The 121,896-nt window shown below is 42.2% G+C and overlaps 6 protein-coding genes across 10 annotated transcripts; 1 reads left to right on the forward strand and 5 right to left on the reverse strand.

Moving 5' to 3' along the window:
* Positions 1–11,925: 11,925 nt before the first annotated feature.
* Positions 11,926–48,860, reverse strand: LOC121614427 (retinal-specific phospholipid-transporting ATPase ABCA4-like). 2 transcript variants are annotated; one of them, XM_041948278.1, is made up of 49 exons: positions 48,757–48,860; positions 48,502–48,595; positions 48,154–48,295; positions 47,835–47,974; positions 47,009–47,136; positions 46,669–46,866; positions 43,120–43,209; positions 40,386–40,623; positions 39,877–40,016; positions 39,442–39,558; positions 38,700–38,897; positions 35,899–36,104; positions 34,733–34,909; positions 33,436–33,658; positions 33,021–33,242; positions 32,548–32,752; positions 32,347–32,439; positions 31,659–31,865; positions 30,962–31,139; positions 30,536–30,667; positions 30,152–30,291; positions 29,905–30,042; positions 28,831–29,012; positions 28,551–28,656; positions 27,408–27,613; positions 26,711–26,765; positions 26,403–26,453; positions 25,834–26,006; positions 24,945–25,069; positions 24,699–24,797; positions 23,840–24,121; positions 23,570–23,602; positions 23,376–23,481; positions 23,224–23,298; positions 22,755–22,924; positions 22,046–22,223; positions 21,686–21,801; positions 21,340–21,487; positions 19,195–19,318; positions 18,828–18,957; positions 18,564–18,684; positions 17,163–17,225; positions 16,668–16,774; positions 15,508–15,649; positions 15,061–15,195; positions 14,656–14,759; positions 14,356–14,448; positions 13,825–14,074; positions 11,926–12,794 (listed from the first exon to the last, which is right to left on the reverse strand). In XM_041948278.1, exons 1-49 carry the CDS (start codon positions 48,820–48,822, stop codon positions 12,678–12,680), a joined length of 6,963 nt encoding a protein of 2,320 aa, XP_041804212.1. In that variant the 5' UTR covers positions 48,823–48,860; the 3' UTR covers positions 11,926–12,677. The 2 variants fall into 2 exon arrangements, with proteins under 2 accessions (XP_041804212.1, XP_041804213.1); XM_041948279.1 differs by lacking the exon at positions 26,403–26,453.
* Positions 48,861–52,390: 3,530 nt separating this feature from the next.
* Positions 52,391–85,945, reverse strand: LOC121615170 (rho GTPase-activating protein 29-like). 4 transcript variants are annotated; one of them, XM_041949404.1, is made up of 22 exons: positions 85,801–85,945; positions 84,745–85,124; positions 72,358–72,501; positions 67,715–67,811; positions 67,372–67,444; positions 67,055–67,115; positions 66,296–66,445; positions 65,399–65,463; positions 65,177–65,287; positions 64,585–64,665; positions 63,983–64,150; positions 63,567–63,704; positions 62,812–62,999; positions 59,845–60,014; positions 59,104–59,238; positions 58,496–58,594; positions 57,475–57,638; positions 57,075–57,263; positions 56,766–56,903; positions 56,239–56,471; positions 54,940–55,240; positions 52,391–54,286 (listed from the first exon to the last, which is right to left on the reverse strand). In XM_041949404.1, exons 2-22 carry the CDS (start codon positions 85,031–85,033, stop codon positions 53,117–53,119), a joined length of 4,164 nt encoding a protein of 1,387 aa, XP_041805338.1. In that variant the 5' UTR covers positions 85,034–85,124; positions 85,801–85,945; the 3' UTR covers positions 52,391–53,116. The 4 variants fall into 4 exon arrangements, with proteins under 4 accessions (XP_041805338.1, XP_041805340.1, XP_041805339.1 ...); XM_041949406.1 differs by lacking the exons at positions 72,358–72,501; positions 84,745–85,124; positions 85,801–85,945 and adding an exon at positions 68,747–69,047; XM_041949405.1 differs by lacking the exons at positions 72,358–72,501; positions 84,745–85,124; positions 85,801–85,945 and adding an exon at positions 68,316–68,611.
* Positions 85,946–87,487: 1,542 nt separating this feature from the next.
* LOC121614558 (activin receptor type-2B-like) lies at positions 87,488–101,245 on the reverse strand. Its single transcript, XM_041948495.1, has 11 exons — positions 100,822–101,245; positions 98,572–98,779; positions 96,092–96,207; positions 95,400–95,551; positions 95,009–95,152; positions 94,177–94,320; positions 92,406–92,554; positions 92,130–92,244; positions 91,401–91,539; positions 91,020–91,150; positions 87,488–90,752 (listed from the first exon to the last, which is right to left on the reverse strand). Exons 1-11 carry the CDS (start codon positions 100,871–100,873, stop codon positions 90,558–90,560), a joined length of 1,545 nt encoding a protein of 514 aa, XP_041804429.1. The 5' UTR covers positions 100,874–101,245; the 3' UTR covers positions 87,488–90,557.
* Positions 101,246–104,053: 2,808 nt separating this feature from the next.
* Positions 104,054–106,426, reverse strand: LOC121615483 (gamma-crystallin N-A). The gene is made up of 4 exons (XM_041949849.1): positions 106,406–106,426; positions 105,920–106,168; positions 105,014–105,159; positions 104,054–104,189 (listed from the first exon to the last, which is right to left on the reverse strand). The coding sequence occupies exons 1-4, from the start codon at positions 106,424–106,426 to the stop codon at positions 104,054–104,056; spliced, it is 552 nt and encodes a 183-aa protein (XP_041805783.1).
* A 1,546-nt stretch (positions 106,427–107,972) lies between these two features.
* On the forward strand, positions 107,973–109,518 carry ly97.3 (lymphocyte antigen 97, tandem duplicate 3). The gene is made up of 4 exons (XM_041949908.1): positions 107,973–108,046; positions 108,320–108,389; positions 108,777–108,899; positions 109,226–109,518. Exons 2-4 carry the CDS (start codon positions 108,341–108,343, stop codon positions 109,342–109,344), a joined length of 291 nt encoding a protein of 96 aa, XP_041805842.1. The 5' UTR covers positions 107,973–108,046; positions 108,320–108,340; the 3' UTR covers positions 109,345–109,518.
* A 1,388-nt stretch (positions 109,519–110,906) lies between these two features.
* rheb (Ras homolog, mTORC1 binding) lies at positions 110,907–117,369 on the reverse strand. Its single transcript, XM_041949073.1, has 8 exons — positions 117,083–117,369; positions 116,204–116,275; positions 114,145–114,212; positions 113,924–114,006; positions 113,769–113,825; positions 113,625–113,672; positions 113,172–113,253; positions 110,907–111,708 (listed from the first exon to the last, which is right to left on the reverse strand). The coding sequence occupies exons 1-8, from the start codon at positions 117,132–117,134 to the stop codon at positions 111,616–111,618; spliced, it is 555 nt and encodes a 184-aa protein (XP_041805007.1). The 5' UTR covers positions 117,135–117,369; the 3' UTR covers positions 110,907–111,615.
* Between the last annotated feature and the right edge of the window lie 4,527 nt (positions 117,370–121,896).

The following is a 121,896-nucleotide window of genomic DNA, read 5'->3' on the forward strand; positions in this document are numbered from 1 at the left end:
CTGAGCTCCTCATGCTTGCTGCTATAATGCTGCCTGCTTTCTGAGCTGAACTCCCCTGCCCCTCCTCAGCCCCCTCCTGTGTTAGCATAGCTTAGTACATGAATTTTCAATCGTTTTAGTGTCTTGCTGTTTGTTAAGGAAGCGTTAAAGGAAAAGTTGAACATTTTAGGAAATGAGCATCACTTTCTCTGTGAAGCTACAGCTGGCAGCGATTATCTTAGCACAGATTAGCATATAGACTGAAAGCAGGGCTAGCCAGGCTTTCTTCAAAGTTCAAAACACTTGCTTATTAAGATGTTTGTATGTTTGTTAAATCCATGTACAAACAGAAATGTGAAAAAGATGAAGTGTGTGATGTTTGCATAGAAACAGGCTAATTTTCCTCCTTCTGCTTCCAATCTTTACGCTAAGCTAAGCTAAGATAATTACCTCCTGGCTCCAACTTCATAATGCACAGACGTCAGAATGGTATCAGTCTTCGTATTTATCTCTTTCCAAGAAAGCCTATTTCTCAAAATGTGGAACTATTACCTTTAAAGAGTCAACAGAGCAAGTTTTCTCTGTAAGCATACAGTTTGTTTCATTCACAATACTGTAATCAATGTTAATGTAAGCGAGAAAAAACCCTTTTGAATGCAGCAGAAGTCGACAGCGACCTGCAGCAGTATGACTGCAGGCAGTCAACCTTATTGTCTCTGACATTAAGGGGGTAACAGCAGGGATGGCATCGCCTTCATTACACTCGGCTACTGCAGCAGGTTAGGTGGGACAAATTTGCTGTCAGCCTGCTCTGCATTAGGACAGATTGAAGCAGTCTCTGGCTGTGTACATCAGCTATTTCTAAAAGCTGTCACTCAGCAGCTACCCTGGATTTTCTTTGACTGTAGTTTACTCAGAATTAACCGTTTCAGCGGACGTGTTTATACCTAATGCCTTTGTGCATCCACATTTCAGCTAAACGCAGCTTGTTCTTGCTTTCAATTTTTTTCTTTTCCAATTTAAATCAATTAGACATTCATGAGAGATTCATATATATTCCCTTGGCAAATAATTCAATTACGTTCTGTAGATGAGGCGTGACTGACCTTTAAAAAGGAACTATTCATAGTTTAGATTCCACTATTGCCTCCATGGTTTAGCTAATCTGTTTTGCATATCTTGATGTATCAAAAAGGGCTTACAATATCAGAACATTTCAGAGACATATTGGATTATAGTTGATATTGTGGCACGAGCCATTTTGGAGGCTCGCAGCTGTCGGGCAGCAGCGATGAAGGGGTATGACTTTACTACCTCAGCCAAATACAAGCCATTCATCCCTGTGCTGCGTTAGACTGGCAGCTGATCCTTCCACCACTGATAAAAAAAACTTCCACTGTAGATAGATTCGTGTGTTAAATAGCTACCATCACAATCTTGCGAAATTACTCTGTTCACTGATTAATTCTAATGAAACAACCCACAGTTGGATCAGTCCTCACAAACTAGTGTTGTGCAAAACACTGTTCAAATCCACACCCAACCCAAATTTATTTTAAATTCTGCTGGAGAAGCAGTAGAAAGTTCCCAGAGTAACCAAGTATGTCAGATTATTCTGAATTGTGAAAATGTGTATAAAATAATGCACTATGATGAGTTGGAACAAACTGATACAATATCACAATCAGCTATATCAGACTGATATATATGTGTATACATATATATATATATATATATACACACACACACATATGTATATATGTATATACATATGTATATGTATGTATATATGTGTATGTATATGTATGTATATATGTATATATATGTGTATATATATATGTATATATATATATATGTGTGTGTGTATATGTATATATGTCACATTTAGTCATCCCTTGCCAATAAAATATAATGTTTTAGTGTTTCTGTATTTGCTGTCAGTATCTTTTTTGGGTAAATGTTCCTTTGCTATTAAGCGGAAAGAGCAATAATGATAAGCAGGCTGAGCATTGGGCACAGCATCTGTGGCTGTACACTTCTCGTCATGAAAAAACATTCAACATTGCAGTCAGTGTAATGAGGCTGACACAGTTGAGTGCTTATATCATGCAGGAAATCTACACGTGACATACAAGAAATGATGACACAGTTGAGGAAAACAGCGCGGGTAGAGGACAACTTTGAAAGTATATTAGTGTAAAAGGAATGTAGTTTTATTTAAATTTATTTAGTTTTCTAAGGATGACTGAACTGGAGAAATGCCTCTAGGGGGTCAGTATAGTATTTCCCCTTAAAATGGATTAGGAGAGAGAGTAAAACCTGAGGGTGGCAATAATGCTTCATCATGGATGCCAACTGCCGTAAATCTTCCAAGAAGAAGAAAAAGGAGACGCTCCTGTCCTGTCTCAGCAGGTGGAGGGGCGTGTCTCTGCTAGGGTTTGATTGACAGCACTTGGCAGGCTCAGCTCCAGTACTGAACTCCAGCAGAGGAACAACAGTCAAAGTAGACAAACTAGCAGGCAGCATGTTGTTAGCAGTGGTATTGAAGAGTAAGGACCACACCAGCAACTAGACTTACCTAAGTGATATTTTCAGGTACGTTTACATGCTGCACTGCAGCTGAGCAGCTAGCCAATTAGCCTGCAAACTTATGTTAGCAGAGCAGTTTTACACAGTGAATGTTTGTTTAGTCGCTCTTTCAACAGGCCAAGATGTGTGTTCATGTTTGTACTGTAGGCTTAATGAGCAGGAGGCTTTAGCAGGAAAGCTAAAAATATTAATGATAATATTAAAGTTGATTTGTATAGCACCTTTTATCCAAAAAATGCAGCTCCAAGTGCTTTTCAACAAAGAAATCACATGCACATGCAAGTGCTTCACACTAAAACACATAGAATGAACATAAAAAAGGGATAGAAAATTTATGTAAAATAAAATGGAGAATAAAATCCCACTTAATGATAATAATAGTAAAAAAAAAGATTAGAAATAAGAATGGAAATCAAGACAATGCATTACATAAGAGATAAAGTAAAACCACTGAATAATAGTAATAAAATAAAGTAAAAAAATAAAGTACATAGAATGCATAAAGTCAAGTAAAATACAACATTTTAAAAGAAGTACATTTAGTGCGAGGCAAAGTTGAAAAGTTTCAGGCCTGTATCAGGAAAGTGATAGCTAGTTGAAAGCTGAAGTGGGTTTTTCGCCTGCTTTTGAAAAATATTTAGTGCTGGCTCCCCTGATGTCTATAGGTAGTGTGTTCCAGAGCTTTAGGGCGTCATTGACAAAGGCTGCATCCCTGATTTTCTTTCAGCTGCTGCTGGAAACATCCAATAAACCAGCAGATGATCAGTGTTCTTGAAGCCAAATAGTGAACAAGGGATTTAGCAATGTAGCTTGGTCCTAGCCCATTAAGGGCTTTATATACAGAGAGGAGGACCTTAAAATAAATTCTGTGTTACAGGAGGCCAGTGCAGAGCAGCTAAAACTGGACTTATCTGCTCTCTCCTCTTGGTTCTTGCAGAGTTGTGAATGAGCTGAAATCCCTCAGTGGTTTTTTAATGTGGGATGTTGATCAAAGTTTGTGGTGCCTGTGTAGCAGGCCCTCTGCCTATGATAGAACATTGACGTTCTGCTACTTTATGCTATATTTCATTGGCTGTATGGAAGTAATTTCTCCATCTATGTAGACAGAGAGCTAGTGGTGCCCATTTACTATACAGTCACATTTATGTTTAGACTATTTATTGTGGTGCTGTAGCCTTATTTTGTACTGCCTCGAGATGTGCATGGAGTGTTTCATATCGTATCGTAAATGCCATCATTAAAACCAAAAATGTGAAATAGAAAAAACACGGTTCAGTTTGACTCGCAGGAACATTAAAAGTGGAAATGCGATGTGAAGGGGTTAACTGTCACAGCTGCAACGTTTCCTGGGAGATAAAATGTGCGTGATGTAACCACAGTCCCTCCACCCTCTCACCCCTTTTTAAAATCAATTTTTCCAATTTGCATGATGATGCCGTCCAGTAGATCTGACTGAATCGTCAACACTGATGTTAAGACTTACATGTACACACAGGTTTTGCAATGAATGCTGTATACAAAGCTACGACGAGTTACAACCCTGTTACCAATATTCTAATGAATTTAATTAACCAAGGCAACTTTGTAACCCCCCAGTAAAAACGGATTTATTCTTGCTCTATGTTCTTAATTCAAAAATCACTTTTTGTGGCATACTGCTCACAGGAGTTGGGAGCTGGCACAGATTTCCTTTAGAAAAGTCTTCCCAGCTGTTCTTTGTCTGTTTGACCTGTTGGTGAGACAACCCTTGCCTGTCAGACATTTGTCATAATCATAATCAATAGGCCAAGAATAGTACTTGAAGGTGAGCCGTGTCGATCCATCTTTCTCAATCATTGAATTCCTCTGAAAGCCCTGGGGACGATACCACTGCCTTTAGAGGCAACAACAAAGTTATTCACACTTCCCCCAGGGAGCAGCAGCATGGAGCTGAGGTGCTGTAAGGGAGCTAATGAATGTATTTGTCATATCTCTAATGGCTCACTATATCACCACAGCACCTTGGCTTGAGATTTATGGTAATCATGACTGCAGAAAAGTGAATGCATTCCGTCTTAGGATTTTTAGTTTCTGTGTACCGGGCTGCACTGATGAGACACCTTGGGAGAACATTAAATTGACGGCAGCTGAGTTTTTTCTGAGCCAAACTTGTGAAAACGTTGACAATGTGCCACGGTAAATGATAGCCCAAACACACAGAGCTGGGAATTTGGTATTCACATCAGCAAGAGTGCAGGAATGGCAAACTAATGATGAGTCAACTCTACTATTGATTAGAGCTGGCTTATTTTAGTCCCTGAGGCCCACACGAGCCCACACACCCAGACCAACAATATCAGCTCAAGTTATGCTGAGATGTCTTTACTGATACCAACTCCAGAAGCTTTACTTTGCTGTCCCCCCCTTTTTTTTTTACTCACAAATTTAATTCACCAGCAGAACTTCATCTTCTTCCATTAAGTCCCGAGTGACTTCATTTTTTTTATCTACAGTATGCACTCAAAATGCAAACGACCAAGTGTCTACGGCTCAGTCAAGTACAGAACCCAGAGATGATACATGTTCACAAGAAGTGTGTTGAGATTGATTAACAAATGGAAGTAATTACTTCACAAATTAATATTTTCCACTGCTCTGTTTGTGTTACCACAAGTTACCAAGGGACCTCAGTTATTCTTCACTTGTTGATCAACCCCAGTGGGTGAAGTGTTGAACAGACGTTAAAGCCAGCAGCGTATTTCATTTGTATGTTTTATGGAGTTTCACGAGTACATTTTGTGAAGCATGAATAATTGCGTGTGGGTGTGAGGGGGGGGGGAGAAATATTTGTTCAAGATTTCTCAAGGGCGACTCGTGCAGCTTCTATAGAGACAAGAACACACACACACACACACACACACACACACACACACGCACGAGGAGAGAAGATGCAGGCCGGCTGCACAGTTCTGATGCACTTTAAAAGCACACTTGATCAGCAATTCCTTCTATGAGCCCACACATCCCTCAGACTTCAAACAGACATCCTGAAGGTTAGGGGCACAGCGCTGAGTAGATGACAGAGGCATGCTTCAGCAGAGGTGCCTCACTTTGTTGACGTAAGACATTAGCGGGGTATTTTCATAAAGCTAGCGCCCTCACGTGGTCGGTTCTGGGTCACAGGCAGGACAGAAACATTTTCAGAACCGCATGAATCTTTGAAGGCCGTCATCAAGTTTTCGGAAATACAACCCAGAATGCTCATCACCTGCTGTGTCCTGCAGCCAATTGGAAAACAAAGTGACGGCCATGCTGCTGGTTCTCTGTAAACTATCTACATCTACAGTAACTGATCAATTACCAAGAAATCATTGATGATTCCTGCTTTCTCAGGGAAAACGCCTTGATTAGGCTAATTTAGGAAACAGCTGAGCTTTTTGTTTAGTACACACTTTATCGATGTGCATGCTCCTCTACAACACTGTGGACCTGCAACTGTCCACCTCAATACATGCAGTAATTGTACCGGCACAATTGGCTAATTTAGAAAGAGAGTAGAGTGTGTATTAAACTTCATGTGCTTCTGTCACTAAATACTATATGGCCTCTTTTATGGCAGATTTGGGCAAATCTAAAATCCAAGTCAGTGCAGATGGCCAGTCACTTTTTCCTGTATATGTATATTCTGTATTTCCTGTTTGCAGACTCCAAGCACTAAAAGAAGAAAAGGAAAAAGTATAGATATACTTAGACGTAAACTTAAAAAAAAAAAAATCATTCCAAGGTTACAAAATTTGCTTGCTGGCTTGAACTCATACATATTTAATATGTTTGATATTTTCTGTTATAGGTTTAAAAGCAGTTGGCACCTGAACATCTGGTAGTGCTCAGAGCTGGGTGTCCATTTAGGGATAAATAATGTAGCTTTGTGTTATTGCACAGCTGTACAGACTGATGTATTTTATCTAACAAAGACACACACACAGATCTACACTCATTCCAGCTCACGCAGATTTATTCATGTCCACCTCATGTACAGACATTAACATATATGCACCTACACACTATTCACTATAAAGCTGGGCTGAGTTGTTTCTTTGCAGTAGTGGTGCTTTGTCCACTCTGACTCTGACCACATATGTGAATGAATCAGCCTAAACAAAGAATAGACTTGTTGACTTCAACTTCCTTGGACTCTCATCTTAAGAAATCTTCCTTTCAGTTCGTCTTCCTTTCATGCTTTTCACCTGTCTCTCTTCACCTGTCTCATGGTGCATCAGACCATTGTGCTGCTCAGCACTTATGGATAAAAGTGCAGCCACCTATATGACAAGCTGTCTGAATTTGCTTGAACAAGGTCTGAATGCACAGTGATTGAATGCTGAATGTGTATTCAGCAATCATCACCTTTTGCTGTTGTTGTGCATGTGGGTCTCTATCTTTCTGTCTCTGTCTCTCTCTCTCTCTCTCTCACACACACACACACACACACAGTGGATTATAATGCACGCCAACTTTAACGCACAATTTTCCTCCCATTGGCTCATGGCAACTTAACTTTGTCTCTCGTCCCAACGCTTATTTTGCGCCCACTCTCTGTATAGATACACAAATAACCTTTTTTGACACCATCCTTGAACCATGCCCCCAATTAAACTTATGACCCAAAACATCCGCCGCACTGGCTCACGAGCTAAAAAAAGGACTTTAAAGTGTTTTGATGCTGTGACTGAAAAAAGAGTCAGACATATTTCGCCTCCAAGAAGCCCACACATCACTTTTCTATGCGAAGTAGAACTTAGCAATAAAGCAATAAAAGAAACATTTCTAATTTATTTCCTGCATGAAAAACACTAATTCAAAATAATTCACATCATTGACAATCATTTTAATTTCCTTGAACGTGCTGCACATACTTATCTGCTCCACTCAACTTCATAAAAGTACTTAGAACAAAGTGGAGAAAAGCTGATTGTCAAGGTCATCCAGACTCTGTGCGATAACTTTAACAAGCCACCGGGATTTGAATTAGAAAGGCAAAGTGTGGAAACGGATGCTTCTTTGTACGGCAGCATAGTGTCAATGTGAGCAAATAACTGCCCATTCGGAGCTGAGTACATTGTGTTCATGCTCATGAGACTCACACCTTTGATGTTTGTCTCAACACATAAGGGGCGCATTACTTCCTGCATGAGTGCCCAACGGAACATTTATTATCATTGCAGCTTCCATTAACACCTGACAACTACATTATCGTAAATAAAATTTTAAGCTTGAGTACCTAATTTTCACCAATTCTTTATGAAGCTGGACTGAGAGGTCACTTTACTGTCATCAGTCAGACCTGCTGCAAGACTAAGAGAGCTTTGCAGTTCCTATGAGAAGCTGAAAATACTTTGCGTTTGTCATCGTTATAAATTGCAACACTTCTCACTTCATGAAAATGAAAAATGAAGCCAGCGTGGGAGAGCCAAAAACTGCAGTTCCTCGAGTGGCCACTTGAGGCTGGCACCCAAAGCGAGTCAATCCCCATAGACCCCCATATTAAGATGGCCAACTTTACAGCAGAAATAAGCATGTTTACAGCCTGGTACATGAAATGGTTTTCTGTAGCTAATGTCCCTGTTCTTGACAGCTGTACAGAGGGGGAGGATTTATAAAACTCATTCGATTAACATATATTAAGGATTGAAGTTCTGCATGATTATGGGCATGGCTGCTTTGAGTGACAGCCAGCCACAAGGTTTCAGCAGACGAGCTTCATTCAGCTCCTCAGCGCCGGCCACGCTCCACCTCTTTGCCTATTTTTGGATTAGCCAGGAGTTTAGTGGAGTCAGGCACTGCCAAGATGGCGACAGCTGGAGTCACTGCCACTGAGCATCAGAATGGCTCAGTGGCAGTGACTCCAACAGTCACCATCTTGTTTTTTGTAAATCTCATCCCAGCCAAGTAAACTCCCTCTTCTTTCAGCGCCACATTCCCAGTTTGTACTGCAGACTTTCTGTTGTATGTCTGATTGCTGAGGTGATGGTGATTTTCTCAGACCTGACAAAGGTCCTCCAAAGCTAAACACAATGTTATACAACTATTTTCACAGGCTGAAATACTTCTCGTGACTAGTAAATCAATATATATAAGTATTACATAATGTACAAGAGTGACCCCTTCTTAAAATATAAATAAAGTAGATGGAGGCTGCTTGAGACATCTCTATATGTCATTTTATATGATTTTAATAGTGTCTTTATACACATTCATGTGGACGAGTTCTCCATGAGGTGTCAACAGCTAACAATAAGCAGAAATCAAGCCAGTATCACGTCATGTCACTTTTGTTTATATCCCACATTCAACACAGAGGGAAATTCAGCATGTTTTACACGACTGCATTTAAAAACAGTTTAATTTGAAGCTGCCAAATAGATCAAGGCAGAGAAACAAAGACTCTTTAGCTGGGACAATCTATCTGATCCAGAGCAGAGCAGCTTGGATCAATAAGCTCCCTGTGATTAGTATGTACAGGGGTACTGTCGAAGGGCGACTGTGGGAGTGATCTGAGGCTCCAGCAATGCTGGTCCTGTCAAGTCCACAGGGGTTAGCGCTGTAGGATTAGCAGCTTCTTCCTCCTGCATTAGCATACTAGTGACGAAGTTTAACTGATGTTTAAAGAAGCTCATTAACCCCCTCTTAGACAAAACTGCGATAACTGCGCCCCCCCAAAACTGCCACTCCTGACATGGGTGGTATCTCTCAGTGGGCTGAGACACCCTCATAATCACATGCATAGCTACTGGAGACATGGTAACACTTTACAATACAGCCCGTGATTTACAGTGTAGCTTCGTTGTATGAATCAGATACCAGCAAAATACTTAATGGTACTTAAAAACACAACGAGGAAGCATTTGGGGGAAAAGAGTAATAAATTATCGTATAAGTATTTTTGTAAATACTGGTTATTTTCTGGTGTTAAAAGTACTGATACTCTGTGGAACCCATTAATATACAACCATATCTCCCAGTACTGTGCTGCAGAGTTAGCACACAGGTTAGCATGTGGGATCTGCACATTAAGAGCATTCAGTGCAAGAAGTCCTGCCAGTTAGATTATGAAAGCAACATGTAGATTGAGAGTTTTGATATTATCACAGTAATAATAGAAAAGCCTTTCATGTTCTTCTTCTCAGAGCACTTCACCGGGGATTTGCTGCTACATCGATCACCCACTGTGCACACCACCAGGTGAGCCTGACCATGAAATCTTTCATCTAAAAGCAGTGTTCCACCACCTGATTTATAACATGCCAGCAAAAAAAGGATTATCTGTCTTTTACAGCGTGTGTTCATATTTTAGACAAAGCTCTGTGGTGTAGTGCTACAGATTATACTGCAGACTTTACCTCTTTTGGTTAATTAAAGTAATGTGAGTTAGGCTGTTTTCTGTGAATTCAAGTCAAATTCTAATTTAGGCTGCATCAGAAAATTAATTACTGTTATATTTGCATGTATGGTATATAAAGGTCACATTTACGTCACTTTCCTTTCGTACCTCTTGTTGTGCTATTGTGTGTATTTAGGCTTTCTTAACACAGTCATGCTGACATTTCATTAAACTTCATTAAATTCACATTTCAGGCACTTAGCTGATGGAGAAGTGTCAAATTAAAACAATAAGAGCCAAGCAGTCTGCAGTCAACAATTAATTTTCAGCAGTTCCAGCAGAATGACTCTTTGTCACGTTGAAAACACGGCCAGGGAAAAGGGGGTTTAATGAGAGCAACAGCTGTTCACTGATGTATGGCATGACCCGACGGTTGACCTGATCCCAAACTTGTCCATCACACTGCTCATCTCCTGTCAGTCAGGGAGGACGTTTCCATCCTGCGCTAACTGTAGACTGCTTTATTCTCATAGTCCACAACATTGCATAGGGAAATATTGTATTTTTACTCTATTGCATTTATTTGGCAGACCAGTTACTTTGCAGACGAAGATTTACATACAAAACATATTAAACTACCCAAGTGTGTAGCAAGTATGTTAGCTCCTTAGCTACAACATTAGAATACTATTTACATGCTAATGCATCAGAAGTAGCTATCAGTTAACTTAATGTCTGAGACATTCTCCATAATGAAGGCTTATTTATGGACATTGCTTGTTTACATTCCTTTTTTTTTCTTGAAGGAATAGTTTGACATTTTTGAAAATATGCTTATTTGAGGTGAGGCTTAGTTTAGCAAAATAAATAGGCGAATGAGGCAACAGCTGGCCAGGCACTTTTAATAAAATCCACCTACCAGCATCTCTAAAGCTCACTAATTAACACGTTTGTTTAATCCGTACTCAAGCAGAAATGTAAAGATGACAAGCTGTGGTTTTAGAGGGCAGTTATGTACTTATCTCTCTAAATTTTGAAAGAAGAAATGACACATTCTGCCTCTTGCAAATCAATATACACCGATTTAGCACTAGCTCATAGCTTTGTGAGTGGACAGCGTCTAGTGTGACCATTAGCATATGGTGGCTAATGTTAGCAAACTCTTGTTTCTATATAGTTTGAATGCAGAGGATCATAATGCACTGTTACATATGTTTTAGCACTCCCATAATTTTTACTTGAGGGCACCGTGGCTGCAGCCAAAGTTACACACCTGTAGTCTCGTTCAAGTAACTGAGGATCTGAAATCTTCTTCCACCACTGTTGACTTGGTATTTCTTCCTTTGTATCTTGCAGATTACAAATGTTTTTTAGAAAAATATATTTGTCTTTTAACTAATCTAAATGTGTGCACATTTACAATACTTACATTGGTTTTAGTTCTGATAACACAGATAACACATTGTGCTCTATTATAGCTCTCTTCAGCATTCAGCAGCACACACACAGTCATATTTCACAGCCTGTTAGCGTATGAGTCGTTTTTGCTCTCCCGCAGCGCCACTGTTCATGCTCATCAGCTTCGTCCAGGTGACCATATGGGCAGAAGGGGAGCATGAGATCCACACCAGAGAATTCATTAGCAGCCACGAATTGCACAGTGCCATCATCCCTCTGTTTCTTTGAGGTAGCCAATGAAATTCAGGCTAGTGGGCGGCCTGAGGCAATGACACCACTTCTTGCGGCAAGAGAACGGTAATTGGACTGTGTGTCAGATAAATCCAGGTTGTGACAAGCCACTCAGCACAGTGTCGCCTTGGCCCCGATGCAAAGCTATCTCTCAGCTGGAGTTACTGAAGGAGTGAAAAGCCTTTCAACTCTTCTTCTTGCTACATAACCCAAAGTAGCATCCAGTCGCAGTGGAGGGCTGAAACACTGAGAAATATCTTGAAGAAATTCTGCACTTCACATATGCATTATGAAACTTTGGACTGTTTTATTTGGGTGGTGCAGTACAAATCAGCTAGTCACACTGTGCAGAGCATGAAATATAAAGCATGGTCAAGTTTTATTTGGTCAAATACAAAATATAATTCCTCTTTATCTACAGTTTTAGTTATCTAATCATGTTTTCTTTCTCAAATTGAATTCTCTTAGAGGAATATTTTGTACTGACGATTGAGAACAGCAAAACACGGCAGAAAAAGAAATACGTGACTGTACAACAGAGAGGAATGGAAGTGATAGTAAATATGTTCTGGAAAATAACCAACATTACATGACATCTGTTTACATGTCACATAAAATTGAGGTGAGTGTGCAAATGTAAACATTAAAAAAAAAATACTGCTTCTAAGGTGCTTTAGTATTCATTACACATACAATATGTACAACTTTATACAAGCCAGTCAGTCTAAGCAAAACATATTTCTTTTCCATACTTCAGATGAAGAAGCTGCTGTTTTTCCATCAGTTTCTGCTGTTAACACACATATCATTTCAAGTCTAAGTGATGTGTCAGTCATGCTCCTGTTTGCAGCCAAAAGCTTGTAGAGTTTGTCTGTGGCTATTTAAAAGAACTGATTCACTTTGGCAGGTAACTGGCCAGGCTCGTCCCTACTCTTCAAAGCAGTTTGGCTAATGAAATATTAAAAGTGGCTTTTTAATTGTGGAATGTGGAACGTTATATTACCGCCCTGCAGAGTAACACCTCCGCATCCGTGTTCCTGTACAGTTACAGGTAACAAGTTCATGTTTTCCTCTGCACGGGTGAGATCTTGATGTCTTTTCTTCCACCTGCTGTTCGTCTGTGTAACGTCGTGTCCTCGTCCTCTCCTGTCTGTTGCTTGGCAAAGTTGACAAACACCTGCGCAGCAGACAAACACAGCAGTGCAAAATTATAATGTTTTTTGACTGCCCCAAGGCACAAAAATGACCATAAATGTATCTGATCAGGACTGTAAGTCAAAATTTACTGATTTGATACCTACAGTTTTTTAAAAAGGTCTGGGACTCCCTAAAAACTTGGTATTTTACATCCCATTTTGGATCAGCTAGCAAACTTAAACTTAACCAAAAAGATGTTTATTAACCTAATCTTAGTGTTTGCATTAACTGCACTTAACATTAACCAGTTTAGGCTGAAGTTTGCCTTCAGGGCTCTCTGTCCCATGTGAAACCAAAAGTCAATGTTGACTTTATTTTAATCCAAACCATGAATTCAAGAGTAACTGAAAACTGGGGGTGATTAAAAAAATACAATAAAATGGAAACAAGTCAACTAAGTTTAAAAATAAAAAGTCAACATTTGTTTCTGGTCTCATGTGGGACACAAACCCCAGTCTCTGGCTGATAGTCCTCTGTTTGATCCATTCAGCCTCCTGTGGACTTTTCCATCTTTACGCTGTGTCACCTGACTTCGTTCAGGCTTTCTGGCAGAAAGGTCTGAAGGCAAACTTCTCCCACAACTGCCCAAACAGGCTGACAAAACACATAGTTTTACATGTATGTAGGTGTGAGACTAACAATAACATGGATTCAGAGCACAGGCAGAAGCTATTTAACCATTATGGTTAAAGAGAAGTAGAACATATTTAAACAATGGATTATATGTGTAACTGAAGCAGAAAGGTGTGATTTGTTGTCTTATTGTGGTAAAGATCATGATGGCATTTCCTGTCAGTCAAATCAGTCGATGCAAATTAAATGTATAAATGCAATATTTATGCATGAATAAATATTAAAGTCCAGTCATGTCATTTTTTTTTTAATTTTTTTTTTGGAGAGGGGGTGTTATTTAGTAATAGTGTGAGTATAGGTATCAGTAAAAAATTCCTCCCATTCATTGAACACAGGTTGAGACTCTTTAGTCACTAACCCCTCCTCTTAGTACACACCTGGTCCAGTGTTGTCTGGGAAACAGAGTAGTCTTCGATGCTGAGTCTGTCTTTATTGGCCACCACCAGCTGAAATATCCTGGCCAGGGAGGAGGAGGCGATCTCGTACTGCAGTGTGTTGTAGTGCTTCTCCCTCTGAACGCAGCCGGGGAAACAGCTCTCCATGAAGCTCTCGACAGGCTCCAGATCTGGGCACAAGCCCGCTTTAGCTGCCTTTATTTTCATGGTCACCACGTAGCCGTCACCAAATCTGGATCGAGGAAGCACAGTGGGAAGATATTAGACATTTTCAGGATACATTTCAGTGCTCTTATACTTTATACTGATTGTGGTTACACCTACATCAGCTCTCTCTTTTGTCTTTGGTTGAGCTTGACCTCTATTATACTTTATATCAGCATACACAACCTGCGTTAAAGTGCTGTTATTTTCAAACTCAGTAACATCACAGTTGTTTATCATGTTTTGAAGGATTGTTAAATTCTACCCAAACCACTGCACAGGCCTGCTAAAGTACTGAAAAGCTCTTACTTGTATTTGAGATGCTGGATGGTACCCAGACACTTGAAGGTCCCATTGACCATGATGGCCAGTCGAGTGCAGAGCGCCTCACACTCCTCCATACTGGTGGAAAACAACCATAATCCATCTTAATTTTTACTGCTGCTATTTCATGTCAATGAGCAATAAATCACACTTTCACAGATCTACGGTAAAATCAAGCCAGTGCCAGTCAAGTCGTGACAGTTGTTGGCAGAAGAGTTAACTGTGTTTGTTCAGCTGCTGCAGGAGATGTGTGCACTGGATTCATTTCATCATCGCGTGTCGAACCTGTGTGATGTGAGCACCACTGCCCTGCCGTCCTGAATGACACTCATGATGGCGTTCCACAGGAAGCGTCGAGAGTGGGGGTCCATCCCCGTCGTGGGCTCATCCTGAACACACACACACACACCGCCACAAACAAACAGCAAACTTGACTCTCTGAGCACATAATTCCATATGAACAGAGACCAAATCCTTATCTCTATCAGCATATGGCGAAACCTCAGATTTATGCCAGTTTGAATTGAACCGCGCAGTTGCCTGCCAATGTATAAAACATTCAAGGCCAGGCTTGACTGAACCCATATGGCTTCCCATCTGGATCCATAGACCATTTCATTGATAAATCCCTGCATAAAACCCCAAAACCCAAACAATGGGCTTGTGCGCTCTCGCCATTGGCTAACTCACCAGCAGCACCAGCGCTGGGCAACCAATCATTGCGATGGCTGTGGAGAGTTTGCGCTTGTTGCCTCCACTGTACGTCCCTGCACAGCGGCCGGCGTACTCTGTCAGACCCAGCTTCTGGATGCCCCACTCTGCCACCTACAGGGGGAAGGGCAAACATGCATTTAGTGGGCACATCCATCCAGAAGTGATTTAGTGCTTATATTGTTAGAATGGGCAACCCCTGCTGTGTAGTGAGCCCTTCATAGCAATGTTACAGCAAAATTAAAAGGACAAAACAAACATTTGCAAACACAGAGCAACAGTAAAGAGACAAAGTGTAAAACAAAGCCAAAATTAACAAAACAGCTATAATGTCCTCTATGTGCAGAGCCAAACAGTAGTTTCATTAAGAGAGCAGAATGAAGCCTATTTAGACAGAAGATATAAAGCAGCTGGAGTCCGACTCACTCTGGGGATCTCTGACTCGGGTACCCCTCTGAGACGAGCGTAAAGGTACAGATGCTCCCTGCCGGTCAGGAGCTCATCGATGGCATCAAACTGAGGGCAGTAGCCCATGTTCTGGTGCACGTCCAGAATCTCTGTCAGGATGCTGCAAAACAAGACAGGCGCCATTCAGTGTAATGAGCTATTAAGATGATAAGAAAAGCAGCACATCAAACTATGCTGCATTGGTTTAGACAGCGAGGAAGCAGCTTGATCTCAAGCAAAATAGCAAAATCATGCAAAACATTAACAAAAACTGTGTAAAAAATAACAAAATCTTCTTATCATTTGATTTTTTTCATTTTAAGGACACATTTCTTACAGCAAAATCCTGTCATTTAATAGATCAGAGATTCCCAACCGAGATAAATCAGGATCAATCAAAGATAAAAACATATGTATACTTCAGTTACACAAAATTGTATATATTTATTAATTACTGCTGTGTTATTTTTTTTTACATTTTTGTTACCTACATGATACTTTTACATCTTTAGGCTTCAAAAAATTGTCCAGATTTAAAGAATCTGAGAAGGAAAAATGACTTCTAGTTTGAATTGATCTAAATCACATCCACACCGAGGCCAGAACCTGTGAGGAGGGATCACAAATACATATTACATATTACTTGAGGGGGATCACAAATGCCAAAAAGGTTGGGAAGCACTGATGGTTCGTTTAAATAGCTATTAACACAGACTTCCATTAATCTGGGTTTTAATAGTGTTTTAGTGGTCAGCGGCAATCATTTAAATGCAGTTTGAGGGCCTGATTCACCCTGAAAAGAATTCTGAGTGATTATGGCCAAGTGGTTGGCATGAAAATTGAATTTTATTTGAGACTTCAAATACTAATTGTCGATCAAGCCCTTGTTCCTGGCTTTTTCCCTCTTTAGAGAACCACATGGGCTGGTTTTATAGTCACACAGTGTCATCAAACAGAATAATGTCAGATTGACCTTGCAGTGTTTAAACTTTGTAACTCACTGGACTGTTTCTGGTCATCTCCCATCTGGAACTGCGTGCAGGGTAAACCAAAAGCATTTTACAAATACCACCTGATCCAGCCCTGAACAGAGTTTGTGTTCTATCGACCAGGGACATTTTTGACCGGTCTTTATGTACCTGTAACCAGCCACAGTCGCCTCCCCGGAGCTGACATCAGTGTCACCAGTCAGCATTTTGAAGGTCGTCGTCTTTCCAGCTCCATTAACTCCCAAGAGACCGAAGCACTAACAGGACAAAGGACAATCAGGCTTTCGAAAAGAGGAAACAGTCTGCTAAAATACTGCTGAAATGCACTCACTAGTATAGAGAATGACGAATAATATCCTTTTGAGAAACTACAAATGACCTTGTACATGCATGTATTAATAAAGACCTTTAGAACTGAAATCTATCAAACCACATATACAGTAAAAATACTTTCTTCTCTTCATTATTCACCATGATGGTAAATGACAACTACTGCATATTATCTGAATCTCTAACAGTCTGCGTGGCAGCTTAAACAGTGCGTAGGCTGACTTGAGCAAACACGAAAACAGACAACTTGAGTAATGCAAATATAAAAAAATAGACAGTAGTTGCTCTCAGTGTAAATGAACTCAGTGACTTTACCTCTCCTGCAGGGACACCGACACAAATCTGGTCCACAGCTGCCCTCTTCCTGCCCACATACGTCTGTGCAGAGAAGGCAGGGAAGCAATAATAACTGACTCTTATGTGCTCAGTGCTTTTTTAAAACAATGCACATTTAGAGGTAAACAGGCGTTATGAGAAACAGTAAAGTATGCAAGATGCTTTCATCTGCACTACATATATGTTTTCATTTTCACATATTGGTCATTTATTTCCATTACATTTTTCTTCATGTACTGTTAGAGGCAATATGAAAGTTACTGAGGTGGGACGGGGTTAAATCCGATATTTTATTTTAGAAAATGTATGTTTGTTAATTTTTCCCACTGACGTTGAAAAAAACTGCAATATCCTCCACCCTAATATCTGAAGATAATTCTTGGCAAACATAAAACAGTGAAAATACATGACCCTGGTCTGACCTCTTATTTCAGACAATGTCTTAATGCTAAAGTACCTTTTCATAAGCTCATTCATGTCCACCAAAGAAAACAGACAATAATATTTTAAATATTTTATCAGCTTGTGTTTACTGTGTTTAATATTTTAGTTACACTTTCAACAGGGTTTTCAGGGACCTGCTTATTTGTGAATGATTTCGGTTGCTTTGTTGTTTGTGTCCATATTCCGCCTTATTATTATGCAGACCGTTTGAGCCAGCCCAGGAAGCAAGTCATAAATGCAAACGAAGCAATTCAGGAATACGAAAAGATAGTCAAGACAATTACTTTTTTTCTGCAGTAAAGGAAAATAGCATCCTTCAGGGCGGTCCCTGAATGCAACACTCACATAGCTGTTACGTCAGAAAGCAGATGCAGAGCGTCATGCTTTCTGAGATAAATGGACAAACAATTACTTCTTTGTTGAATAATCTGAATATGCTGCTGAGTGTGAAGCCTCCTTTAGACATTTAGTGAGAGGCTTCAGGACATGAAAAGTAAACAAAAGGATCTGAACATATTTGCTATTTAATGTGGAACCAGCTGATATGCCCGACAACCAACGACAGCAACCTCCCTCCGCTGGACTTTCCCATTCTGAGGAGACATCCGCTGAAGCTTGCACCTCTGTTTGGGACAACCTGCTACAGGGAGCAGCTCTTTTCAAAACTGACTCTTGCAAAGACTCGGATCCACTCAAGACTGACTGACCCAAACCTGGAAAACCAGCTGCGAGTAGCATCATCATCATCACAACGAACTGAAATCAGACGCCTCACCAGTGAGAAGCAGCTCCAGCCATCGTAGAGGTTAGTGCGACATATGTGTTAGGTAAGTTAGTATGATCCGCAAAGCATGTTTTAAAAATCAACATGGCCCTGCACCCCTGGTCTAAAGTATGATATGACAGTCACAGACATGGTGGAGCCAGTGTTTTTACCTTCGCGAGGTCTCTGATCTGCAGGATGTCTGTCTTGCTCCCGCCATCATAAATTCTCAGCCTCTCTGCTGCCACATCGTCATCTTCATCTTGTACTGGAGTCTGCTTGTAGTCTGATAACCTGAAGAGTGCAAGAAAAGCATCTGTGGAGGAGCATCTAGTACAACAGAGCTGCACTTCTATCTATCTGTTAATATGTTCTGATCCTGTGTGAAAGAATGTTCCTGGCCAGGTTTTCATAGAGGGGTCAAGTCAGTCCCTTACCAGTGGTCCAAGAAGAAGCGGTACTGGATCAGAAGATTGAGAATAAAGTAGACAAAGCCTTCCACGGCCATGAAAGCCACATTTCTTCCCACAAAGTCCCACCGGAAAGGGTCCTGTATGTGCTCTTCACCTGAAAACAGAGACGAGGTCTGTGCTGAAAATGAACCCTTTGTTCAGTCAGTACAAAGCCAAGAATTTTGCAAACTGTTCCCATTGGAAAAATGTATGCAAAACGGTCCTTTCTTGAAGTGTTTATGTCACCTATCGTCAGCATTTTCCAATTCTATCATTTCAGATATGTAAATTGTGCTGCATATCATGAATTCATGATGGAAAACTCCTTGCATCATAAGTACTCCGTACTTACCAAATCTGGCATAAACATCAGTAACAGCCTGGTTCATGGCCATGTCTATCAGTCCTCGCCCCAGGCAGAAGTGAGGGAGCACCAGCAGGCCTTTCTTCAGCCAATCATTGAACATCAGCAAAGACTGGCAACACACACACACACACACACAGGCATCACATTTCACTTGAGGGCAGAAACACTTCAACATACACTATGCAGTATACACAAACATCATAATAAACTGAATTAGACCTGCACTCTTCACTCTCTCATCATCTCAGCATCTGATCTGTAATATCTTTTGACATTCTTTGAACTGCTCTGCACCAAAACATGAACACGGCTTTTCATTTTAATTCTACACTATATTTGGTTGCACATGCATTCACTAAAACAAAATGATTCGTAGCCGTTCATAAATGCGAAGGCAAATAATCACAGAAGTGCACGAAGTTGTGATTTACTGTTGGTGGCGAAGAAGCTCAAAGACGAAACGCTTGGAAACATTAATGTTGTAAGTGGGATTCCTCAGTGAGAGCAGTGAAGTGGAGTACAGATGTGCGACGGAGAAAAGCATCTGGTAAAAAGAGCATTTCTGACAGGAGCAGCTGTGCCCTTTTCCACCTGCTTCTCTGTTGTTGTTTTTTCTGAAAAGACTGCGATGCCGCCGAGTGACCGCACCAGATTTGTTCAAACACTTGACAGAGTGACTGCTGGCGGTTGTCACGCTTGTCTGTTCCTCACCTTTTCCTGCCCCGCTCACCTGCAGCTCGTCCTCTCGGCAGCCCTTCTGCCTCCCCAGCTGCACCACATTATTAATCAGTCTTTGTCTTATGCATCTACTGCTAAAATGTTTGAGGTATACTTTTTGTCAGATGGGCCTTTGTCACATGAGACATTTTGACAGGCCACGACAGAAAAAGAAGTGGTGCAAATTAAATTAATGATGGCTGAATTCCATTTAGCTGCTACAGTGTCTGGATCCTGGTCTTGTGCATGCTGTGCTTTTCCTGCTAAAAATGACTTCTGTGAAAAGATATATGCATGTTCGAATACTTTTTCATACGCCAAAGATTCATAATGTCCAAAGGCAAATGTCAAACGCAGTATTCCAAAAAAATACCAGGATGTCCTACTGCATCCAGTCATATTTTGCATTATGCAAGCCAGCATGCTTTTCTAGCTATTCTGACCCACAAGACTTCGTACAAAACCTTGATACCAGTTCCAAATTGCATACTTTTCTTTTTACTTCAAATTTCACGTCACAAATGGCAAAGGACGTATGAGGGAGAGGGTCAAAGTCAAAGATGTGAAGTTATATGTCCCAGTTGTACACACGCTGCATGCGATAGTACGTACTTTGTAACAGGCAGCTGCAGTACGTACTAATGAAAACAGTTAGCTTTAACACAAACAGCAAACAGGGAGCAACCATAGCATTCATTTTAAAAGAAAGTCTGAAACAAATAGCCATTGATCCATTGTTTATAATAAAAATATAGATTTGTGCCACTTCAAAGCTGCACTAATCATTGTCTGAAGATTATGGGAGAATGTGAAAGGTGTTGTTTGTAGTGATAATTATCACCCAGCTCCCCTCATTTCTACTGAGCATTTCTACATCTTTCAGCTCATTGTTTTGGCTTCTCAGCTCACACCCTTTACTGCTTTGAATCAGTTTCACCGATCTCATCAGCCCCGTTTCCAGCAGCAGCAGCAGCAGCAGGCAGCAGAAGAGCTCAGATAAACCCAATGGATGCTGCCAGCTCAGCACCAATCAGCAGACAGACACAGCGAGCAACTAAATGGTGAACATAGTGGAACATTTAGCAGCTAAAGAGCCATATATTTCCCCCACGAGCTGGTGGAGACCAAAGCGGAGCTAGAAGGGAGAGTGAATATCGGATTTACGCTGTCAGCTCTCCAGAAACATGATTTCAAATGAATGCTAACTTTGCTCTCATTTCTGCTGGTTGTGTAAATAGACACGTATTTGCTAAAACGCTATGATTGCAGTGTGTTCTATTTCCCCCCCAAGCTGTCAGCAACAAAGTGTAATCATCCAAATACAAGACCTACTGTAATATAATCAAATATGCATATTTGCAGTAGATTAGAACCTTTTTTTCTTGCAGTATCCTGCAGTCAACATGTCCTTACCCGGTTGTTCTCAAAAAGCTCCAGGATGAAGGTGATGGCGCTGGTGTTGATGCCTATGAACAGGTTGATGCAGGACAGGGACACGTATGCAGTACTTGGGATGTTGAACATGTAGGACATGGGGTACATCATGGGCGTCACTGACCACCTGTAAGGCAGCGGAGCCGGACAACAAAGAAATATTTCACAAATACTTCCCATCATGTTGTTTTTCACCTCCCTTTTGTGTCATCTCTACGCCCTGCACAGTCTGCGTTTGCCTTTCATGTCCTCTTTTGTATTTTATTGTTTTCATTTTGGAGCTGAAAAACAAAACCGCACCAAATTAAACTAAACAAAGCCTTACCCATATAATAGAAGCAGTGCTATTAGTGCTGGCAGGTTGGACGGTGACGTGTAACACTTTTTGTCGAAAGCCATGAAAATGCCGACCACCATTGCAGTGCTGAGAGAGTAGTTAACCTAGGGGGGGGAAAGAAAGCATTCACATGAGTTAAATGAATAGAGAAATCAACTCTAATACAAAATAACCACATGTAAGATACAAATTCACAACAATGCACAACATGTCGCTGTTGGAGGATCAGTTTATATCCACTACTACGGCATATTAAAAAACTTTTAGATCTTAAAATTATTTGATCAATTTAATCAAGTTCAGTTTTAAGAGGATGTTTTATTTTGATTCCAACCCTGCTTGATTTACCATGTCCCAGAAGAAGTTGGCCACCCAGTACACCAAAGGACTGACCCCACTGACAAACTGCAGGTGCTTGGCCTTGGTCACGCGCTCCTGGATGAGGTAGAGGACGAAGCTGGCGGGGATGAAGGACATGGCGAAAATAACACAGATCGCCACCACAGCGTCGACTGAAGTGGTCAGCCTGCAGGAAGAAGCAGAAACAGTCTGTACCGTACAATCTGGTCTGGGAACTGTGATGAGAAATATTTGTCCCTCTACTTTTTCCCTGGTCACACTTTATATTAGAAGCAGTTGCTAATTAGCATGCACGTTAGTAGCATATTGGGTCATTATTAGTCAGTATAGAGCACTTACTGATGTCTTATTTTGGGGGTTAGGGTTATTTAGTGTTAGGTTATTAAATCATAATGTACGTTGACTTACTATCAGTAAGAAGTCATTCAGAGATTATTGAGGGAATACTTTATAATGAGTAATAAAGAGCCAATATACATGCTAATAAGCAACTAGCTAATGCTGAATATGTGTGCTTCACTATAAGGCCTCACCCACCTCTTAAGCATAAGCTTTAGTACTTTAAATCAGTGTATATCATGTGGGTAAAAGTTTGTTTGCATATATGTGACTATCTTTCGTAATAACTATTTTTCAACGTGCAAGTAAATGAAATACATTTGAAGGCCCGATAAATAAATACAGCAGCGACACTCACACTGTGACTTCAGAAAGCTGCTCTTTGGTGAGGTTCAGAGGGTGGTTGATGGCGGTGATGCCAAACTCGACAGGTTTGGCAGACGGAGGCAGGAAGGCCCGCAGAATGGCGTTATTGGCCACATTCATGAAGGCCACCATGGCGTGCCAGCCTTTGTTATTATACCACACCTGACAAAGGAGAGCAGAGGTAACTGAATGCATTTCACAAACATCTGACTTCATAATTGCAGTCCTGATCCACAACACAGGAACTTGCATGCTGACCTTCCTCATGCTGCAAAACCTTCATTACTTTAAGTGCAAAGCTATTAAAGCAAGCACTTCCAGCCATCAGTCAACATTCCTGTGATACGAACAGACTTTAGAAATTGAAAGGTTTGTCATATAAAAGCAAGGCCAGTGAAAGGCGTCAGGCCAGCGACAACAACCACTTTCTGTGCTATTTGTGGAACAAAACCCACACGTACCTTTATATTGAATTCACTCTCCATGTACCGTAAGAAAGGACCAATCTCCCTAAGTGCACGTCCAGAGTAGTAATCCTGCAAAAGAAAGCACGCATTATAGTAAACTGACTTGTCGGACTTCACACTCCCATCTGCAACACAAAAGCGAGTACCGCTGTGATGTTGAGCATTCGTCCCAGCTGGTGGAAAACATGCTGGATGTCTTTGGGGTTGACGTCCAGGATGGGAAGCTGCCCTCCTACTGACAGACCTCCATATCTGAGGACAGAGAACATCCACACTCAGTGTCCTGCATCGACTGCACAAGAGGGAGCGGCGGAGGACTGACGGAGGTGCAAATTATTACCTTTGTTCATTCACCCAGTATTTGCTCTTCAAACTGTGAAATGAAAGACAGAATTTAATCAGGCAGGGAGGTAATTATTCAAATGTATTGAAAAAGTGGTGAGACAGAATGACTTACGGAGCAATCATAGTGTGTTTAGAGCCTTTTTACAAATCTTGAAGAAAATATTTTCTGTTTCAGGTTTTGTCATGTTTTTAAGCCCTTTAAGTTTTTTTAACACACTAGTATTTCCTCCTGTTTCTATCATTTATAAGCTGCATTTAAACCCACCTGGTTCTGATGAGACTGGGGTAGGTTTTAACCAGGTAGTCAGAGATGTTCCTGTCCGTCAGGTCCAGCATCGTGTCCCCTGAGGTCTCAATTCGTTGGCGAGGGGGCAGGCCTCCGGCTCCGGCGGGACAGATGGGCATCATGGTGAGCTTGTTACTGGTGCTGCACTGGCAGGAAGGAGACGGGTTTCTGCGGTTCCACTCGGGACTCTGCAGGATGTTGCTGACCACGGGGGAGACGTCAGGATGCTCCCACTCTGATGTGCTGTTACTGCAGGGCATTCTGGGGGAAGAAAAGCAAAAAGCTGAAAGAAATCAGCATGAAAATATACGTATCCACGAGCAGCTGTCATCTTTGTCATGTTCAGCAGTGGTGGAGGAAGTAGCAGTACCACAGTATATGTATATGTAAATAAAAGCCCTTAATTCAAAGTACAAAAGTATTAGCATCAAGTTATACTTAAAGTAATAAAAGTACTCATTATGCAGAATGGACCATCTCAGAATATTAATTGATAATAATTGATGATGCATTAATATGTAAACATTACTAATGTAATTGCTGGTATCTTAATCTATAATCTATAATAAAACATAAGAATCTCTAAATTGTTCATTGCTGAATATTAGTTGTATTTTGCATTAATGTGAATCTGTAAAAAGTAACCAGTAACAAAAGCTGTTAGATAAACGTGGTGGAGTAAAAAGTACAATATTTCACTTTGGACTGCAGTGGAATAGAAGTGTAGAGTAGCATGAAATGGAAATACTACAGTACATGTACTTGATTACATTCCATGATGACAGCATTGGTTATTACATGTCTTTGGATTCATTCCTGTCACAGTCTTGACACTCACCCCAGTGGTTCTCCCTCCATGCAGCGTGTCCCCAGACCTGGTCTGTGCAGCAAGCGCTCTGTGAAGTGCTTCATTTTGGGGTCAAACGGTTGCTCGTTACTAAATAGGAAAGACAAAATGTAAAGAAAATCAGGTTAAAGCCACATATTAGCAACATAATCACGAGTCAGTCTCCACCTCGGTGTTCATGTGCAACATAACTGATGGTTCATCTAAAGAACATCAGCGTTTGTCCTGAGGCCTGACCTGAAGAAGGTGAACTGCTGTCCGTACATCCAGGGGCTCAGAGTCAGACTTGGATACTCTCCAAACGGAGGGACGATCATGGTGAAGACCAGAGCTACCAGGACAAAACTGGCAGGAAGGACGATCTAAAAAACCCAAAAACACATTTACAGTAAATAAAATGTACTTCAAGTACTAAAAGTCTCAATGCAGAAAGTCGTCCCGTTTTAGTTTTACTATTAACTTTGATATATCAGATTATCATGACTCACGCATTAATGTAAAAGCAGCAGCAAGATATTACTGAAGCAGAGCTCATTTTCAACTATTTTGTACAGGACTGCAACTAATTATTATCATTCTGGATTAATCTGATGGTGTTCTCCATCAGTCCATCGAGTGTTTGGTTTGTAAAAAAACTTTTTTTGTTAAAAAACAGTCTAAATGTCAAAGTATTAAAAAATATATTCAAATTATTACAACAAAAGGAGAAACAGCAAATCTTGACATTTATGAAGCCTGATATTTTTTTGTATTGAAAACAACTCATTACAAAAAAAGTTAGTCACACAGTCTCCCATGCTTTATGTTTTCCACTCCTACTAACAAATAAAACAGAGTGTGATCATTTGTTAATCCTTTTTGACATATAATTTCAAAAAGGATTAATGTACTTAATGTTTGACCTCACTAACTTCATTGAGTTTTGTAAATATCTGCTTATTCTTAATTTTATGCATGTTTCAAACGATTTGGAACAGGAGCAACAAAAGACTGGGAAAGTTGTGGAACGCTCCAGAAACACCTTGTCACTTGAGTTAAAATACAGTCATCAGCTTCCCAGAGCTCATTAAAGTGATAAAGAGTTATTCACACTCCTGCAGTCAGTCCGTGCATCACGTAATCCAACCTGTGCCACGAAGTCTTTCTGGCTTCTTATGGCGTGATGAAACCTCTTCACAAGCAGCGCATGGAACTGCTTCAGGATCAGAGCGGCCCCTTTCACCTGCCGGGAGCCCCTGCCCGCACTGCTGTCTGATGCACTGTGGTTAATGCCGTTAGTCTGCATCATGCCATTATGTTCTGCAATCAGAAAGAAAGCACACAGTGAAGCGCTGCACATAAACTACATGAGACAAAGGATTTGCTGGAGAGGCAGGGCCAGCAGGCTGGAGGAGCAGACCTGGGATCAGCAGTTCTACTGGCAAGGCACCAAACCTCACCTGAGCTTCCTGATTTTCTCCATGCAGCTGACAGATAATAAATGTGAGTAAATGAATCTGAAAGCACTGCAAGCAGGCAGAAAAAACTATTCTAACTGGAAGCAGAGCATTTCATGCAGACTCCAGACCTGAATCACTTAAACTGCTGGGAGTTGTTTGAGGCTTCCTATAATTAATGCCATTAAATTGCCAAATCCAGCCGATTCAATAAAAAGGCTCAAATTTCCAGAGTTCTGTTGGCTCTCGAGTCTCTGACCTTCATCGCCAACCGTGCTGTCGTTTTTCCTCCGCTGCAACATCCACTGCTCTAGAGGGCAGGAGTGAACGGGCGGCACACAAGACACAAACTGGAGGGTTAAAACTGACAAATGAGGCATTGCATCACATATAAACACGGCACAGGTTAAGCTAATGTTAGAGCCACGGAGGTGAGTGAGGGATTTCATAACAATGAGGGCGTAACAGCAACAGGTGTGAGGAAGCGCGCTGGAGAGACGCGGGGGCAACGGGTCAGAAATTCAATTCCAGGAAAAGGCCATGTGGACCATCGGTGGTGGTATTTACCAGCAGTGGTGGCATTATTCGCTGCTTCTCCGTCTGCTGTGACCTTTATGAATATCTGAAAAGAAAAAAAAAAGGGCTTAAACTTTAAAAAACTTTCCACGCGTTAAATGTGGGTTCTGCCTTTGAGTTCAGGAGGGAGTTTTTCATTTTGCTTTATTAAACTTGAAGATTCTATCAAGAAACACAACCCAGAAATGCAGTCAGATGTGAGAAACCTAGTTTACGGTGCTAAAATGGCCATTTTGACAATGAGGTTTGGTCTGTAGTTGTTTAAAGTAGCTTTTCTTGATTCTAGTCTAAAAGCCTGCCTTATTATGTATTGTTTCAAGATAATTAGACTAATTTATAGAAAATGTACTTATTTATTTGGCTTTTTATGCCTTTAGAATTGGGCATAAATAGTATATAGTCATTAAAGAAAGTTATAGAAATAAAGAAAACAAGACTTTAAGGATGCAGAAATGGAGTAATATTACTTTGCAGTGTACATTAGGTTAAATATTACAGAAGTGCTTATTTCCTGCTGTGGAATTATGCAAGTTATTATCAAAAATGAAAATAACTCATTCTATTTTACCGGACTATGGGTAGAAATCATGAAGCTGAAAAATCAGGGCTCATCATATCATCCAAACCTCCTAAACTGACAGCTGATGTTATACTCATGCAGCATCAGAGCACCACACAGTGTCCCCACCTCCTCCAGTGATGTATCGGAGATGCCGAAGCTGCTGAGGCCCATGTCAGCCAGCGTCTCCTCCAGCTCCCTGAACAGGCTGGCATACGCCCGGTGTTTGAAGCCCTTATTGGGCAGCAGGTAGGTCAGCTCCTGGCCGATCATCTCGATCAGCTTGGCTTCGGGGACGTGGTGGTGGATGAGGGCAGTGATGCTGTCTACATCCCCTGGGAGGAAGATCATCATTTATGGAGAATTAAGAGGTTCCCAAAAATAGCGCAGACCAAGAAAGAGACAAAGGAAGGGAAACTGCTAATTCTGCCACAAAAAAACAAACACGATTATTCCAGCGCTGAAATGAAGGAGCAAATCTGTGCTGGAATCGCTGCATCTCCAGTGTCCTCAGGCAGAATCAGCAGGAAAAGGCACGAGGGTCAATATCACCTCTAAATTATTCATGTGAAATCTGTGTCTGTTTTGCAACTTGAATTCACGAGAATATCAACCAGTGCACACACATACACACCCCTGCAGGTCTGCACTGCTGCACCTGTGAGGAGCGTCACTCACTTAAAGGCCCTGAAAAGCCTCTTCTCAGGCACTCTCTCTTATAATTGGACCAGTTTTTGGTTATTTCACATGGGAGATTCCTGCATTTGCATTTTTGTCTGTGATCTTCTAAGTGGTTTTAGATTCGATGTCACAATCTTTCAGGATTCAGAAATATTTGACGACAGCTGTGCTTGTTTTGCTTGTTTGCGTGTCAAGAAAACAAGATAAAACCACATCCACTCAGTCCAAATTAAGATGATTAGTTTCTGAGGGTTGCTCTCTCAGTAAATATTAACCAAGGATGTTTATTGACACTGTTGCTTGTTTAATCATGGCCTAATTCCCTGGTTTCTATCCCTCATTTAACCACTGCAGCTACATGCAGAACTTCAACCCTGATTCTAACCTGAACCTGAATCTGATTGAAAAATGAAGTTTTACTCCTTGCAGAGTTCTTCGAAGAAGCAAAATGTCCTCACTTTCCAAAAATGCCCTCACTCGCAGGGTCTAGATCTCAAGTTTTTCCTTCAGTAAGACAAAAAGTACAAGAGAACACAAACAGAGGAGGAGCAGCTCATGAGTATGCAGTTACAGTAAAACAGCAATATTTACCATCCAGGACTCTGTCTAGATGCTGGGACTGGTTTTGAGACTGCTCTTTGTATCGGGTACAGATGGAGCAGGAACAGGAGCAGTCTGAGGCACAGTCGCAATCGTTCTGATGGAAGCAGCAAAAGACAAGAACACCTTTAACGATTCAGAAAAAAAAAAAATCCTGCCAGAAAGCTGCAGTGGAGGAAAAGAGGGCGTTTCTCTTTCGTGTGTCTGTGTTTGAAAACCATGATGAAGGAGCAAACAGGCAGCAGAGCTAACACACATTATTAAACCTCACCTCCCTCTTCTTCAGATCCTTCATCCGGCGCACAAGCGTCAGATAGAAGCCGACTCCGAAGCAGTTCTTGAGGAAGAGGGGGGACCCGCAGCAGTGCAGCTCTCCTTTGGAGATGATGGCGATGCGGTCGCTCAGCAGGTCGGCCTCGTCCATGTGATGAGTGGACAGAATCACGGTCCGGCCTGTTAGAGGGTCCAGCTTTCAGTGCAGTGCTTTTTACATGCATGTCATCTGCATCAAAGGAGCACTTCAGCCTCTTCTTAATCAACAAAAAGTTATCAGAACTTTAAAGTGCCTTTGCCAGCAGATTATTGATTTCATGACTGCAATTCTTGCTTTTGTTGTAGCTGCGTGGCTGAATTTTTCCGTTTGATCAGTTCACTGCTTAATTCAAGTGCCTCAGGAGAGCTGTGAAGCTGCAGAGGGTCTGGTTTCATTCTTCAGCGTCTTCTTCTCAGCAGTAAAAAAAATGGACCCCCGGCGTCAAAATGTGCATTTCAGAGTGTGGATCTACCGTTTTCCTTCAGGGATCCCTTCATCCCTTATCACTGAGCAGACTGACGGCCCCTGACTAAGTGACATATTTTATGGATATTTCACATTATATTCAATGCATAACAGTAAGAGTACAGAACAGAACAGCTGATTAACTGTACAATTAACCCAGACAGTGAATAACTGCAGGACGTTTGTGTGAAACGAGCAGATTATTTCCTGTGAATGTTGCATCATATGATATTTTTAGGAGTCTTTTATCTTTTTTGTCTCTATCGTGTATTTTTAGATTTTTTAATAATCATGAACACTGAATAGGCTTCTTTTTTGACTGTTTTCTTTTCCCTGATGTGTGACCACTGCTCTATTCTCTAAAATAAATATAGAACTATGGTCTATTGTACATATTTCTTATTTAAGTTTTCTTAAACCTTAAACACCTTTTAAAATCAAGAGGACCTCTCGACCCCCCTATGAAGCTTTGGCAACCCCTAGTGGAGGATGGGACCCCCAGGTTGGGACCCAGTGATCTACAGAGGTTAAATGTTTACCATAATGGGTTAAAAGAGACATTTTTACCAGCTCTGTATTTCAGTAGGAGGTCCCAAATGGATCTCCTGGAGTAGGGGTCCACTCCCGAGGTGGGTTCGTCCAAGATCACGACCCTCGACCCTCCAACAAACGCCATGGCAACCGACAGCTTCCTCTGCATACCACCTGTGGGGTGCGCGAGAGGCAGCCGTTCAGAGCGGAAGCGACGATGAAGGAGTGGATTAAATTCTCACCCTCTCTCTCTTTAAAAGACGCTGAGGAACAAGTGGTTCACCTGAAAGGTTCTGAGCCTCGTCGTCTCTCTTGTGAGGCAGCCCAAGGTCCACCAGCATGTCCTCGACCTCCCTCTCTGCCTCGGCCTGCGTCCGACCCTTCAGCAGCGAGTAGAACAGGATGTGCTCCTCCACTGTGAGGCTGGAACAAAAGCAGGGCAGCGGTTATATAAAGCAATTTACAGAGTGTGAAAATGTTGTTTTGACAAGTTTTTTTGAACGCAGGATGATGAAGTAAATCATTAACTCTTTCTGCTTTCTGCAGCTGCTGTCCAAGCCTGTGTGTTTGATTTTTGGAGAATGTGCACTGATTTTAATAAAGTCTGTCCGGCTCTTTTTCGCTGCATAACCTGAAAACACTAACTGACTCCAGGCCTGTAACTCACTGTTTGAAGAGGATGTTGTACTGAGGGCACATCCCCATAGATGAGCGGATGATGTCCATGTCGGTCCGAATGTCTCTTCCATTAATGTAGGCTGTGCCAGATGTCGGAGGGAACAGGCCAGTCAGGATGGACCTGGGCAGACCAGAACAACATACAATACCAATAAAACTTTGCACTGGGTTCTCATGAGGGATCCCCCAGAAGGGTTATTTGAATCTCTATAAAAGGCTATAAAGTAGTGCCTAAGAGAAAATATCTGATTTAAAGGAATATGAAACACTTGATAATCATTCAAATGAAGAATTATTGATAGGAGATCCTCGTCTGTAAAGAGGCTGCTTTTACACATTCAATTTTCTGAGTTTACGTCTTCTGAAACCGAACCGTTACTCTGCTTCAAAGTTAAAGAGTCTGATTTCATCTTACATGGTAGTGGTCTTTCCAGCCCCATTGTGCCCCAGGAAGGATGTGATCTGGCCCTCGTAGAAATTGATGCTGAGACAGTTGACGGCCGGGCGGGAGCTCCCGTCATACACCTTCATCAGGTCCTGAATCTGCACCCCCAACACCAGGCCCAGTGGGTCGGACTCAAAGAACAGCTGACCTGCGCGAGGAAACAGACCCAAAAAAGAGTTAGCACTTAAACTTTAACTCATATGAAGGATCGCACAGTAGATTTGCCTCCAATATCAAAATGTTTTAGTCCACCAGTCTACTAAATATCCCTTTTGCTTTTTTACAATAGCTTAACTGAGTTCTGGTGCAACCAACAACAGAAACGTTGCAGATAAACTTTCTGATCAGTGCCGTTCCCTCTGTCTTGCATATACAGGTGTGATGTGTTACCCTGCCTGTCCACCAGATGTCCTCAGTGTGTTCCCAACATCCATTGTCTATGACCACATGTCCTTTGCAGGGTCGTGGGTGGCTGGAGGTGATTCCAGCTGACACAGATCGGCATTCATGCTCACATTAACACCTACGGGCAATTTAGACTCGCCAATTAACCTGCAGGTCGTTGTGGCGCCTAGATGAAACCCACGCGGACACAAACTCTCCACAGAAAGCCGGCCAGCGGGGCGGGCTGGCTCCTGGGTTTCAGTGTCTGTCTTTGTGTCCTCACCCTCCGTCCCTGAGTCCTGGCCCTCCTCCTCCTGGTTTGGAGTGTCCTCTTGTCGTCTCAGCAGCTCCCTCTCTCTCTCCAGGCGATCCCTCTTACTTTGGTGCTTGCAGGTTTTCCTGCTGGCTGAACCGTTACAGGTGTACGTCTCTGGTGTGCACCTGCTCTCGGCGTCCTTCTGCATGATGTCTGGTTCAGGTTTCTCAGGATCTGAGGAAGACAGATCGCAGAGCCACTTCCGGGTTAGTTAGGCATGAGTCTCTTGGCTGAGGAGAACCTGCATGGAAATGTGAGCCCTGCTTACATGTTTTTATTTATTTGCTTATTGCTTTACTGCTGATGTTTATGGAATATGATGGTTGGCCGGGGTGAATTATGGTTCAGGCTCTTCTTCATGGAGAGGACCTGGTTTCAGACCCTGTGCTGACCCACTAAAATGTCTTCTACTGAGATGTTGATTCAGTTCCTGCTCCAGGAGGGCTGGAGCGGGAGACGGAGAATATATATTGACCTTTCCAATACAACCGCAATCCCAGGAGGAATTAGAAGCTTTTCCTGGGAGCAACTGGTTTTGAGGTAAAAAATAAGAGGAGCATTCACTTCTCCCACTCAGGTTTTCACTTTCAAACCTGAGTGAAGCCACAAACCTCCAGGCTGCTCCTCAATTACGAGGCATGTAAGTGACACTAACCTGGATTATCCATTTCTCTGTGTGAGGGTGCAGGGTTTTGCCAGTATGAGGGCTGGAACGGGAAGTAGAGTGGTCGACCAATGCCATACTGTCCTGTGAGGGAGAAATTTGATTGAATTTAACGGTCTAGTAAAATTATAGTAGCTACAAAGGGGTAAAATACTGTGCAAAGTAAATCATACAGTATATTAGCAGCCAAACCTGGGAACACATTATCCAGATACCAGGCCAGGACGGCGTAGAGGACCGCATCAAACATCATCATGAAGATGGAGGTGAGGAAGGAGTAGGTGTCTTTCTCTAACGGGCTGGTCTGGATGTTGTCCCACTGCAGACCCAAACCCTGCTCCTCATACCGAGACAGGTACTCTGTGCCAAAGCCAAAAGCCACTGGAGACAGCAAGCTCTGGAGAAGCAGAATATATACATAAAGAAATGGTGCTGCAAAATTTAATGACTAAAGATTCAATTTATCAATGAAAACACCTTTACATGGACATGTGTAACAATATATTCCTCTGTCAGGGGTGATGCTACCTTAGTGCTTGTACTGTTGCACTACTTAGAGAAGACAGATGCATTATTATGTCTGCTCTCCCTTCAAAACTTAAGAAATTAGATTAAATCCTCACTTCACTTGCAGTGCTTGTAAACAGTTAAAGGAGCAGACATACAGCAGCCAGCTTCATGTTCCTGGTGATGCGGTCCTGCCAGGCAAAGCAGAGGATGTGCGGCAGGTAGAGGGTGAAGTAGATGATGCCGCTGCAGGCGGCTGCCAGGTTGGCCTTGTTGAAGAACACGCTCATCAGGAAACACTGCATGATGGTGGCGACGGTGAACGTCAGCAGGAAGAAGAAGACGAGGATGGGGTTGCTGTAATTCAGCACCTTTCCACCCTGAGAGGAAAGAAAGATATGAAGTGGGATTTTCTCCAGTGCAGCCATTGGCTGTGTGAGTAAATCAATTCTCTCAATGAATAGAGCTTTTTAAAATCAGCCACAAGAGGGCAGCAATACATGCCACAAAACCTGCAAATAAAGCTCGACCCTCTGCCAACACGGCCTCCTTCTCCTTCCCACTCCCCCTCACCATGATGATGGAGGTGAGCAGCGCCGTGCTCGCAGTCATCATAACGAAGCTGTCGATGAAGCACGTGTACCACATGACTCCGTTGTCGACCCCCATGGCTTTGAGAGTCTCCTTGAGGCGCAGCTCCTTCTCCAGCACAATGCTCTTCACAGTCATGGACACGGAGTAGATCCAGGCCAGCACCATGAACAGGGGGAAGCAGCGGTTCAGTGTGATCATGAAGCTGAGAGGAGAAGAGAGGAGGGCGAGTGAGGACATGACCCCGAGGCCGGACTGAGAAACCTCATAAAACCCATGAGAAAGCTGCCTCTTGATGACCTGCTGCTACTCTCTATATAGAAATATACAGGAACGTTAACCTCTAAATGATCTCAGTTGATAACCCTCTTTTAGAAAGAAGGTTGTGAGGACGTTTCAGAGAAGGTGGGTTTAAGGGAGGAAACTTAAAGCCACTATGAGTAGGATTTGAAAATTTCCGACTTTGGAACCACCTGGTGGTAATATCAAAAATAACACTTTGATAGACAAGTTATGCTGCCACCCACCCAGAGACACTGAAAACAGCACATAGACTTCAACATTTCACACCTTATGGCAGCAAGATTATTTTAAGGACTCTGTAATCACATTAAAATTATACACATCATGGCTTTAACATGTGAAATTGTACAAAAAACAAACTCTGTTTGTGCAGTAACTTGAGACACTGACGTGTCCAATAAAGCAAGTCAAGCAGTCGATCGATGAGTCTAAATCAATCAATAAATTATAACTTTACACAAACAGAAAAGTGCATAAATGTGCCCTAAATAAATAAAAATAGATTCAAACAAAAGGAGTGTGTTCTGTGTCTGTTCAGTCTGCGCTCGAGGTTCAGTTTCACATCAAAGTAATGTTGCTTGTCAGTGTGGAGGATGGACTGAATAGTGCGATGGCTTGAATAAAAGTACTTATGGCTGATTTATGTTATTCAATTTTAGGTACACGTATGAACCTCATGAAGTTTGTTAGCATTGAAATGTTGAATTACCCAAACAAACCATCTGTACATGAGACAGTGCAGCGATTTTTCACTTTTATTCAGCTATTGTCGTCTTTCACCATCAGTCATGCAGAAGATTTTTCCTTTCCTGACTTCTATACAGACTATAACTCTGATCCTTTTAACTGATCATTATCAGAGCAACAACAGTGGCAGATTGAGCCAATGCTCAGCTTCATCCATGCTGAAGGTGTTCTGTATTTGCAGTCACGGGAGTATTATTCGGATAAATCCTGCAGCGAGCTTTGTACTCACAGGTCGTCTACGTAGCACGGGTACGGCATCTGCTGGATGTAGACGCCGAGCGGCCAGTCGTTGCCCGTGTGAAGCTTGATGATGCCATGTTCAATCATGTCCTGCAGATAGGCGAAGCCTCCCCAGACGTACCTCTGGTCCTCCATGGGGTCTGCTCTGGGGCCGGGGTCCCAGTACCTGACAGAGGAAGCAGAACGACGGAGGCGGCCGTTGGTTAAAATGTGACCATAAGATCATTCATCACACACACGGTTAAATAAACGGTTTATTTAAGCTTGTTTTTGTTGTTGTATGAAATAATCCCGGCCATTCACAGTCATTGCAATAATAAAACATCCTGAAGCCAAAGTCTCTGAAGACACACAAACCACATGTGCACCGCTTTTACTTAAGCGGATAAGCCCGACGCAAAGCCTTTTTACAATCTGATTACTCAATTGTATACAGGCAGGAGTCCCACTGGGTCCATTACAGCCTGTTGGTGTGCTGTAAACAGCTAAAACTGCGTGTTCACCCCTGAGGCTGTTGACATACTGTCTGTTTATGAATGGGAGATCAAAGGCAAAGGGAAAATGTCTGCGCAGAGCCTCACACGGGAGGATGAAAGGGCAGGTATCGAGTTAATATGGAACCACAGAGAGACTCTGGAAAACACACTGAGGCCGGCTCGAGAGGTTTTTCTTTTTGCTCCTCTGAAGAATGTGACAAATCCAAATAAATTGGCTCATTAATACGGCGGTAACAACCCGAAAAAGCGAAGGAACGGTAGGTTGTCGGGCTGATTTGGGAGTCCAAGCAACTCCTGTGGCTATGTATAGCAGTCAGCTGCAGTGATATGTAATGGAAAGTCCCGATGTTTAGCCCCTTTTTCCTCTGATAGTAAAATGTTTAAACTTCTCTGGGTGATAAATTAACTTCCATCAGTGCTTTGGAGACTGCAGCCTTGAAAGGGCCGGGGATGAGTATCTGAGTGGAAAAAGACCTCTCACACAGTCGCTCAAATGAAACAATATGAGGTTGGACGGGAGGATTTGATGGAGCTGCTCAAAGATCTTTACCAGCTTGTGACGAGGAGTCAAAAGTAGGCGCTTTATTTTTTAGGGGTCACAAGTAAAAACCTGCACAGTCCTTGTATTAAAACATCAGTCCACACAGCCGCCACTGACCTGTCCTTGATCTTGTTGGTCCGCTCCACTGCGTCAATGTCCATGCGGATCTTGTACTTGACGTGCGGGGGTACGCTTGTGGTCCAGGGATACATGTCCACGAAGACCACACCGGCCCAAAACTTGTTCTCCTCCAGCAGGTACAAGGCCTGATGGGTCATCTGGGACTCGTCCGTGTAAGCCACAAACTTATCCAGGTTGATGCACTTTAACGAGAGGAGAGAAGAGCGCTTGATTTGCCTTCCTCTGTTAGCACATCTCTGTGTTGCTGTTTAGATTTTTTCCCTTTTCCTTGTTTTTGTAACTAATTGATGTCACTGTGTGTGAAGGTTGGCCCTCCATGATCTCTGAGTTTAAATGAAGGTTGAATGAGTGTGTGTTCATGCATTGTAAATGATGTGTGTGTGTGCAAAGATTTTGCAGCTCGTCAGAACTCATGTGAAACTGAAACCATGACGGTGTGTGAGTGAGTGTCCCGCTCTAATTGATTGTGTATTGGATTAGGTGATATGTGGCATTTGGTGTTGAACCTCAGTACTGCTTTCATTCCTCCGCTGTCAGACTGTACAACTCCAATGTATACCTATTATATGCAATAACCTCTATTCTTCTCTGATTATAAACATCCAAATCCACTACTGCAGGGCAAAAGTCACTTTAAACTTTAACAGTTGTAATTTTTTGCTCTGTTTGTTCTTATTTGCACCTTTATTGTTCTTGTTCTTTCTATTGTTCTTATTTGCACCCTTATTGTTCCTATTGTTGTTCCCAGTTTTCTCCATTTGTGGCTAATGGCTCTGACAGTGGTTCACTGGAGCCCCAGAGCCTTGGAAATGGCTTTGTAAACCTTTTCCAGACTGATAGATTTCAGTCACTTTTTTTTCTAATTTCTTCTTGAATTTCTTTGGATCGTGGCATGATGCGTTTGTTCTTGAGATTTTGTAGCCTACTTCACTTTGTCTAACAGATTCATTCGATTCATTTAAGTGATTTCTTGATTCAACAAAGGTGGTGGCAATCAGGTTTGGGTGTGACCTGTGAAATTGAACTCAGCTTTCCCAAAACTGTGGTTAGTCAAGGGGGGGGGGGGGGGAATTACTTTTTCACATAGGGTGAGATAGGTTTTTATTTTTTCCCCCCTTGGTAAACAAAATCTTCATTTAGAAACTGCATTTTATATATTCTTGGGTTGTCTCTGTGTGATATTAAAATTGGTTTGATGAACTGAAACCATTGCGAGTGATAAATGTGCAAAAAACACAGAAATCAGGAAGGGGGCAAATACTTTTTCACAGCACTGTACATATATGTGTGTGTGTATATATATGTATATATATGTGTGTGTGTGTGTGTGTGTATATATGTATATATATGTAATATTTTTACACTCACTACGCTATTAACATACTGTATAATAGAGGAAGTACTGGCACAGTGATGCAGTAAACCAGTGAACTAAACAATGAGATCAACAAGGAAAGAGAGAAGCTATCTTCTTCTGTTGCAGTAACGCTGATGCAGTCATGCAGGTTTTGTAGAAAATGTGTTTCTATTACTCAAAATAGGGTAATGACAAAGGTGTAATTGAGAGTCTGTACATAAACTCATATTTGTGTTGTATTGGCATCAGGAAATGCTCAAACGAGCCTGCCCTCTAGATTATGTGCAATTCTGTGAATTTCCATTTGCTCTCAGCAGAACCATCTTTCACTGAGGCGATCTGGTGACATGGGAAAATCTGAGTGAGTACATTCATTCTGCAGCAACACACACACACACACACACACAAATGTATGAAAGCAAATGCATGCACTTGTACATTTACTAAACATACACCGTCACACACGTTGTGCTCCAGAGCTCTCACACACACACTGTCCCTGTGTGAAACTCCCACCCTGCACACACACTGCTCTCCACCCCTGTGTACACCATGTCTAATGGCTCCATTCACATTACTGTACAATACCCTGAGAGCGCTCAAAGAAAGGCGAGAGACCACTTCCCATTCATCTTTATGGGGGCCATACACTCACAACACAATAATGTTCGCTCAGAGATGGGCTGAGAAGAAAGACCCTCGCTGATACACATGTTCCAATGGGATTTCAGTGTGAGAAACATACCCCTGACAGAGTGAGGTGACCTAATGCTAACTGCAGCACTTATCCTATGGCCCAATGCTAGCTGACAGCTATGTCTAATTGGCTAAACCGCCTGGGTTTGTTTGTGGGGCTCTGAAGGGTCTTGAGGCTGCACTCGGAGACAAAGGACAGATTGAGATGCCTGCACTGATAGGGCTCTCTCCAGAACTGCAGCCCCTGCCCCCTTTAAATCAGTCGGGGGGGAAGGCGTGAGGGATGGATAGAGTGATTTGCTCCTCTTTTATTTTGCAGGCGTAAGGGTCTGCTTCAATGCGGGGCCATACACTAAAACAGCAGTGAGCTCATTGGGGGGGGTGACTCACTCCCACCTACTCTCCACTTTATCACTGGCTCCACAATGGAGGCGAAGATGGGGGGGTGACAGGAGGCTTGTTCTCCCCACCTTTCAGCCTCCTGGACGGGAGAGCGGCTCTATAGCCGTGCTAAGTGGTCTGCTCCGTCTCAAAGGGGCCTGGCTGCAGTCTCCTGGGAGCAGACCTGGAAGACTGATGCACCTGTCTGGACAACCGAGAGCCGGTCTGACAAAAGGGCTGAACTCCTCGTCCTGGGAATGTGCAACACTGTGCAAATAGTGACTGGGGCAAAGGGGAAAAACAGCATTCTGAGACAAAACAAAGGCTAACTTATGTGTCTCACCTCTCCATACTGGTTGAACATGCGTATGATCTGGTCCGTGACGTTGAAAACGTTCCTCCAGTCGAAGCGGGGCATGCCCGCCTCCCTCCACCCATCTGGACCGTTGTACAGGAAGTTGAGAATGTCCTTGGTGGTGAAGTTCGTGTCTCGCAGACTGTCGTCCATGAAGCTCGTCACTGTCGGGTTCCTCAGGGTGTCCTGCAGTGATTCAGACACAAGTATGGTTGATGTGCGTCATACGAACACATTACATAAGCAAGCATTTGGTTGGCTGACAAGTGGATTAAGGAATATGAAAACTATGCGCTGTGCGGCAAACTTTGGGGTTCAAGTTTCTCAAATTGAATGTATTTTAATGCAGCTTTGAGAGGAGGTTCAAACTGAATGCTAGTTGTGTTGAAGCTGCCAAACTTTCCACCCTGATTGGATGAATCACCACAAATGGGAAGAGCGACCAGCTTGCATCAAGTTTGTCACCCAAATCTGACTTAAATCCATCTCACTGATTGGCTTCCACACCTCTGCTGCCTATTGCTTCTGACGCAAGCACTTCTTTTGAATTAGAGCACAAACCTCCATTCGCTTTCTGATGCTTACTGATGGTGGCACTTCTGTTGGATATGCACATATAGTGCATTAGAATTCAGTGTTTGAGCAGCAAAATTATGCTCAGGCAGCACTGCGTGTGTGTGTGTGTGTGTGTGTGTGTGTGTGTGTGTGTGTGTGTGCGCAGTGTTCACACCCTGATCATGTTCATCTGGACGCTCTCCTGGAAGAAAGCCCAGAGCTGAGGTCCCAGCTCCTCCCAGGCCTTGGCCATGTTCTGCAGCCTCTCTAACTCCTCAAATGTGGTGTTGGCCTGCGACACACACGTAAGCATGATATCAAGTCAATGCATGCTGATGTGAAGCTCACAGAGGGACATTCATATTGACAGACTCTGATTCTCTTTTACTCGTTTATGAACAGTGTCAGACAGTTAGCAGCAGTGCCCCCCCTCCCCGATCCATCCGCCCTGCTTTGCTTCGGTGGTCAGCTCATTCCTAAGGAGGGTGGGGGCTTCGGGCGCATATAAACAGATACTGAGAGTGGCGAAAGAAATGGAGAAGGAGAGGAAAACGTGAGCGGAGAGGCAGGGGGAGAGGTGAGGGGTCGGGCTGGAGGTGGCCTCCCTTACACTCTTTAATATCTTGCGGACGGCAGGGGAGTCGGGGGTGTACAGGATCTTTCCCATCAGCAGGGGCTTGACTGAATTCCACACAATTTTTGTAACAGGGTTGGACTCCAGGGTTTGCATCAGGGCGTTGCAGAAGGGAGCTGAGAGTGAAAGAATCACACAAACAGGGAGATTAGAAGGAGAACAGACTCGAGATCGACTCTTCAAAACACACAGAGCACTTGGTTATATCCTCCTGATCTGCGATCAATTAACTTATTAGCAGTCGTTCATGTTAATCTTTCATCTTGCAACATTTCAGTTTAGTTTCTAAACAAAACAATAAAAACTTAATAGACTGATTTGATATAAAGAAGGGTTTGAGCTGGTCAGACTATGAAACCTAAACGAGCTCATGAAGGTGTTTCCTACGAAGACAAAGCAGACTGTATCTATGGTATGCATGTGTTAGTATGTAGTACATAGACTATAGAACTGGGACTTTCACAGTCCAGCAGTTCTTCACTTACTGGTGGAGTCGTCATAGACGTAGTTGTGGCTCTTGGTGCCGTTGACCCCCAGAAACACCTTGTAGTTGTTGTCCTCATACCAGTTGAAGGACAGGACCCGGGAGCCACCTCCCTCGGGGTATCCACAGAAGAGGCTCGACACGCTGGCCATGAGCTGGGTGAATGAGGAGGGACCCCCGGCTTGAAACAGAGAGGACGCCGCCTTCAGGAGCTCCTGAGAGCTCTCCCGCTCCATCAGCTGTAGGAGTCATACAGAGGGCCGGTTTAAAAGGGATGCTCCCAGTGGTCCACGGTACAGGACAGTGAACCCTGCTTCTGCCTCCTTCACCTGTCCAGTGTGTGTCACTGATTTACGTGGAGCATTTTGAATTTTCAGTTTTAAAACATGGGAAGAACTAAGACAGAAAGCATTAGCCTGCTAGCATGCTAACCCTATGCATACAGGTGCTTTGAGCTTAATGCTAATGTCGGCATGCTAACATGCTCATAACAATGATACCACACTGATGTTCAGCATGTACAGTGTCTACCATGTTCATCAACGGGATGCAAAAATGTGCTAATTAGCATTAAAGACAAACCACAATGGTGGTGGTGCTTCCAAAAGCTGCTGAGATATTTCAGTCCGACAGAGCGGTGGTCTCATACAAGTGGTGGTCTGACTGACAGGCCGACACGCAGATCACATGGTCAAAAACAGCCACTTCAAATGCCTAACTCTTGAGATCAAGTAGACGTTATTTTACAGTTAGAAATGGTTAATAACGTGTGATAAATTGTAACCAGCGGGGGTCACGTGACCCTCAGAGGTACCCAGACTCGCCCCGACTTTCCTGACATTTGACTCATGTCTGGTCATTATGTTGCCGATCAGAGCCGAATCTCACTCCACCTTCAACAGGACGAGGGAACGTTCAGTATTGCTATAAAGCGTAAATAATTAGCTTTGAGCTATTTGACCTTTTGCCAGATAATTATTCACAAGCTGGAGATATTTATGTCCCTCTTATTCATTCATACTGTGTGAACTGCGCAACATAAACCATCACTGGAAAACAATAGTTTGAAAGATAAGCAAACAGGCTTCACATGACGAGGACAGTCGCAGGGCGGACTAAATATCCTCCTATTGATAGAGCAAAAATAGCTTCATCCAAGTGTATTTCTCCGCGGCGTGGATCACTTCCTTTCTAAAAAATGGGGAGCAGGCTGCCGGTAATAAGAGTTTGAGTGGATACTAACACAGAAGAATAATGAATGAAATCAAGCTAAAATGCCCTCAAATGGGATAAACTACAGTTTCAGATCTTCAGATGAGCTCATAAGGGATCAGGTTTTAGGTGGAGTTGAGTTCTTCCAGGAATATTTCTTTATGAGCCTTCATCTTTATGAGCAGAGCTCCACAATCCTCTTAAATGTAGATATGTTGCAACACTGATAATCAAACTGGTTTCAGATTGAAAATGACTCATTGCTTTTGCATGCCCCTCTCTCCCCCCCACCCACTCGCAGCAGCATGATTCGTGTGAACATACACACACACAACGACACACCCCTGATTTATTTCACTCCCTTTTCCTCCTTTTTCTTATTTATCAATTCACACAATCTCACACTCCAAACTGAGAGGAAGGAGAGGTGGGTAATGAGAGCATTTGGCTCGACTTTCTGTCACCACGGTGATACGAAGGTCCCACCTACAGGATGTGTCACCTAAAAGGAATGTCTCCCTCGGCCCCTCGGCCTCCCCCCGGCCGCCCTCCGTCTCCCACACCCTGGCTAAGGTGCTGATGGGACACACCCCCAGGGACACACGGCGAACATGCCAAAACACACAATACAACCCCCGTCATTCTGTCTGTGCTCTGTGTCTGTGTGTGTGCTGATAATATACGAGATGATATCACTGAACTGATTAATATGCAGATTATTTTCTCTAATATCTGGTCTGTAACATGTCGGAAAATAGTCAAATATGTCAACCATCATTTCCTGAAGACAGAGGTGGTGTCTTCAAGTTGCACATTAATCTATTATCACAACAGTTGCAGATTATTTTAGTGTAGATCAACAAACCGATTGCTCCAGAAAAACCACTTAATGGTCCTCGCGGTGAGACTCCAGGTCAAAATCACCTTCAAACATTAACCTTTAAAGTGGAAATATGACCATTTACAAATGCATAAAGAAACTCCCTCTGCTGATTAAGTTCATGTGATTTGATTGAAAGCTCCAGAAAAGTGACTAAAGAGACCACCAGAAGAGAACATTCTATTGTCTATTCTATTCATCTACTCTATTTATTCTATTGTATTGTGTTTAATTATGATTTTTATTCCATGAGGATAACATCAATAAGGCAATAGAGAAACATGCACAACCATACATGTGCATGCCATGTGACCACAGTCTGCATGTGCATGAACACACACACACACACACACACACACACACACACACACACACACACACACACACACAATAATGCACATACACACATACACGAGCAGCACTTGTAAAGCACACATGCAGGCTGTAGCACACACATGTACAACCCCCAGTGTCGAGTCCATCACTCAGCCTCCTCCTCTGTGAGCGACCCCAAACAGGGAGCAGCGGAAGAGGCGAGTTTCCTGCAGGACTAAAAATACTGGTTGCCTCTGATCGTGCAGAAGCGAAGAGGAGGAGAAGGGAGGAGAGGAGCAAGGAGTGGAGAGGGAGAGGACGGACTCACAAGTTGGAGTTTCTCCGACACCGCCTTAAGAACCCGGCCCCAGAAGTGCAGGTCAATCCCTTCGGAGCTGCTGTCCATAACCTGAGGCATCTGTGGGGAGACACAGTCACAAGATGCATCAGTCAGCAGAACAACAGTGGCTTCAAAGTGAGATGAATACAGATAAAATGAGACTAAACACAGTCTGCCCTTTGTTCTTCTGTATGACGGGACCAGAACTGCTCTTTTGAGATCATGTCCCGTGACACCCTTTGACAAATAAACACATTCATAGCAAGAAACCAGTTACAGCAGCCCTGAAGTGCTGCAAACAGAGTACTTCCAAGAAATGGCTTTTTTTTATTGGCTCTGCATTCATGGTGGAACTGAACCTCCATCAAATTTGATTGTACAATACGTAAACCAGCTGACATTATTCCCCTAAACCTTCTTCTGCATCTTACTGAGAAAGCATTAGCAGTAGGTGTCAGAAAAGGTCCAGGTCAGGGCAGAGTGCTGAGGGCCACGGAAAAGCCGAACACACACATATGATATCCTTCCTCTCGCATTCCTCGCACTTGCATTTCAATGAACGAAGGAAGGAGGGAGGCGGCGCGGGGGAAAGAGAGAAAGCGAGGGGTTAGGAAGGAAGAAGGGAGTCAGGAGCGTGATGACGAGAGGAAAGTTGGTACAAGGCAGAGGTCACTGTGGTAATGGGCTTTGAACTTAACAGAGCTAATGGGTTAAAGGCAGAGATCCCCGCTAAGATGCTAAAGCACTACTAGTGCAAAGTAAACACTGCTTATATGCAAGAAACTGTCATATTTGTCTGATTTTCACTGAACCACGACCTCAGAGTGCTGTGAAGTCATTTTGTCCGCATTCTACGAGGGCGCATTTGGGCCATTGCAGGTCAAAAAAGTCAGGATATAGACTGACTTTCTCTAAGCACCATTACCTCTAACCAACTTCCTGTGTCTATGAAAAGAATTCCACGTTGAAGTTGGATTTAGCAAGAAGGAAATAGTCCTGATTTTAGCCCAGGATCACCATAGTAACGTAAGGATCTGGACTTTGAAGAGAGCTACAGAGGCCCTAACTTGCTGTACATATTGCTTATTAAATATTTTTAATTCCATTATTAAATATTGTGCTTGCTTGCCGGTGGTTGGTGGGATCCTACACAAACATTCAAATATCTGCCCAAATTAGAACAGCTCCAAATGGGCGGGGCTCCACTGGAAAAAGGTGATGTCACATACTGCTGTGCACCAATCAGAGTTCAGCAACATTCAAATGCGAGTCTGATGACAGGTGGAAGGTTGTCAGTCAAAAATCTAACCAAACCAAACCTGCAATTAATGATTAAGCTGGTTATTTAATCATGGATCTAATGTTATAAAGAGACACTTTTAGGAGTTTAAAATTTGATTTCAAATTAACTTTTATCAGTTATTGAAGTAAAGTTCTGTCTTGGAGAACTACTGTTAAAGTGTAATCATCCTTTTAATATTTTCTTAGTTAATGAAGTTAATTTTTGCATTCTTACAATATAATATATTTTATATGATATTTAATATTATATAGCTCCAGCCCCACAGGTATAAATAATGATTATATATTTACTGCAATCAAAGAAAGGGAAGAAACAACATGCAGGAAAGCGAAATCATAGCAAGAAAATAATCTCAAGAGGGTTTTGTTAGAGATACTAAATATGCTAAAATATTCCAGATAAGAAAACAAAATGAGAACCGATTAAATAACTTTATAGTCAAGCGAATGCTGTCACGCGCGACACTGTGACCCCGTCATTCTCTTTACAGGCTTTCTAGCAGCCAGGTGTGCTGGCAGGTATGTTGATTGAACTCTTTAGCACATGTTGGTATTTATACACGATGCAGCTTCACATCTTCTAGAATACCTCACAGGTTGTAGGCGGAGTCCAGCTAAGCCCATTAGAGAAGCAGGCCAAGAGGGATAATACCACGCCAACTGCCTGAGCCAATCACCTGACTCACTCAGGCTCAACACACATATAGAGGAAACTGCAGGGTGTCAAGGGGAAAAAGTTTAAATATAGTACAGTTTGTTGATGCAGCTGCTTTCCTTTAATGCTACTTAGATTTTCTTTATTATTCTGTAAAATATGCTGAGATAGCTCCACTTCTGAGGGGGAGAATATCCCACAAATATATACAAATGAATGACAAATAAAATGGCTTTTTCTCTCATTAAAACGATGATCTGTGACTCATGGCTGTTCTGCCTCCTACATGTGTCTTGCTTTCTGTAAACACATGAGAAAACATTTTGAAACAGAGCTCCCAGTTTATCCTGAGAGCCAATCTGAAGCAGCAACTGAGTAAAGCGGTCTGACAGAGTCACCTGTAAGGTAGAATGAGCCACTAGGCCTCACATACAGTCCCGGCATCACCACCAGCTCTACGTGGAACAATGAGTCGTCATCAGTTCACAACAAAAAAAGAGCAAAAAGCAGCACAGACGTCTCTGCAGTCACAAGGAATGATAGCTGGAGCTGTTATGGCTAACCTGCAGAGACTGTATCACAGTCTCAACGTGGCTAATGCAGCTAATTTGCTGTTGTGAAAAGGTCCAGCAGAGTATTTCCAGACCAGGTGGGTAAAACAGGGTGAAGGTGAAGGTGAGTGGGGCATACCTTCCCCTCCATCAGCCACTTCTGCTAAGTGCGCTGCTGTATTTGCAGCTGTTAAAGGCTCAAAGCCAACAGAATTAACAGGCTGGCTTAAATTACATGCATGGATTCATACTCATACTACATATTTAACCGTCCATCTGCATCCTCTCCGCATATATTTCACAGTATTTCACAGTGTCATTAAATATATGAATGAATGTGTGTCCTTAAAGGATTAGTCTGGTCATATTTCACATGTTTCTCATAGTCAACAAATCCCATTAAAATGCCTTACACACCGTCCCACTGTCAGAAATAATCGCTAAAGCACCAAATGTGTATTAATTTGCCACTTAAAGTCCTCTAGAAATGCACAGTTTACTCCTGTTAAAATCACCTTTGCTGAAAACTACAGTGCCCAGCTGTTTTAGGAAATTGTGAAATCAGAAATATAGAATAACCATCTTTATCCTTAAAAATGCTGTGATGGAAATAAACGAGTGTGGAAAATGAGTCCCTGCTGGCTGGAAGTCTGGCACAACGTTAAAGTTTAATAACCTTTGAACATCAGTGGAATAGCTGCCACACCACCATCTCTGTGACATAAGTGAATTCACTGTAAACAAATGAGGCAACAGGTCTGGCCGTCACTGCCAGGACAGGAAGAGGGACATCATTTTTTTAACAAACGCAGCCTAATGAGCAACGTGCCAACAGGAGAAAAAACAAAACAAATTTCCAAAATAACAGTGTCAGCGTTCAAACAGGGAGGAAAGAATGGACATGAGGCCCAACATCCACTTTTAACAGCAAGAAATGACGGTCATCATAATAATAATATGATAACGGGATAATAAAGGAACGTCTGAATATAAAATGAATTCATGATGTGCCGCTTTGAAACAACTCACCAGTTTGAAGATTTTGAAGAAGTCCAGATTCGCATAGAGGATGTCCTCTATCTTCTGAAGCCTCTGCTGGCTCAGGGCACACATGGCGTTGCGGACCCCGTGGAGGCCCATGCGGCTGGGGAAGATGATGAAGCGCTCCAGCAGCGCCTGGCTGCAGGCTATGTCTTTGAGCTGCAGGTCTGGGATGCCAAAAGCAAACTGGAGAACATGAAAAAGAGAGACAAATATCATCACAATGGCCGCCATTTATTTTAAACCACAATATGCAGGATCTTCAACACTGATAAACTATTATCAGTCGAGGCTGCAGCTTTTTCCAGCTCATCCCTCCAAACTGCACCTGCTCCAGTCGTATTCTTGCATTGACGAGCTGGTACACGATGGAGTCCGAGAGGGCGGCGTCTCGCAGCAGGAAGGCCGTGAGGACCTCGTCATCCTTCAGAATATCTTCGATTTTCAGCCCACGGCCTAGAAAAAAAACAAAGAGCAGATGTAGTGAAAGGTTAGACTGAGCGACGAGCACTGAGCTGCACACAGGAAATGATTCACGGTGAGATTGGCAGGGATTTGATGTTTCAGGGAAACTCCAGCGAGCAAAAGGATGTGTGTTTATGTGCATTTTCCTGCCAACACGTTGAGTTAACTTCTAATGAAGCAATAACTTTTTATGCTCGCCTTCAGGCTCAGTCGCTGTGTAGCTGTCATATGCAGCTTTAACAATAATAAAAGTTTATATATCCACCGGTTGGAAATGCTACATCTGACATCTGTGACGATGGTGAAAGACAGCGTCACCAAACTAATCATCAGACTGGTAAATGAAAACGAAACGCTGGAGGTCAGACTCTCTAAATGAAAGAGAAAGTGAGGAGGAGCTCTGACAACAGAAAGAGGATGTGCACACAACAACAAGCCAAAAAGGATCATTGTTGTGAAAGATCGGTGCGTGGCTACTGTTTCCTGTCAGGTTAAGATAAGAGTTTATTTTAAACTTTGCCCAACTTTTGTTTAACGGCTTCGGCTGGAAAGATAAAATCAAACATCGCTGACTTTCAACAGTCGTTTTCTCCAATGGTTAGAGAGCAGAGAACAAAAGGCTTTTATTAACCGTTTCACACTCGAGAGGCGTGCCACCGTCTCAGCCACTTCTCTCATTTGCCCTTTACCTGACAGCGCCGATGGGCTGCTGCGTAACGTGTCCATGAAGTTTGAGAAGGATGAAATGTCCTGCCAGAGACGGCCGAGCTGCTGGACCTCCGTCTCATTGAGCAGAAGCTCCTGGACATCAACGTAGAACCGCGCCAATCTAGAACAAGCCAAAAAAAACACACTGAATTACTCTAATTTATTAGCTATTCTACATTATATAGAATGTTAAAATAAAGATGAGTAAATGTTAGTGAACAATTGAAGAAATGACAGCTTTAAGAGGTTTCTGCTGCAGCGGAAGTTTACAAGGTTTGAGAGTGCTGTGATCAGGCCTACACTGAGTTGTTATAGTTGGAGACGACGCCTGGGGACTCTCCTCTGGTTGGGTATCTGAAGCAGGGGTTGTTGGCGTTGCAGAAGATGCCCTGGATCCAGGGCAGAATCCCTGCTGAAGGCATGGCCTTGTTGGGGAAATGACCTGAAGAGACAAACAAGATTTATCTGTATGAAAAGAGTCTTTTCCAGTAACACTTTATATTAAGGTACACATACTCTAACTACCACAATAAGGCATTAATAAGTGCTTCATCACGACTAATAAAAAGCTAACATGCTACTAATATGCATGCTAACAAGCACGTAGTTAATGGTCCAAATGTGCACTTCAATATAAGTTTTTCCTACATTCATGTTGCTGGTACAGTGGATTGGCCTTCCTCAGCCACACCAGACCAATGAATAACAACACTGGCCAGATGATCTCAACCAGGAAGCGGACCTGGACAGAAACAAGCACAGTTATATACACTGGATCCAGCCCAACACACCTGGAACAAGCCCGACCAGCCTGAAGACTCCCCAGGTGTGGGAAGCTGTAGGTTGTGGTGTCGCTGCATTGGCTGGTTTTACGTCTAACCTCATTCACTTTAATGAGAATACCTTCTGTCTCTTGCGGAGAGTCCAGTTCTTCCACAGCAGCAGGCGGATTTGGGAGCCTGTCTTCATTGCTCCGCAGCTTTACCCCTGGAAGGGGTCATCAGACTGTGACAAACCTGCAGACACACAACTCTGCGTCAGCGATGACACTCAGAGACTAGCTGGCAGAAAGACAGAGGACTGCAGGTCTGAGGTCTGAGACCACTTGTGTTAGATTGAATTTGATTAGTGATATATTTTACTCCGCATGGTCCACCATTGTTTTCTCTTTCTTTTTCTTTCATGGTCTCCAAAAAAGACCAAAAAAATATAATCAGGCTTCTACGTATCAAATACTGCTGATCCAGTCCACTGATCTATGGAAAACTATCAGCACAGACATGCAGACATTTAATATTTGTCTTGGAACACATCGACTTTGCCTTGGCTCTGGTTTTGACCTGACATTGACTCAAACTCCACTGTACCTGGCCTTAGTGTGTACTTAGATTTGTTTAAGGTGGTCTTGACTACAACGCAGGGACGGACCACCCTGCTAAGTGCTCCCGAGCAAAACACTACCAGCTTTAAGGTTTACTGTGCAGTCATGTCTGCAAAAAGAGGGAATTTCCTTACAGGAAAATACAAGGTGGCTATGGAGATGATTAAAACGTACAGACAAAAAGAGCATAAAAGCAGCAATGCCACAATTAGAAATATGCAAGTAAAAGTCCTGCATTCAAAATCTAGTAAAAGTACAAAAGTAAAAGTGTAGAATGGCCCATTTCAGAGTAATATACGCATTTAAGTACTGGATTATAATGATTGCAGCATTAATGTGTTGATTAATTTTGCAGCCGGTAAAGGTGGGGCTCATTTAATTACTTAACATACTGCTGGGTATCTTAATCTATAATTATACATGAATTTATAAGATAACACTTAATCCCACGCTGGGGAAATAAATTGTTACATGCAGTAAGCAATAAAGAGATCAGAGGATTAAAATAGTCGATAAAAAAGGTGTACAGAAAAACAGAACAGCTACATATATGTACATTATATACAGGATTCTGAGAATACAGCTGCCACAAGAGTATAAAAAAATAGATGTTGCCTTCAATTGATATTATCAGTTGATATTTAAATTATATTAATAATTTAAATCTGCAAACTAGTAAATAAAGCTGTCAAATAAATGTAGTGGAGTAAAAAGCTCAGCAATTCCCTCCAAAATATAGTTCAGAGGCAGCAGAAAATGCAACTAATCAGGTAAAGTACTAGTACCTCAAAATTGTACACAAATACAGTACTTGAGTTAATGTACTTAGTTACATTCCACTACTGTCCAAGACATACACAACAACATGAGTTAGCGTCTGTACGCACGTGAGACTGGTTTGATTAATCTGAACCTTCTGTCTCTATCATAAAGACAAAACCAGACCTGATCAGTGAAAAAGAATTCCAATCACACATGCAGGTTAGGTGCAGATGACCTCAGAGAATGTCGAACACAAAGAGTAATTTGTTCTGAGCGACATGTCCAATAGATTACAGCGGACTGGCAGACTGAGGATGCGGGGACATAAACACCTGTCTAGAAGAACAACAGGACAAAAGGCTGTGAGCCTAAAGCGGGAGAGCAGAGGCTGTCATCGAGTCTGACTTCTCTGAAATCACCTTATTACTCAAACAGTAATTACACGTGACAGGACTTCCTTTCTGTAGCAATTTTGTGGCGAGCGTGCCTCATCATCAAACAACTGTTGCACGTTTATGGAGCTGATAAAGCCTTAACAGTATAAACAGCTTTAAAAAGCATCTAGCAGGATCTCTGCTTTAACATTAAGAGATGTTAGAATCTCTTAATTTAGGACAAATTAAAACAGTAATTAGCAACCATACGCCTACAGCACACCCTCTTCTGTCAACCATACAGTTAAATGTGATCCTTACCTCTTATGGAAGGATATAAAAGTCGTACGACATCTAGAGAGACGGCCTCGCAGACAAGCTAAAGTAACCAAGGTAGAAGAGCTCTGCACGGCTCCTCGCTGTCCACTCTCTCTCCTCCTGCTGCCTGCAGGTCAGCAGCACTCCTAATCTGATTGCTCTAATCTCCCGGCTCAACACGGGCAGGCAGAAAAAAGACAACAGTCATCCATTTTGAGGCAGAATTAGGGGGATATGTGCTGGGGAAGGAGGGATACTGGTGGAGGGAAGAGGTCCTGTGGTAGAGGAGGGGGAGACAAAATGTTTGCAAAAAGTATCCATGAGGGAGATTTAACCTGCACAGTTAGTGTCACTCTGCAAGAAACCTTTCATCTTACCACCCACAAAATCAGAGTTTTGACTGTGTTACACTGAAGCTTACCAGACTTGTTTGTTGCTGCTTTTGTGTCGCACGCGTCTGAAATGACTCACTCCTCTGAGTGGCTCGTTGAGGTGGAGCAGGTGACGGGGGTAATTAGGCTGGGAGAATGTGAAGCCTTGACGGCAGCACATTAAAACCACTTTGACCTGCTGTGAACTATGCGCACAGCAGACACAGCTTACCCTAAAACTGCGTTAAATTCATGGCTTAACGCTGCACACGTCTGGGCATCCTGGTGGCTCAGGTAGCTTATCTGATTCTCTGATTTGACAAATACAGCAAACTGTGACAACAAATTTGACTGCATCCATGGTTAAAACACATCATAGGATGCTATGTCACAGGTAGTATAAATAACACACATATGTCTACAGGGCTACAGAAAAACATCTCCAAATGTTTCAGATATAACCCTGGTTCTCTGAGGCACTGAGCAGACATTGAAACAGAGCTGAATAATAATGCTTATTGGCAACTGTTTTGATTCATTTCTCACAAAAGAACAAAAGAAACTCCAAACATTCTCCGTTGTTCAGATTCTTAAACATGAGAATATTCATCTTTTCTTTGGATAGTAGGATTGCAAATTCATTATCTTTGTGATTTAAGACGTCAGATTAGGTTTTAGGATTTTTCACCTTTTTCTGTCATTTTATACACTAAAAAAATCATCAGATAATGAAAAAAATCAGTTGCAATCTGATACAATTCTTTAAGTTGTTCAATACAGTGTAAAAACTGATTGCATACATTTTAAATGCACAATCGGCTGCAACTTAAAAAGGACACAGGGATTTGCTGGATTGCATGATTAAAACACTTAAAATAAACACACATCTACAGGGCATCAAAAGAAACCTTACTCCCCTTGAGGCACTGAACTGAGGCAAGATCTGATATCTGATATGTTGTTGTTGGTGTTGTTCCTATATCATAATTAATTTGCTCCAGGACCATTATTGCAACTGAGCATCCGAGAAAAAATATACGCAGATGGGAGAAGTTTCTAACACGTGGTTAACGTTGTGAAAGGGTGTAGCCACGATCTTTTCCTAAAACTACTACTTGTTTTGATGCTGTGACACAAAACTGTAAATAAACACGAAACTGAAAATAATAAGTGAACCAAGTCTAAAAATAATCAGTCATCAATAAAACAGTAAGTTCCACACAGGACACGAATCCTCTGTGTTTCCTGTGTGGACAACACCAACACAGAAATATCAGACAGACCCTGAACAGAGATCTAAAAAATAAACTCAATTAGAACAGAAGTGACAGTTGAAACTACATTTTTAATTTGCAGCAAGTACTGTTGCATGTCATTTTTCTTTTGCATAGTCACAATAATGCGATGAGACAAAATTACCGTGACAAACATGCAGTATGTATGAATGGATATAAAAATCGTAAACAGATACATAAGGTTTACATACTGAGAAAAGATGTACCAATCACAGGCTACAATGAACAAATGCAAAAGGTAAAAATGTTTAACTCTTTAAAATTGAAAACCTCATGTTAAAAATACTTTCATCTGTTGCACAGAACACAAAATTAAGCAAATTTTAACATTAAAGGAAACATTAGAATTTGAACCTGCATTAAGTGCATTCTGCGATTACAATAAAATATAATTTCGTAACAAATCAAACACAAACTTATTGTTCAAGTCAAACACAGAAAGCGATAGGTTTACAAATTTTTCTGACAGATGTCAGTTTGTGGTTGGCAAATAATATTTGACATAAAAATTGACAATTCGTGTTTTTGTTGTTTAAAAAAGTGGCACTAACATTCAATGTTGGCATCACACTTGGAGCATTTGCTTGCTTTGAATGCTTGGGAGACCTTTTGACTTGAACATGTAAAATACAATATATTAGTACTTATAACACTTTCATGGTTTATTTTCACAGGCCGTTATTTTCTCCCACTTGTATGACAAAAATGTTTTCCCCAGTTTACACTATGGCACAGATACATTAATATTTACATTTTTTGGCATCAGACAAAATGAGCCTCTCTGTGTTCGAGCTCCTGCAGCCGCCGAGGTCGCAGTCTTTGGTAGACGGGTTTAGTCTCACTGGGGCTGAGGTCTTCAGGGCTGCTCGGGGGAGGGGACTGTGGGGGTGAAAGGGGAGCGGAGGTCGAGACCCCAGGGTCAATGGCGCTGTCAGTGGAGTCCTGTGTCTGGAGCCGTGTCTGTGGGGGGCTTGTAAGGGCAGGGGACGGCGTGACTACCTCGGTAGGCTTGGTGGAGGCGAGCGATGAGGTGGTGGTGGTGGTGGTGATGGTGGTAACAGTAGTAGTCCAGTTCGGAAGCGTCCTAGCTCTGCTGTTAATGGAGGCAGGGGGTTTATAGAAAGTTCCAGGGGGAGGCTGCAGAGTTCTTGGCGCCCTGAGCATTAGTGGAAGGTTTGGTGAGCTTCTGAACTCACTGACTGAATTATCTGTGCCATTTTCCCTTTTAGAACTCCAGACAGACTTGACTGGCACTGTGTGGGGGTTGTTGGAGAATATGGTGCTCACACTGCTTGTGGCAGGGACCGCAGAGGCAGTGGTTACTGCTGGGCTAACGGTGATGGGCATCGTTGCCTTTACAGGCTGTACTCCACAGCCGGCAGATGGCAGGTTGGCCACAATCATAGCAGTCCTGGGTGTAACATCATAGTGCTTGTACTTCCTGTCCCACGTTCTCCTCTGCATTGTCTGTGTGTCAATAAAAGGAGTGATGTAGTAGGTGCTAACCCTGGACGAGCCACTTTGACGAGCCTTTTCTGTCTCTGGCATCTCCTGTATAGTTTCAGAGACGGGGTCCGGCTCAGCGGAGCTTGTATCAACATTAGCAGCGTTCCGGTTATTCCTCTCGCTGACGTGGGCGGGGGCCGGCAGGCGTTCCAGCGGCATGCTGATCGGCCGAGACACATGTCTGGTGCGCTGGGTGCGTAGTTGGACCTTTGGTGCCACGGTGGTGGTGGAGGTGATGGTGGTGCTGGGACGGCCAAACACTAACGCTGACCTCTGGACTTCGGCTCCGCTAGATGTCTGGATCCCGTTGAGCCTGTCCAGGGCCGAGGCTTCTGTTCTGTCAGTTCCTGGCTGGACCTCCTGAACCTCATCCAGGATGTGTGGGGACGGGATTACTGATGAGAATCTCTTGTACACTTTGGCACTCTGCAGGAACATAACAAACAATTATCTTATTATCTGTACAGCACAAATCAATTAGTGCTGCTTTAAGAATGTAATAAAACATTATTATACAGCTTAATAATGACATACATTGCATAATTTATAGATATATTGATATAAACAGTCTTTTTTCACACATTCTTCTTCATTGTCAAAACCTGGCGCCTACGTTACCCACAATGCACCACCAGTTAGGTATGCTATACGAGTAGCAGCTAAGATGAGCTGCTGGCTGCAAAGATGTGGGGAACCTCACTTCTTTCCAACTCCATACCCTGACATTTTCTGTCCACGTCCAAACTTCTAGTCTTCAGCACCAACTTACTGCCTCAAATTACCTTTCATGCAGCTCCCTCTGGACCCGGCTTTCTACAACTTGCTTCACATATGCAGATGTGCTCCCCAAGAGCCGTAAACAGATTTTGATGTCTTTAAGTTCCCCTTTAAAAACTGTGCATTCAACTGCGACCTTTGACAAGAACTGATTATCTCTCATTGCTCTTAAGATTCTTTCATAAATGAATTAATAGTCAAACAAAAATTACATCCACTATAACACAAAAAGTGTCAAATTCAATTTTTCCACCGACAGCAAGCCTAGTCCAGTCCAGTCACACCCTTCAATCCCTCCTCACCTCTTTGATGTCCGTCAGGGAGGTGGAGTGTCTGCTGAGCCGCTGCACCTTCTCTTGGGGGGTGAGTCTGGGGGACGCCTGGCCAGCTGTGGCGATGTCGGTGCCAGGCAGAAGCGATACGTCAAAGACCGTTTGGAAGTGACGCACCAGCATCTCCACCATCAGGGCCTGGTAGGGGTAGTCTACCAGGGAGGACAGGGACACCTCAGCGTCTGCCTGCCGTGGCTTGACCAGCGTGGGGCCAAAGATGATGCCCAGGTTACTCGCAGTCATCTTATTCTCCTCTGCCTGCTCAGTCACTCTGTTGTAGTAAACAGTAATAATAAGTTTAATTTATAAAAGTCACACCTTCAGCATTGTAGAGTATTTGATCTGGGTTCTGAGAAACTGTACATTGACTCAGAATTAGATATAGACTGCGATTCCCCAGACCAATATTGGTTCCATTATAACATTTTAAAATTGGCTAATAAGTATTTCCCCTGGCAAGATGTGAGTAAAGGTTTCAGTCATATAGAAACACCTGCCTCAAGAAGCTGATAACAATCCAAAGCAATTTTCTGTCATGTGATAATCTAAAAGTCTCTAATCACTTTGAGAAAATGATTTAAAAAATTATAAATATATTGTTTAATTAATATATTTAAGATAAGATAAGATAAAACTTTATTAATCCCACACTGGGGAACCAGCAAGAAATACAAGAGAGACATAGAGGGATCAAAAAGATAATCAAAAAAGGGGTACAGAGTAAAAATCAACAATATATATGTACATTATATACCAGAGTATAGAAATACTATTGCCAAAAAATATATTATTGCCATTGCCACATTGAATTGCGCTTTTGCCATATTGAATTGCAACGTGAGTCGGATAAGGATAATAAATAGTGTTCTGTACGGTTACACAGTAGAAAAATATATAACACAGTAAAAAATATGTAATATTGCACAAGATATTTGCACAGCTGTAATGGATATGAGCATATGTTAACATAAATAACAGTAAATTTAAACATAATGTTATTATGTTTAATAATTATTTATTTAAATAGTTTAAAAACACCAGGACATGAGCACAGAACATTCACTTTAAAAATACTGGTGCTTGTGTCAGATTTGAAAACCAACTGGACCAGACAATGAGTAGAGCACAGTTTTATGTAATTTGTGCTACTTCCTCTGTGCTATAGGGAAGTCTCTGTTTCTCTTTGTGTCTTATGAGGAAGTTTGTGTATCAGTGTATCTGTGCACAGAGGGACAGACAGAAATCCTTACAATGGACGAGATCTGTTACCTGTTGAGGTGTGCTATAAGGAAGCGCAGAGTCCTGTAGTTGGCTGTGGGCAGCTGGCGGAGAGAGTCTCTGATCTTGAAAATGACTCGTTTAAGCTGGACGCTTGGACCGCCTTTCTCTTCCGTCTGGGGGCTCTGGGGTTTATTGGCCTCCTCCACAATCACTCTCTGGCACTCTTTGGCCAGGCCGATGAAGTCGTTGTAGTATCGGTACAGGATCATTGGCTCTGGTAACTGGACACAGAGGGGAAACTGTAAGTGTTTTGTGTTCTCAGAAGTGGACAATGTGTGAAACTTCCATTTCACTTCCACTTCTAATAAAAAGTTTGTTTAAAATAAGTACAAGTACATAAGATTACCAATCCCAAGTTTAAGCATTAAGGATTAATAGTAAAAGCATCTCAGGCCAACTGCTTTGCTAAAATGACCAATTTAATAATACATACATCAGGACAATACCTTCTGTGTTATACTATAAAATATGTTTCCTCCCAATTTTTAATTGTTCAGTAAGAATTTAAGACACACCTGTCTCAGGTAGAGTTTGAGGACATTGCTGATGTCGTGAGGCGAAAGGTCAGACAGCTCGACCAAATCCTTCCCGTTTTCAAACGCCTGACAGAGCTTCTCGACACGTGATTTGGCACCATTCACACGATAAATCCCCTGTGAGGAAGAAAGCACATACATTTAGATTTAGTCATGACATATCATATAAGACATAACCCAAACTGTGGCACTGAAGGTGAGATCATAAAATGTGTGTGGCTTGAAAGAGCACTGCAAACCAAGACAGCAAGTGATAAAAATTAACAGCTCCACCGTATGAAAGCTTACCTTGATGCTGAGGGCTCGACTTTCAATCTCAGACGTGCACTTCTTGATTATAAAAGGGATACCATCTGGGCTGTTCTTTGCTGCTTGGGCAAAATCGATACCAAACAGGTGTAATCTGCCTTGCAGCTTTTTATGGCCACACTGGATGGCAAGCGTCTCTAGACACTTCTTATGACAGGCCAGGGAGCACTGGCAAAGGAAATGAGAAAGAGACGGTTAAATAAAGAAATAAGTGGCCAACTGATTGATACATTGGTTAAACTTGTTGGTCAGATATACAGCCAAATGGCAACAAATAGTGTCTGTCTGCTACATTTAACACTTCCAATTCATCATGAAACACTTTTCCATACTTAACATTATAATTTCTACTGCAAATGAAAGAGTATGTATACTGTACCTCCTCACACTCAGCTCCATGGAAAACCACCAGACTATCACACTCTCTGCACTTAGACGGAGCTCGAAGTTTTCTCAGTTTATGGGTTTGAGCAGCTTTGGACATCTGAGCATTTCGGAAGGGACCAGGAGAGCTGGCCGTCTCTGTCACCATCTCTGCCAGACCTGAAAATCAGAGCCGCTGATCAGGGAACTTTCTCGCCAGGTGACTTCATGCTGAGTTCTTATAAGCACAGCAACAAAAACTGAACCTCTGTGAGAGCAATTAGAAAAGCCTTTATTGGCGTCACGTCACTAAATAAATGGTAGACTGAAGCAGTTTCCCGTTCCTGGTTGACAACATATTGATTCAGAGCCTGACTCAGAAAATGTGAAAAATATCCGAACAGAAAAAATGACATTTAAGATGATAATCAGGATAAAACAAACACAATAGTCATGGACACTGAATCGCCTAATGAAATAACAGAATCCTTTCAGGCATACAAAGTAAGTCAAATGGTCAAATATGCAGTTTAGCACACGATTACATGTCAACTCACAAGAATTAAGGAAAAATAGAACAGGTTGATAAGAACAGCTGCTCTGCTAGCTAAATTCTCAATGAGAAAATAAACATGTACACTGACCGGGACAGCTCAGCATAGATGCAGGAAGTGTAAGCTGAGGCCATATGCCAAAACTAACATGACCTCCATCTGTGCAGCTCCGTCGATTGTAAAAACATTTGATCTAAGCGAAATCCACCACAGAGCCAGGCCCATAAAAAAGCACTATATGAAGTGCGCAGTAGTCTCTCTCACTATTTCTCCCTCCCTTCCTTAACTTCCCTGTCACATAAATGACACACTGACTGGCTGTTAGGGCAGACACAAGCCCAAAATTGGTATACACATCAGCATGCATCTGCCCGAGTAGAGAGGGAGGCATAAAACGCAGTCATAAAGACACACACGCGCGCGCACGCACGCACGCACGCACGCACGCACGCACGCGGACATGGACACGGACATACGCCTTACCATTGTCTGAGGGTGAAGGTGGCTCTCTCTCATCCAAGTCATCAGCAGAAGACATGGTCCCAGTGGAGGGAGTTCTGGGCAGTCGTCGTTTGAAGTCACCTGCACATAAATATAAAAGTCATGAATTTGCACATAACAATGCTCATTGGCTAACTACAAATGTACAGTTTTCTCATAGACTGTCACAAGGACACTGTCCCTGTGCAACACCGGGAACAGAGGAGCTACAGTGCTCTACATGTGTACATTTAGTGCTGAATATTTCATGGCTTTGTACACTATGGCAAGCAGTTTCGGCTGCAAAGGGAAGTGCACTAAGAGATGAGTAGTGTGTGGGTATGGAGTACAATGAGGAAGTTAAACTAAAAAGATCATAATAGAGAGAAATACATCATGTGCGCTTTCATCCTTTTTTTTTAGCTTTGTAGCGATTTGGGTATCAAAATGAAGCTATTTTGTCTTCTCTGATTTTATTTTGATCACCATGCTTAAATGAAAGATGATTTGGGTGTTTTCTCAATCTGCACAAACGTTTCCTTTCCTTGTCGCAAGCGTTCCTTGAGACCTTTTTTTACATTAAAAAAAGTTTTCATGTAAAATCCTTCAACCTGGACTGGCAGTGGGGGAGTCCATGGACCTCGACTCGCTGCTTCCTCCCACGCTCTCCGAGTCACTGCACATCCCACCCTGGCTCCCCTGACTACTGGAGGCCCAGGCTCTCAGCGTGGCCTGACTCCTGAGTGCTGCAAGAAAACATACAGACCACCAGTCACACACACAGAATAACAACAAAGAAATACAGCTAAATTTCCCATTTGGTGATATTCTTAGGGTCAGTTTTAGCTATTTTCAGAGTCAAGTGGTCACACAGATATTCCAGACTTATGACTAGAACACACAACTCAAACTATTTTAATTTATTCCTGAGAAAATTTCCATGACTCAGAACACAGGGAAAGTCCCTGAAAGGCTGTATGTACAGATACAGGCAGGTCTGGAGGCTGATCTGACCCACAGACAGCTTCAGCTTTCCAACCTCCAGAAACATGTTCTTTTGGGTTCGGGGATCACCCGGTTTCTTAACACTTTACATCCATGTTAGGAAAAGAAACCATGACCTGAGGTTTACTTCAAGATGTAAAATTATATATCAACATGTGAGTAAAAGTCCTATTTTTATCCATGACTGACACAACATGTCACAACGTGCCTAAATTTATCTCTCATTTTGTAAAAGTCTGTATAAATGGGACCTTCTCTAAAGTCTGCTGGTTCGTAGTGCTTGTAAATATCCTTGTTTGACTTGTGATCATCCCTTGAGCCCCTCACATTAAAAATTGAGCGAGCACCTTGTATGTCCGTGCTGCTGTTGGACCTCCGCTCGCTGATCTTTGCAGGCCGGTGTAGGGGACTGTCCACTTCGTCTCCACTCAGCACGTCACAGGAGGTGATGGATGCCTGCGACAGGTTGCCGTGGGAGGAATGAGTGCTGCCCACTGACCTTTTGTTGAACACAAACCTGGGGAAATAAAGCCAGCATTTAAGGTTGTGTGTGGTGAACTCAGCAGTAAGAAAGATTCCTCAAAGCTCAGTTATAACGCAGTGTGTATCTCTGTGGGGAAATGACAAGATTGAGATCATCCAGCACCTCAAACATTACTTCACCAGGCAATTTTGGCTTTCATTATCTGGCATGTAATCTGTTTTGTTAACACCCACCACCAAGACTCCAAGCATTCATAACAACTTCCAGCAGAGTGCTATGAATAATCAAGCATGACACATTTCAATCTGTTATGCCAAGTTTGTATCGGGCAACCGTACTGTTGAGAGTATTCTCATGCATTATATTATTTGCTCACTGCACACCCCTTTAGGAGCTCTGCTGCATTTAACCAGTGAGTTCATTTCATTGGGAAAAACGTGCCTTTTTAGTTTCTGTAATCCTATATTTGCTAATAGATGTTGATAATAGTCATTAAGTCAATAATGCTATCTTTGACTCGTTATGAGTAACCTCAATAAATTTCCAGAAGTGCTGAAGGCGTAACTAAGGCTGGAAGAGAGAATCCGGAACAGAAACTGAAAGGAGCTCACACAGCAGACCACTGCAGCATATAATGTCACGTTAAACACAGCAGAAGCTTCATAATAATGCAAGTACAAACTCGTATCAAGGAATAAATTAAGCCACAGAGGCGTTTTTCAGTCAATGTCAACAACTCTGATTTATGATTTAGTGTACCTAATACAGCTACAACAACATCATTAAGTGTACCATTACCATAGTACTGAGAACGTTAGGTTATTCAGCATTGCTTGTTTGCTTAGTGGTAGTGAGTATGTGTGTAGGAAGCCGACTCTCACACTGCTTTAACAGTCTTAGCAGGGTCTTAGGGACAGCTCTAAACCAGAGCCAAACTCTCACGCTCACAATCTCCCCTGCTGCATTCTGCCTGCGCCACAGATATTTCCTGAGGAAGGGCAACAAATTCAACATGCATTCTGTCTCTCCTGGATTCCCTCTCTCTCACTTCCTCCCACTCTGACTCACTGTTACCTTTGCTGAAAGGAGAACTCGTCTATGAACGACTTCTAAAAAGAGGCGGGAGTGACTTTAAGATATTTTGAAACTCTCTCCTCTAAAACTGGGGTCTGTTTCACAAAGCAGGTTCAACAAACTCTGAGTGTAACCCTGAACTCTGAGTTGATCTACTCTGAGATAGGAAACTCTGAGTTTTCGATTACACAACAGCAGAATTGAGTTAGTTTGATTAACTCAGAGTAGGTTCACCTCGAGTTAAGCGCGTGCACCGCAACTTTAAAAAGACAGCATCAATGGAACCCCGATTTGAGGAGTCACCATGGCAACGGGGAAGCGGAAGGCTGCCTACTTCACGCCACTGGAAATTAGACATTTTAATGCGCTCGAATATGAACACGTTTTTAGACGGAAGTCCAACACCGCTGCAGCTGCGAAGGAGAGGGAGACGGCGTGGGAGAACATTGCTGCTCGGGTCAATGCGTGAGTATAAATGTAGTCCTTTGAAATCACAATAATATTACAGGGCAAAACTGCTTGAATGGTTGCCTATTAATTTATTTCATTTAGGTGCAATCCCGCGGGGGAGAAGCGCACTTGGCAGCAGCTTAAAATGAAATATAAAAACATGGTTGAAACAGGTAAGACCTCGGCATGATCTCATGGAGGTAGCTACCTCATTTTGATCATGTTTTACATTGTAAAGTAAATATTAAGTGGCTCCCTTTCATTGTAAAATTGGTTATATTGTGTTCATATAATGTTTTGTTTTTTGTTAACGAATGAAATAAAATTTAAAAATGAAAAGAAGTGTTCTCATCTATATCATGTTAAATAATTAAGCCTATATTTAAACTAACACAGACTTTTACTCAGCTAACATAAAGAAGGCAGATGCACGAAGAACGGGTGGTGGCCTAACACCGATAATTGTCTGGAAAAGCAAGAACATCGTGGTCTGATAACTATCTCCCGACGAATATTTAATTCTCTGCGCGGTATCGCTGCACCTTCATCCACGGGATCATGATCAAAAGACGTTAACATGCCATGTTAACGAAAAACGTCACCACCTACTGTGCCTAATGGACTTCCACTGACTGATATTTTTAATGATTTTTTTTAATAACAGACGGCAGAACTATGCCAAAATTCGTCTGCCGACTGAATAAGTGAATGAGGAAATGAATGCGGTGTGCGGTTGAAAGAGGGCGGAGACACAGAGAAACTCGAGGTTTCTTGAGTAAAACCTGGTCCCGATCAGGTTAGGTTCATAGAGTCAGTTACTGCGGTAACTGACTCAGAGTTTAACTTACCTCTGTCTGTGAAACAGGCTTGAGTTACCCCTCTTTCTCTGGTTTGACTTACCTTCCTATGTGAAACGGAAAACTCAGAGTTTCCCTCATTTCAGGGTTAACATACTCGGAGTTTTCAGTAAACCTGCTTTGTGAAACGGACCTCTGAAGATTAATCCGAAACGAAACACAAGCCTCAGCTGAGCTCATTCAACACTGACTACTTCATATTATTGCCACATGTGCAACAAGCTGCCCTGTGATGACTGTTTAAACTACAATAAACCATAATAAAAGGAGTGTAGCAAGCAGATTTCATAAGCCAATCACTGAAAACACTTGCACAAAGCCAAGGAGTTTAAGTCTGACTGTGGAGGTGTTTTGCAGAATTTAGCAAAGCCAACCTTCTCGCTCAGAGCCACGCAGTTTCAAAGTCTTCAATTTCCAGAATATTAGCATGCATCCACAGTTTTTGGTACCTGGTATTGTCAGAGGAGATGGAGTCTGAGTGCAGACGCTCTTTAGGCAGATTTTTGGGAAGTTTCCGGACGAACTCAGCATAGCATTCACCCGGTTCGTACAACTTGGAGCTCTCACTCAGAGCCTGGAAGTGGGCAGGGAGCGACACAGTCTGTGCCTGCTGCATCTGAAACCAGTTCACTGTCACCTGAGGAATGACATGAAAGATTATTTAACAACGTTGAATGAGTGAGTGACTGAGTGAATGCCTCACTGACTGAATGAATGATTAAAAGAACAGGCAAATGAACACTCGAGTGATTCCAAATATATAAAACACAAAAACACACATAGGCATATAAACATTCTTGCATGTGCTGCAGTTTCTATTCTTCCCATTTAACAAGAAGAAAATGCCAATTGAAATCAGAAAACTGTGAAATCAAATGCCTTGTTATGTCATTATACAGCATTGGTATGATTTTGTAAGCCTATAAATGCGTTCAGATGGGCTTATCAAAGCAAATTCTATCCGATCTTGAAAACTGTATGTATTAACATTTTTAGTAATATTTTTATCCTGAAAATTCCCAAACACAAGAAGCTTTAGTGTTGCTCAACTTAGTCCTTTCAATTAAATTGAAAGAGACAGCAAGTTTCTTTCTTACCCATGAGATATTTCTACAACAAACTAAATGTTTTTGGACGGTCCCATTTCTTCTATCATTTCATTGGTTTCTTTGCTGACTGATAATACTATGTATTGTCTACTCACAGCTTTGAGTGTGAGGTCACACTGGAAGACCATTTCTCGGATTTGTGTGAGGATGGTGCTTTTGGCGTTGGCCAGATCCATCTTCCTGACGCCTGCGTCAGCCATACAGCTCTGGTATTGGTCCTGGGCCTCCTCCGCCTGGCCACAGCAATGGATACAGAGAATAATGTGAGCATGTGAATGAAATGCTAAGTTGCTAAGTATAAAAAAGTGTGCAGAAATTCAACTGCAAAGCGCTGCTGCAAAGGCAGATTCTGACAACTAGTAGGGTGTCAGAGTACCTACTGGCACACAAGGATATGCTATTATGCCCTGTGTGGTAAACCCCATCTATCAGGTCATGTCATGTTTAATCATTATAAGATGCCATTTATCATACCAATTATATTCCTCCTGTCATCTTCTCCCCTGCCTACCTTCTGCAGTGCCTCCTCTTCCAGCCTCCTCTTCTTCTCCAGCTGTTTGTTACCAGCATTAGACTGCTCCTCCTGGGAGCGGTTGGTAGATGAGTGGGCTTTCTGGTAGTCCTCTCTCCTCTGGGCCTTCAGCGCCCGCGCTTTACGCAAGGTTGCCTCTGCCTCTTGCTGCCAAAAACCACACGGATCAACCACAAATGCCCATGAGGTCAAAACAAACACTGTAGATGTGCAACAGTTGTCATAAATAAAATCAGACACGCCTTTGTGGTTGATTAATCTTGCATGTGAAGTAGCACAGTAAAATGTGTAAACAGCCAGGGCACTGAGAAATAGTGAAAATGTTAATCTATGAAACCACAGAAAAGGAAAATTCTGTCTTTCACGATGCAAATTACTTAAATTAAAATCTATCTTGTGCTTCTGCATTTAACTATACTGACATTTATGTATCTGACAAACTCCTGGCTGGATGACAACACTGTAACATTGACTGTGGAATGCTGCCTTGTCTGTAATGCAAAAAAGAAGGCGGGTTGGATTGCTGTTGAGCTAATTGCATTTGTTGCTGGTATGTATCTAAACAGGGACTTGCTACATACCATTTTCTTTTGCTCCCTCTGCCACTGCTCCTTGAGGTCTTTCCTCAACTTGTCCAGTTCATTCTTACGGGCCAGAAGAGGCTGAGAAAAGTCAACAATTATAATGAGGTAAACAGTTTCAAAAGGGCTTTTTCTGAATACGTGTATTCTTAAAATCTTTACACTAAAGACATAAAGATGTGACCTACACCAGAAATGTTTGTGTCCTGATCGGCAAGTACTGAATATCAATATTAACTAAAAGATTACAGGATGGCTTTCTGACAAAAAAGATATGTGTGAATGTGACTTCCACGTGTTAGAAACTGTGCCTCTTACTTTAAGAGTGCTAAATTTTGCACAAGAAGCACAGTCACGCTGTCTTATTTTCCCAGTCAGAGTGAATTTCACAACAGGTCTTTTTAATCTTGTATTCTGCACAATCTTTATGTGCATCACTGTTAATGGAAAAATTAACAATAATTAATGGCCCTGCTCCTTAAGACAGTCATTCCTTGAAATGAATCCAACAACAGAAGGTTTGAGGGACACTCAGCTGGTTTAAAGTTGGATGTGTAAGTGCTTCTCCAAGAAGTTCCTCTTTCACACTTACCTGAATGAATTTATTTGTTTGAAGAGCCATTGCAGTTTGAATGAGCAGCTGTTTGTATTCAATGTCGTTTTTGAAAGTGGAAACGTAGATATCGCCGAATGGCATGTAGTCCTTGGAGAAATTAAACATAGGAAATAATATCTGAATAATAATTCCATACACATATTTACAATAACAATTCTATACTAATTAAATATTCACATAAAAAGGCACTTCTGTTACCTGTTGACTGACCAGTGCCTTTGCAGACTCAGCCATTTTGGCATAATTTTTGGAATACTCAATATCTGAAAGAAAAATAGTTAAACAAAAGTATAAGCAACATTTTTTGGATAAAAGCCTGTGTAGTGTTTTTAAACTGACTGCATAATGATGGACCAAATAAACAATGATTTCAAACTCATGATAGGTGATACAGGAACTTAATGCAGTTACTACATCAATTATTAGACTAGTAAGAAGTAGACAGGCAAAGTAGGCAGATGAGTTCAGCTACAGATTCTCAATAACTACACGTCAGCAGGACCCCAGTTCAGTTGTAGTCCTCAGGCATGTTAAGGTTAACGTTTGCTTGTTAATAGATTCCGCTGAAGTGTACGTATACTCTATCATACTGTGTACATGGATATATAGTACAAGCACAACATATCAACAATTCGACTGATTTCGTAACTGCTGATTCGATTTCAGATATATAACGTGTAGGGAAAATTGTGTTTTGATGGTTTGCCTTTAGGTATGAAAGAGTGAAGCCTTAATTCCTGACTGAATGAGCAGAGCTGCCTTCATAAAGACCATGTTGCCACGACTAAATGGCTGTTAAGAGGCCACAAACTGTTCTGCCACTTCTGACCTCCATTAACAGTGAAAAGGCTTATAATGACTCAGAGGTCATATTTGGAAAGCGTTCCTTCAGCCTTGACTTAAATACAGTTTACAGATAACTCTCTTTGTCTTGTTTCAATGTCACAACTACACAAAATGGGGAGAATTTGTACCGCGAAATTGCAGTTCAGAAGTTATCAATCATCACATCCTTTCACATGATATCTAGCACAATGTCGGAAAGCAGTAACCCTTCATTTACAGCATAGCGCAGTATAGTGCCAATAGTCTCACCCATAGCCAGTCGTTTCTCCATCCAGGCCAGAAGGTCCTTGATATACTTGGACCAGGCCTTGGCGTAGAGCAGAGCAGACTCCACCCCGCTGTCATTCTTCAGCAGGGTCAAGTCGACTTCTTCCTCCCTTGACAACGGCACCTCTGAGCCTGGAGAGTCAGCAGAGGAGAAACACATATCAAAACAAAGTGAAGCGTAACACATGCTATCAATAAAGTTGCCAAGAGTTGGATTGATGTGTCTCAGTTCTACTATTCCGACAGACGTGTGTAGGAGGTAAACGAAGAAACGCATTGAGGTTAAAGTTGGCAGTGTGGGAGGATATGAAAGTGCCGGGCATCTTTTAAAATAGTCCAACAGCGTTATTTTCTTTTTACTGGTTACGCTGTGATGCACCTCTCCCAGCCGCCCGCCATCTGACTTAACACAAACCCCATGTGTTTCCCATCCCACACGGAACTACTCCTAAACAGGCAAGGAATGTCAGATATGCGGACAGCGAGGGGAAAACGAGCAGCTAGCATGAAAAAGGCAGCAGAAATAACAGGGGTGGAAGCAGAGGTTTAAGGCGGGTCTACCTCAAGCATTCAAGAGTCCAAAGCCTAAATCACTCAGCTAACTCACAGGCTGACACTCCAGGGTGCCCTGAGCTACAACACAACCATTAAATGGCTTTTAATAGCTATTACATTTCAGGATTCATTTATTTCACACCCACACTGCTCAGAGGTAAATGACGGAATGTGAATAACACTTACCCACAAGGTCACTTTTCTCTGAGACATATCCCTCAGGATCCACAGAGAGATTGTCAAAAGACTGTGAAAAAGACATTTCAGATTATAAGGAGGGAATAGCACACATACAATCAAAGTTCGACATCAGAAGCAGCTGGGTTTTCAACACCCCAATTAAGCACAGAAAGCAAGTCTTTGAGGTTTTTTTTAAATGGAGGCGTGGTAAAATTACTGCTTTAAGTGCACCATTTTGAAAACTGTCATGTTTGAAAACAAAGCTTTGAAAAAAAAAAAAGAGAGCTGGCCTGAAAGCTGGGAAAAGAAAGATGGAGTCTTACCCTACTTCTCCTGGTCTGGGGTATCCCCAACCCTGAGCCGCTGTCCACATCTCCCATAAGGAAGTCAGAAACTCTGATTGGAAGATGCATAGACGTATGTCAAAACTACAGTTTTATGAGGTCAATTCAATCTAGTCAGTCATAAGGGGCTCTCAGTAATGCAATCTGAAGTATACAAAAACAAAACACAGATCTACAACTCAAAACTCAGCTATAGATAGTACAGAAAGATGAATGAAAGGTTTAAAGATTGGCAGAAGGCAGCTCAGCTTTTCTTGGCTGTTACACAAAAAAGTAATAAAAACCTTGTGGTGTTGAAAAGGCATACAAACATTGTACTCACACATTGCCGAATGTGAATGCCAAAGTGTCAATGGATGTGTGTATCTCGCCAAATATAGCTTTTGTGTTTTCTGGGTTCACTTCCTTGAAGTTAACGCCTGTGGAGAGTGATAAAAGACAAAAACTCAGCCAAAATAAAACCAGTTCATGTATAATCAATCATTCAACAAACATATTTAGACAACTAAGCTTGTATGTGGCTGGACAATGAGGCTTTAACAAATGATTTGATAAACAAATGGACGATAGATCAAATAAAAGACATGTAAGTGAAACAAAAAGTTACTTTTAATATTATGGATTAAATGCAGATTAAATGTATGAAATTCACCCAAACGCACTGTTTTTTGTTCCTTTCTGTAGTCATAAGCGACAGAGACCATCGTTAACTGGCTTTTGTGGGGAGTGGTTTCTTGCCTCTACAAAAGCTGAGATGTTTGAGGCAAGTGTTGACAATATCTTCGATGACAGACAAAAAGTCAATCCCCAGAGTGGTTACACAGGGTCAAAAGTGTCAAAGAGCAGGATATGCAAACATCTTAAAAACCACAACCTTTAGAGCAGAGGCAGTCTGGGGCAATGATATGCACAGAGCTTCCTACCAAATCAGAAATGCCTTCTCCTGAACAGCTTCAAGGATCTTCAGCAATGAATACTCAATGAAAATTCGGAAACAATCCCATCTTTTCCATCCTTTCACGCAATGTCTTATAATCCAGTGGGCTATCTTCCACGTTGATCATGCATAGAAGAGGCATCAATCATATTTCATTTGAGATCTTCTGATACCAAGACGTCGGCGATTTTACACCTGTTAAGGCCATCGAAGCTTGAAAAAGTGCACGGATCTTCCCTTGTCAGGCAACAGTTTACTCAGCAAGAAGACCATTGCAGAAAGTAATCAGAGAAACCGAAAACACAGGCGGTGAAATCCGACTAAGCTGAGTACTTCCTGTCTGCCTACAACAGGAAACACTCACACAGCTTGAGTTCTGCGATTTGTAAGACTATAGTCAACCGTGACAATGCTTACCTTTTCTCTCTGTAACCTGGCATCGTTGTCCAGTAACTGAGACTGGAAAACCTCAACAATGTGAATCAGCTGCTGGGGGGGAAAACAGCCCTACGCACTTCCAGTTTCTAGATTGCCTTTAAGCTTTTGTGCTTCCATTTTCTCTTCATGAGAGCAAATTCGATGCATGTCAGCGGTGGTTGGGTAATTGTACATTCCCGACGTAAGACAAAGCAGAGAAGGGTCATGGCATCCTGGGTCGGGGAGGCAACCCCACGTTCCAGCGAGACTCTTGAGGACACCAAAAAAGAGGAGACGTGGTGGTGCAAGCCTCCCTGCCGTGCACCTCCCTGGCCCTGAATGCTAGCGTAGAACTGTGCACTGACTTCTTCCTCAGGACATCCTGTGGGTCTCATAACAATGATTCCAGAGCTCTGCCCCCCTTGTCACGATTGAAATATGGAAACTGCATCATTCAAGTACAGGGGCTATTGTTTTCTCACGGTTGAGCCGTAACTGCGACAATCAGCACATGAAAAATGTCTTGAGTTATTTAGTAAGTTGAAGAATGTCATAATTTTCTGATAATGCTGGCTGGACAAAACTTGATTTCTCTGGTGTGACAGGTCATCCACAAGGCAAACTAAAAGTACAACTGTGTTTAAATGCAGAGGAGAGTGTCCATTATCACTAAACAACATGATTTTCTTGGAATAATGAAATACATTTACAACAGGTTTATCTACACAGGGACAGTAAAAAGCCTCTGACAGGCACATACAAGATTGATTGCCATAAACAAATACACTCCGTCAGCTGCCAGCATCTTCCCCAGACAAAGTGGGACAGAGAGCAGGGAAAGAATTTCAATAAGTTGTGGAAGTTGACACTTTTATTGCAGTGTCCTGCAGTTTTTCAATAGGAGGAGGGGAAAATGAACACTCTCTCAAACTGTGACCAGGAAAAGAAACGTTGTCTGAGTCTGGTTTTAGCCAAAGGGAGTCTCTGAGAAGATCACATCTTTGATGACACACGAACAGAGAAGGAGTAAGGGCAATAAAACAATGGATGTCTCTGTCTAGCATAAAATCATACAACCGAGTGGAGCTGAAAGTGTCTCTTAACATTTCTAGGTTTATTAAAATCTGCCTGCAGTCAGTGACGGATGAAAACAACAGAAGGAGAATAGTTTGAGTGGATAACATCTACATGCAAGTGGCATTTTGAAACTGGTTTGGCAACCATGTGTTTGGAGAGGGAGGGAGGAGGGTTAGGTTTTCCAGTAAATTCTGGCAGCTGTCCAAATGCCCCAGGTGTCATGACCAAACATCAAAGAACAACAAGGATGAGGAGACGACACACTCTGAAGACACTGAGGCGCACAAGGCCTGTTATCATCCAAACCTTTGAGTCTTCATCTCTGACGTCTCACTGATTCATTCCTCTTTCGGTCTCTCCTTTTCAGTCCTCGTCTGGCTCGCTGAATGGCTCACAGTATTGTATTACCTACTGGCCATTAGGGACAGTCCGCCAGGATGTGCAGTGATGTTAGGCACCCCCTTGTGGACAGGCAAATTTCCAAGATTCCACTTCTCAACTTGATATGCGATTACTGTATTTACTACAGGACTAAATGACAGTGCTTTCCTTATGAAACAGGACCAATAGGAACAAGCACTTCCATACTGCACAATAGCACCATCATTAAATCTTTATTTTTGCACAATTATAGCCTACAATATAATAAATGTCTCTTCTCTGAAAGTGATACTGTCATCATCTCCAAACATTTGGGTAAAACCTTGACTGAAGGATCGAGTGCACCACTACCATGAGTGCAATGTGAAAACAACGATTCTTTAACATACGTGCAAGTCTATATCACAGTTTCCATCCAAGCTTACCTCCTTCCTAGACATTCAAACAGTATTTATATACTATGCTAACATTTGTTATTTGTCGTTTAGTAACAATGATTCAGTTTAACTGAGCAGAATTTCTTTGTGCAAACAGCTTTGTTGCTGCAGGCAGTACGTTTTTTCTCCTCGTCCTCGGCTGCATTTCCGACATGACATCAGGTCAAGAGTGTGTTGCTGCTGACTAAAAGAACAGCTACCTGTGGCTAAAAGTGAGTACACCCAGACGGTATCACTGACTGTATTGCATTTTAACTCCTAGTTTGCCGTTCGTAAAGCAAGTTAAGAGTCACAGGTTTAAGTTACAACTTCAGGTAGGGCAGTGCTGCTGCTGAGACTGAGCGAAAGTTAATCCCTGACACAATAACAAAACTCTGTTGTTATAATCCCACAGCAGGGATTAACTGTGAGTCAGAAGAAAGCATAATAACTTAACTGTTTGCCTTGTGTGAAGGGAGGTTGTGATCAAACTGGCAGTGAGAGAGTGATGGATGATTTTCTGTTTAACACAGGCAGCTTTGTTAGACTGCTGGGACTTGACTGTATGACTGTATGTATGCATTCAAAACCTGTTTCTTGCTGCTGATATTTGGAATATCAGCAAATAATGTCGAACAGAAATAATGTTATAACTTTGAACGTGAGGTCAGGGATTATTGTTGCACTTAATAATATGGCGGCAGCAATTGAATGAATGTTGTGGTGGCAAAATTGAATTTTTATGTGACAATGACAAACTGATGCCCCGTCTGTTTAAGGCTAGTATGAGGGCTGTTACTGATCTGCAGTATTGGATTGGTGTATCACTATTTGTAGGCGCAAAAGTCACTTTTTAGTCCTCCAGAATATTTAGGAATTTTAAACCATTTATCATATGTGTTTTACTTGGTGGAACAGAAACTGCTGTCTTCAACCACGCTGTGTAAATTTGCATAGACGACAGAAGCCTTCAATCATTAGTCATGGTGTTGTTTTTCCATCCCCTCACTGAAGTTACAGTCTGTCCTATCATTAAAGTCTCAACAATGGCAATAATTCCTTTGGCAAATCTAATACTGGATCTCCTCTGTTTTCCTTTTGCATTCTAAACATTGTCTAAGCACCACTCACTGCGCTACAGATGCAGACATTCATTCTGACACATTCTTAAAGAGTAGGTCACAACTCAGATATTGAGATAGGGCAGGTGAGTTATCAGACAGCCGCACACCTCGTGACATGTGGAAAAGAATGAAGAAACGTGGACGTGCCTGACTGACAAGCAGGCTGCCAAAGGGCCTCCGCAGTGGCTGAAATATGGAATGCAAATTACAGCCGTGTCGTCTCCTCTGTCCAGATTCTTGTGTGCAAGTCAACTGAAGAAATAACCTTGCAGTGGATCACATTTCTAGCAGATTGAGCTCGTGAGCTGAGATTCCTTTTGTTTGTATTCATTAAGGAGACGGGAAATGGATCTGTTTCTGAAGGAATAATAACTTCTCCTACTGTGACCTTTTAAAAACAAATCTCCAAGCCAACTCTAACGAAGCAGAGTTATAAAATATCCCTGCAGGACATTTCCCACACTAGTTTCAAAGACTGACGTAGACCCTTAACCTGAACCTGTAACGCAACAATGAGATTCCATGCCAAGATATTTGACCATCATCTGGGCACCTGTATGTGTTTCCTTGTATGTCTGTGTGCGTCCATGCATGCAAGTGAGTAGTTACTAACCTTTGACCTTGGCAATGACCGTTCCAGCTGCTCCCAGGATGTCCACAGAGTTGAGGGTCTGGTGTTTGCCGATGACAGCCTTGAGGACCCGGAGTAACTCTGCCAAGCGTTCCTGCACCACCTCCTGAAGATCCTCCAGATTATCTGGAAAAAGAAGAGGAGGTACAAATAGGTTCAGTCATGTAAGTATCAAGACCTTGACAAGACTCAGAAATGCTTCATTAAATCCAAAACCCAATTACCATGCACAGTTTGCAATCACTTATCCTCATCTCATCTCAAAGACGCCACCATCATACCACATTGTGAGTCACAGGTTAGCCAGTGACAAATGAATTCCTGGCATTCCATTTTGCCACACATGTAACTTGGCAAATACTTTGTCATTCTCTACATACGAAACTTTGCTGTCACCTTTTATCTAATGTAGTACCCTAAGGGAAAATAACACTGTGCATGATGTGTTTGGTTTCATCTGCATGCGTGGTTGTACCTCCAGATGAAAAGTATAAGATGGTTGTGGTTGAGTGACGGTGACTAACTCAGTTGTTGCAGCAAAAAACTGCAACAACTGACGCTGTGTACACCGGAAGAGGCATGTTTCTATAAACAGGTTACACTGTCTCAGTCACTGTAATAACATTCCCAGACAGGTGAAGATGACGAATAGAGATATGATGACGTGCTTTTTGTACTTTTGCGGTTGAATGAGGTAGAGTCAATCTTGTGCTTTAGAGAAAAGTGGCAGTTATAACAAAAGCCACAGAATTTATCTGTGCCACAGCCACTGTCTCCATCGGCATCTTTGAAACCTGGCAGAGTCAAGAGTGACGGCTAAATGTCAGATTGATTTATTTGACTTTTATTCTGCTTAAACATGGACTAAATACAAATGTGTGTGGTGCAAAGTTTGGGTGTGATGCAATTTATAAAATGGATACCATTAAAAGGGCACTCATACTAAGTAGGGCTATATAAATTCAAATTAAGAGTTAAGTGAAGTGGCACATGTGGTAGCTATTATGCAAGCCTACTTTTTCTGCAATTGGTAGACAGTGTGAGTGTCAAAAAAATAAAAGATTAAAAATTGCATTTCTCTCTGTTACAAGTGAGGTTTCAGAAGATGATACTTGAGGATGTAGAGATGTACAAAATGCATTCAGATTAAATCTGTCCCCTTATTGATGTCCGATATGACTGATGTGATATGGTTATTTTACCAACCATATCACATCAGTCTTTCTGTTATGAAAGGCATGTCTTTTCTGTGGAGTCAGGCAAAGCAGTAAAGGGTACAAAAGGCATTTATCTTTTTAATGTATTTTACCAAAGCTTTTTCTGACTTGAAGGCTCTTCTTCACAACTGTATAGAACCTCTGTATTAAGTGTTCCACAGCATTCCTACAGCACTTGTCAAATCAGTGTTTCAGTTTGTTTTACAGACAATTAAGCTCGTTGGGCGAAATGAAACCCAAAAGGAAAACTCTGACACATGATGAATCTTGTCCAAACAACAGCAGAGAAAGAAAGTCTGTCTCCCGCTCTGATGCAGGCTAATCGGAGGAGGCTCTGCAAGTTGGCACCAGACGATAGGTGAGTTCATGTCTAACTCACTGTTTTGTAAGAAGCCGGGACACCAGCTGGAAACAGAAAAGTCATCTGTTTTTCATCAAGGCCACCCCACCAGCCAGTAGGGTGAGATGAGAGACTGAATTTATTGGAACGTTAAAAGGAATTACAGAGGGTGAGAAAATGAGAGCCTGCATGAGTGTGTGTTAGCAATTGACTCCTCTCTGATTCAAAACACACACACTAATTAAACTGACTGGTATAAAACATGCTAGAGGAGACACAATCCACAAATGAGACAGACGCCCTGGCCATCTGTGATTGTGTTTTACAGACATTAACATAGACACTAGGAAAGAAAAGACTTTGATATTGAATCACTAAAGAACACAAAAAATAAAGGACACATGTGCAACATGAGGGTCCAGCTTGCAAGTCAAAAGCTAATCAATCTTTGTCTCTGGCTTCTACCCCCCAGGATTACAGAACACATGTCATGTAAAGGAGGGGGACTAACCTGCTCACCTGCCCCAAGGCAAGAGGTCCCTGACCCTGCAACACACATTTTAAGCTCCTCATCCCTCCTGACAGCAACAATAGGCCGTCATTAAGCACCCTCCCCCTCATTTTATTCATCCGTCTCAGTTGTCGTATTTTTGGTTAGCTCAGTAGTGTTTGAAGATGTTCTTACCAAAGACATGTGTGGTTTGGGCATTAGCATATGAGAACTGGTCAGAATGAGGTGTACACATGGTAATTTTCACTTAGCACAACACACGTGGAGCATGACTGAAGGTGCTGCTGTGGAATCACAGCAGCAATGTTTGTCGGGATCACCCATTTCCCTTTCCCCTGAAAGGAAAAGAATTTAATTAGACTAATCTGTTCTGCAGAAAGGGGAAAGGAATACAAATTGTGAGGAAATCACAATGGCTGTGATGTTGTGGCAACAAAGACAGAGGGATGTCCTGAGCAAATCTGCTGGACTGGAAGGGAATTTTCGAATGGATTGATATTGGCGATATCTTTTGTTTACTGTCGCCCACTGCCTTCTGTCACGCATGCTCTGCTGTGCAGAGTTAAAACACTGCAATGGAATGGGAAACAAACAGACAGCAGCCAGCACTTTCAATTAATGATACACACACAGTGACAGCGTGCTTCAGACTGAGAACAAAGACCATGTCCATAATAATGAGAGCAGAGCCACTTTGGGGGTTAAAAACCACTCATGCATCAACTCTGCCAACATTTGAGCCTGTCCAAATACTGTACATATTTCCTGCAACAACTTACACTTTGTGCAGGCTGTAGCTTTTATGCAGAACTGTCAAACATATTGAAAACACTTTCCTAGTCCTAGTTCTAATGTAGGCTACTTTGGGCTACTGTGATATGAAGGAAAATATAAACAAATTATCAGCAGGTACTGAACTTGAATCAAGGACGCAGATTGAACTCTATAGCAAAAGAAATTGTGTTTTAAAAGTGTGCACATGGCATCATTTCCACCCTGTATCTGTGTATGTCAGTACAGTTTGTGTGCAATTAGGCTACTTAGATCATTGTTAATTCTTCACCCTGAAGCCGAGATTAAAAAATTCAAACAAAAGAATTCTATTTAAGAATCAGCAATGGGAATAAAGTTATCAAAACAAGGTCAAATTTTGTATGACAGCTCATACTGATCACCACCATTGTTGCCCTTTGAATTGTGTGAGAGGGTCTGTGCTCACTGCAGCGTGAGACAGCTGAGAGAAAGCTGGTAAAAATCAGTGGTGAGTGGTTTTGTCACAACAATGGCATCAAAAAGCGCACTGGAAATTTGCAGCCGATTGTGGGGGCCATGCCATTGTTTGGGTAGAGATAACAGCACTGAGGCACTGAGCTGGACCATATTGTTTAAAGCAGGACCCCCTGCAAACGCCAACGCAGCTCAAGGCTGAATGTCTTTCTTTACAGTGGTGGGATGAGCTGGTGTCCCAGCCACGCTTCACGCTCAGTCTGATTCATTTAATTTCGACAAGACCTCCCTCCCTTTGAAGAAAATAAATTTACAATGAAAAATAATTCTAGTAGTCTGAAACCTTGACAGTGCTACGTAATTTACAATAATATAAAAAACTAATTTCCAAATCACAACAGTGTGCATTTTTCTCTTTACCCTGAAATTACACTGAAAACTGACCAACAAGCCAAAACCTATAATGTAGGACAATTTAATTCAAGAATTTAAGACAAGCAGCTCTTTCAGCTCTACAACAGTTTCACCTGGGATGTAGGAGCAAATCCATCGCATGTCTAACAGCCATGCTGGTCGTGCTTCTAGTCCCTTTTTTGATACACAATTCCTGACAGCTGAGTGTGACTGTGAAAAAATACAATTATGGTGAGTGGATTTAGGCCACAACTGTAAAGAACATTTTGTTACTTTAATTTGGAAAAAAAGTCATAAGTCTGGCAATTTAAAGGTTTCTGGATTTACTTCATTTCTGTTAAGCTTTTCATCAGTGTTCCAAACGTAACTACAAAAACAAAATACCACTAACAACATCTCTAGTATTAGTCATTTACCATCTAGTTTGCAGTGATAGAAAAAGACCACGTGTCAACATTCATTATATAATCATCTGCAAACAAAACTAAAAAAAGTGGATTTGCATGTCCCCACATGTTGCATTTTTAAGCTTAACCTCAATTAAACTCTAAAATTCAGTATATATGAAAGATGCACAGGTTCACCAAAGTGATATACCATCCAAAATCTACTAATCACTGACCAGTTTTCACAGGAAAAGGGGGATATATATGCAAGCAGAAACTACTCAAAATTCATCCACAATAATCCACTTCTCTGTTGCCAGTCGGCATGCTGAGTATGTTGCAATCTTGGTACTTTTGCCAAAAAAAATACTAAACACCCCTGAAACTGTGTTTGGAATATCACTGTTAAGGTTTAAGTGGTGACTCAACTTTGACACAATACAGTAGCTCAAAGATTTGCCTTTTAAATTAATGTCTCCCCATACATTGTTGTGTGCTGGGGTCCCATTGTGTCTAACAAAGCGCACTGTGTGTCTGGTGCAGAGAATGACCAGTCCAATCCAAATCTTCAGGTGGCCTGACAGAGGTTACAGCCTCCACTCCCCCCACCGATAACAACAGGCAATCAACTGGCCTGTCTGGACACGCGATCTGCTCGACATGAAACAAGCCCCGGCAGCTCTGGTGATACACTGCTGCTTGGGAAACAGCCGCAGGGCTTTTCTGAAAGGCCGGGGAGGCCACGTTTCTCCTTCAGCATCCCTCCACCTCCTCATCTCTTGAGGGAGGGAGGGTAACGGATTTACACCCGCAGCAGAAGATGATTTTCAGGTTTTCTTTCAGATGTGTATCCGTCTGCCTCATTCCAGGATGGTGATGCATTGCTCTCTGTGATGACTCAGTCATCACCTCAACTGCTCCCCTCCGAATGGAAACAGCCACTTTTTGTCCTTCCCACAGGAAAACCTGACCTAATAAACTGCAGTATCCACAAGTTTCTTCAGTCACACAGCACAAGACCAGAAAGCACAAAATACTCAGGGTATCACACTCTGCTTGCATTGCTGAGCTGCCTGCAACCTGATCTGCGACAGGTGGAATTGTTTGGTCAGGATTCCATCTCCAAACACTAATCCCCCCCCTCCGTCCAAACAAACGCAGCATTGCTGGGTGCCTCTCCGTCTTTCCCATGCCTTGTTTGGAGACAGAGCGGGCCCCAGACATCACACAGACAGTAAACAGCAGGCACTCCATAAACAGCTACCTGCTCTGTTAGTGAGCAGCAGTCTGTGAGGTCTGGGCCTCACAGACAGGCTAAGTCGTCGACACTTCAGTACATGTTTGGGGGACTATACGGCAGGTGCACAACAATACTGCATTCTTGAATCAACACACAGCGTATCGGGTACAAAGGGAGGTGAGACAAATCAGAAAAGGAAAACAGGAAATAAAAGCTTATACACAATAAACACTGCTTAACTATTCCAGTCCAAACCATAGAGTTTTAGACCATTAAGAAGCTAACTAATCTACTTTGTAAATTACAATAACTGTAACAGGGCTGCAACTAATGATTATTTTTATTTCTGATGAATCAATAATCATCAATTAATTTAACAATTAATCAATTTGTATATAAAATGCCAAGGTGGCATTCCAATTTTTGTTATTGTCCGAGGAATAGCCTTAAACGCTTAAATATTCAATTTACTATCATATATGGTGAAGAAAAATAGTCACATTTGAGAAGCAGAAACCAGACAATGTTTGGCATTTTCACATGAAAATGACTCAAATCAATGAATCAACAAGTCATTTCAGTCTGAACAGTAATGTTGTAATGCTACCAGGAACAAAGAAAGGCTGGTGCTGTTTGCCAGTTTTATTCCACTAGTATCAGATGTCCAACATGCAGCTAAGGATGACTTCATCTTGATAAGTTGGTAGTACAAGGTTTTGTGAGGGAATCTCCTCCTGCGTGAATGAATGTCACTTACTACAGCATGGGAAATTGTGTTGGAGAATACTGCATTGGGCAAGAGAAGTTACTAATTCTTTCTGATGTACAAGGGATCGAAGAATTTGCTGGGACAAGCACAATTGTGTTTTGTTGAGTCTCTTAATTCAAAGCTGAGCACACTAAATATGAGCCGTTTTTGGTGTTCTACAAAACAACAGACTGACTCTCAACCCTCAGCCCCCTCTCTGTGCAGGCCTGATCCACAGCTGTAAATTTCAGCAGGTCTGCCCAATCGTCAACAGTGACGTCCCCCTGCTAGCAGGAGCTCCACTGGCCAATCCACCCCTCGCCATGACCAATCTCCTACACAAACATCCAGAGCCCATAACCATAAATCCCACCCCAGGAAACACACCCCAACCACTAGCTTGCACAAAAACATCCTCCAGTATCACAGGGGAAAGTTACTGCCCAACAAATCTCTCCTTTCTTTCTCGTAAGAGCAGCAGGCCATTAAACCATTATGTGTTAGAATTCGGCTTTTCTCTCGATTAAAGGCACCACCTGCAAGTGGCCACTTCAGTTGGCACAGGGGCACTTGTGTGAGAGGGGGAGATATTTGTGGCAGCTATTGCTGGATATGTTTTTTAGAGAGTGGTGGTGGCTTTTACGGCCAGTAAACAGGGTTTTAAATAGGTGAAAATTTGAAAGCTGGACTCATTTTACAGGGAATATAATGCCAGCATTTAGTCTGACAAGACTAAGCTTTATTCACTGTCTACTGACCCCATGAAATGTGACTTTTCCAGTTATCATATAACTCCAATACAAACCTTAGTGAGCAGAAGGAAACAAGTCCACGAGTAAACAACTACGATCAGCAGAAAATTAAACAAGTCCCTCAAAAATCCAACCAAACACTTTCTGAACATTTTATCAAATGTTTGCTCTTAAATAAAAAAAAAAAGAGTCTGCCCTTCTGACAACAACAAGTCACAGACTGGCACTGTGAAACACAGAACAATGCAGTTTAACTGGAGTACAGCCAGATCTTATCAGAGTGTCCCGATGACACCAACAGTTGGAAAAAGCCACAAGTTTTCTTAGTGAAACAAGGACTTGTGAGTCAGCTTGACATGTTCCAACTCATTTAAAGACATTTAATGTCTCTTCTTATGCAGCACTACACTGTATGGGGAGCATTTGCTGTGGTATAGTGGAAGGTAACATGTTTCAGAGTTTAACTGCGGTAAATAAGCTTTCAACCTCATGCTCCTCAACTAGTATATGAAATGTTTGGTCTACCCTGAAGTGTAACTGTAGAGCTGCCATGAAACACTTTTGTTTTTCTGATCCACCTGAGACTAAAAGGCTTAAATAAGGAGCCCACACTCAAACAAAGAAACCTCCAAGGAAATACATTTCAGACAGTGTCCTGATGGCTATCTGTCGTCCTAACAAAAGACATTTAAACTTAAAACCTCATCCTGTTTTGCCACCTTGGCCTGTACACTATCCCTAACTTCCACCACACATTTCTCAACACACATTCCTAAACTTTTCTGGCTTGATAATGAAGGCAAACCACATTTTGTTTTGTTTCAGCATATCATATTTTTAGCATAAATGTGTGTTCCTGTGTGGTCACCAAAGAGCAAAACAAGGACGTAAGATGCTGAAGAAACTTAGAGCTTAGTATATGCAAAAGTAGCACTCTGTAAAATGACTCTTCAGAGTTCAAAGTGAAAGATCAAATTCCCCCAAGAGACAGTTTTGCCGCACACAGGCTCTGATTCCCCCACAGACCAATCAGTCAATGCATATAAATATGTTGCCATCTTTAATCCATTACAAGGACTGCAACTGTTCCAGTGAGTTATTTCCCTTGGATTCCATAATAATAGGTAACATTTTTTTCAGTTTTCCTAACCTGAGATGTTTAAATAAATGACAACATTGACGATCATTGAATTTATGACCACAAATCTAGGAAGGTTGATTTTTAGGAGAGTTTTCGTAGCCAATCTGCCTCACACCTACCAGTAGTCTATTGAAGGCCCTATAGCTACAAGTGAACATTTGTTCTAAAGGAATGCAGAGTATGCAGGAGAGTGGGGGGATGGGAGGGGGACAGCAGGCCGGCTGTGTGTAGAGGACTCCTTTTTCATCCTGATTAAAACCATTAACCAAGCAAAGAAATACAGACTCAAACAGAAATCTCAGAATGACGAAAACCTCCTTACATTTGAATTGCATTTCTGTTTTAATACGTTGGCCTTGGAAAGTTGTACAATTACTAGTCTTGTACTATTGCCATTAAATGCTTGTAATTTTGACATCAGAGGAATTTAAACCACACAGTGTAACTTGCGTTAAGAGTAAAGACACATTCCAGTTTATAAAAACGTTTGACTTCGCTGTAAATGACAGTTACTTATTAACAACACAATCATTTGCTGACTTGGATGCACCATTATATGATTGTGTTTTCTTTCATTTTGACAGCAGACATTTGGGAACTGGAAAATGTTGAAGGTTAATTTTGTGACTACAAGCTGTGCATTCATAGCAATAAATAGCAACGATGAATTATGCCTGACATGTTAGCAGTTTCTTATTTACAGTTTTGGGTCAATTGAAGCGAAATGTAACTGGTACCCATGCAAAACAAGATTTGAGTTTGATCCAGAGCAGTGAGGTTAAAGCCAGGGATGGGGACAGCGGTCACCAACTCAGTCACAACTCAGCCTCACATTCTTTTCAAGGGTTACATTCTTTGACAATTTGACTTTTGTTGGGCAACTATTCTTGCAAGCACAGTGACATGGGGCCCAGTAATGAGCGAAGTGAAAATCTAAACCACAATCTGACCCTGGGTAATCTATAGGTGTGAAGTTGATGGTGTGAATGTGGTGGGTCTTGTTAACTCAGGCTTTTAGTCACTGATGGGAGTTCCCCCGTGGGGTTCCAACAACCATGCATGCTGGGTGCATGTGCTTCCAGCTAATAACTAGAAGGTGCCCTGAGTAGAAAAATAAGCATCTTCCTTGCTAAACTCTGTATGTGGAGCTATGAGACAGACACTGACTCCAACCTGCCTCTCTGCATTGGAACTAAAAACCTGCCAGATCACAACAGGGTGCACGCCTTTCATCAAAAAGAGCATTGTGTCGGTTTCACACAGTACTCCAGTGACAGACCTTTCCAAATATGAAAAGAATAACACGAGAGCTGACATGTGCCTCGCTAACCTCCTCTCCACTTCCCTCACAAGCTTGTTCCTGCTGCTTCCCTCAACCACATGGAGACCTGTTGCTGTCAGGCTGTTTATCTTGTCAAGGTAACACGTGCTGTTAATCACACACTTACACACTAACTCAGTTTAGCAATATTTTCTTTGGAAATACAGTTTACATCTCTGTTAATAATACTGTGTAGTCATTAGGGGAGCTACAATCATGCTGGTGGTTAGTTGCAAAAGCAACTTTTCTCATAAAAATTGAACCAAAGATTTTATACTCATGACTCGGCAAACATTTCTGACATTTTCAATTAAATAGAATTTAACAAAGAAGTTGAATTTTTACTTTACGCAATAGAAATTTTAAATTTAATAAGTACAATACCAATAAATACAATACCATATTGCCATAATAACTACTGCTGAAAACTCCCAACACACAGGTCATGCAGGTGAGTTGTAATCACCATTATTCTTGTTCATCTAATGTGTTTTTACCATAATAGAGACATGGCCTGTTTTAAATCAGAAGGAAACAGAGCTTTAACTGTTGTTTTTTCCAGACTGTGTAGCCTCCCTGACCCCTTAACAAAAACACCCAAGTCATTAATTCAATCTAGATACGGATGTCAATACATACACATACACTGGACAAGATTTAGACATACCTCAGTATGGTTCACATCACCATTATGTAGAATGCCTTAGACCAAAAATGAAATTAAGCAAATGTATAATGACCAAAGCACTGAGTTTATTGAAATAGTTTCTATAAGGGTATAAAGACATATGTCATTGAACGTGGTGGTCATGTGAAGATGGTCCTAAAAGCTCTCTGCTAAAGCAAAAACGTTCAAAGATGATACACAAATTCTGTCTTTCAGAGACAACTGACAGGATTGCTCAGGACGCATCGTATAAGGGGCTACTGGGAACCCAAAGAAAAGCTAGGAGCGTACACTTAAAAGCTCAACATGGTCAGTCTCTAATCAAATTTCAATTCAGAGATGGTTTGTCTTGTTTGGCTGCCTGCTAGCTTTGAAGGAAAGCGGTTGACAGTCTCAGATAACAGTGTCCATTTGAAGCTAGGAGGACTGTTGACAAAATACTTTTGCTTAAACTGTGACCATCTTCCACCACTCTTTGTTTTACCAATTAGAAACAAAAATGACTCAATGTTTACTTTTGACTGGACAGCAAACCACATTATAGTAGCAGCATCTTGCATGAGTTGTTCCACCAGACCGCTTGTGTCAGTGTCTTGGAGAAAAATAACAAAAATAAAGTGCTAATCCAAATGACATATAGCTGAATGACATTATAGGGTCATATGGTATGATTTCATACCCACCTGCTGAATAAGAGCCGTTGTTAACTGGGAGGCAAATATCCCAAATGTTTTTGTGATGGCTCAAAGCAACACTCAGCACGACGCAAGCAAAGGCTCACTCACAGAGGCCTCACTCCTCCAGCCAGAGGAATGGCTAAACAACTCACTCCCCCTGCCAGACCTGCAGCTGGACCCCACCATGTATGAGTGTGTGTGTGTAGTTATATGTCTTTTAGTGGAACAGTAGGAGTAGTAGTAGTTTTAACAGTGGCAGTCTCACATTATTGATTCCATAGAGGGAAATTTAGAGAAACATCTTGTATGCTCACAATGACAAGGCAGATATGTCGCTATTATAAAATAACTGAACATTGTATTTTTTCACTTTGGGCTTTGGGAACAGCAAATCTTGAATTTTAACAATTTGTTTAACTTAGAGAGTAAATGATTAATGAATTTAAAAAAAAATGATGACTTAACTGACACTGAAAGATAACATACATTGAGGAACCATGAGTGTACATGCTCCTGTGAAGCCTTTGAAAACACTTCATGAGAGTTTGTGTGGGTAGAGTGTTTGTGTGTGTCGGCAAACAAGAGCAAAGCCATCAAACCCAAGTGAGAAAAACATAAAGTAAGTAACCTGTGTATGCTCCGTCTGCTGTGCTTGTGTGTGTGTGTGTGTGTGTGTGTGTGTGTGTGTGTGTGTGTGTGTGTGTGTGTGTGTGTGTGTGTGTGTAGCGGTGTGTGGGTGTATGTAGTTGTTAAGACGCTAACAACGCTGCAAGCGCTCTGGCATGTTAGCAGAGAGGCTGTGTGATAGCAGTGAGGCTGTTATCACACTATAAATTGACACTCCACAGGTGGTTCTGACTGTCTGTAATGATGGCCAACGTTAGGCTTTAGCTATGTATCTAACATCACAACTACACAGAAAGCCCTCCTGGACATTTAATCCAGCACACTTCACAGTGCCACGAGTGCAACTATATTGTGTGGGTGTTGGCACAGAGGGCATCAAAGCAGAATAAGGACAGTGTGTGATATGCTACCTATGAGTCAAAGAAAAATGCTCAATGTTAACGCTGTTTGAAAAGTAACTGCGGTTTCTGTGGACAACTGGCCAAACACAGACAACATGACATCTTGTCAATACACTCCAAATGTATCCACAATGCAATTTGCTGGCAGAGAACAATAGCTATCTATAGCATCATTGGCAATCAGGTTTTAATGTCAGCGCCACAGTCCAAAGAGCAAGGGTTCCTTTCTAAACAAATGGTCAGCAATTACACACGGAGAAATCCATTGCAGAGGAGACAGAGATATGTTCTCCATAGACATCAGCTTATTTAGACCAGAAAGCCATGTGGCTAATAGACACGTTGATATTGAGTGAAGGGCTTACTCAAGTTGAAAAAGTCTACATTTTTTCCTCTTATCATGCCATGGACGTTGCTCTCTGAACCTGAATGCAATATGTTCCCCACCAATGTCTGGGGGTGTCTAAAAATACAGACTGAAGTTGAAGTTAATGAGTGGATAATGACACAAACAAATAATGTAATTTGAGCTCTTTAACAGAATATGACCCATATATGAACATACAACACTGATTATGGGTAACAAGTATTCAAAGGTGGCTTTTCTTTCTTCAACTATGTCATTTTACGATGTTCTACTTCACCAACCTAAACAGCTCCTGCACAAACACCTCCGCATTCCAGCTGCCCCTGAACTCACCTTTACAATGGAAAGCCTCCTTGAGGTTGAGCAACACGTCAGCAAACCACCGTACATCGTTCACCAGCTGCATCACATACTCCGGGTCCACTCCTGGTGCCCCCATCAGGTGAGACGTTAGCCCCATGCTGCTCAGAGGATTGCTGTTCTTGGAGCTTCGGCCCATATCCCAGGTCTTGGTGGATCCGGCCGAAAGAGATCCTGTGTGGGGCTTGGAGAGGTGTCGTGGCAGACCCTGGGTGTGCTTAGTCCCACCTCCACCACTGCTGCTGCTGCTCTTCCGTAGCATCCCAACAGCCACTCCAGCTGCCACCCTTCACAGGGGGTACAGCAGGTCAGCTAGCCCCTGAACTCACCAAGCTGCCCTGAACCCTGGATGGCTGAAAGACAGAGAATGATGGGTGAAGACAGCGTATGTGATTGTGTCTGAGTGTGTGGTCTCCTGTCCAAACTCATCTCTCATCTTATGTAGAACTGAATTGTTGAAGACCTGTTACACATAAGGAGTAACCACTTAAACCAGAGGGCCCAGACTATACACTCTAACATCATTACATTGCTCAGTAATCAGTTCACCATTCTTACCGTTATTCATGGGACACAAGTGTGTATTTTTACAGAAACTATGTGACATTAAGTTGAGAGTTCACGACAAACATAGCATCTTATGGTTCTTCAACGTTTCCTTGTGTCTCAGTTAGATTTACTCTGCATTTTTTACGAGACCTACAATGGCTGTAACCCTCTGCAACGTTTTGCTGTTAACATTAGCTAGCTTGAGTGTAAAATAACTAAGCTAACAATATCTGTCAAAGCATAAAAGTACTCCCACACATTGTCAAAAAAAAGAAAATAGTAATAAAAATAAACACATTCACAAGAAAACCACTGGAAGTTCTCACAAAACTTGAAAAACATCGAAAATAAAACCGACTTCAACATATCTTTTCCGGACAGCCTGCAATCAGCAGTGATGCTGGTGCCCCGGTAAAAACAGTCGACCCGGGTCATAAACTGCTTTGCTGGCACAAGCCAAAAAACGCTATTTAAACTCACCTGCTCGGCAATTTACTGACATAATGACCACGATATCCGAACAAAACTTTGCTCAATGGAGCCTGTGAAGACCCAAAAGCATTTCCGTGAGACAAAACAAACCCCAGCAACGGCTAAAAGTTCTCCGCCTTGGGTCACTGTACATCGAAAAGTAACGTTAGCCTACAATCAGCAGCTCTCAAGTCAATCGTAATTTACGAGTTGGTATGGCACGTGACGCCACAGACGCGTCTTCATTGGCCAGATCTTCTCAACGGAATGGGTCTGTGATGCCTTCAGAACTGGCGGATATTTTAGAAACAGAATAAACTGGATTCATTTTACATACATTTGTCGGGATAGCGTAGTCCATTTTTGTTGAGTATATACTAAATTTAAGAAGACACCTTAAAAAGTGATCTGTGTAATTGTAACTCATTGCCTCGCCTAAAGAAATTTAACTTTTACTTGGCCGTTTATCACATCATCATACCATGTCAACAGATATAGGAATGTTCGATGACCTTGAACGCGCTGAAAAACATCTTTTTTTCCAGAAAAATGGTATGTAATAATAATGGTAATGTTCGACTTCTGCAGGAACATTAGTTGTGACATACTAATAGCATCACTGTCTTACAAGTGTATAAATCAGCATGTCACCTTTGCAGGATTTGTCTGACAAATGTGCCACACCTTACGTGTGTGTTGTAATACAGATTATTGCCCAAATGCCCAAATTATGACGTTTTTTTCCACTTGAATTGTCATTTTGGTTTCATGGGCGCAGTTCTTCGACACAAGCAAACAACTGAAACTGAAAGGTATGCTCAGGGCTCCTCACTTCTTAGCTAAACTAACATAGATCCTTTCTCAACTCTGTCAGATTAAAGTAATTAGGTAAGGTTAGGTTAAAAACAAACCTCTAGTACCGAGGTTACTTTATTAATGTTACTGTTGTTATTGTTAATCATTAATTTATAGTAGTACAGTAGTAGTAGTAGTAGAAATAGTAGTAATAGTGTCACTTTGACACATTAATAATAACATTTCTGTATATTTAAAATGGACAGACCATGGGTGTCTAGGGTACATTTGATCTGTTCCTTCTCTGCACCAATTACATTTTGCATTTTGATGTTTTTGGAGCACAGGCATAAGTCTTGCCAACAGTTTTAGGCCATATATCAAAGGTCCAACAACAAGAAAATATTATAGAATAGAAAAGATCAGAACATCATGAAAGATTAAGCACATGATTAAAGTGATAAGTGAAAAAGTAATATCGTGTCATTCAGATCCAAAATACGATGGACTACAGTTAATTTCTTTTTTTTAAAGATTAGTGCATGTCCAGGCAGGGAAAATGACTTATTAGCCTCATTGCTCATATACAGTTTTGATCAATGGGTATTGTCCCAGACAAATAAAATACTAAATCAAAGAAAGCTTCTGGCACCACTGCTGCCATCTAGTGTACATATGTAACCATGGCGCTCTGGCAGTGTGTTACAGATCCTGGCAAAGTATGGTTTGGGGATGGTGGATATACGCATAATTGTATAAAGAACAAAAAGAAAATTCCTACATTCAGATTTTAAGAAAAGCTTTAACAGTCGCTTTTTGTTTTCTTTCTGAGCGTGTCATGTAAGAGTATGTAAACATGCTGAAACAAGATGTGAGCGGAAAAAGCAAAGCATCCCATTTCCATGGTTAATCAGTGTTTCTTTATTTTAATATACAAAAAGATGGATGTATTCTCATCTAGTTTATATTTCTAAGCATTTCAACTCACAGATAGTTACCATTCACACAGTTTTAGTGAAACCAACCAACATACACACCACACACACACACACACTCTTCACATAAACAGGGAAGGTCACACGACTCAAACATCCATTCACACTACAAGAAATGAACAATATGTTTACTGTAAAATAAAAAAAAGGGATTTTGCTTTCACAGGATTCACACAAGAAAAGGAAGAAACCCTTTACATTTGTCAATATATACACAATAATTGATTTTTTTTTCCTTTTTTTTTTTTTTTTGAAGATGAGACTGACTCCATGTTAGTGTTATTAACGAGGTACTGCATGAGGTAACTGGTTTTTCTGTTCAGAAGAGCTGGGTGTAAGACAGCATTTGGAGGTAAACAACCGACCACGGCAGATTTTCCTTTGTGGTCGTTGTTTTTCTGGCACAATACGTGAAAGCACCTGGGCCACGTCCAGCTCACACACACACTAATTCAACCCACTGCATTGTTCTCCCTATCGGGACACTTTAACACGTGTCCTCGTCAGAACATGATCCAGGTGTGATGAGATGGACTTTATTGATCCGCAGAGGAAAACTGCTAAGTCACAGCAGAGTTTAATTACATATACTATGATATTCAAGTGAATATTGCTGTATAATAAATATTGCTGGACCCTCGGACCACGCACATGCCACTGTTTACATGAATCGTAATGGGGCTGCATTATTAATCAATCATGTGGTTATAGACACATCAATGATCTCCAAACACATAAAACATTGTTCTGTATTGATTGATGTTTTTTTCCCCCTCCCCCCACCAGAACTGCACAGGAGCAAGCGTTACAGACCACTGTTAAAATCACCATCTTTCCACAGCACTAATCAAAGCACAACAGATGAGCCTGTGTGTTGTCCAACGTGGCTAAACTATCACTGAACAAGTCTGAACATCACATCAGCGGGTTAATATTGAGGTAATACTGTTCAAACTGGCATTTCGAGCCAGTGGCCAATCACAGAAGCAGCCAGCACCAAACCATCAGGGGTTTTCTTTGTTGTTGTTGTCGTTGTTTTTTGTCTGTTTTTGATGATATACACACTAAACTTTCTAATGCAAGTGCTACCTACACAGCTTCTGATCCAGAGGAACTGATACCATTATTTATAGACACCAGCAACACAAACCAACGTTATTGAAAAATCTGAAGGGAAAAAAAATAACTCTAATTTAGTTTTTTTTTTTAATATATACATATATATATATTAAAAAAACAGGGCTTTTAAAACAAGTAGAGGTGGAACTGAGAAATTCCTTTCTGTTTCTGTGAAATGAGAACAGTAATGCCCTGATTTTGTATTTTCAAAAATCAGATCAGTGTTCGGCAACTGTGTGTACAGGTCTATTTACAAGAATCTGCCTCTCTTCTTTTACGTTTGTACAGCATTAACACCGTGACAACTGGTCAGGCTCTATTTTAAAAAAGAAGAAAAAAAAAAATCTCCACTGACAAAGAGGCCCAACCGGCAATAAAATATCTCAACTACTAAAACACAATAAAATACATAACACAACTTGATATACATGTAGAAAAAGCCTGAGGTACTTGTCAGAATATCTGAGGTCAGTCTGGAGGAGTAAGCAGCTGAGGGCTTACCCGGTCAAAAAACACAAAAACAGAATATTAGCCTCACATAATATCATTAGCGTTATATTAACAAAGAATACATGTACATCTACAAATCCTTGAGTATCCTGGAATAGTCACAGCAGCATAACGGACATTCAATGTATGGTATTCATGTTATGGTACAACTATGGCATTGCATTTGAGACAAAGGCAACCATTTGAGCTCTCCTTGCATGATGTACAGTGACTGAGGTATCTGGGGACTGGTGTCCAACTGAGTCTATTGAACAAACACCCATGAAAATTAAAAACAGACATGTTGCTTACTCAAGTATGGCCCTCGCAAGGATAAACCCCAACTATGTGTCCATGGTTCTTACTTTAAAAACACGCTCTCCATCCATCTCATGTCATTTAGTCTTCTCTCGCTCTCTCAAACACACACACACAAACACTCACACAGACAGTTAAAATTAAGAATGTGTAACATTGCAACTCCAGGCAGCATCCGTCAATGCCCCTGGCACTGGCAAAGGAGTAACTCTGAATTTCTACAATTTAAAAAAACGAAACAAATCCAGGAATATGTCCATGATAGCTAGCTGGATAGCTTGGCTCTCAACGTAGAGAAAATGTTCCAAAGAAGCCTACTGGATACCTGAGAGGTAGTTCCCCGGGGACAAGACGCTTGTCCCAAATCTTCAAACAGTCCAAAATGTCCAAAGCAACTGCTCAGCTCCCCATTTTAGCTCCTCCCCTGCGATAAAACAGGTGCGCTCCGATTTTTTTTCTTTTTATCTTCCCCCCACCCCACCGACCATTCAGAGGCATTCACAGGTTTCAAATAAGGGAGCACGCTCGAGTTTAAAAATCGAGAAGCTTCGACCCCTGAGGAAGATGAATATATTTTGCCTAACAGTCTCAAAAAGGTTCCTCCGAGGTGTGCAGCACGTCGTCCAAGGTTAGGAGCAAAAGGTTCATTTGATTTGGCCGCAGACGATCATGACCGAGACAGGAAAACGACAAAGATGACAACTTATGAGGTAATAAAAATAGACTAACACAAGAGAAATACATGAGGTAATGATGACATTTAAGATTTGACACATGGGTGTTATCAGATGTGCCCATCGCATAACTTATTACTACAGCAGATGGATGTGTTAGTAAGATCCGACTTTAAACACTGAAAACGTTAAAACGGAAAACAAAAAACAAAAAAAAAGAAAAAGAAAAAAATACCAGTATTGGGATAAAATAGCAGCTGCATTCACGTTGCTAGTTGTTGTTTTTTTTATGCTTTTAAATATTCACGAAGACCCGCTGAGTTTGGATTTGAGAAATAAAAAGTCAGGAGCTCGGGTGAAGGATGGTGTCGCCCGTTCAGGTGCTGGACTCTTTGGGAGGTAGGTCCTCGTTGGTGAGAGACGTCACGATGGAGACGGGGCTGTCTGAGGTAGTGCTGCTGATCGTCCTGGCGATCTGGCCGATGCGTTCCTCGACGCAGCCGGCGGACAATCTCGCCTCTGCGTCGTGGTCCCAGCATTCTTCGATGGTCTCGCACATCTGGCTCAGACCCTGCAGCCGCAAAAAAGTTAGGAAGTCTGGATTTATTAAAAGGGACCCTTTAGTTGTGCATTACTTTTGAACACATTAAATAAAAATGCATTTCACAGGACAGAAGCCTCTCACTTTTTCTGTAGCGTGAATGTGTAGACATGAAGTTTCAGAAACAACAACTGATTCATAGAACTATGACCTCAGATGATGGAGCTGTATTACTGGAAAAAAGGATGCACGACATCCTGGTATTGCTCTTGAAGCTATTCTTCCACCGTTACTCACAGGATGTTTGAGCCAGCAGTCCTTGATGACTGGACGCATCTTCTTGTGCACGACCACATCCTGCAGATCCTCCAGGGAGGGATGCTGGCCTATTTCATCCTCGAACGGCAGCATGTACTCGCCAACTGTACCTGAAGAAGGGCAGTAAGGCCACGGGACGGAGAGCGTGAAACACAGATCAAGTCAAACGGGGCAGTTTGGATTCGAATATCTGAATCTCGCTCTCTGTTCTAAGGGTGACTGCACACATTACACCTTTAACCTGGATCAGATGGGGTTCCCAGAAAAAAACAAAACAAGTCCCTGTGTTTATGAGGCCAGCCTGAGGCACTATGACCCCCACCTGTGGGCGAAGCAGCATTCCTGCACTGTCTGACTCACCGTCGATCTCTGTGCAGCGAGACACCAGCTCCCACAGCACCAGGCCCATAGCGTACATGTCTATCCTCAGGAAGGAGTCTCGTTGGAAGTTAATGGCTCCCTCCAGCACCTCTGGAGCCATGTAACGCCTCGTACCCACCTGGCAGGGCAATGGATACGAGCACATGCATGAATGAGGTTTCTGAACATATCAAACTAATATGTGCATTATAAAAGAACACACCGGTCTTCACATGTTGTCACGCTGACTGCAAACATTTCTAGTTTGTGCTATTCTATTGCAAAACGATGCTTTAGTGTCAAACGACAGCCTGATTCGCTGCTGGTAAACCGGCTCTACTCACAGCTGCGATCACCACGACTGATTCAAGTTACTCTGCAGCCAGAATAAACACATTTGAATTCTTTTCATGATGAATTATTAACACCACCTCTCAATGTCAAACCCTGCAGTAGGAAACAGCCTCTATGTGCTTTATTATTTACTCCTGCTTATTATAAAAACACTGACACTTGGGCTTTTTAACTTGTCGCCTGTAACCAAAATGGATCAAAACGTCTTTAATTAAATCAAATCAAGCGCAGTGCTGTCACCACTTTCGAGCAAATATGTACGAGAACAATTTGTACATTGCACCGACTGCATAAAGCCAACGCGAACATTTCAGAGAAATGTTGGATCAGCATGTCGATGCAGAAGTAAAAACCAGCTGTGAAGTGATTCCATACCTGGCCGTGAGTGTCTCCTGGTGGTTTTCCAGGCTCAAATCGTACAGCGAGCCCGAAGTCTCCAATGACCGCAGTCAGATCATCTCGTAGCATCACATTCTTACTCTTGAAGTCCCTGAGAAATTCATTAAGTTCATTACAATTCTGCAATTATAGAGATGTTTAGTCACATAATAATCCACTGACTTCAGGGTAGAATTAGTAAATCAGGCACAACCAGAAGCAGGTTTCACTGAAAATCAAATGTATACTGGATTTTAACGATGGTTCCTTTACCTGTGTGCTATGGTGGGTTTGGGGCCCTCTCCCTTGTAGCTGGGAATGTCCTCATGGAGGTAGGCCAAGCCGCGGGACATGGTCTCTGCTATGTGACACAGCTCACTCCAGGTCACAGTGTTACCCTTCAGGTGGTCTGTCAGTGAGCCCTGAACATGCACACGAACAAACACACAAACGGTTCAGGAGCAAGGCTCAACAACCACTGGAATAAATGCACAAAAACACGGTGCATATCCAGAAGATTACACACTGGATCTCTGATGGATTCTATTCTGAGACATCTCTGAGGACTGGACATCCACCTATGAAATACACCTATAGCATCCTAAAAACTAATCCATTTAATATCTTTTTGTTGACCTTTTCATTCATCCAGTGCATGTTTGATATATCCTGTGAGATGCTGGATGTAAATGGACAGAAACATGATACCTGACAGATAGGGGTGGGCAGTATGATGGCACTGTATATACCGTACAGCAGTAGAAATGTGTCCACGATAGGGATTTGACATTATCGTTTCCACAGCAGGAGCTATCCCTTAAGCTGTGTTTACACGCCGTCATTCACAGTGTATGCACTGCTGCCCTGCTACACAGCCAGTGAGTGGGCGTATTGATGACATTGCACAGAGTGTAGCTGCTTCAGACTCTTTTCTGCTTGCATGTAAATTGCTTTCCGCTCTTTCGTTGACATTTCCGATAAGCCCGAATACATGTTGTACTGATATCACTGCAAAAACAGTCATTATTACAAATCAGTCCTCCTCCTGCATGCTCTACCCAGGCACCGCCCCTCACCTAAACCAAGCAGAGTATTTCCAGGAAGTGAGAACGCGTCTGGCACGGACAAATGTGCAACATGTGTGAAAGGACAACTCTGGACAATGTCCAGACCTGATTCTGTGGACTTTGTCCAGAGTTCATGTGAGAAAATGGATTCAGTGCCTCTGCTATACATTCAGGGCAGCAGCACGATGTAGCAATCCAGCTCACAAGGTCACATGATTTGTTCTGCAGGTTTTGGCGTTATCTCATGTGAAGACGCTGCTTTTGTCCCAAAAACATGCATACAAAGTAAGTCACGACAGCACTTGTCGGTTGGTAAAACTTGCACAGGAATCTAACTGTGAGTCAGTGTCCAAGGCTTTAGCCAGCTGTAACCCTGGAACAGACTCACACGTCTAAGCTTAAAATATCATTAAAAATATTGACAAAAATGGAAACATTTAACCCAACAGATGACACACACACTGATGGCACTGAGACAATAACTGTAACTAAATACTTTATGTACAGAAGGTGCTACAAGGACAAGCATTGAAAGCCATCGCAGAAATGTAAAGCCACATGTGTGGTTATGGTAATTATTGTTTAATCCGCTCTAGATATATTAATATGTTTGCTGAGAACCAATAAACAGGATGTTCTGGTTGCCTCCAGGCATTTAAAAATCATACAGCATTATTTCACCGACACTTGCAGCTATTTTTGATTTAATTGGTATTCATCATTATTGTCATTTCTACACTAAATGCTTAAAAAGATTAACTGAACAAATCTAAAGCTACACAGTTCTATCACTTTAAGGTATACTGGCTACTGCAGAGCTGCCATAAGCAATAAAAGTTCTCTTTAATAAAGCTGTGACGCTCTTTTGTTGAGGTAAATAAAGGCTGATATTGGAAAATGTCCAGCAGTTCTAGTAAACACAGAAGCTCTATACCTCGCCATCAACTTCCTATATACACGAGAAGATGTGCACTCACCCTCTCATGAAACTCTGTGATGAGCCACAGCTCCGTCTCCAGGTTGGTTCCATGCTTCTCTGCAGCAATGTACCGCAGGAGGTTTTCATGTCGCATCCCCGGTGTCAAGAATATGTCCCGCTCGTTCTGCCACGACTGCTTATCCTGCACGGACCAGAACCACATGTTTAGGTCTTGGTGATTTACACAAGCACTTACGAAACTAATGGAGTCCTTGTTTATGTTTGACAAAGCAGCTAGCCCCTAGTTTGTGCCTCCCGTGTACTGACGCTGCATTCAAGTGACAGCCGATTTTCCAGAAAATGTAAATCCGGTGTTCTTGGAAGTCCACTTAACGACACTTAATGTTGTTATAAAGCCATTTCCAGAGCCCCCAAAGACTCTTTTAGTCATCTGGATGAACAAATATTCCATCAGCTGCTTTTAAAGTTGTGCTTCTTTTCCCAAAGATATAGCAGTTCAGGTTGAAATCATTCATCAAAATCAAAAATATCCGTTATATTGGTACCTATTGATGTTACTTTTGTGTTTTCATACAAAATATCACGTAATATTTTGCTTGTGTTTTTACAAGCACACAATAATGTGTTATTTGTGGCCACCTGATTTAGACAGTGCAGTCCAGCTTGAGAAGTGGCTTAAAATCTTTCTTATTGTGCAACAGACGGAATAGTTATTCACCCAGATGGTTAGAAGAGTCTTTTGAGGACTGCAGAGATGAAAGGACTCAAATGTAATATTAAAACATGAGTGGCACAAACTGCAGCTAAGACAGCAGCACTCCACACGACAAAAATGCCACAAACGCCTTGAATTAACATTGCTGTCGTACCTGAACAGGGAAGATCTTTACAGCGACATATTCGCTCATCAACTGGGCCTTCCAAACACACCCAAAGCGCCCCCTGGCTTTGATTTCCAGCAGCTGCAGTGGTTTCAGACCCACCAAGGGTGACGGAGGAGCTGGTCCAGGATCCTGAATAACAGAAAAGCAAAACCAGTTAAATCTTATTTCGCTGCTAAAACATGTTAGCGCCTCTCTTGCCCTTATTACACAATATTGCAGGAGCATAGCAGAAGTGGATGATCAGGATAAGCAACAGCAGTACATAAACTCAAGCTTCAGCGGGAGAAAATTGAAAGGAAAAGATGTGGTGAAAGACTTTCAGCGCCACAGATTACCACTTTAAATGAGAGTCAGGCTTGAGTGTGGCCTCGCTCACCTCGCTCAGGTCTACGTGGCCATAGGGAGGTTTGCGGTGGCGGTACATCCACAAGGCCAGGACGAGGGCCAGGGACAGCACGCAGAGAGGCAGCAGGGAGTACACCAGCACATTGAGCAGGGACGGCACTCGGGGTGGAGGCCGGATTTTCACTGTCGACGGAGGAACGGAATAATTACAGCATGTCAGCTTTATGACTTGTGGGTTATCAGCAGCATCGCGAGCGTCCCTCACGGGCTGTGAGACCTGATTTTACAAGAGAGTCACATTTTATCTAGGTTGATCCTTACTAACTGAGTCATTACAGACTGCAAAAATGCAACAAATCAGCACGTGATAATGTTTAAATCTACTGTTTGTTACCTTCTTGTCAGCTAAAAAGCAATTAAAACACACTGAATGCTGCAAAAGCACGTATAGAAAGTGCAAATGACCTCAATGCACTTTCACATTCAGCAAATAGCAAACTGTATTATTATGTAACACGGAAGTATGAATGTTGAGCATATCTGCAATATTTAAGGGGGGGGGGGGGGGGGGGGGGGGGGGTTGCAAACTCTGTAAAATGCACCAGCGATCTGATTGTAATGTGAGTGGGTTTTTTTTTACTACTACATGCAAGGCTGAGCTTCACTAATCTGCAAAGACCTATTTTTTGCTCGCACTATATGTGGGATGCGTTTGCCGCTCACCTCGGTTGCCACTGCCAATCATGTCAGGAAGGTGGGTGAATCGTTCATTGCAGTAGTTGCCCTCGCAGCAGCAGAAGAAGACCTGAGGGTTTTCCTCCATGGAGACACACTCTTGCCTAAAAACGGTGGATGACACACCTACATTATCGCGTTGATAAACAAGTGTCGAAACCAGATACGTGCCGAAGTCACGTAGAAATAACGCAAGGTTTTCTGCTCTAGACTTTAACTCGAAGGACCACGTGAGTGAGAGTCTTGACTCTTGTTTTTCTTTCCCCTCTGCAGACAAATATTTGTCCTGTTTATTGTCAGGAGCCTGCACTCCTTATTACTACTGGTAATGTTGCCTGTATGAGCCACACACGGCTTCTAACACTGTTTGAACATGGCTGCAAAAATGCTCTTCAGCACTATAATTAAAGTTATACTATGCAAGAACTCTCTGTTTCTGTTTGCAGACAGTTTTCAGCACCATGTCCTCCATTTTCGTAGCTTCCTTAAGGTCTCACACCTGGCCGCGGTTTTCTTTGGGCAGCAGACTCATTGCCCAAAGTTTGCAGCACAGAAACACAGCAAAAAAGAGACAGACAGAGTCTCTGCAAATACAGACACCGTGAGGACAAACAGAGATGATTGGGAGCGACTGCTTTTGTATGAGTCTATTCATTGATTTTTCTTTGTAAAAGTGTCTCTGAACTTACTCAAAATCGCCCACCTGTTCATCACTCTACATTTTCAGTCAGTTTTTCCGCTCAGATTAACCCGAGCGGAATAAAACTTACTTTTTCAGGTCTCACTACATCCCCTTCATAGTTATAATTACAGCCAGCAGCACTTCAGACTGAAGCGATTTCCCTTGAAACTGTCGAACCCCACATCCAACCCAACAATTTGTGCGCTTGCCATTTCAGCACAGCTTTGGTTTAACGTAGTCCTTGCTGATCAACATTAAAACTCAGAATAACAGTCATCTTTGTCCTTGAAACTAATTTTAATAATCAGCAAGCAACAGAAAGGCTTTCCCAACCTATTTTACTGGTGGCTAACGGTCAAACCTTCACACGCAGATGTGGCGTTTAGGGCCGACTGTTATAGTTTAGTTTATATATCGTTTATTGTTTTCTCCAGCTTGCCTTCATGAGCCACCAGAGCCTGTTGAAAATGCCGCTGCTTGAATAATAAAGAAGAGAAAGTTTGACGGTGCCACACAGCTCCACATCAGCCGCTCGATAAAGGCTGGATTTAAAATTCTCCTCCTGACTCACAAACTCCTGAGTGGCCTGCTGACACCGTATCTTTCAGCCATCGTCAGGCTGCGGACGCCGAGCTGCGCTCTGCGCTATCCCCGCAGACCATCTGCTTATTCCGAGAAGGAAAAAAAATGTGAGCTCTATCGGCTGCAGAGCATTTTCATAATGTAAAAGTTGGTCACACCAATATGAAACATGATTGTAACCCCCTCCAGTCGAAGTCGACCTGTTTTGCTGACCTTGCAGTTTGTATGTTATACATATTAAATAATTTACACTCAGTGTACTGTGTTGCATATTCTGTGTGTGTGCAGATGTTGCATGTGTGGGTGCAGCAGGCTACAGGACTCCTAGATAACATTTGGTTTTATACATGTTCAATCATTTCAATAGTCATCTGTGCAAGTGTACAAGCAAAAATGCTTGAAGTTTGCTGATATCAGCTTTCTTAAATATGTATACTTTCAAGTTATCTCTCTTTTATATCATTGAAAATTGAATATCTTTCAGTTTTGGGCCATTGATCAGACAAAATGAGCAATCTGATCATGTTTCTTTTTCATTTTTATCATTTTCTCCTGATATTTCATAGATAACAATGAATTTAGAAACCTGTAGACAGTTTAATCGATAATGAAAATAATTGTTATTCGCATTCATTGGTTTCATTATATTCTTTGCTCTATGTGCAGCAAGTGTGTGTAAGTGTGTGTGCACAGTATCCGTCGAGATGTGCTTGCTTTCTGTCTTGAGACGTGTGTTGGTGATTAAACTCTAAATATTATCAATAGATGTAAAATAACTTGCATCTTTTTATTTTACACCATGTTGTGGACTTTTTGGGGCTGCAACTGATTATTCATCCAACAAAAACATCTTCAGATTGCTCTTTTTGTCCAAAGACAAATTAGTTCAAATTAGGGATATTAAAAAAAGGACAAAAACAGCTACTCCTCACATTCTGAACGGCAGAAAGCAGTAAATGTTTATCATTTCTGTTTGATAAATGAGCGTCGACTAATCGATGCATCACCCTGTCTTTACCTGGAGTTTTTATTTCTGGCTCTGAAGATGCCTCCCCTCCTGCAGATTAAGGTGTGTTGGCCTACATGTGGACACCGGGGCAGATACTCATGTTGTACCTGCTGTCGGTCACTCTGGGCACGAGCCAGACACCTAAAATATAAATGTTAAAGCACAGCGAGCCGTGACCTCGCACGGCGGCCCCACCTGTCATAGCAGTTGAAGTCGTCCAGCCAGCAGCCTTTCTTCACCAGCTTGATGGTCCCTGAGGAGTTGAGCCAGGAGGCATAACAGTGCAGACGCTTGTCCTTCTCCCCCTCGCAGCGTTCGAAGCCGCTCTGGTTGGTCCTCTCCGTGTGCCAGTTATCATTGTAGTACACACACTCCCGGGTCTCCGCTTCGCCCAGACTGTACCCTGAGACGGACAGAAGGCCTCAGTCAGCTCACATCGTAATGAATTGAAACTCAACGGCGGAAGCGCAGACATATGGTGCAGGATCCGCTCTGTGCCACGAAGAAACATCTCTGAGCAGAGCCTCTATCATCACTCTGGCACATGGCCAAGTTTGGGAGCCCTCTGTAGTAAAAAGAGTTCCTCTGGGCAAGGAAATTGTTGCTGAATAGTAGTTCAGCATAATCCCATTCACTACAAGATCTTTTCAGAGAGCAACAACTCGAATGGGGGGAAAAAAATGACAGAATTTAATTAGCTATAGGAAAACAATGGTATGCCCTACTGTGGCACAGGAGCACACCACACACCGGCATGCCACTTCTATAGATAAGGACTCTTGTACCCTGCCGGTGGATGACACATCTGGGAAGACAGATAAGACCTTCTTCTTTAAGGGCTTTTACTGTCATTTAGCTGGAAATAGTTTCCCCTAACCCGGGCGAAATCTAACAATAGCTGTCAGTCTCCCGCTGCTGCACAATTCCTAACTGAAAAGGTTTTATTCCTGCTCTTTGCCGATTTAACGCCGGACACTCCGGAGCAGCACATGTGAGCCATGTTTTGATGAATACCGAGGCAGATAACAGGGAGTACGAGTCACTCACAGTGGACACTCGTTCCTAATCTTTGTTCGCAGAAAAAATAGTGCATGTCTCTTTAAATCCCTGCCTATAGGAGGCTGCCCATCCCCCCAGTGCTACCCCCACCAACCCATTACACACACACACACACACACACACACACACACACACTCACACTCAGGCATCCACTTACGCATACATACATTTAGCTGACCAGCAGCATACAATGGATTTCATTATAGCACATAGGGATGCATGCAATGTGCAAACATCATGCTCATTATTAAGGATGGAAGGAAAGGAGGTAGTAAGGACAACACACACACCACACACACACAGCAGAGATGCTCAATGCTCCATTGAGCCGAGATGGCATTTCTGATATCTGTGGTCACATGATCCGGGAGGACTTTTACTACAAGATCATTCCCCAACCCCCCTCCCTCTGTCACTTACAGGGGCTTACACCATAACAACATGAATTCTGGAGAAGCAGCTTACTATACACTGCGAGCCCTAATCTATAAACCATAAAGGCATTAGCCACTATGCGCTATTTGGCACACAGGGGACAGCTGTGCCTCAATTAAATTTTTATTACAGTTCGAGGAAAAGCCAAAAACGTTTTGTGAGATGGGGAGGGTTAAAAAAAAAACACAAAAAGTGGATGTTATTGTTTCCAAAATAAGTGTTTGGTCACAGTGAGGGATGCCCGGCCAGGGGACACACAATAAAAACCTCCCACACGAGTTGCAAAAAAAAAAGAAAAGGGGGCCAAACAAAAGAAAAACAAGCCTCCTGCTCAATTTCACGTGGTACAAAGTCGCCAGGATGTGTAACAGTAACCTCAATCCGGGTTAAAAGACCTGACTTCGGATTCAGACAAAACAGCTGCCGTCTCCTGCAAACCGAACGCCATCGATTTGTGCAGCTCCGCGCAGAGAAAGTGTGTTTTCAGAGGCTCTTGTTCGGGCTGTGACCACAAACAAGAGTGCGGACCTGAGATGTCGCCTCTAAGGTTTCAGGATGTTGATGCAGCTGCTGCCTTCTATTCCTGCCACCGGGACGCAACTGCGTTACATTTGGATATATATTTATATATATGCTCTCACCCAGCATTAAATAACAAGTTTATTATGAGGGTTGTTTTCCACGGAAAGCCACGGCTGCTACTCGGACCATTCCCGTGCGTAAAACACATGTGTTAGAGGGGCAAACGGAGAAAAGGCGATTATGGTTAAGAGAATAAAATCCTCCCCCCTACAATCCACCGCTAACAAAGTTTAATCAGCCAACAAACGCGAAGTGGTTCGCGGGTCTACGTTTCAAACGCAATTACACACACACAAAAATGTGTCCGCCTCGGGACACACACACACACAAAAAACTGTTGCAAATTCAGACCCAACAATAGCGGCTTACCTGCGCACAAAGTTCCCAGAAGAAGTGAACAAGACAGCCATGAAAAAGACATGTTCCGTTTGAAATACAGGACAGAGCTATCCCCCCACTTTCCGTCGCGAACATTAAAACTCAGCTTGTCCGAAACATCAGTCCAGGATCAAAACGACCACAGGCCTCCGGTCCCTCCGCAGCCTCGCGACCACAGCGCGTGTCAGTACCCGCGACGCTGCAACAATGTTGCGAGAAAAGACGCGAGCGATTAATTGACTGCCAGACTCTTAGTCCGTCAATAGGTGCGGCATTTCACGTCGGAAGTGGATCCAAAAACCGAACGGGACGCCGTCAAACCATCCGAGAAAGAAGCCCGGCGTTGTTTTTCGAGGTTATTCACCGGAATAGTAGCACCGCTGCATGGGGAGGTCGGTCGGGGTTTACATGCATGTTACTGATCTGTGTCCAAAATGGCTTCTAAATGGGGAATGGGCTGCAAACAGGGAAACCCGGATGTGTAAACACAAAGAGGGGAATTCAGGCAGCCAGCGAGTGACCTTAACGCGACACCGCGCATACACGCCTGAAAACGGCTCGATTTTCGCTCCGTATCGATATTTAGCACCACATTTAATGCATAAAAAAGCCCCACAGAGGGAACATGAGGTGTTGGTGGAAGATGTGTGTTTTGCACGGCGCTATCTGTCCCGCTTTGCAACTGATATAACACTTGCACTTTCTGTGGTCGGAGTTGGTATTTTACACTCTACTTTTCGCTTCTTGTCATTTAGCCCGAGGTCTGGAAGAGATTTTCAGCTCATGCATACTGATTTTACTGGTTGCACGTAGAGAATAGTGCCATTTTTTTTTTCCAGCCTGGAGGTGTTCGTGAAATAATGTGTTGCAGTGTTTCAGCTGCAGATGCAAAGTCGACCGTAGGCTGAAATAAGCTACACACAGTCTGTCCTTTGATTTATTTAGAGTATATCAATATAATTAGCCAGTGCGTGACCATATTAAAATAGAAATGCATTAGCTCGAACAGTATTTCAGTGATATGTCTTTATATCCGTGGCAATGTGCTAAATATCTTACACAACGGCAAAGACTATGATAAATTCAGAGGGTTTTTGTCTATCTGAATGATCTTTTATGCATTAGTGGGAGTGCTATAAATAGCTGACCTAATTTGGAGTAACAGGATACAATAAATGCTATTTAAAATGTATTCCTTCTAATTACTCATTTCACCACCAGACAGTGTTAAATATAAAATATATCTCACACAGCAAAAATCCAAAATAGCGCTAAAACCACAGCTTGAATGAATCACTAAGCACTTCTATTCTTATTATTATTATCACAAAAGAGGAAGTGGATGGCATTAATCTTCCTCAATTTCCCAACATGTTTTTTTAAATAGTTTCTCTTGATAAATTCCATATAATCTGTGATGTTGTGTTTTGTGCTAAAGGACTGGTCAGCCTGCCCACTCATTAAGTCTCCCAGCCAACAGATAATCATTTTAAGAAGTATTTCCTTCAAAGGAGTTTCAGGTTCAAGTTCTATCCTCTGACTAATTGGCTCTGTGTTTCTTTTGTAAAGAGAAAGCTCACCACCATTAGAGGAAGTAATCAAGGCTTGTTTATGACATAAAATAGATAGATAGATAGATAGATACTTCATTCATCTCCGAAGAGAAATTTGCAGATGCCTGTAATAATAGCATAGTTTGCTTCGGAGCGTTTAAAACGAGCTCTTTCAGAACCGAAGTCCTCTGTGGAGAAAAATAAATCCCATTATCATAGAAAATCAGCGGTGACATTGTTAAAATGCCATTAAGCCGTGCTCACGGGTCCCTCACTCTTTCTCGTCTTTGACATCCAGACTAATGGCATGTTGGTGACACCCAGTCAATTCAAGCAGCAAATGGCTCAGGAACAAGGTTAGCCATAGGTAATCTGCCCTAAACTAGTGCCGTTGAGTGTAACTCAAGACAAAGCATTTCCTCATTAAGCTATCCCATATTGACCCTGTAACTCAATAGAGGCCATGAGCGAAACCTTGGAAAGATAGGTGATCTGTTGTGATGACATTTGGAAGAGAAAGCACATGAGCGCTCATTAAAGGTCCAAGAGCCACAGCCACGGCGTGACATTCCTCGAACGACAGGAGCGTGGGGGGGGAATGATGCACAAAATACACAAAACTGTGAAGTAATGTGTTGTAAAAGGCTGTTCATTGCAACTCAGGCCAGTTTGTCACCACTTATCCTGCATAAATACATGATTCATACACGTTTGTGCATAATTTGATGAAAAACGGGGCTACAACAAGCTGGATTTAGGTGGACACATTCCGGAACGACAACATTAATTAAGACATTTTAAGAATAGGCGTCTCTGGATTCAAGGAAGAATTTTTTAAAATCAACGTATTTCATATCCATGTGTTTCATTGCTGTTTAAAGTCCCCTCTGTGATGAGGCGAGCCTCAGTGACTTCACAGTAAAATAGATAAATGACACTAGGTGGTAGCAGAGCTCCCCGGAGCAGTTGTGCATACCTCAACCTGTGCAACATCTCTGTTCACTCCTGATACTGTATGTCTACAGGGAGGACACAAACTGTCTGTTGACCACTGCTGCTGCCAAACGTTCACATGTATGAGTGAGCGTGTTTGCTAAAAGGCTGAGCGACTGCTTTCTTGTGTCTCTGCCCGTTTTAATTAGAGCACTTTGTTCATGTTTTTTATCAGGCTGCATGATTCTACCTTTAAAACAATATAAGTTCCCTCCTGGGTAGATAAAATGCACATTTACCTATCAATTAACCTGTGCTCAATGGTATCCAGAGTAGCTCATGTAACCTGGTAATGGATCCATTAGTATGAGGAAAGGCGCAACCCTTAAAGGTACCGGAGTTATGGCGTATAATAGAAAGCAATTACCTGAATCATAGCCTGAAGCCCTTTCTACAATGAAAATGATGCTTGAGTTAGGAACTTCATACAGAGTGAGCATAAAGGCAGAAAAATAAGGGAAATAAGATTGAAGATATTGTCGGATCACTGCTTTATTTCAGCCTTTTGAGTAATTCAGTACAAAAATAAAACAACAAGCAAAGTCAAACATTTTCTTCATCTTTTATTATTTTACAGCCCCACAGAGTCAGCGGGAGATTACTTGACAGTGTGGCGTGTTTTTCCTCCGCGGATGACCTCGTCCCTGCAGTCGTGTTGCCAGCGACAGTGACGTGGTTTAGAAATAGTTCGCCACCCTGCGAACAGACTGGATGTTGGGGTTCTCCGCCTGCCACTCCATGTGGGTGCAGTAGTTTCCTCTCTCCACGATGTACATGCGGCCACGGTAGTTAGGCTCCTCATGGAGCACCCAGCTGTTTTGGGGGAAATGGATAAATAATAGTTTAAAATTTTAAATGTGCAATATCTAGTTTTGGTCAGGGGCAAAGGAGGTAAAATTTGTAACTTGGATTCTAAAATTAGTGCTTTGGGTTTAAAGAGTTCACCCATAATACAAATAATTTTCTTACTTACCTCTTGTGGTATCTACAGTTAAGTCTAAGATATCCACCTCTAAGAGACATTTTCATTATGTGACATGTATTGACATGTATTAATTGGGCATTTTATGTCCTGAAATGATGCAAAATGGGTTCATGGTCAATGTCTTAAACACCTTAAACACCAGGGCTCCCCACTGCTGTGATTTCTCACGCCACCTCAACGCAATGCAGGTAAACTGAATTTCCTTTGTGATGCTAAAAGTATATGTTATAAATTCGGCAACAATTTCCCGTTTACTCTGGATGATTCGCAGACGTTTGCTGTGAACGGTGTCCACGGGAGCTATTCTGTACCAGGGAAATAGTCCCAGGGAAAAAAAATGTGAAAAATGAGTGGAAAATGAGAAATTATACTTTGTGTGTGTGTCTTTGTTGTATCGTCCGGCTCTCTTCCTCACTGTGTTTCCACCCTGTCTACACTCTCCTGTCCATAAAGGCTAAAATTCCAAATAAAATCTTAAAAAAAAATAAAAAAAATGGTGAACTGACCCTTTAAAAATGTAGCCAGGATCACATAAGTAACTACATTCACAGAAGTCCATTAATAAAGTGCAGTAAACTAACACATTCGGCCACATGTTAAATCCTCTTCTGTGCTCTGAGCCGGTTAAGCCAAACACTGCAGAGATACATACGCTCCATCTCCATAAACCTTGATGGAGTTGATGCAGTTCTTGGTCAGGCCTCGTGCCTGCAGGAAGGGACAGTCCTCGCACAGCTCCACACACTGGCCGGTGAAGTTGTCCCCCTCGAACAGCTCCATCCTGTAGTGCTCTCCATGCTGGGGAAGATAATGACATGTCCTCTCGCTGAGCCATAGCAACAATGTTCGCCTTCACCTTGCGCCGCAAAGGACCAAGGCCTTCTCCTTTGTGCGTCAGGGACTGTATGAGGTGCGCAAACACTTACACAAGCACACCTATAGAAATCTAAAGGCTAAATGTGCTGTACATAGGGAGGAGGATATGTGATGTACAGGCTGTATCTTAAGTGCGCTAAATGTGTGTTTTTCTTTCAGTAGATCATTATGGGATGTGAAAGCCTGCTAGCTGCCAATATGCCCCTGTGCTTCAACGCTAACTCCTGTATTATTCTAAAGCTATTTAAAGTATGCTGACTTTGGTTTATCTGTAAAACACATGGGCATGAAATGAGGCCACACAAACACACACACACACACACTACTCGCCTAAACCTAACCCTTACTCAAGTTGTCATGTAAAATTTAATGATTTACATCATGGAGACTTGTGTCCTCATAGGGAAGGCAAGTCTCCGCACTGTGACTGTGGAAAAAGATTTATGACCCCGCAACGGGAGTAATACACATTCTGCACACGCACACACACACACACACACACCCAACCACTACTCACCTAAACCTAACCCATACCCGAGTCTTCATGTAAAACTTAATGAACTACATTACGGGGACTTGGGTCCTCATAAGGAAGGCAAGTCCCTGCAACGTGACTGTGGAAGCAGATTTATGACCCCGCAATGTGAGAAATACACACACACACACACACACACACTCCTACCATCCTGATTGGCCTGCAGGAGCCCATGTGATCGTTGTGGGCATTCCAGCGCTGGAATTCAGGGTACTCTCCGTGCTCCAGAATGTACTGCTGGCCCTTGAAGTCAGGATGGTCGAAGCAGATGAAGGCCCCGCTCTCCACGCGGACCGAGTTGACCCTGTTCATGAAGCCGCGGTCCTGGAAGTTGTCGCAGTCGCTGCAGATCTCCAGCTTCCTCCCAGTGAAACATTTTCCCTCATAGAACACGATCTGTAATTATTGTTTTAAACATTAAAGTGCTTTTTCTACTAACACGGACTTGTACAGAAAATGACTGACGGTGTTGTTCATGGAAACAAGCTGCGCTGAGGTGTCATTCGCTGCTGTTATGGTAACAGCTGAAGATGAACCGGTCGTCTACATTATTTGTGATTGACTTTTTGTGACACACATTCACACGTTTGGGAAGGTTCGACTGTGGCTGCACCCCCTTGTTGTGATACTCACCTTTCCTGAGTACTGAGACATTTTCCACTGTTTGCTGTTCCAAACTAGTCACACAGTATAAAGAGTGGAAAAATTTGGACAGCCAGATATATATGGCTGACGGAGAGCGCGGTGGTATCGCGAGGCCGCGGCAACAAAAGCGCAACAATGGGGGGTTTAGACATTTTGCCACATGGACAGTTTCCCTTACATGTGCCAGTGCTGATATTGGAGTTTGGCTCTGGGGGCCGAAAACAATAGAGGGAGAGATTTTGCTTTGATTGGGCTTTGGGAGTGATGTTGCACTGAGTCGGGGGGTTGCAGAGTAATATTTGGGTTGTGTCCAGATGAGGAGGAAAACAAACAGAGAAGGAAAGTTAAGGCAGAGGTGAAAGGACATGAATGGCCAAGTGAAAACAAGAGATCTGTGTCCTGGGCGAAACAACAAGGTGCGGTCCCAGTACACTTTCAAGCTTTTTCACCATGTCTGAGTTCTGATGGTGAGAGCAGCCCAGATCTCAAACTCCAAAGCAGGTTTCCCTCCAGCCTTCCTTTTTCGGACCCCCCTCTGTTGTTGTTTCTCTGGTGCTCATCCCAGATTTTGGGAGGAGACCCTCTGACACAACATCAAAGACCACCAGGCTGGTGGAGCAGGAGGCAAAACAGATAAAACCTGTTTTTCATGACCTGTGGCCCCCTCCCTTCTCCCCGTCTACAGTAGCAGCACCAATCTAAAAAGATTTATTTCACTCAAGTGGATTTTTCAAGTGGAGTTTCGAACATAGTGCAGGATTTGGCATTCACACTATATTCATTCAAAGCCTTAAGTGGTTCTTCTCAGGTGTGTAGATTTAAAACTCACATGGATTTTTGAACCTTGCAAATAGACGTAACTCCATTTGCTCAGCAGCTGACCTTTTGTGAGACTTGTGGGTTTCAAAATGAATTCTTTACATTTTTTGCAAAGCATTCACTCTGTGGCTGTGAGACAGCCATTAACGTATTGTACATGTATTCTAAATAGGATTTTTAAAGAAAGAAAATATTCAGTGGAGGGAATATTTCCCCTCCGCCGAAGAGGAAATATTTTGGTCTTTTGTGCAGCGTTTCTACAATACTTGAATGTACTTACTTTAAGTGTTTGACAGCTGGTGAGAGCGCCGGCCTTTCGTTCTCTCCCATTAGTTTTATATTAAGTGTTAGTTCAAGTCAATTCAGACCTTATGCTTTTTATTGAGTCAGTTTACGTCTGGCGCCTTTATTGGCTAAAGAACACTGAGCCAAATGTGCTACGCTTCATCTTGGTCAGACATAATCCACCGAAAGCAAACATACTGCACCTTTGACTAATATCCTCTTGTCCTCTTAACCAACTAATATAAGTCTTTATCTGAGTCTGTGACAAATGCATACATTAATATTTGCAAAAGCCTCATAAATTACAGTATATACAGTAGGGGACAAGGGTGGATAGCTCTTGCGTAATGCAGGATAACCCCTGACCACAGTGTAGCCGGGGTGCACGAGGTGCTGAGCATATAGACTTAACAGAGAAACAGCATGTTACCATGACAGAACACAGTCTGAACAGGTATAAAAAGAGGCAGAGTCAATGAACACACCTCAGTCACTGGCCGAAACGGAGGCAGATAAGTCAGCAAGGTATGTAAACACAACACTTTGCTTTTCTTCCATTAGTTATTTCACATTTAAGATATATCAAAACTCTATATCACTGTGTATGCTTGCTAATACTCCTGTTTTTGCGCAGAGATTTTATAATTTATTATATAGATGAAAATATCATGAGATAATCACCTCTAAAACAAAATGAAAACAAACACTAGTCAATGGGAGACATGCTACGAAATCTGAGTACTGAAAGTATTGTACACACAGTTCTGTCTTATCAAATCCGTGCTTTATCTCTCATAGGCTGCGGCACTGAGCAGAACAATGAAGTTGTTGATCTTGACTTTAACCGTCGTCCTGCTGATTGCAGCTGGTGAGTCTGTCACTGATTCTCCACTGAGTAAACACCACCTCTGCTGCTGTGCGACAGGGACATCTCCTATCTCTGCCTGTCTTTACCGCGCAGGAACACGCTCCCAGCAGACACGTCAGACGCTCATTTTGCAACACATTACAGGGAGTTATATTTAAGAAATGAAAGTAATTCTGTTAAAAAACAACCAACCTACCTCCTCTGTGGCTTCACGCACACTTTTAACATCTTTATTCTGAACCAAATCTTACTAATAAGTAGGAAATTCTCATTTTCCCAGAATAGATGCCCACAGAAAACCCATCAGGCACATCACGACAGAATTCAATCAGCTCACAGAGAGAAAAACAATGACTAAAATATGTGTTTGCTGTTTATTCTTCTCAGGTGAAGCCCTGAACTGCCACCGCTGTGTTCCTAAAAAGGCTGGAGGAACCTGTGAGCTCACTGTGGAGACCTGCAGACCAGAGAAGGATGCCTGTGCTGCTGCCAGGTTCCTCAGAGCGCCTTGTGAGTTCCTCAACATGCACAAACGACATAATCAAAAAATCAATAAAAAACTAAAAACAATCAACTTTGCAAAGTCATATTAAAGGACAAATTTGCTGGAGAAAAACACTTGCATGCACACCATGGCACTAGAATTAAAGGGCTAACGGCATCATATTCCTGATGACCTCTTGTGGATAAACAGTGCTGGCCAAAGTAACACACAGTAGAGAGTCAGCTGCATGTCGAATAACTGTCAGATCTTAATGAATCATGAGAATTTGGCAAAATAAGGGCATGTTTTTTTGTTAAAAGCCAACCTTTTCCTTTGTTTTAAACTCTCTTAGATGGCCAATACCAGAAGTGCATGGCTCTGTCAGACTGCGAAATGCTGGAGAGGAACGCCTACATCAACATGAAGTGCTGCAGCGACGACATGTGCAACACCTTCGAAAACTCTATATAAACATCTAAGAAAATGACAATGCAGTGGAGTGTCTTTGAGCAGGGCACTTAATGACTCCTGCAGACTGCGGTTGCTGCAGGCAGCTCCCAGGTGTGAACGCATGTATGAATTCAAGTCTTCTGAAAAACAAAATGCGCTCTGTCAAACATCTCCCCTGGCAAATAAAAAAGTTGAAATGCCTGTTCTCATTCTTATGTCTGGAAATCTCTGGAGTTTTCTTATTACTTTTTGACAGCCACTTCAATCCAAAACTGTGCCCGCCTACTATCATTGTAAAAAATGCAGGAATCATTGGATTCATGTTCAGACAAGAGTTAGAAAATCTCATCTGTGCTTTCATTTTCAGCAGGTTGGGTTGTTGTGATGGTCTTTTCTCAAGTGTCCTCACAAAGGTGCTCAGACAACTTCCAGCTCTCTCAGAACAAAGATGGAGAAAAGCAAACCACAACAGTTCTCTGGGTTTTGTGCTGACTTCTGACTTTGTTTCTGCATCACATTAAACAGACAACAATCTGCCACAGTACATGAAACATTAAAACCACTGACAGGTGAAGGGAATAAATGCAGTGTTCTGTGGGGAAGCTTGGGTCCTGGCATTCATGTGGATGTTACTTTGACACGCACCACCCACCCAAACAATGCTGCAGACCAAGCACGCCCCTCATGGCAGCGGAATTCCTCTACGGCAGCGGCCTCCCCCAGCAGGACAATGCACCCTGTCACACTGTGAAAACTGCTCAGGATCGACTCGAGGAACACCACAAAGAGTCCAAGGTGCTGGCCCAGCTTCTAAACTCCCCTGATCCCAGTCCGACTGAGAGGCGCCGGAACAAGTCCAATCCAAGGAGGCTCCACCCCGCAACCCACAGGACCCAAAGGATCTGCTGCCAACTTGTCGGTGCCAGACGCCACAGGACACCCCCAGAGGCCTCATGTCCATGCCCCGACAGGTCAGAGCTGTTTTGGCAGCATGAAGAGGACGTACACAATATTTATGTAGGTAGTTTTAATGTTGAAATTCAGAAGTTAAAAAAACAAAACCATGCTCCAGTGTGATCCCATCGCTCACAACAGTAAAAAGCTCATTTAAACAAACAGGTTTTCAGGACCTTTAAAGTACTCCTGTTTGTTTTTATAAATATACAGGACTAAAATGTATCTTTGATCGGCTATCACTGTATTGAACCCTCTCAGGTTATCTGTTAGTGGCCTACTTATCGTTCAATAGACAACATGGAAAAGCAGCATTCAGTTATTATGCAACACAGAGGTGGAACAAAGCTGCAGAAAAGACAAGATTCTTATGTTCTCCATTGGTTTATACTGAACCTCAAGAACTTAGATCATTATCGACGCCGGTCTTTCATCCTGCAACCTTCTGAATTCATGTCGTCCTTTTTAAGTCACGTACCTGCTGTATTTATTACCCTCTTCTCAACCCTTCTGTGAAGCAGCGTGAACTCTCTCTGAAAGGTGCCGAATAGAAAAAGCTGCCCTGCCACCCGGGTGACGAAGTAATGATCCACGCTCAAAGCAGGGCGCTTTACATAACCACTTTTTGCTTTAATGATTACAATCAAAAACATTTGTACAACATTTTCAACATTAGAAAATGGATGCAGATTTTTTTTGGCTGACAGTAACTGCTATGAAAACAAACTGAGGAACAGAGAAGTGGGTACTGCGTGGAGATGAAGTAGAAAAAGAGCTGAATATTGGGAGGGACCAATCAGCCGGTGATGTATCAGAAGAAACGTCCATGTTGGCTTATCCATTTTCAGAGCGTATGCACGGCAGACATGACATTTCTCTTATCTCGTTACTTAAACAGAGTAGGGCTCGTGGCCTATATGGAAGCTGCATAATGAGAAGCTAAGATGCATGAAGCCACTACTATCCGGCCTTAGTTTCGCCTGTCATCATTACCGAGCACGGGAAAACATTTTTTCTGATACACCCAAATGATGTTCTGTGTTTTGCATCAGTGCCGAGCACAGAGATGGAGGGGGGGGTGGATTGTGGAAAATGTAAGACAAGGGAGCCACCACTCATTCTTTTTTTTTTTTTATCAAACACACAAAGAAAAACAAGGATGACAAAAGGGAATGGGAAATACTGATAAATAACAGTGGAATCAGAGCCATAAATAGACAGTATTGGATATTTAGGACCCTGGAGGGGTGGAGTCAGCTGAGGTGGAGGAGAACTGGCAGCTAGCCTTCAAGTAACGGGATATCCCAGTGCAGTGTCCTGTGTGTTGATTGGGCGGCTCTACATCATGGAGCAGGACGTTTTTCCTGGCTGCACGCCACCGTCCATCTTCTCAGCTTCCAGGATCATCCTCCGGAAAACCTCCACGGCCGTCTGAGAGAGACAGAACGAGACAAACACACACAGGACGCCGTCACATGTCGCAGTCACACCACTTTGAATTTTCCAGCAGCGCACACGACATCCAGCGGAGCCTCGCTGGCTTTGGGCACGACAGAGGCGGTGTTGTTGTTTGCTAACTTGATTTGAGGCAGACACACAGCCTTCCTCGATATGAAACTTTGCTATGTTGGGAAATAAATCCAGCAGAAGATGGAAAGAGGGTTTTAAAAATTGATTTCTGTTACTCGTGTTTTGAGTTTGTTGTTTACTTAAGCGCATGTTGGCGCTGCATTAGCCTCTCCCTAAAAATGAGGGAATAGCGGATGGAACTTGGAGTTGTGGTGCATAAACTTTTGAACCATTGTTAAACATGCATGAAATTACATTTTTGGCCGCAACAAGCTATAAACACAACACTGACACATTACCCTTGAGTTAACATAGCAAACTTATTAGCAAACAGCGGTTTATTTACACATTCAAAAGACACAGAACGACATTAGCATTAATTTGGAGTCATGCTTGATGAATGCAAGTCAAATATTAGAATATGGATGGAGCTGTGGTTTGCTCTCTGACTCCTGAGGTAAACATCTGCTTCTTTAGCTGCCAAATGCTCCTTTGTGTTCGCCAGCTAATCGCTAACCGTGTCTGCATGCAGTTTGGAGCTGTGCCGCTAGCGTAGAGTGGGTTTTTAGAGAAAAACACTGAAAACAGCTGCCTGCTGTGGCTCGATACGACGCCGATGAGAGCGGTGAGAAAGAACGAAGACAGAAACTGCAGGTAGTTAAACCAAAACAATGAGCCAAAAGATCCTAAAATGCTGAGGGAAACTGCAGAGTAGGAAAATAATTCTCTGTGTTCCTTTTGTGCTCCTTTACATTCCACAAAGTCATTTGATCCACTGTTAACACGCATAAAATTTTTGACTAGAGCAGCTTTAAATTCCAGAAACTTGTATTTCGATTATTATGCAGCAGCACTGCCAGATATGGACCAGAAGAAGAGCAACTTAATTTACAGCACACCCAAACAAATCATTTTCTCTACACAATTAGAAGTCAGTGCGGGAAAGGCGGACTCCGCCACTGATGACATCATCGGGATTATTTTTTATTTCTTTTGGAAATTTCCCTTCAGAGCCACAGAAGAGATCATAGCACTGTTCTGCGGATCTTCCCCATAATGAGTAATGATGAGTTGATCTGTGAAATCAGAGCAGTTCCCCTTTCAGGATTCTAACTTAAAATGAGATTAAGCCCTTTGTCAGACAATTTAATGGTCAAACTCATACCAACTTTTATTAGCTTTATGTTGGCATTAGAGCAGGTTAGAATGCCATTTTAACTGGGTACTGGGTGCTTTAATAGATAGGACAAATAGGCTTTGATGACGACCAAATCAAACATGAACACCTGCTGCTGGATATCCGTCTCTGCAGCCTCGGCTCTTACCTGGTTCTCTTTAGCTGAGGACTCCATGAAGGCAGCGTTCCAGGATTCAGCTAATGCTTTTCCTTCTTCACAACTGATTACTCTGAAGAAGAAACACACACACACACACACACACACACACAGTGAGAGCAGGCTGGTCAGTCAGTTAGAATAAAGCACATAAATATTTCACAACAGGGTTTAATTCATAAGAAATCTGCTCTTACAACCTTACATTGAGTAAAGCGTAGTTGCAGGGCAACACAAACACACACACAAGCCAAACTACGCTGGCTTGGTACAAACAGTTTCTCCCTTCTTTTGGGGCAGCTGCTCTGCATTTCTGCTCATGTGTCATATTGCCTACAAAATGCTACAGAAATGACGACTAAAACTGGCAAATGTTACTGTATGCCCCATGTGTATACCCTGTATCTACAGTGATGTACAACATAGGTGTGTCTTAGGACATACCGCTCCATATGTAGGTCGTTCTTGTTTCCGACGAGCATAATTGGTACTCTGCGTTAGAGGGAAACGTCAACAGCACATTGTCATTTATTCATGATATACAACATACATCCTGCAATGCCTCGGACAGCAAAAATAAATACTCACTGAACTTTTCCCACCATGTCCAACAGTTTTTCATGGATAACTTGTACAACTTCAAAGCTGGAAGAAACAGGGTAAAGTTCCATCTTCAGCATTCATGAACTGTGAACCTGCAATGCATATTTGCTTGCTTTTAAAACAGGGAAATGAAAGCATACCTTTTATTAGATGTGACTGAATAGACCAGAATGTAACCGTTGATATCTATGGAGTAGGTCTGTGGGAAGATAGAGTACTCATCCTGCAGGGACAGAAACAATGAAGAAATGAGTCTGCACGCTTACAAGTTTGGAACAGGTGGGAGTAAAACACCAAACTATGAAAGAACATTATCAGAACAACATATATTTACATAAAAATCAATAACCACCAGTCATACCTGCCCTGCTGTGTCTACCAGCTGAAGATGGTACTCTTGTCCATTTATTGTGATCATTTTAGTAAATGCTGCAGTTAAAAGAGAAATTAATCAATATGAATGAAGCAAGAAATCGCCTTTCAAAATATCACTTGACAGATAACACAACACCGTATCTTTACAGTACTATACAGCCGACTGTATCTTCATTAGTGTGCAGGTCTTGAGACATACAAGACACAACCCAGTTATGGATCCATTTTGGTACCAGCGAGTTCAGAAATGTCAATATCTTCCTGGAGATGGGTCATATCATCTGCAGCGGGACTGACGGATTGCACCGCCTGCAGCATCTCGCTGATAACGCAGACACTTTACTTCATGTTAACCACCCAGAGATTATTTATAGCAGACCACATATGTGAGCGAACATGTCAGGAAAAAGAGAAACAGCCTACAGGTAAAGTTTAGCCTCAGATCTCTGGAGGGTCTGGAAATGTGTGTGTTTAGGAGGTTGATGAATTACTGTATGTTCTCTCCTCTCTAAGACAGTGACGTCCAAGCTGATCCCACAAGACTCAGCCACACAAGGGTTAATTCTGTCCAAACGCTACACCAGCTGATTTCTCCAAAGTTCATCTAAAGAAAGTTTTCTTTTCTTTCTAAGTGAAAGTGTGGAAACTGGTGAAATCAGCTGGTGTGGTGTTTGGACACATTGGTTTAGAGGGAACATTACACCCCTCTGGGTAACAGTTCAGTCTTCTTCTTCTGCTTCTTCTTCTTTCAGTGACATCATGTTCTAGAGTTATAAGGACGCACAATTCAGATGTCTACAGTGATGACAACATGCAATGCTCCTGTAAAAAAATACAAACATTTAGTGGAAAATTACGCTTTCAATCCATCCATCATCAAGTTTGGTGTGATGAACGTCAAGCTGAATGAGTAAAACGTGAAACATAAGATACTTAATGATATAATATCGTTATATAATGGTTACTGTCATACTGCATTAGCGCTACAAGGATTCTGAATTAGCTGATCAACCAGTTTTCATAATTGTTTTAAAAAAAATTGCAAATCGTTCTCTGGTTGGAGCTTTTAATTGTGTGGATGTGCTGCTTTTCTCTGTCTTACAACCTTGTAAATGAAATATTTTGGACTTTTGGACAAAAATGAAAATACGATGACGTCAAAACGGACTCTGGGAAAACGTGACGGATATTGTTTGTTATTTTCCGACATTTTACAAACCAACAATTTATAGAGGAAGTAACTGGCGGATTAATCTGCCCGGAAAATAAGCGTTAGTTGCAGAACTATAGTATATTTCGCTTGGAAAAACTCCTGGATAGAATCATGATATACAACCACTTGTTATCATGTGATCACAATTTCATACTCAGGTCATGTGATAACAACTAAACCATCTCCATGGCAACTGAGTGACTTCATCCACTGAGCAAGGCCACAAGATGGAGCTGAAAGCGTTGGAGACACCAAGCAAGCGCATCGTGTGATGAGGCTTTTTTTTTTTGGCTAAACAACAATTATAATGTTGATTTCAGCCATACTGACCAACAGAGGGTCTAAAGACAGAGACTGTCATGTGTTGTTGGACAAATATGTGATTTTGTGCTCTATGAACTAAAGTAACTTAACTTTGTGTAATCGAGAGCCTGATAACCAAACACAAGTTTTCTCATGAATAACTGATGAAATGACACACAGGAGAAAACACTGAGCAGCGCAGGTGAAGTGTCACAGGATATTACAGCCTATACCTCACATACGTGCACAACAAAGAGATGTACTGCACGCTCCCCAGCACAGGTGGGCTACCTTGCCTGAAGACTGCAGAAGTCATAAAAAATACATACATACGTCTATAAAATAAAACATGAGGGGGGAAAAAGGCGCTATTGAATAGAGCTATTGTAGCTTAGTGTGGCTATTGTTTAAGCTGTCATCTAATGGATGCATCAGCATCTGAGCGGTTTACCACTTCCACTAAACTGTTTCCTGTCGGAAACCCTGCTCGCGTATCGAGGTGTGACGGACCGCAAAATCCCCCACTTACTGTTTTCTATTGTTGGGTCATAGGAGTCAACAAACTGGCCTTCCACGAACTGAATTGTCAAGGAGGACTTTCCTGCAAAATACAAAAGCATATTATTAACAGGGAGCCTTTGAATGTTAGAAAATCATTCTGAATGTGGAAATAAATTGTCAAAAGTTTATAAGATAGTGGTTTGCTTCTTAACTAGTGCTCATCAATCAAGCAGCGTGGCTCATTCAGTGTAAAGGTGGCAAAAACTGAGAGATAAATGGCTGATAACCATATGCACATTATGAAAAAGAGAAATAATGTACAAATATTAATTATTACATAATGCAAAACCCTATAGTACCACTATGGGAGATGTTTAGTATATGAGAGTAGTCAAACATGCACACAATACAAGTGTGGGGATATCACAGGGGTTTAGTGCTGGCATGCTGGCTGGGCCTCCAGTCGCGCTATCTGTGTGCCATCTTGCCATCCTGAACATCCTTTCAGCGCACACTAACTGCGCCCCTCTGGCTCCACATGCGCACACTACTGCGTCAAAGCCGGTGGTCGTACAGGCCTTCACGCGGAGCATGGCGCCAGATAAGCAGGGTTAGGGTCACTGACAGGAGACGGGGACCAGTTAGCGTAAAAATATCTTTCCTGAGCGCATCCTGGGAGGCCTCGTGCGCCAAAAAGCACAAGGCCACGTCTCACCCAGTGGCGCTCTGAGATGTAGCGTGTCAGACCCTGCGCCCTATAATTTAAGTCTATTATAGGAGGCGTAAACCGTTCTTATAATGGATTTAAATTGACCCGAAAGGCCGCTGAAATGTAGCCCCAGCGTCACGCCCGAGGAGGCCCTTGAGGTGTCATCCCCCCTCGGCATGTCGTCGGGTCGGGACTCACCTACGGATCTGTACCCGAGGATGGCGATTTTTCGTGATTTCGGCTGCGGCATATCTCGTTCGGGTTATCGCATCTAGTCCTCGGGGTCCACCGCAACCTCCAACCGGAATGGCATCCAAATTCAAGGAGCGCAGAGATTCGACATACAGCCTCCAGGAGACAGCAGGAATCCCTCGTCCGTGTTCTAAAAATTAGGATTTTCACGTCCACGGGTTGAAAATAAAATGTTATTTCGGGTCATATAAAGAAAGCATGGAGCATCTATAGATCTACAATAACTGCGTCACTCCCCTTTGCGATGTAATGAATTAGTAATTACTGCTCCGTCCTAATTGGCTACACGCGGGGAGGAGGCGGGCGTTGGTGCCTGTTGTAAAACTGTGATTGGATGATACGGCTGATCGTCAAGCGGCAGTGCGAGCTTTCTGGAATATGATTGGCTGCGACGCGCATTGTGACGTGCTGGGTGGTCGGGTGCAGTGTCATTCATACCTACAGGGTCAGGGAGCAGAAACAGTGGCCAGGCTGCGCTAATGAAGACGACATTTTTATTTTTATTTTGGTTTTTACACGGACACACGCACGCATTTTGTTATGACCTCTAGAAATACACTATGTAGCCAATAAAATATTGTTGATTACCGTGTCAGAGCCTAATAGAAGATCACTATAAACTCATGATTCAGTACCAATGACACATGATTAATGATCACAGTAATATTGTAGAAATATTACAACGATAAATGTATTCCAACCAAAGCATTCATGGAAATAGTCATGAACAATTCAAGGCAATGGTGAAAGAAATACTCACAAGCTTCACTTCCATAAAGTAAAGGTGGCAGTACCACAGTGTAGAAATACTCTGTTCCATAAAGTCCTAATGCATTACCAACAGAATATATTTCAAGTCAAAGTACAAATTTAAACCATCTAAACTACCAACGGCATACAAAATGGTTATAATCAGGTCCACATTTATATATTGCTTTTCTAGCCTTAAGTACTAATACACTACATATACTACATATTACATTCTCCTTAAATACTACTCATATATTAAGGTATCAAAACACTCTGAATAAGACATTCTGTATAATAAATACTATTTATTTATTTATTTTTGCTTGCATGCCTATCCTACTTCTGTGCTTTTACACTATTTTAAAAAAATATATTATTAATTTTTATTTTTTTAAATATTTGTTGTTTGATTTTATTTGTGATTCTTTTGTGCTGAAGCAGCAGTGTTGTCCAAGTAGAGCCGATTTAACTGTGTATGTTTCTGGGTAGTTTCCATCTATTGAAAAATGCATATTTCATAAATTGAGTTTGACATAGAATATCTTATTATCCTGTTTGACAGCGTTGTAGAATAAAAGTTTAAAGTAGCATAAAGTGGAAATGCTTAAGCAAAGAACAAAGACCTCAAGTTTCTGCTTAGCTTAAGTGCAGTATTTCAGTAAATGTACTTAGTTACATTACATCACTGACTTTTACTCACGAAATGAACAATCTGAATACTTGTGATAAGGTCAGACGAAACTCTCCAGTGAGTAGGTCACAATAAACTGCTCAGTGAATCTAATGTAGCCACAATGCATCACTGTGACATGACTGTCGCTACCACAGCAGACACAGAGGTCAGGTCCTTTGTCTTGTTTTTGGGAATTTGGAGGGTTTTAGTGACACGAGGAGCACTTTATTTTCTGTAATTAAACACAAATTACACATGGTAGGATTTGAATGCTGATTTTGATCTCATTAAGACTAAATATCTGTAAAATTGTCTCTTTTTACTGCAAAAGAAAGTAAGTAATTTGGAATATGATAAAGGGATTTGAAATATTTTTAATAGAACTAAATCCTGAAAGTGTGAGGATGACCTTGAATCTGCATTTAAACCATCATCAACGGAGATACATAAATTATAACCATATAAAATGAAGGATTCACTGCCTTTTTTTAGGCTGGCCAACATTTCTTGAAGATCAGGGCTGTAATGGGGAAAGTTTAAACACATGACCATATTTCTAAAATCCTGACTATGACCCTGGACAGCAAGATCGCTACAGACTTGCTTTGAGCACGAGCGGCAATTGAAGTATTAACAGAATAATATTAGAGTGAAAGAACTGCAGGTACAGTAAGGACACTGTGATCTCATAGCACACATACAGCCCACAGATTTACTATAATTCTCAAATCAAATATTATCAATACTAGATTATTTTAAATTTTAGGCTGATGTATAGCAGTTCACCTACTCGTCCACTAGATGTCCTCATAACACCATTTATATCTCACACAGGACCCACTGATGGCACCAGAGGCCTGCTCGTATGTGCTCAAATCACTATTCCCATCAAAACATCACCTTCCAATCACTGTTCATTTCTACTTCTTTGTTTTTTGTTTCTCAATCTGTGCATTACAACCCCCTCAAACACTGTACCTCAGCAACCTCACACATAAATCAGCCAGCATACATCCCTGATTATCTGAGCTGATAGTGTGCACCATTATGGATGTTAAAATACACAGGTCTTAATATAACTGTGGCCTTAACCAAACCACAGGCATGCAACAATACCATAGGAACTCAGGCCACAATTAGTGGGTTAAGCCCATAGGCAGACGCTGGAATTCAAGACAGGCGGTGCGCAGGTGGTGCGATGATGATGGTCCTCTTTGCTTTTCAACGCTAACGTTTAATATATGTGTCAATTGCCTTTAAGTGCCTAACAAACACCAAGGATGCAGCCTGTAAAACAAAATTTTCAATCGAATTTTAGAGATTTTTCACACAGCTTAAAAGCCAGTCGAGAGAGTTTTGGGAGAAAACTCTTGAAATAATTATACACTCTCTCAAAAATAGCTCATGGGCCCAAGGGCGTGCGGTTTTCTTGCCCTGTGACCACTGAAATCCCCTGTTTCCCCATCACGTCCTGGGCCATTACTACTTAATCACAGAACTGTCCAACACCCTGTCAGTAAGACCCAACTGTTTTGCCTCCACACACACTTCTCAGCGCTGGAGACAAGAAATCACTGGTGTCAGCAATAGGCGATTTGTTCTGCATGACATTGGGTGTCAAAAAAAAAAAGCTCAACTGAAATGGCTGAAGGGTGCCTGCATCACTCCACACACACACACAAATACACTCTCACGCTCATGAACACTGTCATTTCCTCTGCCTCTCTCGCTCCCTCTCTCTCCCTCACACACACACACACACACCCTCAGGAAATTATGATGACCAAGAATAGGTCACACTGGTAATACAGCCATGTTCTAGCCAGGGATTACAGTGTGCTGACATAGACCAACAATAAATACCCCCATGCAAGAACAACAGGTGTCTGACAAGATTGTTTCACTTTAATAAACGGCTTACACAGGCCTCAGAGAAATAATACAATAAGCTCTTTTAGACATGTTGGCCTTTTATTGCTTCATCCCTTGTGATTGGAAAATGTCTTTTTTTCACCCCAACAATTAATCTCAAAGAATCTCGCGTGCAACCCGCGGGAGGTGTGGTCGGAGGTGGCGGCGTTGTGCGTGATCGTTAATGTCACGAGGTGGATATTCCCGTCACGAGCCGTGTCGCGGGGTTGAAAATTCACTTTCTGGGCCCTATTTTCTTTCGCCATGCGAGCTAGTGGACATGCAGCTGGAGCTCGCGTTTCTGAACCCTGGGTGTGTGGCGCCGGCGCCAGCCTCTTTCAACTCGCTGTGAAAGCACCCCTGGCTCTGTTAGTATGCCAGCCTGAGCGCCAGCGGAGCGAGTCAGCCACATCCTCCAGCTGGGCCCGTGCCACCAGCGGGCACCTGGGCCCACTCGCAAACCTCATAAAACGGAATGCATATTTAACGCAGAGGAATGCGTTTTGCGCGGCGTCTCTCGCCAACCCGTCTGTATGTCTGCGCGATGCCCGGAGGTCACCCAGCCGCACCTTTAGTTCGCTCATCTGCGAGACTTTCATCTGCCTTTTTTGGGCGCAAAGACTTTTTAACTGGCAGATTCACACTTCAGGCTGTGCCTCAGCTGTTGGACTGTGTCCAGAGTCACACAGGCCTGAAAGACAGCCATCGTTATCCAACTCTCACAAGGTGTCATTGTAGGGATCCAATGATTACCATATCAGCACCACATGAAACATTTATGGCTTGCTGGCAGTGATGGCAGGCATCCTAATTTCCAGAGCAGAGCTTGTCAGATCCTATTGTTTCAAGGTCTGTTGACATGAACAGAACTTGTGATGAGACTGTACTGTCAGTTTCTGCTCCACACCTGACACGCCACCAAACTCTAGTAGACAGCTCACTTGCTTGTGACTCACATGACATTCTCCGCTCACTTCAACACATAAACACACACACACACACACACACACACCCTTTGCAATAAGGCTGAAGCTGCCAGTGCTCCTTCCCCTGTGTGGCTCTGCTGTCCTGCTGCTGCGCTGCTCATTTGCTAACGTGCAAACCCTGTAATGCAAACTCTTTCCGCTATTACCACGTATGTAGCATTTGATAAGCAAGCTCAGCTATCAACAGGCTGATCATGATGCTTCAGGATTAGCACGGGCAGAAACTCTGCGGTCTGGAACCAGGCAGGCCCAGACAGATTTGCTGGTCATGCATCACATATGCAGCCATGCAGCGTAAGTGAAGCCCCTAACTGAGTGTCCTATCTGTGCTGTTAAAGTTAATGCTCTACTCTCTACAATGATGACTGTTTCTTTCTGCCCTTAGAGGTTTGTTGGCCAATTTTTCCTTATTTGAATTGAGGGTCTAAGAATTATAAAAA

The sequence above is a fragment of the Chelmon rostratus genome, chromosome 12 (assembly GCF_017976325.1).
Source record: "Chelmon rostratus isolate fCheRos1 chromosome 12, fCheRos1.pri, whole genome shotgun sequence".
Taxonomy (NCBI): Eukaryota; Metazoa; Chordata; class Actinopteri; order Chaetodontiformes; family Chaetodontidae; genus Chelmon; species Chelmon rostratus.

Excerpts from the sequence above, each read along its gene's own strand:
- ly97.3 (XM_041949908.1), top strand. The coding sequence starts at position 108,341 with ATGAAGTTGTTGATCTTGACTTTAACCGTCGTCCTGCTGATTGCAGCT. Across the intron at positions 108,390-108,776 it reads CGTCCTGCTGATTGCAGCTG|GTGAAGCCCTGAACTGCCAC; the intron begins GTGAGTCTGTCA and ends TATTCTTCTCAG. Across the intron at positions 108,900-109,225 it reads CAGGTTCCTCAGAGCGCCTT|ATGGCCAATACCAGAAGTGC; the intron begins GTGAGTTCCTCA and ends AAACTCTCTTAG.
- LOC121614427 (XM_041948278.1), bottom strand. The coding sequence starts at position 48,822 with ATGAAGACAGGCTCCCAAATCCGCCTGCTGCTGTGGAAGAACTGGACT. Across the intron at positions 40,017-40,385 it reads CGTCTATGACGACTCCACCA|CTCCCTTCTGCAACGCCCTG; the intron begins GTAAGTGAAGAA and ends TTTCACTCTCAG. Across the intron at positions 22,224-22,754 it reads CAGCTTTCTGAAGTCACAGT|GCTGACCACTTCAGTCGACG; the intron begins GTGAGTGTCGCT and ends TTCTTCCTGCAG.
- rheb (XM_041949073.1), bottom strand. The coding sequence starts at position 117,134 with ATGCCGCAGCCGAAATCACGAAAAATCGCCATCCTCGGGTACAGATCC. Across the intron at positions 116,276-117,082 it reads CCTCGGGTACAGATCCGTAG|GAAAGTCCTCCTTGACAATT; the intron begins GTGAGTCCCGAC and ends TGTATTTTGCAG. Across the intron at positions 114,213-116,203 it reads TGACCCAACAATAGAAAACA|CATTTACTAAAATGATCACA; the intron begins GTAAGTGGGGGA and ends TTTTAACTGCAG.
- LOC121614558 (XM_041948495.1), bottom strand. The coding sequence starts at position 100,873 with ATGTCTTTTTCATGGCTGTCTTGTTCACTTCTTCTGGGAACTTTGTGC. Across the intron at positions 94,321-95,008 it reads TAAAGATCTTCCCTGTTCAG|GATAAGCAGTCGTGGCAGAA; the intron begins GTACGACAGCAA and ends TGGTCCGTGCAG. Across the intron at positions 90,753-91,019 it reads ACTGCTGGCTCAAACATCCT|GGTCTGAGCCAGATGTGCGA; the intron begins GTGAGTAACGGT and ends TTGCGGCTGCAG.
- LOC121615483 (XM_041949849.1), bottom strand. The coding sequence starts at position 106,426 with ATGTCTCAGTACTCAGGAAAG. Across the intron at positions 106,169-106,405 it reads TGTCTCAGTACTCAGGAAAG|ATCGTGTTCTATGAGGGAAA; the intron begins GTGAGTATCACA and ends CAATAATTACAG. Across the intron at positions 104,190-105,013 it reads AAGGTTTATGGAGATGGAGC|CTGGGTGCTCCATGAGGAGC; the intron begins GTATGTATCTCT and ends CCCCCAAAACAG.
- LOC121615170 (XM_041949404.1), bottom strand. The coding sequence starts at position 85,033 with ATGCTACGGAAGAGCAGCAGCAGCAGTGGTGGAGGTGGGACTAAGCAC. Across the intron at positions 67,812-72,357 it reads GGTCATTGCCAAGGTCAAAG|GCGTTAACTTCAAGGAAGTG; the intron begins GTTAGTAACTAC and ends CACTCTCCACAG. Across the intron at positions 65,464-66,295 it reads GGAGAAACGACTGGCTATGG|ATATTGAGTATTCCAAAAAT; the intron begins GTGAGACTATTG and ends TTTTTCTTTCAG.